At 42.3% G+C, this 124,383-nt stretch overlaps 2 protein-coding genes and 1 long non-coding RNA gene across 3 annotated transcripts in view; 2 read left to right on the top strand and 1 right to left on the bottom strand.

Moving 5' to 3' along the window:
• The first annotated feature begins 12,707 nt into the window (after positions 1 to 12,707).
• Positions 12,708 to 107,727, top strand: LOC129697254 (ectonucleotide pyrophosphatase/phosphodiesterase family member 3-like). Its single transcript, XM_055635609.1, has 24 exons — positions 12,708 to 12,810; positions 13,157 to 13,218; positions 24,700 to 24,787; positions 32,113 to 32,173; positions 33,550 to 33,647; positions 46,955 to 47,034; positions 49,255 to 49,374; positions 52,115 to 52,224; positions 61,540 to 61,605; positions 63,262 to 63,334; positions 64,300 to 64,408; positions 69,936 to 70,067; positions 73,552 to 73,583; positions 75,962 to 76,092; positions 82,702 to 82,771; positions 84,015 to 84,102; positions 85,918 to 86,090; positions 89,153 to 89,204; positions 90,803 to 90,957; positions 96,248 to 96,383; positions 96,861 to 96,935; positions 101,493 to 101,625; positions 103,870 to 104,026; positions 105,961 to 107,727. The coding sequence occupies exons 2-24, from the start codon at positions 13,165 to 13,167 to the stop codon at positions 106,114 to 106,116; spliced, it is 2,349 nt and encodes a 782-aa protein (XP_055491584.1). The 5' UTR covers positions 12,708 to 12,810; positions 13,157 to 13,164; the 3' UTR covers positions 106,117 to 107,727.
• On the bottom strand, positions 13,229 to 32,165 carry LOC129697255 (uncharacterized). The gene is made up of 3 exons (XR_008723479.1): positions 32,102 to 32,165; positions 26,626 to 26,703; positions 13,229 to 13,621 (listed from the first exon to the last, which is right to left on the bottom strand). It is a non-coding gene; the product is annotated as an uncharacterized LOC129697255 (long non-coding RNA).
• A 16,080-nt stretch (positions 107,728 to 123,807) lies between the features above and the next one.
• The window catches only part of LOC129697253 (venom phosphodiesterase 2-like), an 84,114-nt gene continuing 83,538 nt past the window's right edge, over positions 123,808 to 124,383 (top strand). The window contains exons 1-2 of the mRNA XM_055635608.1: positions 123,808 to 123,900; positions 124,255 to 124,316. Of these exons, the coding sequence (XP_055491583.1) occupies positions 123,855 to 123,900; positions 124,255 to 124,316 (108 nt within the window). The 5' untranslated portion in view covers positions 123,808 to 123,854. The remainder of the gene's footprint in view (positions 123,901 to 124,254; positions 124,317 to 124,383) is intronic.

Here is a 124,383-nt window from a genome sequence, read left to right as displayed (position 1 = left end):
GCTCGATCACGCTGAGACCCGCTCCCCTCAAGGCTGTGTGCTCAGCCCGCTGTTGTTCACAATGCTCACACATGACTGTGCTGCTAGATTCAGGGACAATAAGATCATAAAATTCGCGGATGACACAACATTGGTGGGACTCATCAGCGGAGATGACGAATCAATGTACAGGGAGGAAGTAAAACAACTAGTGGACTGTTGCGGCAAAAATAATCAAGAATTTTACTTCGGAGTCACGTGAAAAAGACCACTCAGTGCGCAGGTGCGCCATTACGTCCAGCTGTGCAACGGCGGCCCAGACGGGAGTCGGGCGCTCCCGCAAACCAGCCTGAAATAAGGAACGTTAGGTAAGTACCTACCTTAATCGGGCCTTGTGTTTTTTGCTCCAGGGGGAGCAAAGCAGCAGAGGAAGCGGCCCCCGTTCGACTCCAGCGAAGGAGCCGACAGTGGAGGGGGATAGGCGCAAACGGGACCGGAGGGAAACTGTTCGATTAACAGCAGCGGACCGGAGGGAACTTTAAAACCCGACCGGCAACCCCTGCAGACTCCCGACAAGGAGAATCGCCGCCCGGGAACCGCTAGAATGCCGCCCGAAAACGGCAGGCAGCCTCTAACAACAGGTAAGACAAAACCTTACCAAAAATACAGGTTCTACAGAATCAACTTTCCTCTAACTCTGGAACAGGCTGGAGACAGCAAAAACAAGTATGTCTGTCTCCCCAAGCCAGAGGAGGTCATGGAGCTAAAAACTCCAGAAAAACGAGGGGTCACTGGCTGAATGCCAAGGGAGCTAACACTCCCACCCCAGTGCTATTGCACTAGCCATCTCCCTTGTCGAGGGATTGATGGGACCCTCTGCTCCCTCTTTGAGGCTAGCAAGGGAGACCAGGGTTGGGCTGGTCTACAACAAGGGCAGGCAGACGAGAGCAGTAGTATGCCAGGGGAGCAGGATCATGAAGAGCTGCTGGGAGTCGTGGGCCACTATATGGCACCACCACGCGCAGGAAGACTACTGGAACCTAAGATGGCAGAGTATCAACCATCTCTCCAACAAAGCCCTGCAGGAGACGGCCTTTCTAGAAGCTTTAGAAGAGTACACAGCGCCAGAGAATAGAGAGACACTAAAGCAAAGAGTGTCAACGGTCAAATCTGGAGTTGCTGGGTCAGCAGATTCGCAGTCAAGAGCTAAAAATGCAGCAAATTCTGAAGCTCCTAACATCAAATCACCGCCTTTGCTCGTTTTTCCACGGAACATACTAACATGACCACCTGCCAACAGGAGTATTAGCACTAATGTGCGATACACAATATGAGATCTACAATCTAAGGCAGGACAATATAAGACCTGCCCTCAACCCCAAAGATGCGGGGCTATGCAAAACCGCTGCAGCGGAAAGAGAGGCAGCTAAACCTGTGGGCCTCATGAGGGCAGGCCTGGGAACGAGCAGGACATCTCATCCGACAACCAGCTGGCAGCACCCCTCGGCATCCACCAGTCAACACCCACATCCAAGGACTGGTGAAAGCTCGGGGACCGCTGCTTATTACCCCCAAAGGTCTTTTTTAGACATGGGCCCGAGCGGACCCCAGGGAAAATGCGCCGCCCCACCGACAGCACCAGCATACCAGCAAAACAGAGCCTTCATGAAGAAACAATGAACATGGAGGTAGGTAGTCTGGTTCCTGCCAGCTTACACAAAATAAGGGTGCTCTACTAACTGGGGGGCGATTACACTTGTTTTAAAAAAGCATGGGGTACTGTCACAAATAACAAATATATACTCAACAGTATTAGTGGATACAAAATTGAATTCATTTGGGCATGTTACCGCCAGTTCAGCATGCGCCCAAAGGCTATATTTCCCTCTAAGAAAGAGAAGCGAGAAGGACAAGCTGAACTAAAAAGGCTCATTGCAAAGGGATCATTGAAAAGACCAAACATGAACCATTGGAATTTGTATCGAATATATTCACCAAAACTAAAAAAGATGGTGGATGTCGCATCATCATTGACCTAACATCACTAAATAAATCTGTTGAGTATATACACTTCAAGATGGAGACGTTTGTCACTGCCAGACATCTCATCTCCAACGGACACTTTATGGCAGGCATTGATATTGAAGATGCTTACTATCTAATACCCATACACAAGGATCATTGTAGATACCTAACATTTATCTGGATGGGGCAACTATGGGAGTGTAGAGCATTGCCCAATGGTCTAACCTCAGCCCTAGACTATTTACAAAAATACTAAAAATAGCCATGAAAATATTAAGAAAACAAAAGCATAGTCATGGCATATTTGGATGATATCCTCATATTAGGAAAAACAAAGGAATCAGCTGTTGGAGCAGTTCTAGCTACGAAACAGCTCCTTGAAACACTGAGGTTCGTCCTACACCCAAATAAATCAAAATTGAAGCCGTTAACTACCATGGATTATCTGGCTTCAATATCAATTCAATCCATATGACTGTTACTTTGCCAAGGTGCTCGGGTCACCATAATCAAATCATGAATTTACCCACTGAAGCTATATCAGAATTACAGTGGTGGGCAGACAATGTTTGGCACAGTTTCAGCCCTATTATTATCACCAATCCTAACTTGGTTATTAAAAACCGATGCCAGTGCTTTAGGCTGGGGAGCAACTAACTCCATATCCAACGCAGGTGACAGATGGACCAATTCAGAATCATTGTTACTACACACACTGGGCATCAACTATTTGGAAATGTTGGTCACCTATTATGGGTTAAAAGCATATGCGTTTTCAAATGCAGCACGTGCATGTGCGGTTACGGATTGATAATACTATGGTGGTGGCTTATATTAACCATATGGGGAGCATAAAATAATTATCGTGCAACAAATTGGTCAAACAGATCTGGCAATGGTGTGTCAAAAGACATTTTTTAACTATCGGCTGCCTATCTCCTAGGTATGCTAAAACACAGTGGGAGACACCAGGTCACGGGGGGGAAAATTATGATAACATCGAATGGATGTCAAACCCAAAATATCTGCTAATGTTATTAAGCAATTTGAACGCCAGATATCAATTTGTTTGCAACAAGACGGAATCACCAGTAACCTATGTATGTGACTTAGGAACCAGATCAGAGGCAGCAGCGGTAGATGCCTACACGCTGGATTGGGGGAATTCTGCTTTTGCTTCCCTCCTTTCTGCCTCATCAGTCGGGCACTTCGCAATACAGATGGAATCTGCCTCTGGGATATTGAAGGTGCCCGACCGGCCTACACAGCCATGGTTCCCAGTTCATCTCGACATGGTGGTCGAGTCACCTATGGATTTCCCTAGTGGACCACGGTTGTTGACTCACCCAGTATCAGGCATAAGCCACCCATGCCATAAAAACATCTAACTCCTGAGTTGTAGGTTTGAATAGACCTTACCAGGGACTGGGATTATCCAAATGAACCATCACCACCATGTCGGCATCCCTGCGAACAGTCACCAGAAGCAAACATGGGAAAAATACTGCCAGGACGCAGGGACAACATACAAAACTACTCAACCACTGACGTATTGGAGTTCCTGGACCATCTACACCATGATGAAAAGATGAGTTACAGTGCCGTAAATACAGCACGAAGCGCCCTGTCTGCTTATCTAAAAACAGCAGGACAGCAGAGCATGGGATCCCATCCACTGACGATAAAACTTATGAAGGGCATTTACAATAACAAGCCCCCAAAACCCAGGTATACCCATGTATGGGACATCAGTGTGATATTAACATATCTCAGAGGATGGCCACCAGCTAGATCCCTTAGTCTTGAGCAATCTACGTTAAAAACGCTCATGCTTATGGCTCTCGTATCCGCTCACAGTCCAGTCACTCCATAAAACTAAGAGTGGATAACATGGTGATCACCCCAGACCGCATCACGTTCATCATTCTAGGTCTGGTAAAAACAAAGCAGGCCAGGAACGCCCAATTCACTGATGGTATTCCGGGCCTACCCACCAGAGTCCAGGTTGAGTGTGGTGACCCATCTACAACAATATATAGACACAACCCACAATCTCAGAGGGAGAGGAAAAGCCCTATGGGTCAACCACAGGAAACCCCAAGACGGGGTAACGAGCCAAACCACTTCAAGGTGGCTCAAACAGGTACTGAAAGCTGCCGGAATAGACAATAATACATTTAAATCCCATTCCACTAGGGCAGCATCGATATCAGCGGCTGAACGAATGGACGTCCCGGTTGACCACATCCTCAATACGGCAGGATGGTCAGGGAAACGACGTTCAGAATATTATTATTGTAAACCGTTGATAAAGCCTGACTTAATTGCAGACAGAATATTACAAACTGCAAATATTTAATTTAAGCTCAGGGGAGCTATTTATGTTGTTATTGTTAATAAATACCTTTTCTGTTTCTTGAGAAAGCAGATCCATTGGTTGATTACGATAACTTCCTCCCTCAAGAACTTCGGCAGTGAGTGAAATTAAAACTGTTACACGGTTTGAAATCACAGACCTTTGAAATCTTCACGTAGTCACTCACGTGACTCCGAAGTAAAATAGTAAGATTAAACGAGTACTTACCAGTATGAAGTTTGATCTGTATTTTATGAGGAGTTACGATGAGGGATTACGTGCCCTCCGCTCCCACCCTCATTATATAAGATCAAACTAATAAACTGATGTCTCACTGATCTTTACTATGTTTACTTCAAATATTGTGTCTATCTGTGATTCCACACCGCTGCTTGGAAGTATGCCGCACCTGCGCACTGAGCGGTCTTCTTCACGTAATCCCTCATTGTAACTCCTCATAAAATACAGATCAAACTTCATACTGGTAAGTACTCGTTTAATCTTACTATTAAATGTCGACAAAACAAAGGAGATGGTTGTCGACTTCAGGAGGGCGCAGCCAAAGCACACACCTCTCAACATCAGTGGCACCACAGTGGAGAGAGTGGAGAGCATAAAGTTCCTTGGAGTGCAAATTACAAACAGTCTCACCTGGTCCAGGAACAACACGGGGACCGTCAAACGGGCCCATCAGCGACTGCACTTCCTGAGGAAACTAAAACAGGCCTCACTCCTCACCAACATCCTCAGGACTTTCTACAGGGGTACGGTGGAGTCTGTACTCACGTACAGCATAAATACGTGGTACTCCACCTGCAACTGCTCGGACAGGAAGGCTCTGCAGAGGGTAGTGAGGGGAGCAGAGAGGATCATTGGCGTCTCCCTACCCTCGGTACAAGAACTGTTCCAGAGCCACTGTCTGAAAAAAGCTCAGAAAATTGCTAAGGACAAACTGCACCCCCTCCACATACACCTGGATCTCCTGCCATCAGGCAAGAGATATCGCAGCAACAAAGCCCGGACTACAAGACTGCTAAACAGCTTCCTGCCACAGGCTGTGAGGCTGCTAAACTGTCACTCTGTACTCACAGTCACCTGATTCTGAGGCTTGGCACAGACACTTTAATAACTGGCACTGGCCACTCAAATCAGCTGCCCCGGATATTTTTATGATTGGTTTTACTGTATTTTAACGTTGTTGTTTTACCTGCTTTTAACTATTTATACTGTTCCATCAGGGACTGGATTGTTTTTAGTGTTATTATGTGTGAAATGTTTTAAATTTCATGTGCGATGCTCCGGTATTCCCTGGGAAACGTCTTTTCATTTTGCACTGTACAAATGTTGCTTGCAAGATGACAATAAAGTTTAATTGATTGATTAAGTCAGTGGGACAGGCAGCATCTCAGATGCAAAGGAATGGGTGACATTTCATGTCAAGACTTCTTCAGATTGAGAATCAAGGGAGAGGGAGTCTAGAGATATGGAAGGGTAAAGTATAAAAACGACAGATCAAAGCAGATGATGAGAAGGAAATGTAGAATGGTTCATTGATAGCTGAGGGGAAGGTGACAAGGTATCTCGCAGCTCCGCTCTTGTTCCCCTTCACCATCCCCTAGTCTTCATCATACCAGCCATCGCATACAGCACATAATCCTCTGACATTTTTGCCACCTCCAACGGGATCCCACCACTAGCCGCATCGTCCCATCTCCACCCCATTCCGCTTTCCGCAGAGACCGTTCCCTCAGCGACTCCCTGGTTAACTCGTCACTGCCCACCCAAACCACCCACTCCACAGGTATCCCCCTGCACACACCATGCCACAGGTTCCTCAATGCTTTCCGTGAACAGTGTCCCAATCTCTCTAGAAACACCCTCCTTTGCCTGGCGAAAATAGTCTTTATCCTCAACAACTTTTCTTTTGATTCCTTTCACTTTCTTCAAATCAAATGTGTAGCCATGGGAACTCATATGGGCCCTAGCTGTCTTTCTCATATGTCAGGCTGTTATTCATTGACTGCAGCTCAGTGTTTAACTAAGCTGGTTACCAAGATCTCAGATCTGGGTCTCTGCGCATTCCTCTGCAATTGGATCCTCGACTTCCTCATCCCCAGACCACAGTCTGTCCGTATTGGTGGAAATGTGTCATCCTCAATAATAATCAGCACGGGAGCACCTCAAGGCTGCGTGCTCAGCCCCCTGCTGTACTAGCTATACTCATGACTGCGTAGCCGGACATAGTGCGAACTCCATCATCAAGTTCGCCGATGACACCGCTGTTGCGGAACGTATCACTGATGGGGACGAGTCAGAGTATAGAAGTGAGCGACCGAATGACCAAATGGTGCCAGCACAATAACCTGGCTCTCAACACCATCAAAACCAAGGTACTGACTGTGGACTTTGGATGGTGGAAGGTAATTGTTAAATGAGGAACGGTCCTGAGGATGCCACAAGGTAGCAGATTGTGGGCATCAAGGGGGTAAGGAGGAGAGGGGGAAGGAGGAGAGAGGGCGAGGAAGCCATTTAGGAGGAGACTGAAAGAGGGGGATTAAGATGGGCGAGTTTAGAGTAAGTGGAATATTTTTTTTTAAGTGCCCAAGGTTGGGTATCTATCCCCATGATGTATATGATCAGAGGATATCTTTGTGCACTTTATGAATGCACATTAAGCCTGTGCAGTAGAGTCTTTCTCCATTCACCTTGGTCATCCTTGCCATTGGACCATGACGTCACTGTTAAGATTGTGTGCTTGCTGGTGAACATTGGCTATCCCCTGTTAAAAGAACTCTACAGTCCAAGAAAAGAAAAGAAAACACAGCATTTGGTTCCTGTTTGAAGAATTCTCCAACCCAAAACGTTGCCTATCCATGCCCACCAGAGATGTGACCTGTGTCATTGAGTTTCTCCTACACATTGTGTTCTGCGCAGCATTTTCAGTGTTCAAACCTCCATCGATAAACATAGCTGGTGAAACTGTCGTGTGTTGCTGTCAGTGTGGGGTTTTTTTCTCTCTTCTCTCCCTCCACCCCCATTAAAATTTACAGGTCTTTTGAATTCATAAAATAGTTCTTTTTTTTTATTTTAGAGATCAGCGCGGAAACGGGCCCTTCGGCCCACAGGGACCGCGCCGACCAGCGATCCCTGCACATTAACACCATCCTACACGCACTAGAGACAATTAAAAAAAAAATTTTTAACCTTCAAACCAATTAACCTACAAACCTGTACATCTTTGGAGTGTGGGAGGAAACCGAAGAGCTCGGAGAAAACCCAAGTAGGTCATGGGGAGAACGTACAAATTCCGTACAGACAGCAGCCGTAGTCGGGATGTGTTTGCTGTAAGGTAGCAACTCTATCACTGCGCCACCATGACGGCTCTTATTGGGTCATGGAACATGCTGAAAGTCTTTAGGCTGTCAGGCACTGTGGAAAATGCGAGACAAAATGCTTTGATTCTTTTATGAGACTGGTGAGAACCATTTCATGTTGACAATGGTGTTGGCCAAAGCCCCTTTACAGCTTTTTAACTTGGTGTGCTGTTCTCTCAGGTACATAGTCTACCATGTCTCCTACAATCATAAGTGCAACTTTTAATATGTAGTGTACTGATCAGTGATGACCCATGAATCATAACTCCAACCAGCTACTAATATATTGCACATGTTTATATGCATGTTTGTTCACTCTTTATGAGAAGCTGTATTGAGAAACAAGATAGGAAAAGTTTCAAGGGTGTGTTCATAATTTTACTCTTGCCCACTGATAGGGAATTATGACTTATAAATGAACAGATATTGAAAAATTACAGATGCTGGAAATCTAACACGAGCTGAAAATGTTAGAAATACGGGAGCCAAGCAGCATCTATAGGAAAAACAGAATTAACATTTATAGTCAAGATCCTTTGTCAGAAAACAAATTCATCATAAATTGCAGAGAGCAGAGAGGGAGGGATGAATCGAACAAAGGGAACATTTCTCTTAGAAATCAAAAATGCCCTCGGTACCCTTAGGTCAGGTGGCATCTGTAGAAAGACAAACAGAATTTCAGCTTAAATGAGCAAACAACTTTCCTCTCCCACGTTAACTCCACTCCGTATTAAACCTTTGACCAGGTGACTTCATTTACAGTTTATCCCCAGGGCAAGTGTGGCTTCAATCTACCAGAAATATGTTAGTTATCAGGCAACTGAACCAACCACAACTCCAGAGCAGTCATGAACTACCTTCTACTTCATTGGAGACCCTCAGACTATCTTTAAGAAAGAACTGCAGATGCTGGAAAAATCGAAGGATGACAAAAATGCTGGAGAAACTCAGCAGAGAAACTCAGATCGAGAAGGTCTCGGCCCGAAACGTCACCTATTCCTTCGCTCCATAGATGCTGCCTCACCCGCTGAGTTGCTCCAACATTTTTGTCTACCTCAGACTATCTTTGATTGGACATTACTGGCTTTATCTTGCACTAAACGTTATTCACATTATTCCCTTTATCATGTATCTGTACATTGTGGATGGCTCGATTATAATCATGTATTGTCTTTCCGTGGACTGGTCGGCACGCAACAAAAGCTTTTCACTGTACCTCGGTACATGTGACAATAAACTCAAACTCAACCATCCTTTTGTCTATCCCACCCCCACATTCCCTGCTTCTTAACACTTATGTCTTCTTCCCAGTTTGATGAAATATATTCAACATGAAACATTAACTCAGTTTCTCTTTTCACAAAACTGAGGTTTAGATGGATAAGGGCCAAATACAGGAAAATGGGACTAACTTAGATGGGGCATCTTGGACAGCATGGACAATTTGAGCTAAGGAGCCTGTTTCCCTGCTGTTTGACTCTATAAATGTATGAATGTTGCCTGGCCTGCTGGACACTTTCAATATTCTTCTTTATTTTTAGCTTTTCACCACCATCTGCAGTTCTTTTGATTTCCGTTATCCCTGGTGGAGAGAAGCTAGGATGCCTTGGTGATTTTTTTTGATGAAGTTATTTGTCTGGTCGGATAATGGGACGTTGAAGAAAAAGAGAGAATACACAGACAAAAAATATAAAACCTACCTATATGGAGCAGCAGGAAATATCCAGGATATGCAGAGAGAAACTGAATCAATATTACATATAGGTGACTTACAGTTGAATTGGCCACTGATATAAGGTAAGTTACCTGAACTTTTTGAATTTGTGGATTATAATATATCAAGATTAGTGCGAAACTAGAGTATTAGGAAGCTTTTAAAGACCAATAGAAGGTAACTAAAAAGGTAATACGGGGAGAAAAGATGAAATGTGAAAGTAAGCTAACCAATAATATAAATGAGCATAGCAAAAGTTTCTTCAGGTACATAAAGAGTAAGAGACAGGCAAGAGTGGGCATTGGACCACTGGAAAATAATGCTGCAGAAGTGATAATGGGGAATAAAGAAGTGGCAGAGGAATTAGGTTATTTTTGTGTCAGTCTTCACAACAGATGACAGCAACAATGTACCTGAAATTCAAGAGAGTCAGGGGGTAGAAGTTAGTTGAGTGGCTATTACAAAGGAAACGGTGCTTAGGAAGTTGAAAGATCTCAAGTTGGATGTCACCTGGACCATATGAACTACACCTCAGGGTTCTGAAAGAGATGGCTTTAGAGATTGTGGAGGCATTAGTGGCAATCTTTCAAGAATCACTATAGTCAAGAGTGGTTTCAGAGCACTGGAAAACTGCAAATATTACTCCGCTGTTCAAGATGTGAGTGAAGCAAAAGAGTGGAAACTACAGGCTGACTTTTCTCCTTCCCAATTTTGAGGAAAGATCTTCAACATGAAACATTAAGATTGGTAAGATGTTTGGGTCTATTATTAAGGATGAGGTTTCCAAGTACAGAGGCTCCTGATAAAATACGCTGAATTCAGCATGATGAAGGGGAGATCTAGTCTGACAAATCAGTTTGAACACTTTGAGGAAGTTAATAGCAAAGGATAGACAAAGGATAGACAAAGACTATGGATGTGGGTTACCTGGATTTTCAGAAGGCATTTGATTAGAGCTCAGGGTATTCGAGGGAAGATGCCATCATGGATGGCAGGTTGGCTGAATGGCAGACGGCAAAGAGTGGGAATAAAGGGGGCTTTTTCGGTTTGGCTGCCAGTGACTAGCGGAGTTCCACAGGGGTCGGTGCTGGAGTCGCTACTCTTCAGATTGTATATCAGTGATTTGGATAAGGGGATTGAAGGATTTGTGGCCAAGTATGCGGATGATACGGTTAGGTGGAGGGGCAGGTAATGCAATGAAAGCAGGGACTTTGCAGAAGGACTTGGATAGGGGAGAGTGGGAAGAGAAGTGGCTGACAAAATACAATGTAGCAAAATGTGTAGTCATGCATTATGAGAGTAGGAAAAAGGCATGGACTATTTTCTAAACGGGGAAAGGATTCAGAAATCGGAGGTGCTAAGAGATGTGAGTGCTGGTGCATGATTCCCAAAACGTTAATTTGCAAGTTGAATAGGTAGAAAGGAAGGCAAATGGAATGATATTATCTTTTTCGAGTGGACTGAAATATAAAACAGGGAGGTAATGTTGAGGCTCTATAAGGCACTGGTCAGACTGCATCCGGAGTATTGTTTGCAGTTTTGGGCCTCATTTCCAAGGAAGGATGTGCTAGCATTGCAGAGGGTCCAGAGGAGGTTTATAAGAATGATCTTGGGGATGACTGGGATAACATATTTTGAGAGTTTGATGAGACTGAACCTGCACTCACTGGAGTTTAGAAGAATGAGGGGGAACCTCATTGAAACTTATCAACTAATGAAAGGTCTGAATAGTGTGGGTGTGAAGACGATGTTTCCATTAGCGGGAGAGTCTTGAACCGGAGGACATAGCCTCAGAACCTTTATAAAAACGAGGAGGAATTTATTTAGTCAGAGGGTGGTTAATCTGTGGAATTCGTTGCCACAGCCGGCTGTGGAGGCTGACATTGTGTATTTTTAAGGTGGAGATTGAAGATACTTGATTGGTTAGGGTATCAAGGGTTTTGGGGAGAAGGCAGGAGAGTGGGATTGAGAAGGAAAGATAGATCAGCCATGATTGAAATGCAGAGTAGACTCGATGGGCTGAATGGCCTATTTCCGCTACTATGACAAATGAACCTATGAACTAAAGAATGCATATGGTATGCTTGCCTTTATTGGTCGAAGCATTGAGTGTAGAGATGTGGAACTATGATGCAGCTTTATTGAAATTTAGTTATGGCCTCATTTGGAAGTTTGTACTTCTTTACAGGAAGAATATGGAGGGTGCAAAGGTGGTTTACCAGAATAATACGTGAATTTGAGGGTGAACAAACTTGGATTGTTTCCTCTGGGATGTCATAGGTAGAAGGGGGAACATGACAGAAATACATTGAATTATGAGAAGCATAGATGGGGTGGATAGTCAGAACCTTTTTCCCAGGATGAAAATGGTATTCTGGTAAACCAACTTTCATGTCAACAAAATAGAGAGAATACAGAGGAGATTTACTAGAATGTTGCCTGGGTTTCAGCAACTAAGTTACAGAGAAAGGTTGAACAAGTTAGGGCTTTATTCTTTGGAGCGCAGAAGGTTAAGGGGGGACTTGATAGAGGTTTTTAAAATGATGAGAGGGATAGACAGAGTTGACGTGGAAAAGCTTTTCCCACTGAGAGTAGGGAAGATTCAAACAAGGGGGCATGACATGAGAATTAAGGGACTGAAGTTTAGGGGTAACATGAGGGGGAACTTCTTTACTCAGAGAGTGGTAGCTGTGTGGAATGAGCTTCCAGTGAAGGTGGTGGAGGCAGGTTTGTTTTTATCATTTAAAAATAAATTGGATAGTTATATGGATGGGAAGGGAATGGAGGGTTATGGGCTGAGCGCAGGTATATGGGACTAGGGGAGATTATGTGTTCGGCACGGACTAGAAGGGTCGAGATGGCCTGTTTCCGTGCTGAAATTGTTATATGGTTAAAATGTCAACGCTGAGAAAACATAGCTTTAAGGTTAGAGGGGCAATGATATCTCCAATAATATTTTTAATAAAGTCAAGTTACTCAAGCACTTTGTGTCCTTTTTTGTAAACCAGCATCTGCAGTTCTTTGCTTCTACTTATTTTCCAACTTGGCTGGAGATGGATCACGTTACTATTTTTAATTTTTAACTCTATGGAAGAACATTTCGAGTCTCCCTTGTACCAATGACACAGACTGCTGATATCAGTTGAAAACATAATTTTAATTATGGGTTGTTCATACTGAAATGGACATTAATCTGTTGACACCCAAGATGTTGTATGCTGACGCTGACTCTTTAATGCAATAGCAGCATATCATATTTATTAATCTGCATAATGGAACTACTCCCATAACCATCGTATTGTATCAAGAAGCAGATGAGAATAGAAGATTCATCTCTTTCGAAATTTCAACTCTGAAATCAGGTATATTTTGTGCTCAGCAATTAAGACCTTTTTTAAAATAGAAAATTAACATGTACTTTGTAATCATTCAATAATTCAATTTCAGCAAGTTAGTTATTGTTGTTAGTTATTAACTCATTGTTAATATATATGACTGTATATAATAAATTCTGACTACGGTATATAATACGGACATTAATCTCGACCTGCGAAGTGCATGAAGACATGCAAGTTCACTGATTTGTAGGTTGAAAAGGAAAAAGGAATTAGTAGAGAATTAGAGAGAGAGAGAGAGAGAAAGAGAGAGAGAGAGAGAACAAATTAATTTTAACTGGTTTGACAATTAGTGTTTCCACCTGAGAAACAGACTCAGAAATGACAGACTCATCGGAAAATAAGGAAGTAAAAAAGTACAAAATACTATGTGTGGTAAGTAATTTATTATCAAGAATTTTGTTACAGCTATGCCCTATACTTATTTTATTTGAAATGATTTTAGTAACTTTTTAACATATTTGTACATTTGGATCTCCCTTTTGGTGGCACATTGACGCAGCAGTAGAGTTGCGGCGTTACAGCGCAACAGACCCGGGTTCAATCCTGATTACGGGTGCTGGCTATACGGAGATTGTACATTCTCCTTGTGACCGCATGGGTTTTCTCCCACATCCCAAAGACAAACAGGTTTCGTAGGTTAATTGGCTTTGGTAAAATTGTGCATTTTCCCCAGTGTGTTGGCTAGTGCTAGTATACGGGGTGATCGTTGGTCAGCGCGGACTCGGTGGGCCGACGGGCCTGTTTCTTCGCTGTATCTATAAAGTCTGAAGTTTACCTGTACAGACATTGATAAAATTATGAATAAATTTGGTATATATAGCTGAAAGATTTTACATGTAAATATATTTTTTAATACAATTCACCATTTTAATGGAATAAACAATGGAAAAAACCCATAAACTAAATATGTTGGAAACTCTCGGTAGGTTAGGAAGTATCTGTGGAAAGAGAAATAGAGTTTATGTTTCAGATAATAGACCTTTCAGATTTTCAGCATGTTATTGATTCACAGGTACTGAATCAAATAACAAATTACGTATACAACTTGACTTGACTTGACTTGAATATAAGGTTATGCTACATTTTATTTTCAAACTAAATTTGGTCAACTTATTTTAAGTTAAATTAAATTGTTTAAATTATGTTGAATCAGTATGTAGCATTTCTAACCACTGATAAAACTGACTTCATACTATAAATGTGGCTGAATTTATTAATCTCACTGTGAAATAGTTTCATAATGGCATAGGTCGCAATCATTGTCATGAATAATTTTTCAAAACATAGCATTCAAACATTTTTATAAATAAGTAACATATGTCCATTTCGTATATATGGTAACTGGCTAAAGAAAGGAGATCTGTGTTTGTATTATTGATTAGAAAGGCTACAGAATATTTTTTAATCCAGTGTGGAATCTTTCCATTGCTGTCATTTTAAGTCTGTGATAAAGGCCAATGTTGCTATCTGTTTCAGCCATGGCTCAGTTGTCTCTGAGTCAGTAAGGTGCAGATTCAAATCCACTCTGGCCACTCGAGCTTAAACATCTGGGGTTTTTCCTCCACTGTAGGAATACAAGACCATTCTTATGTAATCAATGATTTATGTATTTGAACGGCCAAAAGTGGGTCATCTCAGAAGCATGTTGGAATGGTGATACTATCGTGGTTTGTACCAAATTTGTACCAATCGTAGACGTGGTTTGTACCAAATTTGAGGTCCTGATCATTAAGTATATCATCACTGACCTAAGTAAGTATGTGTAGGAAGGAACTGCAGATGCTGGTTTATACCGACAATAACCACAAAATGCTGGAGCAATTCAGCAGGCCAGGCAGCATCTCTGGAGAGAAGGAATGGATGGCTTTTCAAGGGTCCCCACCAGCTCAGATGCTGCCTGTCCCACTGAGTTACTCCAGCATTTTGTGACTGACTTAAATAGAAATACCTTCAGCTCCCAAAGCCTTGTTTTATTTGGAAGTCGGCATTTTTGACATCTTATTTGAGTCATAGAATCATATAGCATGGAAACATAGAAAATAGGTGCAGGAGTAGGCCATTCGGCTCTTCGAGCCTGCACCGCCATTCAATATGATCATGGCTGATCATCCACCTCAGTATCCCATCCCTGCCTTCTTTCCATACCCCCTGTTCCCTTTAGCCACAAGGGCCACATCTAACTCCCTCTTAAAAATAGCCAATGAACTGACCTCAACTACCTTCTGTGGCAGAGAATTCCAGAGATTCACCACTCTCTGTGTAAGGTCCTTCAGCCCATTTCATCCATGCCGACCAAGACGTCCCTTCCAAGCTAGTGCATTTGCCAACATTTGGCCCATATCCCTCTAAATACTTTCTATACATGTACCTGTCCAAATGTCTTAAATGTTGTTATTGTGTCTGCCTCAACTACTTGCTCTGCCAGCTCATTCCATATACCCATCTGTGTTAAAAGGTTGCCCCTCAGATTCTTATTAAATCTTTCCCTCACCTTACGGTCTCGATTGTCCTATCATGGGAAAAAACTCAGAGCATTCACCCTATATACCACTCATTATTTCATACACCTCTATATGATCACTCCTCAGCCTCCAATGCTCTAAAGTATAAAGTCCTAGTCTTCCTAATTTCTGTCTATAACCTCAGGTCATTAAGACCTGTCAACATTCTTGAGCTGCCTCACCAATGTCTTGTACAACATTTTAGTTCAACATAGTTTATTATTGTCATGGATACTGAGGTACAGTGAAAGGCTTGTTGTTGCATGCTATCCAGTCAGAGAAAGGAAAGACTATGGATGAATACAATACTTTATACAGTGCACAGATAACAGGGCACAGGGGAATCAAGAACCAGAGGACATAGGTTTATGGAGAAGGGGGAAAGCTTTAACAGCTACCCGAGGGGCCACTTTTTCACACTGGGCGATGGGTATATGGAACGAGCTTCCCGAGGAGGAAGTTGAGGCAGATATTATGACATTTGGATAGGTACATGTATAGGAAAGAGTTAGAAAGATATGGGCCAAATATGGGCAAATAGGACTATTAATGTATAGGTGGGGTATCTTGGCTGGCTTGGGCAAGTTGGGCCAACGGGCCTGTTTATGTTCTTTAGACTTTAAACTTTAAACAGTTGAACAGTTTAGTTTATTGTCACGTGTGCCGAAGTACAGTGAAAAGCTTTTGTTGCATGCTAACCAGTCAGCATAAAAACAATACATGATTACTATTGTGCCATGTACAGTGTATACTAGACTGAGTGGGGCCCATTGGGTCCCAGCATCACATGGGAGGGCTGGTCCCCCAACGCAATTATCCACCTCTCCACCAATTCCAATATTGGTGGCCAGTGGTGGGGGGGGGGGGGGGGGGGGGGCTTTCTGGAGCGCTAAGAGTGCGACTCGTCCTTGATTCTACTGCTGGCCTTGCCAAGGTAGCCTGAGGTATAAATGGGGTCAATGGATGGGAGGTTGGTCGGTTTGATGGTCCGGGCTACATCCACAATTCCCTGCAATGTCTTGGATGGAATTGCTCCCAAACTCTGCTGTGATGCATCCGGGTAAAATGCTTTCTATGGTGCATTTGGAGAAGTTGGTGAGAGTTGTAGGGAACATACCGAACTTCCTAAGCCTTCAAAGGAAGTAGAGACTTTAGAGGTACAGCATGGAAACGGACCCTTCGGCCCTACTGAGTCCCCACTGACCTGTGATCACCCTGTACACTAACACTATCCTATGCAATAGGGACAATTTACAAAAGCCAGTTCACCTACACACATGTGCATTTTTGGATTGTGGGAGGAAACTAGAACACCTGGAGAAAACCTGCGCAGTCATAGAGAGAACGTACAACTCTGTACAGATGGCACCCGTAGCCAGGAGCAAACTTGGGTCTCCAGTGCTGACAGGCAGCAACTCTACCACAGCACGATTGTGCCACCCCTTGTCTCTGTACGACTCTAGGTGAATAGATTCTTGATAAGCAAGGGGATTAAAGGTCACTATAAGCAGATCATTCTGTTGAATTAAGGTTACAATCTGTTCAGCCATGATTTTATTAAATGGCAGAGCAGGCAAGAGGGATGGGTAGCCCTATGTTGTGCATCTATAAGCTCATGCATTCAATATATATATGTACAGAGATAGGTGGAGTTGAGGCCATGTACACAAGGATGACGTTTAAATTCTGGACATTTGATAGACTTGTTACCATTGGTGGCTGAGAAGCAATTGAGTAATTAATGGACCAGCCATAATCTGGTATAGATTTTAAACTGGACATTTGGTTGAATGTCGGTGCTGAGTGGACAGATAATTGGCCAGACAAACATTGCAGTAGTTGAGACTGGAATGAGAAACAAAAGCACAGATAAAAACGTGAAGAGCAATTGTGCTGAAACCAGATGGAGGTGAAACGTTCTGGTGTTCAAGAGAATATAGGGTTAAAATATAGAGCCAAGGATAAAAATGATAGGACACTGAGATGAGAACTGATGGGGTCAAAATTCTCTGTTGGCGTGCCAATCCATGGCGTGCCACTGGGTTCAATATTGGGCCACAACTAGTTACATTCCATATATTAATGACTTAGATGAGGACTGCATGCACTGTAGTCATATTTGCTGATGATGCAAAGATAGGTGAGAACAAAAGCTCCGAAGAGGACACACGTACTTTGCAAAGGGATACAGTGAAACATGAGACTAAAGTTAAGACTAAAGTTATTGATTAAAAAAAACAGAATATTTTTTTCATGAAAAAAGGGTACAGTGTGCTATTGTATGGTGAGATTTAGGTGTCCTTGTACACAAAACACGGAAATATAGCCTGCAGGTATAGGAGGGTTAATGTAATGCTCACATTTAGTGTAAGGGGATTGGAGTATAAAAGAAGGAAAATCTCACCACAGCTATACAAAGAGTTGGTCAGATTAAACCTGGAGTGCTGCATGCAGTTTTGGTCTCCATGATAAACTTGCACTGTTGGAAGTTCAGCGAAGGTGCACTGGGGAAGTAACTGGGATAAAGACGTTCTCTTAATCGGAAGGTGCAGAGTTTTGACAAACACCAATGGGAATTAAAGGAAATCTTTTCGAAACATGTATGAGGGGAAAGGTAATAATAAACCTATTAACTTGACATTAATTTGACACTCGAATGCTGTACTATATAAGGATGTGATGTGAAGGCATTAAGACAATGGTAATACTACATGAATGAACAAAGTCAATACGGACTTATGGAAGATAAATCATGTTTGACTAATCTACTTGTTCTTTGAGAATGGTGCTTGTGGAGTAGATGAAGGGAACCAAAGAAATGGGATACTCTGGCTTTTGATAACGTCCTGCACAGGAGGATGCCGAGCAAGATGAGATTGCTTGAATTTGAGGGCCATATATTAGCGTGGATTGAGTTAATAAATGTAGAATAAAGGCGTAATAAATGGGTCCTTCCCTCATTACCAGACTCCAAAGACTAAGGGCACTACAGAGATCGGTACTTGGACCACAACTATTCATGATCTATCTCAATGATTTCAAAGGGGAGACCACACCTGGAGTATTGCGTACATGATGTTTCATAGTTTGTTGATGAGATGAAACTGTGAAGATGTATGTTATGATGAGGATACAATGAAGCTTCAAGGGAATACTGGATATACAACTTGAATGAGGGGCAACAATGTGGCAGATGGTGTACAATGTGGAAAAATTAAAGGTTATCCATTTTGATGGAAAAATAACAGAAATGCTGCTGATTCATTAATGGTGAGAGATTGGGAAATGTACACATCTCTGAACGCTGACATGCAAATGAAGCAAGCACTTAGGGAGGGATAGGTATGTCGGTCGTCATTGCAAGATGGGATAGCAGCACATTTGGAAAGTGGTGAACTCATTGGACAAAGTCAGCATGGATTTACGAAAGGTAAATCATGTCTGACGAATCTTATAGAATTTTTCAAGGATGTAACTAGTAGCGTGGATAGGGGAGAACCAGTGGATGTGGTGTATCTGGACTTCCAGAAGGCTTTTGACAAGGTCCCACATAAGAGATTAGTATACAAACTTAAAGCACATGGCATTAGGGGTTCAGTATTGATGTGGATAGAGAACTGGCTGGCAAACAGGAAGCAAAGAGTAGGAGTAAACGGGTCCTTTTCACAATGGCAGGCAGTGACTAGTGGGGTACTGCAAGGCTCAGTGCTGGGACCCCAGCTATTTACAATATATATTAATGATCTGGATGAGGGAATTGAAGGCAATATCTCCAAGTTTGCGGATGACACTAAGCTGGGGGGCAGTGTTAGCTGTGAGGAGGATGCTAGGAGATTGCAAGGTGACTTGGATAGGCTGGATGAGTGGGCAAATGTTTGGCAGATGCAGTATAATGTGGATAAATGTGAGGTTATCCATTTTGGTGGCAAAAACGGGAAAGCAGACTATTATCTAAATAGTGGCCATTTGGGAAAGGGGGAGATGCAGCGAGACCTGGGTGTCATGGTACACCAGTCATTGAAGGTAGGCATGCAGGTGCAGCAGGCAGTAAAGAAAGCGAATGGTATGTTAGCTTTCATTGCAAAAGGATTTGAGTATAGGAGCAGGGAGGTTCTACTGCAGTTATACAGGGTCTTGGTGAGACCACACCTGGAGTATTGCGTACAGTTTTGGTCTCCAAATCTGAGGAAGGACATTATTGCCATAGAGGGAGTGCAGAGAAGGTTCACCAGACTGATTCCTGGGATGTCAGGACTGTCTTATGAAGAAAGACTGGATAGACTTGGTTTATACTCTCTAGAATTTAGGAGATTGAGAGGGGATCTTATAGAAACTTACAAAATTCTTAAGGGGTTGGACAGGCTAGATGCAGGAAGATTGTTCCCGATGTTGGGGAAGTCCAGGACAAGGGGTCACAGCTTAAGGATAAGGGGGAAATCCTTTAATCCGAGATGAGAAGAACTTTTTTCACACAGAGAGTGGTGAATCTCTGGAACTCTCTGCCACAGAGGGTAGTTGAGGCCAGTTCATTGGCTATATTTAAGAGGGAGTTAGATGTGGCCCTTGTGGCTAAGGGGATGAGGGGGTATGGAGAGAAGGCAGGTACGGGAAACTGAGTTGGATGATCAGCCATGATCATATTGAATGGTGGTGCAGGCTCGAAGGGCCGAATGGCCTACTCCTGCACCTAATTTCTATGTTTCTATGTTTCTAAGAGTAAAGATGTCGTACTGCAATTTTACAGGACTTTAGCAAAATCACATTTGGAATATTCGATCCAGTTTTGGTCTCGTATTTCAGAAAGGTTTAGTTAATGTAGAGAAAGTGAAAAGATTCACCAGACTGGTTCCTAGATGACCGCTCTGTTACAGCAGGAATGATTGAATAGGTCATGCACCTGTTCTCTAGAGTTGAGAGGAATTACTACATTAAAATATACACAATTCTGAGAGGGCTTGACAGGATAGATGCAGGAGAATATTTTGCCCGGCTGAACAGGGTCAGAATCTCAAAGTAAAAGGCAGGCTATTTAGAATTGAAATGAGGGGAAATATATTTTCTTAAAAGGTGGCGAATCTTTGATTTTCTCAAACCCAGAAATCTGTGAAAGACAAGTAATTTGATTTAATTCAAAACAGAGGTTGACAAATTTCTGCACATAAAAGGAATCAAAGGATTCTTCACAGTGCAAGAGACCTGGATTCAATTTTGGCTTCAGGTGGTGTCTGCGTGCAGTTTGCATGTTCTCCCTGTGACTACATGGGTTTCATCCAGTGGCTCAGGTATCCCACCATATCCCAAAGGCGTGTGGATTGGTAGGTTAATTAGCTACTGTAAATTCCCCCTTGTGTGTAGATGATAATATTGTAGGAACGAACAAAGTCAATATGGACTATGGAAGATAAATCATGTTTGACTAATCTACTTGTTCTTTGAGAATGGGGCTGGTGGAGTAGATGAAGGGAACCAAAGAAATGGGATATTCAGGCTTTTGATAATTTAATCTGGGGATAACTGATTACAATATGAACAGAATGATTAGTGTAAATGGGTGCCTGATGGTTGGCGTGGACTTGGTGGCGCGAAGAGCCTGTTTTAATGTCACATCTCTCTATCTATCCGAGGCAAGAAAGCAGAATTTCTTCTTTCAGTGGGTCAAGAATCTGCATTTTGCATCCTGGACAGCTGAAAAAATGAAAACATTGTATCTACATAGATGAGATGAACAGATGTTTGGTCAATGGGGAAATTGCCTTGGTCAAGGTTACGGTGAACAGACAGGAATTAGGAATTTATGCCAAGATTAGATCAGCCTTACTGAATCACAGTGCAAACTCTAGGAGCCATATGGCCGCGCCTTTTACTTTTTAATGGCCTTATGTTTGCCATAGCCGCCACATTTAACAGAGACAGTGGACATTCCAATTGTATAGAGTCATAATCATAGGGTTATACAGCATGGAACTGCCCTTCAGCCAACTCATCCATGCTGAACAAGGTGCCCCATCTAAGTTAGTCATATTTTCCCACATTTTGGCCCAGTAGATGTAGTAAGAAGTAGTGGGGAAGAAGTGCTATGAGATAGTACATGTTGAATCTGAAAATCTTAAACCTTCTTGGAAAAGGTTAAATTAAAAACAGCTGGCTACTGTAGTCAATGAGCCTGCTCTTTAACAAGCAGAATGTGTCCATGCCAACAAGATGCTTTGTCTAAGCTAGTCAATCAATCAATCAATCAATCAACCGTTATTGTCATCTTGCAAAGCAACAGTTGTACAGTGCAAATAGAGAAGACGTTTCCCAGGGAATACCGGAGCATCGCACATGAAACTTAAAACATTTCACACATAATAACAATAAAAACAATCAAGCGTGAACACCACTGCACTGCTGAAAAAGGTCCAGCAGAGACTGCACTTCCTGAGGGTGCTCAGGAAGAATAACATCGCTCAGAGACTGCTGCTGTCCTTTTATCGGTGCTCCATTGAGAGCATACTAACATACTGTGTATGCGTGTGGTACACCAGCTGCACAGCGGCTCAGAGGAAAGCGCTCCAGAGGGCCATTGACAACGCCCAGAGGATTGTCGGCTGCCCTCTCCTTACCTTGGAGGACTTACACAGTTCCCGCTGCATCAAAAAATCCCAGAGTATTATAAAGGACATTTCCCACCCCGGACACTCCCTGTTTGAACTGTTGCCATCAGGCAGACGGTACAGATCTACAAGGACAAGGACGAACAGACTAAAAAACAGTTTTTACCCCACTGCTATAAAAGCACTAAATGTAGCCGCCAAGGAACGCAGGGGCGATACATACTAAGGGACTGTGGTACACTGTGAAATCGACAGAAGGATGGAGGGTTGGGTGTTTATGCGTGCTATTTTCATGATATTTATTTTAGTTGTTTATCTTTTAATATTTTATCTTGTATGTATCGTTAGCTTTTAGAAATGTTTGAATGGTGCACTGACTGGCTGACATTTTTAAATTTTGTTGTACATGGTTCATGTTACAATGACAATAAAGAAACTATTCTATTCTATTCTATTCTATATTCTAAGTCCCTGATGAAACAGTATAAATAGTTAAAAGCAGGTAAAACAGCAACATTAAAATACAGTAAAACCAATCATTAAAATGTCCTGGGCAGCTGATTTGAGTGGCCAGTGCCAGAGTTATTAAAATGTCAGTGCAAAGCCACAGAATCAGGTGACTGTGAGTACAGAGTGACTGTTTAGCAGCCTCACAGCCTGTGGCAGGAAGCTGTTTAGCAGTCTTGTAGTCCGGGCTTTGATGCTACGGTATCTCTTGCCTGATGGCAGGAGATCCAGGTGTGTGTGGAGGGGGTGCAGTTTGTCATTAGCTATTCTCAGACCTTTTTTCAGACAGCGGCTCTGGAACAGTTCTTGTACCGAGGGTAGGGAGACGCCAATGATCCTCTCTGCTCCCTTCTACCCTCGGCAGAGCCTTCCTGTCCGAGCAGTTGCAGTTAGAGTAGCACGTGTTTATGCAGTACGTGAGTACAGACTCCACCGTGCCCCTGTAGAAAGTCCTGAGGATGTTGGTAGGGAGTGAGGCCTGTTTGAGTTTCCTCAGGAAGTGCAGTCGCTGATGGGCCCGTTTGACAATCCCAGTGTTGTTCCTGGAGCAGGTGAGACTGTCTGTAATTTGCACTCCGAGGAACTTTATGCTCTCCACTCTCTCCACTGTGGTGCCATTGATGTTGAGGGGTGTGTGTTTGGGCTGCAACCTCCTGAAGTCGACAACCATCTCCTTTGTTTTGTCGACATTTAATGCTAGATTGTTGTTGCTGCACCAGTCCACTAGATGTTTTACTTCCTCGCTGTACATTGATTCGTCATCTCCGCTGATGAGTCCCACCACTGTTGTGTCATCCGCGTATTTTATGATCTTATTGTCCCTGAATCTGGCTTCACAGTCATGTGTGAGTAGTGTGAACAACAGCGGGCTGAGCACACAGCCTTGAGGGGAGCCGGTGCTCAGCGTGATCGAGCCTGAAGTGTTCTTGCCAATACGGACTGACTGCGGTCTCTCTGTCAGAAAGTCCAAGATCCAGTGACACAGGGTGGTGTTGAGGCCCAGCAGGGTTAGTTTCTCCACAAGTCTCCGTGGGATGATGGTATTAAAAGCTGAGCTGGTCAATGTACAAGATTCTGGCGTAGGTATTTTTGTTTTCCAGATGAGTGAGTACTGTGTGCAGCGTGGTAGAGATGGTCCCAGTTGCCCTTGTTTTCCCCCCTATCCCTCTAAACCTTTCATATCCACATACCTGTCCAATTGTTTTGTGGATGGGCTTGGGACAGGCACTGACGTTGGGCTGTGGCAGTGGTTTGGGGAAATATTTATCCTTTATTGGTGTGATGCCGAATACCTCAGGTTAAACATAAGTTGCAGCAGGAATAATTATTCCCTTATCGGTAGGTTAAAGTAACAGAATGTTTTCTTCAGGCATTGAGAAGACTATACACCCCACCTCCCCCAACCCTGCACGTTCATTTCAAACTCATGTTTTTCCACCTAGGTTCTCTCTCCATTTGTTAACCTTTCTCTTCCACCCTCACCCCCTCCCCCTCCAATCCTGCGTAGATTCATCACCCTCCCCTGTCTGGTTCCTTCTCCCATTACCCACAGACCTATCCACCTTCTTCCTTAGCTTACTTTTCCTAACCTCTCCCACATCTTGTTCCATCTACCCATCATCCCTCCCTTATCTTGCACTCTACCTTCCCCCTATCTGCGTTCACCTGTCCCATTCTTTTTTCTTATCTGTCAACGTCAATGACCCGCCAGACCTTGCTCAAAATCCTCGCCTCCATGTCTCCCATCAGCCTCCATCCACTCATCAACTCCCCTTCATCTTGTTTCACCTATCGCTTATCACCTATCGGCCCCTGTCTCACCCATCTTTCTCACCTCTTTACATTTGATATCCACCCTCTAGTGTATGGTCTCAATGCCAATTGCTGACCATCCCTTTGCCCTACAGATGCTGCTTGAACCATTGTGTTCTTCCAAACGTTTGGTTCTGCGTCTTTAGTTTGATCATTAATATATGGTGCAATATCCTGCAAAAAATGTGCTTATACTTCGTTCCCATGATTTAAGTGTGAAGGCAGTATGTTTTGACCAGGCATGGCTATTTCAAGAATATTATCTTTTGGCAAGATTATTTCAAAGAATATCTTCAATGAGGTATGATTTTTAATTTTCAAATTAGATGACAATGTTTTGCAGAAAAAACTGTTATGGCTTATTATCATGTTTTATTAGTGCACTACACTTTGAGTAGTCTTATTCAGCTAAAGAGGTGATGACATTTTCTTTGCAGGTGCTGGTTGTCTGCTTAATTGTTGTATCTCTTGGACTTGGACTAGGTTTGGGTCTGAAACGTAAGTCATCACCTGTGCAAGAGAAAGGTAATTTTAATTTATAAATTTCCTACACAATTCATCGTTAAATTAGTGATTGACTAGATTTATTTAATGATTTGATTTGCAATATACTATTTGATGGCGTATTAAAAGGATGCTGCGTGAAGCACTCGTGCCTAATTTAGTTGCCCGTAACAAAAATAATTGCAGCACTTAGCACTGGGAAGAAAGTCAGCTCTCACTAGCAATGTTACAAAATTTTGAGATTTAAAAAATCAAGTCTGCAATTTATCCCATCAGATAAAGCATAACAATAAGTTTAATTTGACACCTAATTCACTTTCATATCTCAAGTAATAAAAAAGTTATGGCCATTTTCATACTCGGAAATTAGCATCTTGTTCCCTATTGATTTTCTATGGACATAACAAAAAAGCTGTGATCGTGGACAGTCAAAAGCACATAACCTTCTTAAAAATTAAGAGAACTGAATGAAATTTTCAGTTATCATAGATTGAACCATTCTGAAACAAATATAAAATAATCTAACTTGGATGACCTGAAATTAAAGCATATAATTAGTTAGTTACCCAATTGTAGCTAATTTCAAACTTCAATTTACTAGATCTAAACATCTATCCATTTCTTAATAAATGATTAACATTTTTAAATAGCCCAAGTGTCCAAATAATATTCACAAATAATTCACAATAAAACATGATTTTTAAATCTCATTTACATCAATTTATAGGCCAAATGGAAGGAATTTAGTGTTCAATTGCTGTAAATTAAAGTCAATTTAAATCGGCTTTCTAGTGAGTTCCTGTGAACGCGCTGGTTTAGAACGTTCACATTGTGCTGGATTTGTGCCCTCAAATGCCCAGAAAAATACTGCGGGATATAAAGAGCCCAAAATGAGCTACTCGCTATAGAAAACTTTATATACAGGGTTATATACATGCCCCATTTAATGTAAAAGTAAGGTACATACCTTTAATTGTTTGCTTTATAAAACCCTGGGGCTGCGAGAGGTTGCGAGTTTAGAGAGTGATTTTTAAACTACTCTTAACTATTTTACAAGGCCATAAAAACTAATAATACCTTTTGCGACGGGGTCTTTCAGCGATTTTCCGTTAATGATTTACTAGGCTGAACATTTTCGATTGCAACAGCCTAGTAAAAATTGCGTTTTAAACCCGCCCCCTCTAAACAGCGCCAAAATCACACACAAGGGGTGGGGCAGATGCTCAGCCACGATTCAGGTAGGTTTTGTAACATACCTACCCTCACTCTCTCCATAGCAAGCATAGGACAGCAGCATAAGAGTATGCCTTGGAGGTGAGGAGGAAAGGTAAGGGGGTGGGGGAGAGGAAGGACACCAAGCTGCCCTGTGCTATTTTGGGCACACACCCACTCACTGGACTGGCCCAATTGAACCTTGTTCATCAAGAAAATCGGATGTTCTTATTTGACTGGAACGATGTGCGACTCTTGACTTATAGCCATGTAGTTAACCCTTAAATGCCCTAAAAAAATGATCAACCAAGCCATTCAGTTGCATCAACCCCTACTTTTAAATATATGAATAAAATGGGACAGACCATCCAACATAGGACTAGGCACTGGATTTGAAGATGGTAAATTGACTCCCAACCCAGTCAATTTTGTTCAAACAACTGGGGAGCAGCATCTTAACTGAGAAAGTTGAACCATAAACTGGCCAAGAAATAACATGACTCAATAAATCACATCCAATCGGTCAATGTCACGGTTTTCTCATTGTGATCCTGGTCCTGCTCAGCAGAAATGAGAAGTTCTCCCAGTTGTCTTTAATTTTGATACTGGACATCTTGAAGTCTCACGGTATCAGGTCAAATACTTACCAGAGAAGCTTCCTTTCCTGGCCACCCACCTTGATTGATGAATCAGAGCCTCTTCATAGAGAACAAGTTGTAAAGGACCTGCAACGAAAGAGAATGGATTCTTGTTGTGAGAATTCATATTACTGAGTGTTTTGGCAGCAGCACCAATGACCAAGTTGGCCTGAGTCCTGAATGTTAAGGCTGTCAGACTGTTACAGAATGTGGTAAGTAAACCAACATAAGGAATAAATCTACCAATCTCACCAATACAGTATATTCATTGCAGATGCATAATGACAGCATTGGTTGAAGTAGAAACAAGAAATTGCAGATGCCTGTTTACAAAAAAGACATAAATTGTTGGAGTAACTCAGCGGATCAAGAAGAACATGGATAGGTGATGTTTCAGATCAAGACCGTTCTTCAGACAGTTGGGGGGGGGAGAAAATCTGGAGGATAAACCTTGGTAAGTAAAAGGGCAGATATAGTTGAGGAGAGTTTTTGATAAGCAGATAGTTGGGCAAAGGCAAGGAGATGAAAAGACAGAAGGTGTGAGACAAAACGATTCAAGAATTACGATTTGTGAAGCTAGAGGAAGGAATATGTGGAGGAGGGGAGAAATAGGTGTGATTCCAGGTAGGGCACGGGGGGAAAAGGGGTGGGGGTGGGGGAGAAAGGATAGAGGAGAAGAAGGAGAGTTGCAATTATCTAAAATCTGAGAATTTAGCATTCATCCCTTTGGGTTGGAAGCTACACATGCAGAATATGATGTAGTTGTAACTAATTTACAACTGGATCCAATCAACTGACATCAGATTGGCCCACCTGCACCTCGTCAGCATACTTCTTATACAAACCACGAGAAAGAGGAAGAAGAAAGAAAGAGAAAGAAAGAAAGAAAGAAAAAGAAAGAAAGAAGAAAAAATGGAAGGGAGAGAAACGGAGCAGAAAGTGTTCCCTTGTCCTAAGTTTCAGGAAGACTGAACAACTGGGACAAACCCGAGACAACCAGTGTCACTGTATGGTTCAGATTGGGCTGCCTGGAAGATGCCCAAGACAGCTAGCACTACACTGAAGCTAAGACTGAGCGGCCAGTGCAAGCCTGAGCTACCAGGTGCTTCTTCCTTCCTGTCCACGGACAACGCGGGACTGCGCCCTCACAGAGAAACAAAGACTGAGCTACCAAGATAAGCCAGAGAGTGCCAGTTACTTCCTCTCAAGGTATGGGTAAACTGCGGGTAGAAGCCTGATATAGCCTGGCCCCCACCTATGATGCCAGGACTGAGCCGCCAGGACAAGCCCGAGATTGCCAGCAGCACGTTACATGCACGCTGACGATAAGGGACAGCGTCCCCATGCAGTCCTGGAGTTTCCTGTCACTGTAAATAAAACATATCACATGCATTTCACGTGAGTGTCAGTGAGGTCACTGCCGAACCTGGCGTTATCCCCGATGCCACACGATGCCACACTGGTGGAGAATGCAGGCAAGACCACACTAACTACTCGCACAGAAGGACTCCTCTTGAAAAGGAAAACTGGATATCAAATGACCTTAGGACTAAATGATGCTGCAGTCTCTACTTTTGATTAACAATATTCCTTCTCACTTCCTCATGCAACAATAAACAATTTATGCCTAGTTATCTGCAATTAGCCAACTGCTGGAAGTACTCCCATTATCTTAACTTGAAGTTTTACACAATTTTGAAAACATCTCATAAATTCAAATACAGGTTTCGTTAATCACAAGAATTCAACTCTTTCATTTTATAACCTAATTGCTGGTGTCCCTCTCATTCCTGGTGTCATTCTGGTGAACTTTTAAAAATACAGGATAAGGAATCATTCATTCACTTTCACATAGAAACATAGAAAACAGAAACATGAAAACATAGAAATAGAAACATAGAAATAGAAACATAGAAAACAGAAACATAGACACAGAAAACATAGAAACAAAGAAAACATAGAAACATAGCAACATAGAAACATGGAAAATATAGAAACAGAAACAAAAAAATAGAAACATAGAAAAATAGTTGCATGAGTAGAGTATTTGGCCCTTCGAACCAGCACCGCGATTCAATATAATCATGGCTGATCATCAAACATCAGTACCCTGTTCCTGCTTTTTCCCCATATCCCTTGACTCCCTTAGCCCTATACAAAGAGCTAAATCTCTCTTTTGAAAACATCCAGTGAATTGGCCTCCACTGCTATCTGTGGCAGAGAATTCCACAGATTCAGAACTCTGGGTGAATCATTTTTTTCCTCATCTCAGTCCTAAATAGCCTATCATTTATTCTTAAACAGTGACCCCTGGTTCTGGACTCTCCCAACAGTGAGGACATTTTTTCTGCATCTAGCCTGTCCAATCCTTTATGAATGTTATATGTTTCTATAAGACACCCTCTCATCCTTCTAAATTCCAGAGAATACAAGCCTGACTCATTCTTTCATCATATGTCAGTCCTGCCATCCCGGGAATTAACCCGGTGAACCTACGCTGCACTCCCACAATAGCAAGAATCGCCTTCCTCAAATTAGGAAACCAAAAATCCACACAATACGCCAAGTGTGGTCTCGCCAGGGCCCTGTACAACTACAGTAGGACCTCCTTGCTCCTAAACTCAAATCCTCTCACAATGAAAGCCAACATACCATTAGCTTTCTTCACTGCCTGCTTTACCAGTATGCTTACTCTCCAAACTATGTGTCCATGTGCATGAAACCTAGCAGTCCATTGGCTTTCTACTTTCTATCTGATTATCTATTGCAGAATACTGGGCACTGTTGTCCAGTATATTTCTAAAAACTAACTGGATCATTGTGTAATGTGCTGAGAAGTTTTACACAATTTTGAAAACATCTCATAAATTCAAATACAGGTTTCGTTAATCACAAGAATTCAACCCTTTCATTTTCTAACCTCATTGCTGGTGTCCCTCTCATTCCTGGTGTCATTCTGGTGAACTTTTAAAAATACAGGATAAGGAATCATTCATTCACTTTCACATAGAAACATAGAAAACAGAAACATGAAAACATAGAAATAGAAACATAGAAATAGAAACATAGAAAACAGAAACATAGACACAGAAAACATAGAAACAAAGAAAACATAGAAACATAGCAACAACATAGAAACATGGAAAATATAGAAACAGAAACAAAAAAATAGAAACATAGAAAAATAGTTGCATGAGTAGAGTATTTGGCCCTTCGAACCAGCACCGCCATTCAATATAATCATGGCTGATCATCAAACATCAGTACCCTGTTCCTGCTTTTTCCCCATATCCCTTGACTCCCTTAGCCCTATACAAAGAGCTAAATCTCTCTTTTGAAAACATCCAGTGAATTGGCCTCCACTGCTATCTGTGGCAGAGAATTCCACAGATTCAGAACTCTGGGTGAATCATTTTTTCCTCATCTCAGTCCTAAATAGCCTATCATTTATTCTTAAACAGTGACCCCTGGTTCTGGACTCTCCCAACAGTGAGGACATTTTTTCTGCATCTAGCCTGTCCAATCCTTTATGAATGTTATATGTTTCTATAAGACACCCTCTCATCCTTCTAAATTCCAGAGAATACAAGCCTCATTCTTTCATCATATGTCAGTCCTGCCATCCCGGGAATTAACCCGGTGAACCTACGCTGCACTCCCACAATAGCAAGAATCGCCTTCCTCAAATTAGGAAACCAAAAATCCACACAATACGCCAGGTGTGGTCTCACCAGGTCCCTGTACAACTACAGTAGGACCTCCTTGCTCCTAAACTCAAATCCTCTCACAATGAAAGCCAACATACCATTAGCTTTCTTCTCTGCCTGCTTTACCAGTATGCTTACTCTCCAAACTATGTGTCCATGTGCATGAAACCTAGCAGTCCATTGGCTTTCTACTTTCTATCTGATTATCTATTGCAGAATACTGGGCACTGTTGTCCAGTATATTTCTAAACTAACTGGATCATTGTGTAATGTGCTGAGCTATAGATTTTCCATCACAGTGAAAAACATTCACTGACAAGCCACTAAGGTTGTTTGCAAATGACTGATTATTGCTGCACCATTTGTAAAATTTGTAACAAGGCTGTTTGTTATTTTCTGTTGAAACCAAAAAGACTTCCATTATTTAAAAAATGTTTGTTGAAATCAAATTAAAAATTTGCCGTCTTCGATGATTTTAATATTGTCTGCAAACGGGACTCTCCCAATATTCAAACAAATTTCCTATCAATGTACTACTTTGAAAACTAAAACATACAAACCACGATGTAGATACCATATCAAGCTAATTAGCCTGTGGACTTTACATTATTGTCTTCAAAGATTGAAATTAGCATTGTAGATGTTTGAGTAATAGGGAGTGGTCAAATAAAAATATAAAACATACGATCTTTGAACTGGAACTTCCCTCATGTTCGTGTACTTAGATCAGATCCAGCTTCATGAACTTATGAACTTATGAGATTCCAGTTTATCGGCAGGCTGCGTACTCAAAAATAATTAGAGGTGATCATGGGTCAGTTGGTAGGAAACAAAGGAACAATGGAAATTGACAGAAAACATACGTGTTGATCGAATTTCTGTCATTCAAGGTTGTGTCGCATGACATTGAAACATAGAAACATAGAAAATAGGTGCAGGAGTAGGCCATTCGGCCCTTAGAGCCTGCACCGCCATTCAATATGATCATGGCTGATCATCCAACTTCGTATCCTCAGTATCCTGTACCTGCCTTCTCTCCATACTCCCTGATCCCTTTAGCCACAAGGGCCACATCTAACTCCCTCTTAAATATAGCCAATGAACTGGCAATAAAATATTGTCTTACCAGTGTACAAGCGTTTGTGTTAACTACAAATCATGCCCACAAGCAGATCAATCCAGATCAATAATTAATTAGAAGAGTAATGGTCCTGTGGAATTCTGCATAGTTACAATCACAACAAACTATCATAGTGGAATCTCTGATTAAAACTCATCAATTGAATGTCAATTTATCGTTATTCCGAATGCAAATTGAACTATAAATTTTATGTTCTTAGACACAAGATTCTGGCTGATTACAGCTATAATAACTGCACTTCTGAAATATAAAACATCTTACTTCATTGTACCTGATAGATGTAAGGTTGTTATTTCCCCCGAGTGGGGTGTCCGAATTCAAGAGTTTGAATAGAGAGCAGCTCTCCTGGACTAAGATAAGAAGAATATTTTTCACCCAGAATTCCCTATCTATGTGGACTACGATAGTTCAGTTACTGAACATATTAAGGACAAAGGTTAAAATATGTTTTTAAATATTAAGGGAAATAAATGCATGTAGGTCTTGTGCAGGACTGCAACAGCTGTGATCTTATTGTAGCTGACATGAAGCTTCTATTTCTTTTGTGCAATGCATGAACTTTGTTTAATTTAATGAAAATGTGAAGTTTGATCTGAATGAGAACTCAAAATTTCAGATATAATTTCAATGATCTTACTTTGTGTGCAGTGGAAACATCCTGGTGGGACGATGAGTGCGAAGAAATCAATACTCCTGGGTGTCCTGCAGGGTAAGGGTATCTATAATTAAATAAATACATCAGCTCAGTGGCTCATCATTTAGAGAACGCAGCGAAATGCAGCTGTGCTGAATTAGAAAAAGATCAAACGATGTTCTGAAGTAATTAATATGAATTCCCAACATTTCCAAAGTGTATAAAATTATTTTGTAACTTAATTTAGTAACAGCTTGATTCCATTCAGGAACTGCCTGTGGGAAATGTCTGTATGATCCCATCAGCTTACCCTTAATCTAAACTAAACTAGATGGTTCCAATAACACAATGTTTCAATGGTTCAACTCGAGTTCGAACCAAAATAAGAATTGTAGATGCAGTTGAGTGGGTGGGGGGGGGGGGGGGGGGGGGGGGGAGGGGGGGGGAGGGGGATGTGAGTGTTAATGTTTAGGCAAGGTGAGAGGAAACATCTTCGGTTGGATGCCTGTTGCTTACGTCAGCTGAGGCTCAGTTCTATTCAGTCAGAACATGGAACATCAAACATGGAAAAGTTCTATGTTCATGATGTCTAATAAAGTAACCCCATCCGCTTGCACATGATCCACAATCTTCCATTCCCTGCATGTTCATGAGTCGGAATAAATGCCCCTTAAACATCACGATCATGTTTCATTCCACCACCACCACCCCCGGCAATGTGTTCCAGACATCTACCCTCCCCGTTTCAAAATAAATTGCTCCCGACACTTTTCCTTTAAATTCCCTCTCACCTTACACCTATGCCCTGTAATCTTTCAATTTCGACCTTGTTCCTTATTACAGTTCTTCTTATTTGTTTTGTCCTCCCATCTCACCTTGGTTTTCACATTACTAAATGTTTCAAGGTCTAATGAAAGGTTATTGACTTGAATGCTGGAAACACTCAGCTGGCCAGGCTGCTTCAATGGAAATAAAAAGAGAGAATATTTCAGAAAGACCCTTCAGATAAACAAGGCTGATAAGGCAAATAGAGTGGAGAGGATGTTTGCACTAGTGGGAGAGTCTAGGACCACAGGGCATAGCCTCCGAATAAAAGGACATACCTTTAGAAAGGAGATGAGAAGATGAGAAGGAATTTCTGTGGAGGCCGTCAATGGATATATTTTGAAGGTGGAGATTGACAGATTCTTGATTAATAAGGGTGTCAGGGGTTATGGGGAGAAGGCAAGAGAATGAGGTTGAGAGGGAAAGATAGATCAGCCATGATTGAATGGCAGAGTAGACTTCATGGGCCAAATGGCCTAATTCAGCTCCTAGAACATAAACTTATCAATGTGAATTGCATGTAAATAAACAGATTGAGGGCTATGTTGAGAAAGTTGATATCTGTGATAACATTGATGCAAATTCAATCATTATAATTAAAATAACATGTTATCCTTGGATTTCAGATTTTCCCGTCCACCTTTGATACTGGTTTCACTAGACGGATTTCGTGCAGAATATCTAGAGACGTGGGACATGTTCATCCCAGTTATTGAGAAACTCAGTAAGACACTAGAAATAAATACCAGCTAAATGCATACGGCCTGCCATAATATGTCTTTCCAACAAAAATCCAATAGATTAAAAGATCTGTTCAATGGTAGCATTCAAAGATTATACAGCCTTACAATATTCTCATATCTCTATGTGTTAATAAAAACAATAAATATATTGATTGGGAAGCTTTTAAAAACCAACAGAAGATAACTAATAAGGCAATGTAGGGAGAAAAGATGAAAAATGAAGGTAACCTAGCCAACAATATAAAAGAGGATAGCAAACGTTTCTTCAGGTATATATAGAGCAAGAGAGGCAAGAGTGGACATTGGACCACTGGGAAATGATGCTGGAGAAGTGATAACGGGGAATAAGGATATGTCAGATGAATTGAATATATTTTTCGTGTCAGTCTTCGTAGCAGAAGACATCAGCAATTTGCCTAAAATTCAAGGGAGTCAAGGGACAGAAGTTACTGGTGTGGCTATTACTAAGGAGAAGGTGCTTGGGAAGCAGAAAGATCTGAAGGTGGATAAGTCACGTGAACCAAATGGACTACGGACCAGGGTTCTGAAAGAGGTGGCTTTCGAGATTGTGGAGATCAAAGTGGTGATCTTTGAAGAATCACTAAAGGCAGGAGTATTCCAGAGGATTAGAAAATTGTGAATGTTACTCCGATGTTGAAGAAGAGAGCGAAGCTAAAGACCGGAAAACTATTGGTAAGGTTTATAGGTCCATTATAAAGGATGAGGTTTCTGAGAACTTAGAAGCACCTGGTACAAAAATCTGAAGTCAGCCAAAGAAAAGTTAGTAGATATTGTTTATCTGGATTTTTAGAAGGTCTTTGATAAAGTGCTGCTTGTGAGGCTGCTAATGAAGATGAGAGCCCATGGCATTAGAGTGAAGATACAAGTATGGATAGAAAGTTGGCTGGATGGCAAAAATCAAAGAGTGGGAATAAAGGGGGCCTTTTCTGGTTGGCTGCCAGTGACTAGTAGTGTTCCATTGGGGTTGGTGCTGGGCATAGATACTTGATAAGGGAATAACATTTTGTGAAAGGTAAAGCCAGCAATGTCTGATCAAGGATAGTCAGAGGGTCATCAAAGAGGTAGATAATAGTTCAGCCCTGGTCTCTGGTTGTGGTAGGATGATTCAGTTGCTTGATAACAGCTGGGAAGAAACTGTCCCTGAATCTGATGGTGTGCGTTATCACACTTCTATACCTTTTACCTGATGGGCGAGGGGAGAAGTGGGAGTGGTCAGGGTGCGACTCATCCTTGATTATACTGCTGGTCTATCCGAGGCAGCTTGAGGTATAAATGGAGTCCATAGAAAGGAGGTTGGTTTGTGTGATGGCCTGGGCTGCGACTACAATTTGCTGCAATTTCTTGTAGTCCTGGATGGAGCCATTCCCAAACCACTCTGCAGAAGGCTTGGACAGGTTGAGAGAGTGGGCAGAGAAGTGGCAGATGGAATACAGTGTAGCAACATGTGCGGTTATGCATTTTGGTCGCAGGAATAAAGGCAGAGACTATTTTCTAAATGGGGAGATAATTCAGAAATCAAAGGGTCAAAGTGACTTTGGAGTGCTGGTGCAAGGTTCCTGAAAAGTTAATTTGCAATTTGAATTGGTGGTAAGGCAGGAAAATGCAACGTTAGCATTTTTTTCGATAAGACTAGAATATAAAAACAGAGGTGTAATAATGAGGCTTTATACAGTACTCGCAGGCCACGTTTGGTATATCGTAAGCAATTTTAGGCCCCAAATCTGAGGAAAGATATGCTGGCTTTGGGGAGGATCCAGAGGAGGTTTACCAGAATGATCCCAGGAATGAATGGGTTAACATCTGATGCACATTTGATGGTAGTGGGCCTGTACTCGTTGGATTTTAGAAGGATGAGGGCCCATGACATTAGAAAGTTGAAAGCTGAAACTTACCGAATAGTGAAAGGCCTGCATAGAGTGGATGTGAGGAGGTTGTTCCCACTAGTGGGAGAATCTCTGACAAGAGGGCATAGCCGCAAAATAAAAAGACATACCTTGAGAAAGGAAATGAGGTGGAATTTATTTTTTAGTCAGAGGGTGGTAAATCTGTGGAATTCATTGCCACAGATGGCTGTAGAGGCTGTCCTTGGATGTTTTTAAGGTGGAGATTGATTTGATTAGTAAGGGTATCAGGGGTTATGGGGTGAAGGCAGGAGAATGGGTTTGGGAGTGATAGCTAGATCAGCCATGGTTGAATGGTGCAGTACTCGAAGGGCAGAATGGCCTAATTCTGCTCCCGTAATATGATACTTATATATGGATTTTACTCAGAGAGTGGTAGCGGTGTGGAATGAGCTTACAGTGGAAGTGGTGGAGGCAGGTTCGTTGGTATCATTTAAAAATAAATTGGATAAGCAAATGGATGAGAAGGGAATGGAGGGTTATGGTATCAGTGCAGGCAGGTGGGACTAAGGGAAAAATGTTGTTCAGCACGGACTTGTAGGGTCGAGATGGCCTGTTTCCGTGCTGTAATTGTTATATAGTTATATGGTTATATGGATTCATATCTTTATCGACTCTCGTCAGCAGCGGCCTCTGCAGCCCGTCCGCGTTATTTTTTGTCTATGTTTCTATGTAGTTTTTGTTGTTTTTTTTGTTGGGGTGTGGGGGGGGGGGGGGGGGGGGGGGGGGGGGGTGGGGATGGGGTGGGTGGGAGGGGGGTAACTTTTAAATCTCTCCCTGCACGGGAGACCCGACCTTTTCTTGTCGGGTCTCCGTTGTCGTTGGGGCTGCAACGAGGAGCGGCCTCCAACAGGAGAAGACCGGGAACTCTGGTGCCGACGACTCACCTCACCGTCGCGGAGCTGGCCGAGTCCAGAGCGGGTGGAGCGGTGGTGGAGCGCTGCTGCTGCTGCGGCCCGACCTCCGGAGATTCGGAGGCTGCAACTGCAGGTCTGGTGGACGGCGGCACCGGGAGCCCGCGGGTCCCTGGAGGGAGACCGCTTTTCAGGGCTCTCGCAACGGCGACTTCTCCCGCCCGAGTTGCGGGGTTGAAGAGCTACTGGAGCGGGGCCTGACATCACCGCCCCGCGCGGCTTGGAATGGCCGCGGGACTCTGCGAGCGCACGCCGGGGGCTCCAACATCAAGACCCGGTGTGCGACCTCGCACCACCCGGCGTGGCTTTAATGGCCGCGAGGCAATCGCCATCGCCAGCCGGGGGCTTTGACTTTGACTCTGACATCGAGGGGGGGAGGGGGGAAGAGTGCAGTGGAGAGATAAGTTTTTTTGGCCTTCCATCACAGCGATGTGATTGATGTTTATGTAAATTATGTTGTGTCTTGGGTCTATTTGTTTGTAATGTATGGCTGCAGAAACGGCATTTCGTTTGGACCTCAAGGGGTCCAAATGACAATTAAATTGAATCTTGAATCTTGATCTTATCAGCATGAAAAGGTATTATGTAACCCATGCCATATGGTACTTTTTCTATCCATTTTCTTTTACAATTTAGTAATTTATAAGTCTGAAACAAAATAACTTTGAATGTAAAGTACCACAGTCCACCAAGCATATTTGAACAGTGATTCAAAACAGCAATTTTACTTCGGAGTCACGTGAGTGACTTCGTGAAGAAGCCCGCTCAGGGCGCAGGTGCGGCATTACGCCAGCAAGTGCAACAGCGGCGGCAGCTGGAGTCAGGCTCTCCAGCTGCACTTTAAAAGCGCACCATCAGGTAAGTGAACGGTGCGTTGGGAACGGAGCGAGTTGGTGTTGGTTCTTTTGGAAGAAACATGTCCCAACGTAGAAAACTCGCTAGTAGACCTGCCCGAGCTTTAACTCCACCAGAGGAGTCAATTCCAGCGGGGCAGCAACCGGCGGTACTACCGCTTGAACAGCGGTTTGAAATTCCTCAGACCGAGCCGGTCCCAGTCACGCCAGAGCCTACACGGCGGGCTGGGAAAGCCACCCGGAAGACAAACCGGCCGGTCGATTCCGACTCGTCGGAGGAGGAAATGTCCACCCCAAAGCGGGGGAGAGACAGCCGCCTAAGCTGCATCCAGCAGCTATTGGAGGGGATGGTCTACCGGGAGCAGCAGCGCTCTCGGTCAGACAGGACAGGCGCCCCCTCCATGGTGCTGAGTCCGGCACCTCCCTTTGCGACCTCGGACCAGGAATGGGAGGTTAGCATCGGTGACCAGGGGCAGGCTGGTCTGAGTATGGGGCAGGCGGAAGGAGCCGAAAGAGAGCAGGGTGTGCAGGAAGAGCTGCTGGGGGTCGTAAGCCGATTCGTCGCTACCCCACGGGTTGGAGCACCACTGGAGCCTAGGATGGCTGCCAGCATAAACCATCTCTCCAACAAACCACTGCAGGAGAAGGTGCTCGCCCAAGTGCTTGAGGAGCACACAGCCCCGGATAATTGTGAGGCTCTCAAGGTCAAGAGCCTCAATCCTCAAATATGGGGCAACGTGGGGGGACCGATTCGGACACAGGAGGTCAAACTCCAGCGCATTCTTCGCCTCCTGACGGCGGCTATAACAGCCTATGCGCGGGGTGTCGAGACCGTAGATATGACATCTCACCAACAGGATGTCCTGGCACTCATGTGCACGACACAATATGAGCTGAATAACCTGAGAAGAGACAACATCAGGCCGGCCCTCAATCCTAAATTTGCAGGATTGTGCAAAGCTCCATCAGTAGAGACCGACTCATTTTTATTTGGGAAGGACTTGAACAAACAGCTCAAAGAGATGGAGGAGGCGTCTAAGACCTTTAGCCTCATGAGGGCACCACCGGCAGCGAACATACCAAAGCTCTTCATTCCACCCAGGCGGCAGCACACCACTGCATCTACCAGTCGGCGTCCCGAATATGCGACTGGTCAAAGCTTGGGGCCGCACTATCCCCAGAAACCTTTTTTAGGTCAGGGCCTGCAGCGGACCCCCTGGAAAATGCGCCTCCCCCCAACATCGCCAGCACGTCGACAGGGAAGAACACTCAAAAAGAAAAAACCACAACCCCGCCAATAACCATGGAGGTAGGTGGATCTGGTTCCTACCCGCATATCGAGAATAAGGGTGACTTACTAACAGGGGGAAGGTTACACTTGTTCAAAGAAGCATGGGGAAGGATCACAGATGATAAATATATACTTAATAGTATTCGAGGGTATAAAATAGAATTTATCTCAAATATACCGCCAGTTCAACATATGCCCGAGAGGGCATTTGTACTCTCCAACAAGGAACAACAGGAGGGACAAGCTGAACTGGTGAGGCTTATAAACAAAGGGGTCATAGAAAAAACTACTCATGAGCCCTTGGAATTTGTTTCCAACATATTTACTAAGAGTAAAAAGGATGGTGGATGTCGCATCATCATTGACTTGACATCCTTGAATGTATTTGTTAAGTATATACATTTCAAAATGGAAACATTTGTGACTGCTAGACAACTGATTTCCAAAGGATACTATATGGCCAGCATCGATCTCAAAGATGCTTACTATCTAGTACCTATACATAAGGATTATAGCAGATATCTTAAATTTATCTGGATGGGGGAGCTTTGGCAGTATAAAGCACTGCCTAATGGGCTTACTTCAGCTCCAAGACTATTCACTAAAATATTAAAACCAGCCATGGCAACGTTAAGAAAACGAAACCATATAGTCATGGCATATTTGGACGACATCCTCATAGTTGGGAAAACTATGGAATTGGCTGTAGCAGCAGTATCAGCTACTAAACAGCTCCTAGAGACTCTAGGCTTTGTCTTACATCCAGATAAATCCAAGTTAAATCCATCCACAATTATGGACTATCTGGGTTTCACAATTAACTCAGTCCAAATGACTATTACCCTGCCAAGGGAAAAGATGATTGCATTGATACAATCATGTAATAACTTAAAGATAAAGGAAAGACCAACTATTCGACAAGTGGCAGCAGTAATTGGCAAAATGGTAGCAGCATTCCCAGCTATCCAATTTGGACCTTTGCACTATCAAAATTTGCAAAGAGCAAAGATAAAGGCACTAAAACAGCACAAAGGTCATTATGACCGGGTCATGACGATACCCCCTGAAGCAATATCAGAGCTACAGTGGTGGATACAAAATATTTGGCACAGTTATAGTCCTATTGTTATTACTAATGCTACTTTAGTACTCCAAACAGATGCTAGTGCTCAAGGCTGGGGAGCAACTAACTCCATATTCAGCACAGGTGGTAGATGGACTAACTCAGAATCATCATTACTATCTACACTGGGCATTAACTCTTTGGAAATGTTGGGCGCCTTTTATGGTTTGAAAGCATATGCATCTAATATGCATCACTTGCATGTTAGATTACAAATAGATAATACAACGGTGGGGGCTTATATTAACCATATGGGCGGCATAAAATCTTTATCATGCGACAAATTGGTCAATACGATTTGGCAATGGTGTGTCGAAAGACATATTTGGCTTTCAGCTACCTATCTACCAGGTAAGCTAAACACAGTGGCGGACACCAGGTCACGTAAATTCAATGACAACATCGAATGGATGTTAAATCCTAAAACATTCGCTAAAATTGTAAAGCAATATGGGAAGCCAGATATAGATTTATTTGCATCAAGACTGAATCACCAACTACCTATCTATGTCGCGTGGGAACCAGATCCGGAGGCAGCAGCGGTAGACGCATTTACGCTGGATTGGGGAAAGTTTGTTTTCTATGCCTTTCCTCCCTTCTGCCTCATTAGTCGGGTACTTCGAAAAATCCAGACGGATTCAGCGTCTGGAATTTTGGTAGTGCCCGACTGGCCTACACAGCCATGGTTCCCAATTCTCCATGACATGGTGGTGGAAGCACCTATGGTGTTCCCCAGTCATCCAGGGTTACTGACTCACCCAGTATCAGGCATCAGCCACCCATGCCACAAAGACATGAATCTCCTGGGTTGCAGATTCTAGACCGACCTTACCTGGATCTGGGGTTATCGCAACAAACCATCGCCACCATGTCAGCATCCCTGAGAACATCCACAAAGAGGCAGTACCTAACCAGCATCAGGAAATGGGAAACGTACTGCCAGAAAACGGGGACTGCTTACAAAACAGCCACAGTAGCGGATGTTCTGGAGTTCCTGGCGGATTTACATCATCGTGAAGATATGAGCTACAGTGCCATCAACACGGCACGTAGTGCACTCTCTAACTACCTCAAACCTGCAGGACATCAGCCCATGGGATCCCATCCGCTGGTGGTCAAACTAATGAGGGGCATATTTAACAGCAAGCCCCCCAACCCTAGATATACACAAATTTGGGATGTCAGTATTGTACTCGCATACCTTCGGGACAGACCACCAGCAAGATCTCTCAGTTTAGAGCAATTGACTTTAAAAACGCTCATGCTGATGGCGCTAGTATCTGCTCAGAGGGTCCAGTCCTTACATAAACTTCGACTGGACAACATGGAGACAACGTCAGATCAGATCACCTTCACAATACAAGGTCTGATAAAACAGTCCAGGCCAGGAACATCCAACACGCTAGTGGCATTCCGGGCTTACCCACTAGAGCCACGATTGTGTGTGGTGACCCACATAAACATTTACATTGACACAACCCATAATATCCGAGGAAGTGAGAGAGCCTTATGGGTCAGCCACAGAAAGCCACATGGCAGGGTAACAAGCCAAACCATTTCAAGATGGTTGAAACAGGTATTGGAAGCTGCTGGGATAAACATTAATATATTTAAATCTCATTCCACCAGGGCAGCATCCACATCATCGGCAGCAAGGATGGATGTGCCTGTTGACATAATCCTCAACAAAGCAGGATGGTCACGGGAATCCACATTCCGAACATTTTATCATAAGCCGTTGGTGGAACCTGACGTATTTGCAGCCAGAATTTTAGAAACTGCAAATATTTAATTTAAAGCCCGGGGGAGCTATTTTCTTTTGTTATTGTTAATAAATACCGTTTTGTTTTCAAAACAGATTCATTGGTTGATTACAATAACACTTCCTTCCTCAAGAGCTTTCGGTAGTGAGTGAGTAAAACTGTTACACGGTTTGAAATCACAGAGCTTTGAAATCTTCACGAAGTCACTCACGTGACTCCGAAGTAAAATAGTAAGATTAAACGAGAACTTACCAGTTTGAAGTTTGATCTGTATTTTATGAGGAGTTACGATGAGGGATTACGTGCCCTCTGCTCCCACCCTCATTACATGGATCAAACTGATAATTGATGTCTCTTTATTCTTTACTATGTTACTTCAAATACGTGTCTGTCTGTGATTCCACACCGCTGCTTGGAAGCATGCCGCACCTGCGCCCTGAGCGGGCTTCTTCACGTAATCCCTCATCGTAACTCCTCATAAAATACAGATCAAACTTCAAACTGGTAAGTTCTTGTTTAATCTTACTATTAAATGTTCTCTTTAGATTACTGACTGATATTCTGACCATAAAATTGTAAAACCAAAATTATACATTTTTGAGAACACATTTAGATCAGTTTGAAACCATAACATTGCAACAATTTGTATACCTAACAGCAGGCGTCTCCAAAGTTCATTTCATGGATGTTGGTACAATTTTCCTATCTACCACCCTCCATATACTCCAGTAGAAGCAATACTTGAATACCCTCTTTCTCCTATTCCACTACTAAAACTGAAATATCATCATTTAACCACAATATTTCCAATACTGTCAAGTCTTCTAATGTTTTTGTGCAGATTCCCCGCTTGAAAGGGGATCTGATTTATCCACCCCGAAATGATGAACTGGATTTCACTCAATGACCAAACACTTCTTTTCCATTTTTTTTTTCCCTTTTTTATTTTGGCAGATTCAGCAATTAATTTACAGTTCCACTTGATTTATTGCTTCAGCCATTACTTTGAAGGCATTTGGATGTTGTAGGTCTTAAGGTATTTAACAGTTTAGTCTTTTAGCAGGTTAAAAACCGGCTGCCAATCGGGTGCTGTAGCTAATCAGTCCTGCATGCCTTTGCTGGCGATCGCGGCAGTTTTTAGGACAGTCTCTTAGATTATACTGTTCATGTTTTAGCCGCAAGTCAACTTCTCTCGCGGGCCTGTCCGCTTTTCTGTTCACGGTCGGGCTGACTCTGATCCCGACCGGGCTTTCTCTGTTTTCTCCCCCCACCGGGTTGACTGTTCCCAGTTGGGCTGAAGACTCAGCCTCTGTCGGTGGCTCTCTGGACCTGCCCGTGGCCTACACGGTACTAGGCCCTCACCTGACGTCTGTGGCTGCTACTGGGGCTGGCCGTGGGCTACACAGTCTCTTGTCGGTGGCTTCTCTGGACCTGTCCGTGGCCTTCACGGTACTAGGTCCCCACCCGACATCTGTGGCTGCTGCTTGGGCTTGGCTGTGGGCTGCACAGCCCTGGATACATTCCAGGTAAGCTGACACCGTGCTTGGTGACCCTTGCTGCCCTTGCTTGTTTTCCTAGCTCTTCCCTGAGCTATTGCTTCCCGTTCCTACCTTTTTTCTTTTTGGCGCCAATTCAAAAACCATTTGGCTTGGTGCTGTTCCACTTGTTTCCAAATACTACTTCTATTTTTAACTTTTGTTTTCGATTCTTCTTGCTGGCCTTGTTCTTATCTTCGTTCTTTTATCCTCGTCGCCAATTGTTGTGTATTCGGATGCTTTGAACAGTCTTGAATAAAGGCTCGGACACGGGAGGAATCATACAAGCTTCTTTACTGCAGGACGCCACCTCCAGTGTCCCCCTGCTCACTTGCTCAAGACATCACAAGACACCAATTACTTATCCTAATTATCCCATACCTAACACTCCTCCCCCTTTAACTCCATTTCACCTGTACGGTATATGCTCTTTTCCTACTATTGTGTGCTTGTGATTTTAATTTAGCATTAGTCCTTTCATTTCAGTTTGACTTGACAAATACCATACCTGTTCTTTTATTCCCTTTACAATAAAATGGCAAGTATATTGCTATTGTTATGTGTTTGTTATTATTATTGGTTTAATATTGTTATAGGTTTTTATTGTAATGTGTTCTAAGATACAATGAGGATTTTTTTTTGCATGCTATGCAGTCAAAACATACCATACATGAGTACATTCAAGTCATACACAAGTACAGTGAGTAGTTTTAGTTTAGTGATACAGCATGGACCCAGGCCCTTCGACTAACCAAGTCCACACCGATCGTCGATCACCCGTTCACACTAGTCCACTGTTATCCACTATCGCATCAACTTCCTACACATTAGCGGCTATTTATATGGGGAAATTAATCTGTAAACCCACATGTCTTTGGAATGTGGGTGGAAACTGGAACCCAAGAGGAAACCCAAATGATCACAGGGAAAACGTGCAAACTCCATACAGACAGAGCCCGAGATCGGGACTGAACCCTTTACGCAAAGAGAAAAATAACCAGGATGCAGGGTAGAGTGCTAGATTTTGGTTTATTATTGTCACATGTACTAACATTCATGTGAAAACCTTTGTTTCGCACGCTATCCAAGCAGATCAGATATAACGTACATAAATGCAATCGTCAAACTCCAATACAATAGATAGATCAAAGGGAAAGATACAGTGTGCAGAATATAGTTCTCAGCATTGTAGTGCATTATAGTGCTTCAGTTCCAGAGACAAAATCTACTGTCTTCAATGGGGTAGAGGTGAATCAAACCATACCTTCGCTTATGGAAGGACCAGTCAAAAGCCTGGTAACTAGAGCCAGGATTTTGCTATAAATGCCATGTGCCTTTTCATGCCTTTTTTGGTGATTTCACCAAGATAATGCCTTTTTCACGATCGAGTGCCTAAATCAACCTTTTTTTGCCATTTTGCTAAAAGGTCATGCTAATTTCTCTAATTGTACCGTGATTACAATGACTTTTTCTATGTTAACATGTTATATTAAGTATGGTGTGGCGGTGCCTATTGGCAATGGCTCGACTATAGTCCGTCTGTCTTTTTTTAAATTTTTGTCTCGTTAAATGTATGTCTTGACTAGTTTTTATTATTATTCTTTAGCTGTGTATATGTGGGTGGTGGGGTGGGGGAAACCGTTAGTCTCTTCCCTGTACGTGGACCCCACTTTTTCCCTGTTGGGTCTCCGGAATCGTTGGGCCTAACATCGTGGAGCCTGCGGCGGCCTCGGGCCGGGACCAACCTGAGGGCTCCAGTCGCGGAGCATGCGGACCTGACATTGCGGAGCTGGCCGTCTTTGGAGCGGGAAGAGCTGTGGTTGTTTTTCCAAGGCAGCATGAAAGCATGTAGTTAGGGTGTACCATCACCAGTCTCTCAAACCAGTTCATGAAGGGTGGATGTCAGTAGGGTATGCTACCTTACTTTTATACAGTACAGTAATGATAGTGGTCTTTATGAAGCAGGTGGTGACCTCAGAATTGAGTAATGAGCGGTTAAAGATCTCTGTGAAAGTTGATACACACAGGTGCTGAAGACATGGCAGATCCAGAAGATGCAGCCAGGGACTCCTTACTAGTTTATTTCTGCAAATTTACTCTCGGGAAAGCCGATCTTATGTCTGCCACAGTAAGACGAGGTTAAATCCTCCTGACGGATGGTCTGCCCAGTTCCTGAAGATGCAGCTGGCAACTCCATCCAGACCAGTCGCCTTTCATGGGTTCACTCTTAGGAAGGCCGATCTTGCATTTTCCACAATAACAATATATACAGGCTCACCCGAGGATGTTGTGCAAGATTATGTCATCCCACTGACCTTCTGTTCAAAGCGAGCATAGAATGCATTGTGTTTATCAGGTGGAGCTTTGTTGTTCTAGCAATATTGCCTGACTTCAGTTTGTTATCCTAGGATTCTAGCTTGGCTTGGAATTTCCTCGGCATCCTTTATGAGTTTGTGTTGGTCATATGTAGATTACCAATACTGGATCGTTCGACTTGAATGCTGCAGGCTTGGCCTTCACCTGGGAATGGACCTCATGGTTCAGTTTTGGTCTACAAATCTGAGGAAAGACATTCTTGCCATAGAGGGAGTATAGAGAAGGTTCACCAGACTGATTTCTGGGATGCCAGGACTTTCATATGAAGAAAGACTAGATAGACTTGGCTTATACTCGCTAGAAATTAAAAGATTCAGGGGGGATCTTATAGAAACGTACAAAATTCTTAAGGGGTTGGACAGGCTAGATGCAGGAAGATTGTTCCCGATGATGGGGAAATCCAGAACAAGGGGTCACAGTTTAAGGATAAGGGGGAAATCTTTTAGGACCGAGATGAGAAAAACATTTTTCACACAGAAAGTGGTGAATCTCTGGAATTCACTGCCACAGAAGGTAGTCGAGGTCAGTTCATTGGCTATATTTAAGAGGGAGTTAGATGTGGTCCTTGTGGCTAAAGGGATCAGGGGGTATGGAGAGAAGGAAGGTACAGGATACTGAGTTGGATGATCAGCCATGATCATATTGAATGGCGATGCAGGCTCGAAGGGCCGAATGGCCTACTCCTGCACCTATTTTCTATGTTTCTATCCATGGTTTCCAGTTGGGGAACACTCGTAATGTCTTCTTTGGCATGCAGTCCTCTAAACACTTACTGCTGAGGTCTGTGCCAGCAGTGCATACTCATTCAGGATTGTCACAGTCCTCGAATATGGATCATTCCGTCGACTCAAGGGCTTCTCGGAAGATGTTATCCATTTCCTCAAACTAGCACTGTACAGAACTACTCTTGTTCATATTAGAACCAAAAGAAATGACTTGCTTTTAATAAAGGTAAGATGTTCTGTAAATCAGAATATGGGAAAAGTGGATTTTTCTCCACTAAGATAGAGGAAGAAATTGCAGGTGTCTTTTGAAGTTTGGATTGGAAGTTCTGCTTTGTTTCTGTCTCATATACAACAAATAAATGCGAAGCAGATAGAGAACTTCCAAACATTCTCAACAAAGTTCATCTCTTTACATTTTGCTGCATTTCTATTATTTTCTGTTGGACTGTTTCTGATGGGTTTGTCGGCAAAAGTAGTTCCTTATTATTTGCATTGATGCACTTAAATGTTTAGTTCAGTGAATTACAACATTATCTTTGATTTTATGGAGCCTCACTTTGTTTCAATCTGGATTATACACTGGATTGCAGTTGTGTGATGACTGGAGTTACAAAACAATTGCAATCCAAATATCCCAAGCTATATTTTATGCATTCTGTTTTTGAACTATATTGACTAATTGTTACTCAAACTACAGCACTGTCATTCCAAGAAGCTGCAAATGAACTGTTGTGAAATATCGTGACTGTTTAAAAATATAACTAAACTTGATGTAATTATTCCAGGATCCTGTGGAACACACGCCAAGTATCTGAGACCTATGTATCCCACTAAAACGTTTCCCAATCATTACACAATTGTCACGGTAAGTTTTTCATTTAAGCCACAGTGACTTTCTGTCAAGTTTCCATTCTGCGTGTAACTTTGAAAATTAGATTATAAAAACTGCAGCACAGGCACAGTAGTAAGCAAGTTAGTCAGTGGACATTAACTTAGTCATCCTCAGTGACTCAGCTTGCTGCCATGGATACACTAAATAATGGAAACATGGAAAAAATCTTGAAATTTCCTATTTCACTTTAATTTTAGGATATTGCCAATATTTAGGAATTTGCACCCCACCTAGGTTGGCTTTGGATGATAAAAAATTATACTGTGCAGGAGCTATAGAACGTCTGTGGGGCTATTGCAGTGTCACAGTGATTCTAGAAAATATCTATCTTCACAAAATCAGGAAAGCAGTTGAAAATCATAACTCGTGGCGTTTAGTTTATACCCATTTTGATTGCATCCAGGTTATTTGAAATAATGCAAACAGCAAAATTAAAAAAAATGTTGAATTGCAAATAAAACCACTAATGCTGGATATGTAAAACAGCTTGAAAGGTTGCTGGAATTTTGGATGGAGAAACAGAGTTCTGATGAAATAATGTTATTCTGAGAAATTGACTCCATTTCATGCCCCATAGAAATTAGCTCTAGTCTTCTCTGAATATTTGCAACATTCTCTACTTTTATTTCCATTTTATCTGTAAATAGATAAAGTAGATATCCATTAGGGACAGGTTTTGAAATATGCTCATTGCAGAATGCAGATTACTTACTTATTTTCCAAGGTCTCGCCTCCAAAGTACTCTCCCACCAGATTTAGAGTTTTAAGACACCAGTTCTGCAGGAAGTCCCTTGCATTAGAAGCAAACCTTTCCCCACAGGAAGAGTGACTGTTCTCATCTCCTCTGCAGCCTGGAGATCAACGTCTGGAGATCTAAGCATTCCCCATCATGTAACTATTCAAATGATTGATAATTGTACTTGCCTCTTCATCCTACCCGGGCAGCTCATCCTCGACATGCACCATACTCCGAGCGGAAAACTTGCCCCTCGAATCCCCTTTAATTCTTTCCATTCTCATCTTAAACCTAGGCCCTCTAATTTCGGACTTCCCATTCCTAGGAGAAAGACAGTGCCAACGTACCCGTCTATGTCCATCATAATTTAATGAATATCTATAATGTCACCCAAAAGCCTCCCTCACTCCAGAGAAAAGTTTCTGCCTATCCAAACTCTCCTTTAACTCAAGTCCTCCAGTCCAGGCAGCATCCTTGCGAATCTTTGCTACACCATCACTAGCATAATCACATCATTCCTATAGCGTCATCACAAACTGCATACAATACCAGATCTGTGAGCAAAACTGCACAGGGAGTATGGTCAATTTAATATTTTGTAAATTATAATATGACACCGCAACTCTTGTACTCAATTAAGTCAAACATACTATTTGTGTTCTTCAACTTTTGAGGAATAATGTACTTGTATTCTAAGGTTTTTTTGTTCAAAATAACTTCCATTCACCACGTGTGACTTGGTGTTGTTTAATTTTCCAAAATGCATCACTTTGCATTTGTCCAAGTTAAATTCCATCTCCCATTCCTTGGTTCTCTTTCTAAGTTGATCAATGTTCTTCTGTATCCTTAGACAACCTTCTTCACTGACCATTAATATAATATTAACATAAATGTTAGTGTCATCTGCAAGATCATTAAACATGCTACCTACTTTTGAACCCAAAATCTAAATATATATGAACAACAGGACACCCAGCACTGGTCGCTGTGGTGCACTCCTGTTTACACGCCTGTTCAATTTGAGAACAACCCTCTATTACTACCTTCTGCCTCCTACCACTAGGTCAACTTTGTACCCTTTTGGTCAGCTCACCCATGTGTTTTTACTTTCCAGACTCACCTACCATAGAGTACCTTATCAAAGGCCTTACTTAACTCCATGTAGACAACATCTACTATAGTGTACTTATTAATCCTCTTGATCACCTCTTTAAAAAAACTCAAACAAATATTTTGACTGAAAGTCAAACTATTGACTCCAGATTGCATCAGAAGCCATTCGCAATCATATATCTGGCAAAATCTAACAATATAATAATTCTCATTCCTTCCTGATCCCCCACATTAACTTGCTCTTATTCCTTGCTTCCATGTATTTGCCCTATGTTGAAATAATTATGAATTCAATTAATCTTAAGTCAATGTATTTTTATTTCAAGTTAATGTACTTTTTTTAGGGGCAGTATGCAGAGACACATGGCATAGTTGACAACAACATGTACGATTACAAATTAGACATGTCCTTCTCCCTCTCTGGCACTGAAAAGAGCAATCCAGTTTGGTGGGGAGGGCAGCCAGTAAGTATAATATTAATATTTCTGTATTATGTAATTAGAAATTGGTATGTTTCAAGCCCGTTCTGGATATCTAAGGTTAATGCATGTGGAATAATAAATGTTAGTGACTCAATTGTGACTGACATGTCATTGTGTATTATCTATTGATGGTAAAAAGTTATAAAGTACAAACATTAGTAATAAAATAGTAAATACTAGAAACGCAATGCAGGTCAGTCATCATTTTAAAAAAGCTATCACATTTTTACTTATTAAACCGTGTTTTGTTTAAGATGCTGATTACCTTCCTGGTATTGTTATGATACTTATTTCAGATTTTCTAAATCGATTAATTTTGTTTTCCAATTTACTGAGAAAGTGAGGCTTTGTTTGTAGGTGAAGGGCTACATGTACTGGGTTAGCTAAAGATACATTCTATTTTAAATTCTATTTAAAATACAATTTAAAACCTAATTTTGGTTAATCCAAAAATGTGTGAGTTATTTCTAAACTATACATAAATAAAATACATTAGATATACTGGGATGATTTACTGGCCTTTTAACTCTGGGGTCTCACAAGGAATGATTCACACTAATGGGATAGAAATTTCCAATTCTTGTGGTGTTCCACATGACGGATCTTTGAGTGAGCTTAATGTTTGTATTTGCTTAGCACTTCAGGTCAATATGCTACACCTAACATGGGGTACGATATCATTGATCTGTCATTTTCAGAATAATGGTTCCAATAGAGGGATTTTCAAAATGGGGCCACATGTTTGGAAAGCTTACCATTGCATGCCTAATATAATGCTCACTGCACACACTATTTATTTACTCTGGTAAATAATGAAATTATCAATAACATCAGAACCTACTTCCATCAATATGAATGAGTATTCTTGAATATATGAATATTCTTGCATATACAGTAAAGTTGTGTCTGCATAGAACTCACTGTCTAGCGCAATGGGGGATAGTCCGCATGAATATAATTGGAAGCTGTAAATACTAGCAGAAGAGGCTATGGATGATGGTCAAAATGATGCTTTTGCATCACCGAATGTTGTAATCAAGCATAGAACTCTCTCTGCTTTTCTGCCGCACATAATTAAGTATCTTCTGTGTGAGTAACAATGACGAGAATCGGTTTTCTCTATTGACATTCAATGCCTTTATTATGGCATATTAGAATTATTCAATGGGTCCAAAATTTTCACGTGCACTAACGTACAGTGAAATTCTTATATTGCATCCAGATCAGTAGGATTATTGCTGTACATAAGTACAATCCCCAGTTAAACACATAGAGTTGCCTACATTACACAATGAAATGTACTTCAATTCTAACTTCAAGACAACCTATATTCTTCTTCTATCTATTACATAACTAAAACTCTGATCTTGTGCTCCTCCGGTTTACATGGTTTTTCAATTTGCGCAAAAACGGTAAGCAATAGCGCTATGATTTTTCGCCACCTTACTCGCCATTCTCCTGTGCTGCAAGTGCAACACGTTTTGTTCCGATTTATGGTATATATTTAAAGTTATTAAGGTTTTAAAAAATCTTAAAATTTGTGCATGCACAGATTGGTCTCTTCTCCTGTCAGTCAGCGTGCGCAGATTGGTCTCCTCTCCTGTCAGTCAATGCCACGGCCGGAACGGCCCCTTCCTGCACCGCGGGCCCCTTCCTGCACCGCGGCCTCTCCCGCTTCACTCACAAACTCCTCTCTCCCCTCCTCACAGTAAATGTCTACGGTCTTCCCGACCACCGGGGGCGGCCGCAGTGGGGGTTCAATGGAGGCCCTGGTCCCGTCTCTCTCTCCATCACTCACCCCTCTCCCCTACCTGCCCTCTGCGGCAATGGTGGTCTCGTTTACATGTCCCACTGGGTGATTGGCTGCGACCATCCGTTCCTCCTTCGCCACTGCGGTAACTCACCCTCACGGCCATTTCGGTGGAGATATTCTCCACCAGCTCGCCAAAACACATGGTGCCCACCGTGACGAACACCGACTCCAACCCCCCCTGCGGCCCAGCTCGGCCTGGCTTGGCGGCGGCAGCGAGCAGGCAGGCAGATAGGCGGATGGGCAGGGCGGGGACAGGCCAAGCGGTTTGTAGGTACAGGTTTGTATGTTAAATGTGTAGGAAGGAACTGCAGATGCTGGTTTAAACTGAAGATAGACACAAAAAGCTGGAGTAACTCTGTGGGTTGAACAGCATCTCTTCTTCTGAAGAAGGCTCCCGACCCAAAACGTCACCTAATCCTTTTCTCCAGAGATGCTGTCTGACCCGCTAAGTTATTCCAGCTTTTTGTGTCTATCCTAGGTTTGTAGGCTAATAGGCTTCGGTAAAATTGTAAAATTCGGTAGTTTGTGTACGTCGGTGTTAAGTGTGGGGCTCGCTGGTCAGCGCGGACTCAGTGTACTGAAGGGCCTGTATATGTGCTGTATCTCTAAACTAAACTAAACTAATGTGAGGAGGTATTTCAGAGAGGCAGTGTTGATCTTTATGTAGTGCATCATCACGGCGCCTACTACTCAGACAAAGCCAAGGACTACCTCAATCTGTGATGGGGCCAGTAAACTGCCAGCTCACCTGTCATAATGTGTATCTGGGCGTACCCCAATGTGGGCTTTTGGGAAAGTAAGATGAGTGTCCCTGTGACTTGGTCCTGGAATCTCTGCTGCCATAATAATTTTCATATGAATCATTGATCACATAAGAGTGTACTAATTTTGCTTATGTTCTTCTCATAGTTGTGGCTGACAGCCATGTATCAGGGCCTGAAAGCAGGCACCTTCTTCTGGCCTGGATCGGATGTTAAAATTAATGGAACGTACCCAAACAAATATGTAACTTTCAATTCGTAAGTATCACTACATAGGAAATAAAGCGGAGAGACTTGAAAATATGCTGGTAAATGACAAAACGAACATTGTAGTAAATCTTGTGGTAAGGTTTGTCCGCATTTAGATCAAATCATTGATATTTTTTGTTAACATTTCAAAGTTTTCTGTTAATCGATTTTGCAATCAGAAAATGTCAATATTCACTGCAAGTCGGGGGTCAGTGTGCTCAGATCAATTGGAGCCAGGTGTTGATTGAGTGAGAGGCAGTCTATTTTCGGCATGATGTATGACATTTTATAAATGTAGTGGTGTAGGGAGTGGTAGGTCTTTTAAAAAAAATCAAGTTTTCATTTAACTTATGAAGACATTTATGTTTTAGGATTTAATTTCACCCTAACTTTGAACTCAATACCTAAGGTTTACATTTTTATTATTCTTCACTGAATGAAACTATAAACTCAGATGATTAAGTAATTCGAAGCGGAGCACTGATGTTCACAGTGTGATTACATTGTAAAGTGGGAATGTGGATTGTTGGTTTGTCGGTTTGTTTGTTGGTTTCTTATTTGCTCCCCTGAAAAAGCTACTTATTTTAACTACTAAACCAGGTTCGCTTCTTAATAAACAGACACCACACAAACTGTTTGGTAGACCAGTTCAAAACTTTACTTAACATCGGCCGATGGAAGGGAGGGAGAACTCCAGTCAAGTGACCAACACAGACACTTAACTGTGCTCAGTCACCTTCCCTTAACAACAGAATTACATTGCCTTAAATAGGTTTATTTTGTCCCCTTAACACCTTCCACAGACATTAATCATGTCAGAGGTACAGGAAAAGGTTTCCACAGAATACATCACATCAAACCTTTTGTTTACATGGTACAAGATATACTAAAAACATTGGCTATTTGCTTTATCTCCAAATAGACTATTTTTGCTGCTTCCTCTGTCATTTGGTCCCTCATAAACATAGGTCATTTGTTTACAAAGATGTGACTGTTTATTTCTCTCTTCCTTTATTGCCTCCTCCCCCATAAACATTGGTCATTTGGTTTATGGCATCTTACTTTCAAAGATATCTCTCTAGCTCCTTCACTTGGGAGACAATGTTATCTCACACACCCCGCAACCTGAGGAAAGCCTAATTTGACACTAAATATAAGCTGTAAGCTAGCCCAGAAACCAATTTAATATCTTCTTATATTTTTAACTAAAACTCGGCTTCATCATTCCATCCTTTTATCAAAATTTTGATAACAACTACAGTCCTTCCTGAGTACATACGAAAGACCATAAGCATCTCATCAGACAAATTAATAGTACACTAGTAACACAATCAATTCATAGTGGACAATCGTTTCACAAGTCCCTCCAAACATTTTAAATGGCCACCAACCTCCCCCGGACGTGACACTAATATACTACCATAGGACAGGAAAAGGATCATAAAAATTGCTCAGCCTTTATTCGGCTTCATCATTTGGAATTTTACCGTGTGCTGGTGTAACTGGTTCATGCTTCTCTTGTCTGGCACTGCATTTGTAACATAACAATGCCCTGTCACAAATATACTGTTTCCTTAAAATACACCAGTGCCTTGGTTGTGGCAAAAACAGGTAGATTTAACTGGCCTTTGCAGACCTCTTACTGTCTGTAGTCAGGGTATCTTTGCTGCGCTTGTCATGTTTGACTTCAATCTTGTTTAAAAGGAGGTGTGTACCATCCTTTAAATGTGGGTTAGTCCGCAAGTTGCCATTCTGAAGAAAGTTCAGTCCATGTGGGCTGGGCCACCCCAGAATAAAGGAACATCAATAGCCCATCGTCCTTGTTTCCACAAACTGTTCACAGTCAATCAAATGTATCCAGCAATGATGATCTTCAATCTTTACAGCAGTTCATGTTGTTAGCAACACTTGGTTGTTTCTTTCAATACAGTTTCAATTTCTTCTTGTCCCAGCACCCCCATTGTATAGCTTTTATGGCCTTGGTCACTGGTTTCCAGCAAAAACTCCTCCAACCTGGAATGTAGATCTGGCAAGACATGGGTTAATTGCCGACCGTACATAATTAGTTAATTGCCCAGGGCCTGTAAGTGGCTTCCCCCCACTCTCCAGGGGGTGGACACGACAGCTTTTCCTGCATCAATAAAAGGTTGTGAATCTTGTTCACCAGCTGAGTCTCTCCAGCACTTTTGTCTACCTTTGATCCTTCATGTTCCTTCCTAACACTTACTTCACTGTGAATTTATTCTTTAATCCGATTATATCCGAAGAGGCTCTCCCTACCTAAATATTCAATTCTCCAAATATGTTCTCTTCCCCAATCTACTTTATCTTCTCACCTTTCATCCCTCATTGTGAGTTCCCTCAAACCCCCTTTTTGTAAGTCATAAAACAATTTTTTCATCTACCTTCATTTCTCTCACACAGCACATGCTTCAACATCTTTTTGTTTGCTTCAAAACAGTAATCTTGCTTCTCTTGCATTTTAAAAGACAACCTCTGTTATCATATCAAAACAAACTCCCCCAAAAGAACTCATTCAGAATCAGTAATCAATAATACATTTTCTTTTCTCTGTAATTTTGACATTTCCAATCTCATTTAACACTTTAATCGGGATGAGTCTTTTTTTTTAAACTTGGTTCAAAAGATTTATAATCAACTAACACACTTTATCCATCGAGTATAGCTCCGCACCCCATTCATGCCTGTTTCTTAACGAACACACCATAAACTTTGTAGATTTCCATTTTAAAGGACAACTTCTTAAAAAGTGACACACAACTTTGCTCATTGCTTCGAATTTCACACATTCCACATTCAAAAAACATTGCTTTACAAGCAGTACATAATATTTCATTTTCAAAGACATCTCTGTAATTTACTTTCCCTTTTTCTGACAAGACTTCTGTTTACCAAAATCCTGGTTACCTAACCCTAATTGGACATTGATCCAGATCATGATTAGTCAGACTCCCCTTGACTTTTCAGTCTCCCTATCCTATCCTCATTTCTCCATTGAATTTTCCTTCATCCCCAATTTTTATAACATAGTTGCTTGTCAGAAAAAGGATTTACCTCCTGGGTAATTTTGTTTTGCAATCCCCATTGACTCTTTCCACCATCCCAGATGCTTGTGGGTGGTGTGTACAGTGAATTGCTGTTGGATATTAAAATGTGCACATTTTTCCTTAGTAATAGTGGTTGGTAGAGCTTCACTCCACCTACTAAATAAATCTAAAATCAATACGCAATATTTATAACACTGGGCCCTTGGCATTTCAATAAAATGAATCTGTATGTATTCAAACGATCATTATGGCATTGGCGTCACCCCTGAGGATATCCTAATTGGTTTGCCTGGATTACTTCATTGGCAAATTTTACATTCAGAGGCCTGCTTCAGTGCCTCATCAAATTTTCGGGTGTCACCACATTTCCTTTGTTATCCTATCATTCCCTCCTTACCAGCATGGGTAAGACGGGTAAAAATGTATCGTTATACACCAACTTGTCCAAGCGGGGTGTGCTGAATCAATGGCACAGCCCTCTTGTTTCCATAGTTATTATTATATACAAGAGGCGTCCCTCTGTAATGTACATACCTCCCTCATGTTTGGCAGGACCGTTCTATTTGCTAGCATCTGTTTACCAGATGTCACCACGCATTTGGATGTACAGGCTGCACTGTTTGGATACACTATCAGCAACCCATTGCCTTTTGCTATAGAGTCCCCAGCACCAGTGTGTGCAGTACATTTAATAATGATCAGCTGTTCTGGTAGCATCAATGCCTTAACAAATTACACACAGAAAGGCATTCCCGTGCTCCCAATCCTGGGGAGCTTTGTAATGTCAGAACTTCAAGTTATAGGGATGTTACTGACGGAACTGTCCCAGGTAAAGATGCCATTGCTACTGGTAGGGCATAGGGAGGTGGACATCTCACAAGATTATCTAACTCCTCCTCATTTTCATTACCAAATAGGGTCGTCGTGCCAGACATGAAGTTTCCTCCAGAGGATTTACCAGTACTGGGTTTATTTTTTACGAACCATCACCTGTTTCTCACCTCCTGTCTGTCTTTTAATTCTATTCTCTTGTTCCTCTGCCCACTGGCATTCTAGTTGCAATAATTTCCATCCTTTCCTAGTGCTATCCTTGTTGCTTAACTCTATCTAGCAAAGTTACAAAATTGTGAGATTTAAAAAAAATCAAACTGCAATTTATCCCATCAGATAAAGCATAACAATAAGTTTAATTTGACACCTAATTCACTTTCATATCTCAAGTAATAAAAAAGTATGGCCATTTTCATACTCGGAAATTAGCATCTTGTTCCCTATTGATTTTCTATGGACATAACAAAAAAGCTGTGATCATGGACAGTCAAAAGCCCATAACCTTCTTAAAAATTAAGAGAACTGAATGAAATTTTCAGTTATCATAGATTGAAGCATTCTGACACAAATATAAAATAATCTTACTCGGATGACCTGAAATTAAAGCATATAATTAGTTAGTTACCCAATTGTAGCTAATTTCAAACTTCAATTACTAGATCTAAACATATATCTATTTCTTAATAAATGATTAACATTTTTAAATGGCCTAAGTGTCCAAATTATATTCACAAATAATTCACAATAAAACATGATTTTTAAATCTCATTTACATCAATTTATAGGCCAAATGGAAGGAATTTAGTGTTCAATTGCTGTAAATTAAAGTCTATTTTAAATCGGCTTTCTAGTGGGTTCCTGTCTTCCTTTCCCATATCAACACCTCTGCTTATTTAATTGTCTCAACATACCATGTGCCCCCTACAGGCCAGGCTTCATCCCCCAACCATTTGGTCAACTTGTAACTTAACATTCTAAATTTCTTATTATACTTAGGATTCAAATAACACATATATAGGACTGGTTTCCATAGCATTCCCCATAGATAGATAGAAAGAGAGAGAAAAAATACTTCTTAATTCCGAATCGTTCCAAATATATCAACCAGGCCGACCCACTAAATGAGACCCCAGTTTCTCAACTTGGCTGACTTTTTAATTCCGAATTGTTCCAAATATATCAACCAGGCCGACTCGCTACTCGAGACCCCAGTTTCTCAATTTGGCTGACCTTTTTTAACTCTTTAATATACGACCCAAGTGTCTCAACGAAGCCGACTTGCTAACCAAGACCCCCGTTTCTCAACCTGGCAGACGTCTTAACTCTTAAAATAAGCCCCAGGTGTCTCAACGAAGCAGACCCGCGAACCGGGACCCCCGTTTCTCAACCTAGCAGACTTCTTAATTCTTTAATATACAACGCCACTTATTTCTCAATCCGACAATGCTTCGGATGTCTCAATAAGCCAGACGCACACCTCAACCCCCGTATCTCAACCCGACAAATCACGGATATCTCAACAAGGCTGATGAGCCCTTAGTAGAGAGAGAAAAAGAAAACAAAGAGAGATAGACAGAGAGAGGAACCACTCACGTCCTTCTTAACAATATACACAAGACCTTTCTTAAAAATACATGCACAATTCTGTCTTAAAAATACATACACAATCCCTTCTTAAAAAAAAAAACCATATAAAGCCCAACTGGTCTTACCTTCGTCTGTTTCTAAGAACCTCGGCAGGGAACCCAATTCAACCTCTGATGAAGGATCACAGACGTTCCTGGGAGTTTCTAGGGAGTCGGTCTTACAAGGGGGCCGATAGAGCTCAGTTATCTCCCTTCCAATCCCGGCAACCTCCGCAACCGCTTGCACAGTCAGCCGTTGCTGTGGTCCCAGCGAGGCCTGCATAACTACGCCAATGAAAAAGCTACTTATTTTAACTACTAAACCAGGTTCGCTTCTTAATAAACAGACACCACACAAACTGTTTGGTAGACCAGTTCAAAACTTTACTTAACATCGGCCGATGGAAGGGAGGGAGAACTCCAGTCAAGTGACCAACACAGACACTTGACTGTGCTCAGTCACCTTCCCTTAACAACAGAATTACATTGCCTTAAATAGGTTTATTTTGTCCCCTTAACACCTTCCACAGACATTAATCATGTCAGAGGTACAGGAAAAGGTTTCCACAGAATACATCACATCAAACCTTTTGTTTACATGGTACAAGATATACTAAAAACATTGGCTATTTGCTTTATCTCCAAATAGACCACCCCTAGCTCTTTTCGCTGCTTCCTCTGTCATTTGGTCCCTCATAAACATAGGTCATTTGTTTACAAAGATGTGACTGTTTATTTCTCTCTTCCTTTATTGCCTCCTCCCCCATAAACATTGGTCATTTGGTTTATGGCATCTTACTTTCAAAGATATCTCTCTAGCTCCTTCACTTGGGAGACAATGTTATCTCACACACCCCGCAACCTGAGGAAAGCCTAATTTGACACTAAATATAAGCTGTAAGCTAGCCCAGAAACCAATTTAATATCTTCTTATATTTTTAACTAAAACTCGGCTTCATCACCCCATCTGTGGAGTTTGTAGAATACGACTGAAGACAAACTAGTGGAATCAGAACATTATTTTTAATGTTTCTGAAGGCTTTGTGACAAAGGTATATTTAAAATAGCAAATTCACTGTCTACTCTACCCAGGAATACATTCACCTCTCGCTTTGCTGGAATTAGAGGGCAGCAAATATTGTTGTTACAGTCTCGTGTAGTTAATAAATGAATAAGACATATTAATTAATGTGGAGTGCATTTGAAACAGTTCTTTTTTAATTGAATATCTTTCTAATGACTGGTAAAACGCTGCTGAATGTCTAAAGCAAATTCCAAATCTCATAACAAATCACAATTGAAAGCAAGCTGCTGTGTATCACTTTGAATAGGATTACTTTGACTATTTTAAAATAGAAGTGGAAATACGTTCAAAAAATAATTACTATCATGGTGTTACCCGATTGTCTTTGCGAAGAGAGACCATTGGCAGAAGATAAATCTTGACAAAGTGACATCATGTACCATGTTTTTCACGAGACAATGCCAAGACATTGTGTGCTGGCTGTGCCAGGTTTTTCAGCACATTGGGTATTGAGTTGGCCTTCACTGGAAACACTGGCCTTCAGTTGGAAACAGGCCCTTTGGCTCACTGAGTCCGTGCTGACCTGCAATCACCCCATACACTAGCATTATTCTCCACACTCTGGACAATTTAACCAAAGCCAATTAACCTATAAACCTCCACGTCTTTGGAGACGAGTGTTCTCACCTAGCAAACAGCTAACAGTGGCCTGTTTCCTTAATCATCATTACTTTGTGCATATCTTTCATTCATTTGTCCTACATCTCTACATCACAGTCTATCTCTCATTTTCCTTTCCCCTGGCTCTAGTCTGAAAAAGGGTCTCTCCAGGAATGCTGCCTGACCCGCTGAGTTACTCCAGCATTTTGTGTCCATCTTTTGTTTTATGGAGGCACATGTCCTTTTCTGAAGAGCTGTGCAAATAAGTGAACATAATTGAAATTGTGCAAAGTAAGCAAATATCCCACTTGTCTATAAAGCAACTGAGGATATTTAGGCCTTGAATACCGTCGTGGGAACTCCTCTTGCAATATCCTAGGGCTGAGATTATTGATTTCCAGCAACCACAACCACCTTCATGTGCATGTAGATTAATTCCAACTGGTAGAATTAATTTTCCCTTAGACTCTCACTGGCCTGTGGAATGCTACTAAGGGAGATCACTCTCTCCTCGTCTCAGTAATTCAGTTATTTAATTCAGTTTGGACCAAATCTGTGATAACTTCTGGGGATGGGTGGTTCAGACATTTGAGAGTTTCAGACATATTAAAGTTTCTACCACAAGGGAAGCAGCTGTTCAGAAACTTACTCACCAGTACCCTCGCAAGGATAAGAGATGGACAATAAATGTTGGCTCTGCCAGCATAATCGACATTCTGTAAATGGATCAATTAGTATACAATGCATGTTATTTGAAAAATGTTTGCCCTGTAAATAAGCCCTAAAGTGAGACATCACTGTTGCTGTTGGATGGACAATGCATTGATGATAATGAGGTGGAACCAAATATTGATGGGCAATCTTTACCAGGTCAATCTGGTGTGGTATGTATATGCAATGTTACAACATTTTGAGATTTTAAAAATCAAGTCTGCAATTTATCCCATCAGATAAAGCATAAAAAGAAATTTAATTTGACACCTAATTCACTTTCATATCTCAAGTATTTAAAATGTTATAGCCATTTTCATACTCGGAAATTAGCATCTTGTTCCCTATTGATTTTCTATGGACATAACAAAAAAGCTGTGATCATGGACAGTAAAAAGCCCATAACTTTCTTAAAAATTAAGAGAACCGAATGAAATTTTCAGTTATCCTAGATTGAAGCATTCTGAAACAAATATAAACAATCTTACTTGGATGACCTGAAATTAAAGCATATAATTAGTTAGTTACCCAATTGGAGCTAATTTCAAACTTCAATTACTAGATCTAAATATCTATCTATTTCTTAATAAATGATTAACATTTTTAATAGCCTAAGTGTCCAAATAATATTCACAAATAATTCACAATAAAACATGATTTTTAAATCTCATTTACATTAATTTATAGGCCAAATGGAAGGAATTTAGTGTTCAATTGCTGTAAATTAAAGTCAATTTAAGTCAGCTTTCTAGTGGGATCCTGTGAACGTGCTGGTTTAGAACGTTCACATTGCGCTAGATTTGTACCCCAAATGCCCAGAAAAATACTGCGGGATATAATGGGCCCAAAATGAGCTACTCGTAACATTAAACTTTGTATAAAGGGATCTTAAGAAGCCCTTTTTAATGAAAAAATAAACAGCCTACCTTCTGTTGTCTGCTGTATGAGACCCTGCCGGTTGCCGGTGGTCGCGGGTTTAGAGGTTAATTTTTTAACTACTACAACAATTATATAAAGTCTTTAAAACTAATAATAGCTAAAGCGACGGAATATTCCAGCGATTTTCCGTTACTAATTAACTAGGCTGAACATCCTTGATTGGAACAGCCTAGGGAAAATTGCGTTTTAATCCAGCCCCCCTCTAAACGGCGCCAAAATCGCGCACACAGGCTGGGACAGATTTTCAGCGACGCTTCAGGTAGGCTTTGCAACATACCTAGTATGTACCTACAACAGATGTTCTCTAGTACAAACTAATTTGTAGGCCCCTCGGTCCTACTAAGTACGTTTTGGAGTGGCTCGTGGATAATTGTACTCAATGTATCATAACATCAACAATGTAAGCAAATGTTTATCTTGAATTTTTTTTGGTCTCATTTATTCACATAACTCTTTGTATTTTCAGATCAATTCCATTTGAAGATAGAGTGTTGACTATTTTGGAATGGCTAAGTTTACCTGAATCGGAGCGGTAATTTTTTTTTTGACATTTAACTTTATTATTAATAATATAAACTTGACCATGTTATGTTCCATTATTCATTCTGATCTCCTTGGCTTTAGTTGTTCCATTTACCAGTAAATAGGCTTCACTGTCCTCCAAAACATACTCCTCAGCCTCTGTTTTCTTCTTTTTGTTTTTGCGTGTCAATTCTTGTAATGTGCTTCCTTTTTTACATGTTATGCCTGATGTCTACATTTATGTTTAAATTTTACTTTCTTTGCTGCTACACATCAGCCTTCCTGCTATATCATAGTCACAGAGTATCATAGTCATATAGCACATAAATAGGCCCGTAGGCCCACTTACCTAGCATTGAACATCAATCCGGCACTAAATTCATTTTAATCTTCCCACATTGAAACATAGAAAACAGGTGCACGAGGAGGCCATTCGGTCCTTCGAGCCAGCACCACCATTCATTGCAATCATGGCTGATTGCCCCCAAACCTGCCTGCCTTCTTCCCATATCCCTTGATTCCACCAGCCCCTAGAGCTCTATCTAACTCTCTCTTAAATCCATCCAGTGATTTGGCCTCCATTGCCCTCTGTGGCAGGGAATTCCACAAATTCACAACTCTCTGGGTGAAAAAGTATTTTCTCAGTTTTAAATGGCCTCCCCTTTATTCTAAGACTGTGGCCCCTGGTTCTGGACTCGCCTAACATTGGGGACATTTTTCCTGCATCTAGCTTGTCCAGTCCTTTTATAATTATATATGTTTCTATAAGATGCCCCCTCATCCTTCTAAACTCCAGTGAATACAAGCCTCGTCTTTTCAATCTTTCCTCATATGACAGTCCTGCCATCCCAGGGATCAATCTCGTGAACCTACGCTGCATTGCCTCAATCACAAGGATGTCCTTCCTCAAATTAGGAGACCAAAACTGTATGCAATACTCCAGATGTGGTCTTAAGAGAGCCCTATACAACTGCAGAAGAACCTCTCTACTCCTATACTGGAATCCTCTTGTTATGAAGGCCAACATTCCATTAGCTTTCTTCGCTGCCTGCTGTACCTGTAAGCCGACTTTCAGTGACCGGTGTGTACAATTACATTTAAACTCCACTCAGACAGCTCTGGAGGTGACTGGAACTGTGAGACAGAGGCTCCACTAGCTGTGACACTGCACCAACTTTTCCTATCCTGGATTCAGCCTGTCCCAGTCCTCCCCTGTCTATAGTTCCAGATATGCCATTCTTTCTCATGACCCAATCTATACCAAATGAAGGGAAAAAGAGAAAGTTAAAATAGAAACATACAGAGCATGTTGAAGGAAAAGATGAGGACAAAAAGAAAGACAACTAAAGACAAAGAAAGAAACATCATGAGTCTGGGAGATATATAAAAGAGGGGGTAAAAACAACAGGGAGCATCACAGATAGAGACAAGAATTAGAAGAAACATGTAAGATTTAGAGAGGGAATGAGAGAGGGAGGCATACTTTGACAGATACAGAACATTACAAAGGGAGTATATGAGATAAGTTGTATGATTGAGATGGGAAGAGAGATGCAACAAATACATTCCTGTGAGCAATGCCATAATTCTACCATTAAAATTAACAATACAATTTTGCTGAACATCTTACTCGTTGTTTACTAAGTCATTGGTTTTGTTAAATTAGGCCAGATTTTTATACCCTTTATTTCGAAGAACCAGACCATGCTGGACATAATTACGGACCCGTTAGTGGCGAGGTGAGTTTGGGGTTTTTAATTAATATGAAATATATTTATTACCTATTTTGACAATGTTTACTTACTTTGCACATCTTTCTTAGATCTATAATTGTAAACTCGCTTCTTGTACTAAAGGATGATTCAATTATTTTTTACTTTGACTCCTCCCCTACTGTTGCTGTATCGATTTTGTTTTTGAAATATAGCAATCCTTATACTTATACTACTCCCACCATGGCATTTTCTTTGCCCATGCTTCTTCTCATTAAGTATTACATATGTCATCTTGACCAACATGTCAGTCTGCAGCAGACCATTAGTAGTAATCCTGTCTTGATTTTTTTGTCAAATCATCTTCTCTGATTTAACAGTTCTCTTGAATATAAAAAGCAGTCCTTTTTTTCATATTCCACTGGACACATCAGGTTGCCATTTTCTGGGAGGGTGGTTGGATTTACCACCATAATCCCTGAAATATAGAGTACAGACAGAGCAGACAAGCCCAACTTGTCCATGCCTACTGTGGTACCTGTCTACACTAATTCCATGTGTCTGCACTTGGGCCTGTAATCCTCTACTCCTTTCCAAACCTAATACCTGTCCAAATGCCTTTCAAATGTTGCATTGATTGCATTGATCTCTGTTGTCGCCTCTGGCAGCCTCTTCCATCTACCCATACCTCAGATATCTTGTATTAATTGTACCTTAAACAATTTGCTGAGAAACCAGCTGAAATGCTATGTTATCATGCTATGAGTAGTCATCACACTTGGTGATGTTAAACTGTGGTCATTTTCTGGTTTTGTATCAGTAGTGAGACAATCTCACAAAAAAAATATTACTTTTAGAGCAGCTAATTTTTAGCACTGTTTGGAAGAATTCAAGATATTATCAGAGATGTCTTGAATTTTTAATTAAATCATTCTCTGTGATTGAGTAATTTTGTCTTTTTTAATTGAAAGTGACTATTGCTCATTTTGCAGGTGGTTAAAGCTTTGCAGAGAGTTGATCAGATCATAGGAATGTTGATGAATGGGCTCAAACAGAGGAATTTACATAACTGCGTCAACCTCATCATCTTAGCTGATCATGGTAAGAGCATTGTTGTGTCAATTTTCATCGAAGCAAAATATATTGTTGGGAAAATGAGTAGCCAACATCAACTTACTGAAAGGATATTATTGAAAACATGTTTTTTAAGAGATTAACATAGTGGAGATACCAAAACCTATTTACATCACAATGCACAGAACAAATTATTATTCTTAATTTAGTTTAGAGATACGGCGTGGAAACAGGCCCTTCGGCCCACTGAATCCGTGCCGACCCGTACACTTGCACTATCCTACACTAGGGACAATTTACGATTATACCAAGCCAATTAGTCTACAAACCTGTACATCTTTGGAGTGTGGGAGGAAACTGGAAATCCCAGAGAGAACTGGGTGACAGTGTGAACTGTGAGGAGGATGCTATGAAAATGCAGGGTGGCTTGGACAGGTTGGGTGAGTGGGCAGATGCATGGCAGATGCAGTTTAATGTGGATAAATGTGAGGTTATGTGGATAAATGTGAGGGCCCTAGTGAGACCACACCTGGAGTATTGTGTGCAGTTTGGGTCCCCTAATTTGAGGATGGACATTCTTGCTATTGAAGGAGTGCAGCGTAGGTTCGAAGGGCTCGAAGTGCCGAATGGCCTACTCCTGCTCCTATTGTCTATTGTCTAAAACCTATGCGGGTCAAGGGGAGAACATACAAACTCTGTACCGACCAGCACCCGTAGTCAGGATCGAACCCAGGTCTCTGGCACTGTACGGCAGCAACTCTACCGCTGTGCCACTGTGCCGCCCAAGGAGGACTAGTTATTCCTGTAAATAATATGAACAACTCTACACTTCTATATTTTACAATAAATCAGAGAACAGCAAAACAAATACAGAAAACCCCACTTAGCTGTCCACAGAGAGACAAGGAACTACAGATGCTGGAATGTTGAGCAAAACACAAAGTGCAAGAGGAACTCAATGGGTTAGATGATTTTTTTCAGGTTGGGACCATTCTTCAGTCCATACAAGGGTCCCACCCCGAAATGCCACCTGTCATTTCCCTCCACATAAACTGCCTGACCCACAGTATTCCTCTTGCACTCTGTGTGAACAATTATCCAAGTGACTTAAATATAATAAAATTAAAATTCACTTGAAGAGATTTGCACCAGAGCTAGAAAGGTGTAATATTGTGGTCCTCTACCAAATTAAATCAAGGTAATTCAATGTTAGGAGAATGATTCAGCTGGCTGATATACTGGTACCCACACAGCAATAGAAAAACTGCAGTCTGCTGACCTAAACAGACATCTGCTGAGCAAGGCTTCACTGCACAGTAAAAATTGTAAGAGTCATATCATTAATTGTTATGTATGATATTTATGAACCAAAGTGGACACAAAGGGAATAATAAAATTGAAGGACATGTTGAAGTTCAATTTCCGCACTCGATACAGATGTTACTGTTATCCAGTAATGTTATCCAGAACCAGGGGTCACAGTTTAAGAATAATGGGTAGTCCATTTAGGACTGAGACGAGGAAATGCTTCTTCACCCAGAGAGTTGTGAATCTGTGGAATTCTCTGCCACAGAAGGCAATGGAGGCCAATTCACTGGATGTTTTCAAGAGAGAGTTAGATATAGCTCCGAGAGCTAACGGAATCAAGGGATATGCGGAAAAAACAGGAATGGGATACTGATTTTGCACTATCAGCTATGATCATATTGAATGACTCAAAGGGCCAAATGGCTTAATCCTATAATAATAATAATAATTTTATTTATAGAGCACTTTAAAAACAAACATAGCTGCAACAAAGTGCTGTACATCACTAAATCATTGACAAAAAAGTTAATACACACCAAAAATAACAATCAAAAGAAATAGTAGGAAAAGACATGTAAAATAAAGAAACATCAAAAACACCACAAACAGAAGCAAAGCCTCAGGCATGGTCAAAAGCCAGGGAGTACAAATGCGTTTTAACACTGGATTTGAAGATGGACAGTGAGGGGGCCTGTCTGATGTGCAGCGGCAGGGTGTTCCAGAGTGCCGGAGCAGCAACAGAGAAGGCTCTATCCCCTCTGAGCCTCCGACTAGACCTCGGTACCTCCAGGAGCAGCTGACCAGCTGACCTGAGGGACCGGGCAGGAGTGTATGGGTGGAGCAGCTCAGAGAGGTAAGGCGGGGCGAGCCCATTCAGAGATTTAAAAACAAATAACAGTAACTTAAAATGAACCCGAAAGTGCACCGGGAGCCAGTGTAGGGAGGCCAGAATTGGCGATATGTGCTCCCTCTTTCGAGTCCCTGTTAAAAGGCGAGCAGCAGCATTCTGAACCAACTGGAGACGAGCCAGTGAAGAACGAGCAACACCAAAATAGAGCGCGTTACAGTAATCCAGCCTAGATGTAATAAAGGCATGGATTACTGTCTCAAAATGCTGCCGCTCGAGAATGGGCTTCACCTTCGCCAGCTTCCTTAGGTGAAAGAAGCTGGACTTAACCACCGCGCATATTTGGCGATCTAATTTAAAGTCACTGTCCATCCTAAAACCCAGGTTCACAACTGTTGGCTTCACGTACCTTGACAATGGACCTAAATCAACAAATGGAGGTTCACGGCAGCCATTGGGATCAAATAAAATCACCTCTGTCTTCTTTTCATTAAATCCAAGAAAGTTTAGGGCCAACCAGGACTTAATGTCATCAAAACAAGACAGAAGCGATTTTACAGAAAAGGCATCTTCCCCCCTCAGCGGCAAATAAAGCTGGGTATCATCTGCATAACAGTGGAAGGAGATGCCATGCTTTCTAAGGATGGAACCCAGAGGAAGTATGTACAGCGAGAAAAGCAGGGGCCCCAGAATCGAACCCTGTGGAACCCCATATGACAGGGGAGCGGAAGAGGATTCAAACCCAGCAAGGCTAACACACATGGTTCTGCCCGCCAGATAGGACCTGAACCATCCCAGGGCACTGTCGCAGATGCCCACTAACTGCTGTAGCCGAGATAATAAGATATTATGGTCCATCGTATCAAAGGCGGCAGACAAGTCCAGCAGGACAAGAACCACACAATCCCCAGAATCATTAGCCAGGAGGATATCGTTAAAAACCCTTAGCAATGCTGACTCCGTGCTGTGCATGGTTTTAAATCCAGACTGGAAGATCTCCCGAATATCATGCTCCTCCAGGAATAGTTTTAGCTGAGCATAAACAACTCTCTCCAGTAATTTAGAAATAAAAGGCAATTTCGAGATGGGTCTAAAATTGGCCAGAACAGATTGATCCAGGCCAGGTTTCTTAAGTAGTGGTTGCACTACCGCATGCTTAAAACTCACGGGAACAACCCCACAACACAAGCTGCTGTTAATAATGGTAAGAACCGACTGCCCTATACTAGAGAAAACCTCCTTAAAAAGATGTGGAGGGACCGCATCACAAGGAGAACCCGATGGCTTAATATGGGAAACCACATCCTTTAAATACGATATAGTCACAGGCTCAAACTTGTTGAATACCACCAGGCAAGGGACCGAAACAGAAGGGTCAGAGGCAGGTGCTGAAATGTTAGCCCTTAAGGAAACAACCTTATCAACAAAAAAGTGCAGGAAGTCATTACACATTTCAGGTGAAGCTTCCAGACAGACAGGCTGCGGGGCATTTAGAACAGAGTCAATGATTTCAAATAGCACACGAGGGTTGTTACACTTTGACACAATAATTTTAGACAGGTACTCTCTCTTGGCCTTTTTAACACTGTTTTGGTAGTGACGCCAACAGTCCCTGAGAATTTGAAGTGAAACCTGTAGCCTGTCCTTCCTCCACTTTCGCTCAGCTCTACGACACTCCCGTCGTGCTGCACGAGTCACTGCACTGAACCAGGGTTCAGGTTTAGCCCTCGGCTTCAACGATCTTAACGGAGCCACAGAGTCCAGTATAGTCCTGCATGAAGAATGAAACCACAAACTAATCTCCTCCGTACCAAGAGGAATGGACGCAGAGGGGGCGCAGAGCTGATCGAAAGCAGCAGAGAACTTGCCAGCAGTAAAAGGGCTAAAAGACCGACAGCGCCGAGCAGACACCACAGGCAAAATTGCTTCACAGGAGAAATTGACATCAAACAATACAGGCATATGATCTGAAAACACACTATCAGAGATTTCCAAATTCAACACAGACAAGCCATGAGAGAGAACAAGGTCCAGTGTATGTCCATGTTCGTGTGTGGGACCAGACACACACTGGACAAAATCAAAAGAGTCCACAAGGCTGAAAAAGTCCTTCACTAACGGCTTAGCAGGACAGCACACATGGATGTTAAAGTCCCCAACCAAAAGGACACGATCATAGTTGGGCACGATCCCAGCCAGAAAATCAGAGAATTCATTTACAAAGTCCTTATTATACTTGGGCGGTCGGTAGATGACCGCACAAAGCACCGGTTTGGAGCGGCCCACTTCAAATAAAGTTGCTTCAAAACTGGAGAAAGAAGATGATAGAGGGCATTGCCTGCACTTAAAGTTATTTTTATAAACAGCCGCTGTTCCTCCTCCACGGCCCGATATCCGCGGTGAGTTGAAATAAGAGCAGCCAGCCGGTAATAGCTCAACAAGAGCGCTGCACTCACCTGGACCCATCCAAGTCTCAGTCACACAGAGGAAATCCAGTCCACGTGAGCAGAAGAAATCCCTCAGTATAAAAGTCTTGTTTGCCAGGGATCTGGCGTTCACTAAACCAATCCTGGAGGGGGATGGACTCACCAGATCAGCTGATCGCTGAGCCCGGTGCAGAGTCCTCAGGTTCCGGGGATTCACCCCGCGGTGGCGGGTCCGAGGAGAGGATGGGAGGCGTGGCCCGTCTCGCCGCAGCTCCTGAGCATAGGAAGGGGGTGGGGGCGAAGGGACCCACCCGGAAGAGTTGGTGTACCAGGTGACCTCCTTCGTTCCTCCTACCGATACTGTGAGCCAAGCCAGTTCTCCGTGCTGCAGCAGGTGGACAGTGCTCCCGATCGTTGGGGAGGAGATTGTCAGTTGACAGTTGACAGTTGACAGTTGGTGAGCACCAGGCTGAAGGCTGCAGGCCCCGGAGATGTCCCTGAGCAAAGTGTTCCCGACGCTCAAGGCTTTCGAGGAGATTCCCACCTCCTGGCCCACCCAGTTTAGACTTCACCAGTCGACCGCTACGTTTGCCACGGCGACGGCGACGGCGACGCTTCCTCGGGCTTAAAACCCACTCCAGGTGAGTTTGGATTCCCAAGAGGAACGGGGGCAGTGTAGTATGTCCGCGGTAAACAAAGGCACCGACATTACGCTGAATGTCCATTAGAGATGTACGGTCGTAGACCAGCAGAGACTTTAGTTGTATAACACCAATAGAAAACACAAAAAACAGAGAGAGCAACAGACAGGCAGCCATAGACATCGGCGCCATCCTGCATCTATTTTCTATGTCTATGGTTTACTTTTGGAAAAATTAACCCTTTCAATTGGAAGCATTAAACTTTAAAGATCTAGATTTTATTTCAATGAGATATTACAATGTTTCCTCTGATATTTTTTTAAATATTTCAGGAATGGAAAAAACTTCCTGTGACCGAGTTGAGTATATGACCAACTACTTTAACAGTGTGAAGGATATATATGTTTACAGTGGCTCGGCTGCTCGCATCCGAGCCAAAAATGTTCCTGAGGACTATTTGTCATGTAAGTACTTATTCCCAAATTAAAACCAGGATTGGTTAAAGTAGCACAATTTTATGTACAACATAATCAATAGTAACAACATTAAGCCATTCAGTCCCTACTGTTCACTCTACCACTCAAAAAGATCATGGGCGATATTTTATCACTGCACCACCATCCTGTCTTATATCCATTGATCCCTTAAAATAGCAACATTGTTATTAATCTTGGCCTCAAATGTATACAGTCACTGAGCTGCCACAGCAACTTTGAGTAGAGAATTCCAATAATTCACCCACCTCTGGGTGAAGCCATTTCTTCCCTGCTGTGTCTTGAATAGCTGGCTTCATATTTTGAAACTGAATCCCTGGTTCTGAAAACACCAGCAAGGGGAAAGTTTATTCCGGCATTTACCTTGTGAAAGCCAGTAATAGGTTTGTGTGCTTCTTCCTAATTCTTTTAAGCCCCTGTCTATGTAATCTTCCTTCAAAGGGCAGAGCCCCCTCACAGGAATCATCCTGGCAAATCTGTGCACATACCCTCTAGTGCAAGAATATCTTTCCTTAGATAGGGACGCCAGACATGTGCACTATACGCTTATGAGGCTCACCCTGGCCTCCATATAATTGGAGCAAAGTATTCACTCTGAGATATTGCCTGTCTCTCTGCGTTACTCCTGCACCTTTCACTGGCTCAATCAGCATCTGTAGTTCTTCTACATTTTCACCCATTTGATCATATTTGGTCCAAATCCCTCTGAAGCTTTCCTTTCCATGTACTTTTCAACTGTTTTTTAAATGCTATTACAGTACCTTCCTCAATCACCTCCTCTGGCAGCTTTTTCCATCTACCCTATACCCTACACCCTCCACCCAATGTGAAAAAGTTGCCCCTCAGGTTTGTATTAAATCTTTCCCCTTTCACCTATACTTATGTGCTCTGGTTCTTGATTCTCCTAACTTAGGCATAATAATTCACCCCATCTATTCCCATCATAATTTTATACACGTCTGTAAAATCATCCCCCAGTCTTCTACACTCCACAAAATAAAGTCCTAGCCTGCCCAACCAATCCATTTAGCTCAGGCCCTCGGGTCCTGGCAACTTCCTTGGAAATATTTTCCGTGCTCTTTCCAGCTCAATGACATCCTTCTTATAGCATGGTGACCAAAACCGAACACTATACTCCAAATGTGGCCCCACTATTATCTTAAATTGTAACAGTAATTTCTCCAACACTACTTCTTCCAGCTCTATATTTGTGCTGGACCTGTTCTCCAATATTTCTGAGAGGATTTCTGTACCTTTCATGATGGTAGACAGTAAAATATTTGTTTACTTTCTCTACCATTTTGTTATTCCCCATATTTTTCTCTCCTACCTTAGTCCATAAGTGAACCACCTTGACTTTTGCTATACTTTTCCCTTTATCCAAATCTATCAAAACTTTTACAGTCTTCGGAATGACGTAAGTGAATGCTTTTGTGTTACGACTCCCGAATGCAGGTACTTCAGAGCTGCGTAACATAATTCATAAACCAGGTTCAAGTTCAAAAATAGTTTTAATTATGCAATGGAACACAAAAACCCAAACCCGATTCAAACAACCCAGTCAGGGATATGGATGAACTGACAAACAATTTAACAATGCTCCAGCCAGCCACGTGATGGACCGTCGAACCGGAGACTCTAAAACCTGCCTAAAGAGATATAACCCTGAAACAAAATACACGAAAACACTAAGGTCAGCCCTTATCCGTCCCAATTCAATATTTGTTAACAAGGAATGGTGAAAGTACACAAAGTTCTATGCCATGTGGCCAGGCCTTCTGCAGCTCACACCAGCAGACTGCTCACAGGTCAGGGTTGACGAAGAAGAGAATCTTCTTCTTATAGGATTCCAGCAGTGTAGACGCTGCTAAGCGTATTACTGCCCTCCACAGGTCAAAGTTTGAACTAAATTCTTACATACAGTCCTGTAACTTGCAGGAATTGAAGAACAGCCCTGGATATCAGTTGATGATTCTCACTGTGTCCAAACAAAGATGAAACAGAAAAAGCCTCAACTCCAAGTCCTGTCAGTCTAACAAACAATACTTTTCTTTCTACCCTGTACTTTTTACATTCTAGGAAAACATGCTTAACTGTCTCATTACTCCCACACTCCCACAAGCCAGAAACATGTTTCCCTACAATGCACAAATAGTAATTTAACCCACAGTGTCCCAACATCAATCTACACAGTTTAACTGAGTCCATATGGGACAGAGATGTACAGAAACATATTTTTCCTAACTTCAGATTGTATAGAAAAGTAGTGTCTACCCCTGACTTCCATTTCCCGTCCTCTCTGCCATTCTTTTGTTAAGCCCTCTTTAATTATTTTTCTCAGTTCCACTCTCCCCAATGATACATGGATATCTATTTCTCTTCTTAAACTCTCCTTTGCTATGAGGTCCACCTGCTCATTCCCCCTCACCCCAGCATGCCCGGGAACCCAGCAAAAAGTGATGTTACACGCAAACCCAATTCTAGAAAACACACTCAAGATTTCATTTAGAATGTCAGGACGAGCTTTAGATTTCCCTACTCTTAAAGTTTCAAGAGCAGCTGCAGAATCAGAACAGATAATGACTTCTCTAAAACTGGCTTCCTCAATCCACCATAGAGCCCATTGAATTGCCATTAATTCAGTCGTGAGAACAGAGCTTCCATCAGAAATGCGCTGGCCAATCTTCAACCCAAGCTGCTCCACATACACTCCAAACCCAGCTCTCCCACTAACTGGATCTTTAGATCCATCTGTAAAAACAATCAAAGTGCTCTCACTGATTGAATTAAGATATTCCACTATTCTTGGAGTCACCTCGCGCTTATCTTTTTCCTGAAGAAAAGCAAGCTCAATAAACAGTTCAGGAAGAACCCAATGGGGCACAGGTAGCTTTATTGTATGCTCTATAATACCCCCTTGTTAAGAGATAGAATCCTGGGAGAGATTCTGGTATTTAAGCTTCAGATGAGTCACCGTCACCTGACGCAACTTGGCCAATCAGGTACAGGAGCCTTTAACCCCGTGATTCCTGACTCACAGCCACGCCTGCACTCAGGAGAAAACAGAAACAGGTGAGTACCCTATAACACCAGCAGAGGGAGCGCATAACAGTTCAAAATACTAAGGGGAAAAAAGCATTTTAAATTATCAAATGCATTAATTTTGTAACTAATAAATGGTTAATTGTGGTTTTTTTTGCTAATTTATTTCCGACACCTTTGTTCTGGTTTAAATGTAATAAGCCCAAAGTTTTGCTGGAGATTTTTTAGAATTCTCCCAGAACTTTGTCTCGCTTATGGTGTTAGTTATGGGTCACAAACTACAATGGAACTGCACACCGAGCATGTAATTTTACCCTCGCTAGGCCTGGAGCAAGAGGGAATCAAAGTAGATCTAAATTATAACTCCTACAGATTTCTATGAATTTTTTACAATGATTTGTTTTTTTTCCAGTTGATCCAGAAGGAGTTGTTAAGAACATTTCTGTAAGTAATTAAAAATAATATCCATTTGCTGTAAAGATTTGACTGGATTTTGCAGGGAATTGCCAATGAGTTCAGGATTACTTGCAAGAATTGGAAAGTTTGCACTTGCTGGCTGTGGTTCACTTGCTATTTCCCAACTACATTGTGGACTGAACAGTCATGGATGCAAGAGTTGAGTGCAATGTTGCAACCATTTCCCTGTACTTACCTCAGGAATCCACATGAAGAACTTCTGCTATATATACAATATGTGTAAGAAGGAATTGCAGATGCTGGTGTAAATCATGGTGAAAATTTATAAACCAAAGATACACACAAAAAGCTGGAGTAACTCAGCAGCATCTCTGGAGAGAAGGAATGAGTGAGAAGGATCTCGACCCGGAATGCCACCCATTCCTTCTCTCCAGAGATCCTGCCTGTACCGCTGAGTTACTCCAGCTTTTGCTGTCTATTTTATGCTAGACATGACTCCTAGAATTCTCTTCCACTGATGTCAATGGAAGTGAATTATAAGGGAATAACAGTTTTAGATTTTGTTTTAATGTTTTGCAATGTTCTTTATAATCTTAAGTATTTTTTAACAATCTGATTTATCTTTGTAGTTTGAAATGTTTTTGGATATGAGAAAATCTAGAAAATATTTTAAATAATTTATATTTAGACAGCTGTTCAAGTTTGGGTGTGGGGTTTTACAACTCAGTCAGCTGTAAAAAGTTATTTCTGTATTTACACATGCAGTGCATATTTAAGATTGGTGAGTTCATTCCATCGCTTCCTCCTGTTTACTATTCTTGATAACACTCTCCTGGCATCTTTTCACCCAGTCAGCATCGGCCAATTTGTCAAATATCCCACACACTACTGCAAGTGTTCACATTCTTCTTGTTCTTTCTACCACTCTCATCTCTGCAAAATAAAATATGCTGGTTTCCTAACTCTGCCGTTCATAGTCATACAGCATGGAAACAGGCCCTTCTGCCCAATTTGCCCATGCTGACCAAGATGCCCCATCTACACTATTCTCACCCGACCCTGCATCTGGCCCATATCCCTCTAAACCTTTCCTATCTATAGGTTCCTGGTTCATTGAAATATTAATACATATGCTCTCTGCAAAGCAGCCTAACCTGCTGAGTATTCCAGCATTCTCTGTTTTTATTTTAGATTTCATATTTTCAGTATTGTTAAGTATGGTAAGTATTTTCAGTATGGTAAGCATATTAGTAAGGTGGAACTAAAACACCTTAACTAAAACACATATGTAATCTATTATTTTTTCAGCAAATATCCCAATAAAGCTGCTTAAAAATTATAATTTAAAAATAATCTTTCACGCAGCAAACATTCTGCTCCCTTTTGAACCATTGGTCTTTCACAGTATAGAAAGATTTGGGTTTCATTACTGGGGCATAAAATTATAAAGTTATCACCTCCGCCACCATAGATGAGGCTCGCACCAGGGTCTCATCCATACCACGCAACACTGCTCTCTCTCCCCATCCCCGCACTCGCAACAAGGGCAGTGTCCCCCTGGTCCTCACCTTTCACCCCACCAGCCGGCAAATACAACACATAATCCTCCGACATTTCCGCCACCTCCAACGTGACCCCACCACTCGCCTCATCTTCCCATCTCCCCCTATGTCTGCCTTCCGCAAAGACCACTCCCTCCGCAACTCCCTTGTCAATTCTTCCCTTCCCTCCCGTACCACCCCCTCCCTGGGCACTTTCCATTGCAACCGCAAGAAATGCAACACCTGTCCCTTCACCTCCCCCCTCGACTCCATTCAAGGACCCAAGCAGTTGTTCCAGATGCGACAAAGGTTCACCTGTATCTCCTCCAACCTCATCTACTGCATCCGCTGCTCTAGATGTCAGCTGATTTACATCGGGGAGACTAAGCGGAGGTTGGGCGATCGTTTCGCCGAACACCTCCGCTCAGTCCGCAATAACCTACCTGAACTCCCGGTGGCTCAGCACTTCAACTCCCCCTCCCATTCCCAATCCAACCTCTCTGTCCTGGGTCTCCTCCATTGCCACAGTGAGCAACACCGGAAATTGGAGGAACAGCACCTCATATTCCGCCTGGGTAGCTTGCGTCCTGATGGCATGAACGTTGAATTTTCCCAATTTTGCTAGCCCTGCTGTCTCCTCCCCTTCCTTAACCCTCGAGCTGTCTCCTCCCATCCCCCCCCGCCCTCGGGCTCCTCCTCCTACCTTTTTCCTTCTTTCTCCCCCTCACCCCCCATCAGTCTGAAGAAGGGTTTTGGCCCGAAACGTCGCCTATTTCCTTCGCTCCATAGATGCTGTTGCGCCCGCTGAGTTTCTCCAGCACTTTTGTGTACCTTATTTCTAATACTTGTTTTATTACTCCTTAGTGCAAGATTCCAAACCAGCATTTTATACCATATGTGGCCTATGACCTGCCAAAGCGTTTCCACTATGCCGCCAACAGTAGGATAGACAAGGAGGTCCTTCTGTACTTGGACAAACAATGGCTGGCTGGGCGGTATGTCATTTTATTCAGCTATAATAATAATAATAATAATAATAATAATAATAATAATAATAATAATAAGTTTATTTATATAGCACATTTATAGTCAATTTTCATTGACCCCAAAGTGCTTTACATAATTTAAAAATCAGTTCCATACAAAGCATAAAGATGGGTTAACAAAATAATAAAATGCATAAACAGGACACAACATGTAACATAAACATCCACCACAGCATACATCACTGTGGTGGAAGGCACAAAAAATTTTGGCCGTCCTCCTCCATCCCCCCCCCCCCCCCCCCCCCCCCCCCCCCCCCCCCCCGTGGACAAGACCAGAGTCCAGAGTCCAGTCCAGGATCGGTCTTTCCTCACCGGAGACCGCGGCTTCAAGATTGTGTAGGCCGCAGGCCGGCGGTTGAGATTTAAAGTCCCCGCCGCAGCCAGAAGCACCGTAGACTGCAGGGCCGGCGGTCGAAGCTCCCCTCCAGGGGTGATGGTAAGTCCATGCCGGGCCCGCGGTAGAAGTTATCCGCGGGCCGGCAATGGCGGCTTCTTCTTCCCCCGGGTTCCCCACGAGGGATCCCGGGCTGTAGACGCCGCAGCAGCTGGAACTCTTCAGGCTGCGACTTCAGGCTGCCGACTGCCCCGGGCCAGTGAAACGGAGCACTCCCCTCCGGCGAGCCCCAGCGAGGGCTCACCCGCTCCACGCCGAGTCCACGCTGCGCCTGCCGCTGAAGCCCCGGGCACGTCTCCGGGAAAGACCTCGCCGATCCTTGATGGTAGGCCACGGGGGAGGCGACCTGGAAAAAGTCGCCTCTCCATGGAGGAGGCGACCAAAGCAGTTTCCCCCTTACACCACCCACACCACCCCCCACACAAAACACAAAAAACCCCACTAAATACACACTTTAAAACATACTAAAAATAAAAAATAAAATTGAAAGGCTGACGCGCTGCTGCCATGGCTGCCGCCAGAACAGCGCCCCCTTCTACTGATGGCTATGGTGCCTAATTTATAATCACCACTTTTCCTACGAGATTATACTGAGATACCTAAACATTTCTGATATACATGACTTCTTACTGATATCCACTGTAGTTATCTTTAATGGAAACAAAAAAATATGCAATTATCTCCTGCTCTTTCCAGATTTTACCCATGTAGATATTGTTCTACAATATGTAGTCTTTGTTCTATTACATCCCAGACACTGTGAAATAATATTTCATTGGGAATGCCATTCCACCTCTTCCTTTCCAGTCTCCCTCTCTGCCTTCCTAAATATGATTTTTTTTTTCCAGCCTTATTTTTGCCCAACTTTCTAAATTTAGGCCAAAAGCTGCCACAGCCAGGCGTAAAAAACAGTTTTTATCCACGAGTAGTTGCTGTGATGGTATTTCAGTCTCAGTCACAGAGGCCAACGTCAGGAAATCCTTCAGAGGGGTGAACCCCCGAAAAGCACCTGGACCTGATGGTATACCCGGTCGTGTTCTAAAAACCTGTGCGGACCAACTGGCTGGAGTTTTTATGGACATTTTCAACCTCTCACTTCTGAGGTCTGAGGTTCCCACCTGCTTTAAAAGGGCATCAATGATACCAGTGCCCAAGAAGAGTAAGGTGACGTGCCTCAATGACTATCGACCAGTGGCACTAACGCTGGTGGTGATGAAGTGCTTTGAGAGGTTGATCATGGAGCAAATCAACTCCTACCTCGACATAAACCTGGACCCACTGCAGTTTGCTTACCGCCACAACAGATCAACGGTGGATGAGATCTCGCTGGCCCCCCACTCCGCTCTGGACCACTTGGACAACAAAAACTCATATGTCAGGCTGTTATTCATCGATTACAGCTCGGCATTTAATACAATCATCCCCTCCAAGCTGATTACCAAACTCGCAGAACTGGGTCTCTGCGCATCCCTCTGCAATTGGATCCTCGACTTCCTCATTCACAGACCACATTCTGTTCGTATTGGTGGAAATGTGTCAGACTCGATAACAATCAGCATGGGAGCACCTCAAGGCTGCGTGCTCAGCCCCCTGCTGTACTCACTCTATATACCCATGACTGCGTAGCCAATCACAGTGCGAACTCCATCATCAAGTTCGCTGACGAGACCACTGTTGTGGGACGTATCACTGATGGGGATGAGTCAGAGTATAGAAGAGAGATCGAGCAACTGTCCATATGGTGCCAGCGCAATAACCTGGCCCTCAACACTAGCAAAACCAAGGAACTGATTGTGGACTTTGGAAGGAGTAGGATGGGGACCCACAGCCCCATTTATATCAACGGGTCGATGGTTGAAAGGGTCAAGAGCTTCAAATTCCTGGGCATGCACCTCTATGAAGATCTTTCCTGGTCCGAGAACACTGATGCAATTATTAAGAAAGCACATCAGTGCCTCTACTTCCTGAGAAGATTACGGAGAGTCGGTTTGTCAAGGAAGACTCTCTCTAACTTCTACAGGTGCACAGTGGAGAGCATGCTGACCGGTTGCCTCGTGGCTTGGTTCGGCAACTTGAGCGCCCTGGAGAGGAAAAGACTACAAAATGTAGTAAACACTGCCCAGTCCATCATGAGCTCTGACCTCCGGTCCATTGAGGGGATCTATCGCCGTCGCTGCCTCAAAAAGGCTGGCAGTATCATCAAAGACCCACACCATCCTGGCCACACACTCATCTCCCTGCTACCTTCAGGTAGAAGGTACAAGAGCCTGAAGACTGCAACAACCAGGTTCAGGAATAGCTACTTCCCCACAGCCATCAGGCTATTAAATTTGGCTCGGACAAAACTCTGAATATTAATAGCCCATTATCTGTTATTTGCACTTCATCAGTTTATTTATTCATGTGTGTATATATTTATATAATGGCATATGGACACACTGATCTGTTCTGTAGTCATACCTACTATGTTCTGTTGTGCTGAAGCAAAGCAAGAATTTCATTGTCCTATCAGGGACACATGACAATAAACTCTCTTGAATCTTGAATGCTGAGATGCAATTAGAGAACAAATAAAAGCAAAATAATAATATGAAATCGTGTCATTGCCTGAAAATACGATTTTCACTGAAAGGCAATTCTGAGGTATTATTCAAAGGTAATATCCAACACTATAGTTAATTTGTCTGAAGAAGGGTTTTGACCCGAAACGTTGCCTATTTCCTTCACTCCATAGATGCTGCTGCACCTGTTGAGTTTCTCCAGCTTTTTTGTGTACCTTCGATTTTCCAGCATCTGCAGTTCCTTCTTAAACACAATAGTTAATTAGATCCACCAACCAGTTGTTTTGCACGCCTTGGAAACTGCCCGTCAGGTCATACAGCCATTTTAATGCCATTGCAAAGCAATTTCTAGTTCACAACAAGACTATTATTTTATAATTGAGCAACCATGCTTGCACTGACTTCAGAGGAGAATGGAACATAGAACATAGAACAACACAGTACAGGCACTTCGGCCTGCAGTGTCCAAGCCAAACAAGATGCCAAGGTACACTAATTTCTGCTGTCAGCATGTGATTTATATCCCTCCATACCCTATACATCCACTTTAGGAAATTAAACCAATGTTGGGCCTTCACTGTGAACGGTAGCGCCCCGGTTATCATTGTAGAACTCTGTCTACCATTTATCTACCCAATATGTGTAAATGATCTATATCCCACAGTCTTTCTCACAGTCTACAACTCCACTAATTTTGGTGCTGATAGTGTAGGAAAAGTAGGGAGAGGGAAGCAGGCCCCATTAACAAGTAGTTTACAGAGCAAGGGAACATATTTAAAATTTGGAACATAAAGAAAAACATTTCTAAAAACATGCAGAGAGTAGTGTGACTAATAGTTGCATTTAGTCTGGGGACTGAAGGGCCATCTGTTGCATCAAATGAGTTGCACAGATGGAAGAAAAGACAGTAGGAGGCCTTTTCTGTACATGTTGCAATAGTTTTGTAATTCCAATGAAGTGTCTGAGTTGGCTCACCAAGGTTTAGGTAATGAGGTACGCCTCATAACGGACAACTTACTGGCTTGGGCTGATAAACAACAAGCAATTTTCCAGCCACATTCATATGAAACAATGATCATTTCCAAAATCTGCTGCCTTTCCCTGTCTGACCTTCAGCTTTTGGCCTCACGCAGCAGCTCCTGGTCCCAGACCGACTTCACTCAGAGGCTTCCAGTTCAACTTAACCATTCCCAGCTCACGCTGCTCTCTGCCCGCACGCTGCTCATGGACTCAGCCCCGCCTCCGGGATTTTATTCTCTGCGGGTGCCGGAAGGGGCGTTACCTTCATGGTGACTGACAGGCGAGAAGACCAATCTGCTAATCTCATGATATTTTAAACCTTCATAACTTTTCTAATATTTCACGGATCGGAACAAAACTTGGTGCGCTTGGAGCAGAGGAGAACGGTGAGTAAGGTGGCAAAAAATCCCAACAATATAGGTTTACAATTTTTGCGCAAATTAAAAAAAACACAACCCGTATGTGGTCAAGATGAGAGTTTTAGTAATAGTATAGATAAATATCTCAGCAGTGGGGATATGTTTCCTAATGTCAGGATCTATCATAATCTGCGATATGTTAATCACATTCCCACCTCAGTCTCCTCTACTCCAAAGAAAACAAACCCAGCCTTCGGACGATAGCTAAAATAAAACAATTCCTCCAGTTTGATGACCTCGAAAAGATCATCCACACATTTATCTCCTCCCGCCTAGATTACTGCAACTCCCTCTACACTGGCATCAGCCAATCTTCCCTGTCCCGCCTGCAACTGGTCCAAAATGCCGCAGCAAGACTCCTGACGGGCACCCAAAAAAGGGACCACATCACCCCGATCCTGGCCTCTCTCCACTGGCTCCCTGTGCGGTTCCGAATAAATTTCAAGATCCTCCTTTATGACTACAAAGCCCTTAATGGGCTTGCCCCCACCTACATCAATAGTCTGCTTACCCACCACACCACCTCCTGGTCCCTCTGATCGGCCGACTTAGGGTTACTGAACATCCCGCGGTCTAGGCATAAGGTCAGGGGTGACCGCGCTTTCGCGGTTGCAGCTTCTAGACTGTGGAACAGCATCCCTCTTCCCATCAGAACTGCCCCCTCCATCGACTCCTTTAAGTCGAGACTTAAAACTCATCTTTACTCTCATGCCTTTCTTGACATCCTCTGAGTGAGGGCTAAATGTATGTATTTATGTATGTACTTAATCTATGAACCATTGTTGTATAACATTAGTACCTCCACCAATGTAAAGCACTTTGGCCAACGAGAGTTGTTTTTTAAATGTGCTATTGAAATTATTAGTGACTTGACTTGACTTGACAGTCTCTCTTCATAACTGAAATACTTAATACCAGACAACTTCATAGTGAATCTTTGCAATCACATAGTTCTAATAGTGCTGCACATAATAGTCCACCTGTGGCCTTGCTAATGTTTTATATTAATATATCAATCTGATTCTCACCATGTGGGCATAAACATAGGCACTTCTCATCCTGCACTAGATTTTCAACTTATTTTCCCTGCAAAGACGTCGCATTAGCAAGATGCATTCTTTGTGATAGCTCTTATGTTAGTTGTCACTTCAGTGCCCCAGTGACGTGATCCTTATTTCATGCACCAAACATGAATCACTTGTTAATCTTTCTTACTTGGCTCTCCTCAACCTGTTAAAGTCCAGCAGACAGAAATTTTAACTGGAAATCAATACCGTAAAGTCTCATTTTTCAATGTAATGCCTAACTCTGCAATTCATTTTTCAATACCTCTAACACATTCATGCATTGCATCTAAACTAGACCACAATCTCTGCACCTTTTTCATCCAAGTTCAGAGAGGCAGCATATCCGTTGAACTGATTGATACTTTATTGTCACGTGTACTTGGTACAGTGAGAATCTTTGTTTACATACTGTGCAAGGATGCAAGAGTCCTTGCACAGATGTAAAGGCTGCCGACAAACTTACAAAAGTATTCAATATAGTCCCTCTTCCTTCTTCCCCAACTGTTCCCGTCTCCCCCCCCCCCCCCCCCCCCCCCCCCCCCCCCCCCGGTCCCTCTTTGTTCTTGGTTCTCCCTCCTCCCCCATGCCGGGTCCCTCTTTGTTCTCAGTGGTACCCCATGTTGGGTTCCTCTTTGTATAATAATGTTTCAGGCCAATTATTATTTCCAGTAATATCTGTCCATCGGACCATCAATTTGCCCGGAGCATAACATCAGTTTTATTGGTAGCTCCTGAAAAATTAAACTTCCTGACAGAATTTCTGCTGGATTGCTTCATAATTTCAGTGTGAGTTGGTGGGATGTCTCTGATTCTGGTATGGATATGCCAGCTTTCAACCTACATTAAAGGTGCAGCCTAGGTGCACACAATGAAAGGCCAGTGATGTGGAGGAAGGGACCTAAGATTCCCCAATCCATGTGAAACATGTATCTCACAGAATGTTTGCCTCCATTCAAATCGGGCATCTACAGCTATAACCTGCAATCTCCAGCAAGTGTGGTACGTAAGGATACCTGTATTTTTTCTTTTACATTGTCTTATTGTTTTATCATTTCCATTCTTTGCAATTGATATCCTGATTTAACCTTTTTTTTCAGAGATAAGGATGTATTCAGGTTCTGCAATGGTGGAACTCATGGCTATGATAATGAATATAAAAGCATGCATGTAAGTAACTAAATATATTTAACTGTGTTATATCTAAGGAGTTGTCATTTGGGCAGTACTATGTGTAGTTGAAATTCTTTCTTTATCGAATTGCTCGGAACTTAGTATTCATCACTATTCAACATCAATTTTGACACCAATTGACATATTTAGTCTGCTTTCCAGTTTCTGCATTCTGGTACAGAATGTCATCTACCATAACCAAATGTTAGAAAATGGCTCAGCTCATCTTGAAAATTATAACAGCACAATGATTTTCCATTAACTTTCAAATTGCCATGACAAATCACAAAAATAGATAATGTGACAAGGATGATACTGTTTCCTTGGTGCTATGACTCAGTACATGCTTTGGTCTGGATCTTGGAATGCATCTGGAAGTTATTAGCTGCCATGAGTGTGGTATATGTGAAAACAATGGAGAGGTAATTTTATGAACCAGTTTTCCAATGGGGTCATTTACAGTAATTGGTGTGCATTATGACTGTAAACTGGTATTGCTATAATACCAGGTACATGATAGCAATGAGATTGTAATGGAACAATAAGTAACATACTTGCAAAGTTCCAATCAGATATTTTTAATCAGTGAAATTTTACACCAGTAGCATTGACTTCTAAAATCATCCTCCCAGTGGAAAATTGACTTTTTTAACAAGTAATAAATAGTAAAATATAATATAATATTTTACGAGGGGCTAGTGTAGTCAAGGGATGTGGGGAGAAGGCAGGCACGGGGTTATTGATAGGGGACGATCAGCCATGATCACAATGAATGGTGGTGCTGGCTCGAAGGGCCGAATGGCCTCCTCCGGCACCTATTTTCTATGTTTCTATGTTTCTATAATTCAATTGCCAACAGAGTTTTCTTGCAAAATGAAAAAGAAAATAGATGTAAATTTGCAAGGTTGAAAATAATAGCACTGATGAAGTTTCTCATTATAATTGTAATTAAAGACGTAAGCCCTGATTCTTGGAGACTGTTTATTTTGAAAGAATTAAGACCTATAATTTAATTTAAATTGTCCATTTGAACACTTTTTAAACTAAATTGTCCAAATTGTTTCTCATTATAATTGTAATTAAAGACGTAAGCCCTGATTCTTGGAGACTGTTTATTTTGAAAGAATTAAGACCTATAATTTAATTTAAATTGTCCATTTGAACACTTTTTAAACTAAATTGTCCAAACAGTATTTGCAATTTTGTGTTAACTGCCTTTTGCCTTGATGGAAAATTCCAGACTATCTTCATAGCTAATGGACCTGGCTTCAAATTCAAGACAGAGGTCAATTCATTCGACAATATTGAACTCTACAATCTGATGTGTGGTAGGTGGTTTTAATATTGGAATAAAGTCTACAATTCAAAGAAATTATAATGCTGGAACTTCCCTGGCTCATGAAAGGCATCTTTTCTTGCCAACAATATTCTCCACAGTGAAGATATAACAGGGCACATTAAGTTTATTCTTGGACGAAAATTACTGGCAGTTAATTCTTGCAACTTGCAGCGTTGCAATTTTAGTGCAACCTCTTGACTGCTTCCATCCTGAAATGATATCACTCTTCTTCCTGCCTGTTGACCACATGCAATCACCAAAGCAGAGAAGTAGTCATAATACAAACGGTTAGACTTAGCTCAAACTGAGGCCACATATTTGGAGGTCGCGTAAATGGCGCGCAAATGACGGCCAAGTGGAACAGGCCCTTTACTTTCCATACCAGTGCTACAATTCCAGCACCTGTAGTTTCTTGTGTCTCCATCCCTTCGTATCGAGTTGAAGGTAAAGATGAAAGCATAAAGTTGAAGGTACAGTCGAAAGTAAGAAAATGAAGTGCATCCGACCTTCTTTACAGAACACTTTGCTGATGCTGAGTCAGCGACAGGATGGGAGCCCAGATATTTTGGAATCCAATTTTCAGTTTGCCTCAGGCCTGTGCAATCAAGATTCAAGATTCAAGATAGATGTGATTGTCACGTGTGCCTGATGGCACAGTGAAATGAATTTCCATACAGCCATACAATAAATATCAACAGGACACAACACACTATAGGGTTTGACATAAAACATCCCCACACAGCAGAATCCAAGTTTCCCACTGTGTGGGAAGGCACCAAAGTCAGTCTTCTTCCTCCACTATTCCCCGTGGTCAGGGCCTCCCCAAGCCCTCCGCAGTTGCAGCTACGGGCGGCCCGATGTTCAGGACCACACGCCGGGGTGTTAAAAGTCCGACTTCGGGGCTGCGGGACGTCCTCAGCGGCGTGGACACAGAGTCGGCCCCCTCCTACTGGAGTCGGCGGCTTCCAAAGTCCACAGGCCGCGCCGGGTGGAGACTGCTGCTGTAGACCCTCTGCAAGGCGCCCCAGGACTCCACGATGCAGTTCAGCGCCACCTGCGTTGGAAGCTCTCCGCACCAGAGCTCCACGATGTTGGAGCAACGGCCCAACGCTCCGGAGCTCCAACGGCGACCCAGGTAGGCATCGCCCGCTCCGCGGTGACTCCAGCGCTGCGCCGCCGCTGTAGCAGCCCTGGTCCGGTTCCCGATCCCCGGCAGGAAAGACCGCTCCGATCCAGCTGGTAGGCCGCGAGGTGGGGGGCGAGGACGCGGCTCGGAGAAATAGTCGCGTCCCCGCCAGGAAGAGACGGAGAAACGGTTTCCCCCTTACCGTGCCCCCCTCCCCCACATAGAAAAGTTAAAGTTTCTCCCAACACAACACTTTGGACTAACTAAAAATAATAAAAAAGACAGAAATAACAGACAGGCTGTAGGTAGAGGCTGCTGCCAGTGCAGCGCCCCCTAGCGAGAGTGTGGAATCATGGAAGTTGGACACAAGCTAAAGCCTGAGCAACAGAAACCTTCGGTCCTCTAGGGAACTACATGCTAATGTACAATCCAGTTATTTTGTTTATGAATCATGTATCTTTTTTTGTTGTTTTACTTAGTCATTAAACTATTCCTTCAGATGTGCATTAAAACATCCAAACATCTCAGTGTGAAAGTGTTTGTGCCACACTTAAAATTACCTTACTCTGTATCCAAAGTCCATTTTTTACTGGTACCTACTTCGAGGCTATCAGAACTTCAAGGTAAATTTCTGAGGTGCAGAAATCTGCCATGATTACTTTGTGGTGTTTCTGTTAGATCTATTGGATATCACACCTGCACCTAATAACGGAACTCATGGCAGCTTAAACCATCTGCTGAAGAAACCGCGCAAGAATCCTACTCATCCTCCCGAGGCATCTAGTTTAAAGGACTGTCACTTCACCACATTGAATCTAACTGACAATCTGGGATGTTCATGTGAAAATCAAGTAAGTAGAGGACTGGCATTTAATGATTTGTTGTAAACTTAGGATGGACTCAAAATGCTGGAGTAACTCAGCGGGTCAGCAGCATCTCTGGAGAAAAGGAATGGGTGACATTTCAGGTCGAAATCCTTCTTCAGACTGAGAGTCAGTGGGGAGGGAAACTAGAGGTTTGAAACAGTTCAAAACACGGTGGTGCAGCAGCAGAGTTGCTGCCTCCAGGAGAAGCAAGTTCGATCCCGACTACGGGTGCTGTCTGTACGGAATGTGTACATTCTCCCCGTGACCGCGTTGGTTTTCACCGAGATTTTCGTTTTGCTCCCACAGTCCAAAGACATACAGGTTTGTGGGTTAATTGGCTTGGTGTATGTGTAAATTGTCCCCAGTGTGTGTAGCAGGCATGTGCCGTGAGTAATTACTCAGGGTAGGCGCTTGCACAGGTTGTTCTCCTCTCCGTAAAAATAAAGAATAAAAATAATGACAGTAACAATTCAATTTGCCCAAGGGTTCCAAATCTCCTTCATTCACAATTACTGAATGTGTGGGGGGTGGAGGGTGACGGCAGGTGGAGAGATGGTGGGAAAAACGGGAGCACGCCGGGACAAGTTGAATCAGTTGTGATCGTATTGAATGACAATACTAGTTCAAGGGACAAATTGGGGGGGAGAGTTCCTTTCACAGCGTGTGGGGAGTCTGGCCAGGGGTAAAGTTGCGGGGAGGGCAGGAGCGTTGAGAAGGAGGGGGTCAATAGACAATAGACAATAGGTGCAGGAGTAGGCCATTTGGCCCTTCGAGCCAGCATCGCCAATCAATGTGATCATGGCTGATCATTCCCAATTAGTACCCCGTTCCTGCCTCCTCCTCATATCCCTCCTCATATCCCCTGACTCCGCAGAGAATTCCACAGACTCACCGCTCTCTGTGAGAAAATGTGTGTCCTCGTCTCCGTTCTAAATGGCTTACTCCTTATTCTTAAGCTGTGGCCCCTGGTTCTGGACTCCCCCAACATCGGGAACATGTTTCCTGCCTCTAGCGTGTCCAAACCCTTAACAATCTTATATGTTTCAATGAGATACCCTCTCATCCTTCTAAACTCCAGAGTGTACAAGCCCAGCTGCTGCATTCTCTCAGGATATGACAGTCCCGCCATCCCGAGAATTAATCTTGTAAACCTACACTGCACTCACTCAATAGCAACAATGTCCTTCCACAAATTAGGGGACCAAAACTGCACACAATACTCCAGGTGTGGTCTCACTAGGGCTCTGTACAACTGCAGAATGACCTCTTTGCTCCTATATTTGATTCCTCTTGTTATAAATGCCAACATGCCAGTCGCTTTCTTCACTGCCTGCTTTACCTGCATGCTTACTTTCATAGACTGATGTACATGGACCCCTAGATCCCGTTGTACTTCCCCTTTTCCCAACTTGAGGCCATTTAGATAGTAATCTGCCTTCCTGTTTTTGCTACCAAAGTGGATAACCTCACATTTATCCGCATTAAAAAACTTAATCTGCCATGCATCTGCCCACTCCCCCAACCTGTCCAAGTCACCCTGCATTCTCATAGCATCCTCCTCACAGTTCACACTGCCACCCAGCTTTGTGACACCTGCAAATTTGCTTATGTTACTTTGAATCCCTTCATCCAAATCATTATTGTATATTGTAAATAGCTGTGGTCCCAGCACCGAGCCTTGCGATACCCCACTAGTCACTGCCTGCCATTCTGAAAGGGGCCCGTTAATCCCTACTCTTTGTTTCCTGTCTGCGAACCACTTCTCTATCCAAGGTACAGAAAAATGTTGGAGAAACTCAGCGGGTGCAGCAGCATCTGTGGAGCGAAGGAAATAGGCAACGTTTTGGGTCGAAACCCTTCCTCAGACTGATGGGGTGTGGGGGGAAGCGGGGAGAAGAAAGGAAAAAGGAGGAGGAGGAGCCCGAGGGCTGAGGGAGAGCTAGGAAGGGGAGGAGACAGCAAGGGCTAACAGAATTGTGAGAATTCAATGTTCAAATCTCTCTTCTCTATCCATGTCAGCACCCTACCCCCAATACCATGCGCTCTAATTTTGCCCACTAACCTCCTATGTGGGACCTTATCAAATGCTTTCTGAAAGGCCAGGTACACTACATCCACTGGCTCTCCCTTGTCCATTTTCGTAGTTACATCTTCAAACAATTCCTGAAGATTAGTCAAGCATGATTTCCCCTTCGTAAATCCATGCTGACTCGGACCGATCCTGTTATTACTATCCAAATGTTCGGCTATCTCATCTTTTATAATTGACTCCAGCATCTTCCCCACCACCGATGTCTGGCTAACTGGTTTATAATTCCCTGTTTTCTCTCTCCCGTCTTTCTTAAATAGTGGGATAACATTAGCTACCCTCCAATCCACAGGAACTGATCCTGAGTCTATAGAACATTCGAAAATTATCATCAATGCATCCACGATTTCTAGAGCCACTTCCTTAAGTACCCTGTGATACAGACCATCAGGCCCTGGGGATTTATCAGCCTTCAGTCCCATCCGTCTATCCAACACCATTTCCTGCCTAATGTGGATTTCCTTCAGTTCCACTGTCACCCCAGATCCTCTGGCCACTACTATATCGGGAAGATTGAATCAGAGCAGGCACTAATGGCCATGGAAAGATGGAGCCCACCAGGGTCCATTGTTGGCTGTGTAAGAGGTGGAAACAAAGGGATATATGGATGCGAACAGTGGAACTGGACGGATGATTAGTTTTGGGGAGAGGCAGAGAGAGAAGGAATGCGGAGGAAATGACCTCTGCTGAAAGCGGAACGGGAGGAGATGGGAAGATGTGGCTAGTGTTGGGATCCCGTTAGAGGTGGCGAAAATGTCAGACTATTAGATGCTGTATGCGACGACTGATGGGGTGAAAGATGAGGACTTGGGGAACTTGGGTCCCTGATACGACGGGAGCGGGGGGAAGAATAGCAGAGCTATGGGATACCGAGGAGAAAACATCTGAGTTTTATAAAGGGAGTTCTGGAAGAACATTTAAACTCTCAACGTTAACAGAATGTACTTATGCCCCTTAGACTACTTCAGTTGAGGAAATGAATAACAGAATCAAGCTAACTGCTGATCAAGGTAGGATACTGTAATGGTTTTATGAGTGTTTAACTGTGAAAGCTGTTTAGCAGTTCTGCAAATCTGCAAAATAGAATGTATTAAGTAGCGGCATCGAGATGCAGCCACATTAACTACATTATGACTAAATTATAGCAGCTAATCAACTACTGTAAAAAAAAACACTCAGCAGATATTAATTAATATGAACATGTTTGAAAGATACAAGTGTAGGCATGAGTGAACATGAGTGAAGTCATTATTAAAAGAACATCAAATTTTCCAAGAAAGTGTTCTGATGAATGGAATGTACAGGCCATCCTTGGGCAAAGAGAGATTGACTTAGGGATACTGGTACCTGTACATACCCATAACATTATTCAATTCAGAATCAGACATATGGGTAAACGTTCGTTTCGTACAACTATAGTATCTCCTATCGCTATAGTGCTCTCTGCCTTCACCCTACGCCACTGTGCCTCAGAGCCAGAACTGGTGCAAACAACTGGCTACAGCTGCCCCCCCAACAACATTATTCAAAAGGGTATACATGTTTTTGAGGGGAATGGCCACACTCTCCTCCTGCACTCTCTGCCTCCTCCCTTTACCCTTCCTGCGATCATCCATCTACTTTCTGCTTGCACCTTCGGTGTGACCACCTCACTATCACTCCTATTTATGACCCTCTCATTCTCCTGGGCAATCCTGAGGTGTTTCAGCTGCAGCTACAGTTTCCTCACTGATTCAGCCAGGAGCTGCAGCTGGGTGGACATCACACAGGTGTAGTCCTCGGGGACACTGGAAGTTTCTCTGTTATCCCACATCCTGCAGGAAGTTTCTCCGTTCTCCCACATCCTGCAGGAAGTTTCTCCGTTCTCCCACATCCTGCAGGAAGTTTCTCCGTTCTCCCACATCCTGCAGGAGGAGCATAACCCACTTACACTTAGACTATAGATGAAAATCACAAAAACAAGACCTAACCATGTCTTACAGTCAGCCTCTGCACAGCCTTCTCACCAAAGCCTCTCGAGTCTGTACCATTTAACCTTGTTCAATATATATACGTTACATTAGCCCACATCAAGTAGAAAGAAATTAAATTAGTTTACCAGCAAAAATTTAGAGAAATCACCCGTAACAACTTTCAGATTAGTCTTTTATTATATTTCTATTATGTCATTTTGTGTCCGCATCAAACCAAGTCTATACATGCCTGGTCGTTGGTTATCTAAATTGAGTCCTTTGTAGGAAACTGGATGAGTGCAGGGAGGTGGATTGTTTTGCACATTCTGTACTGTGATTGTGTTATTGTATGATGAAAGTCTTGCTGATCTGTATGCAAAACAAAGTATTTCATTGGATCTTGGTACCTTTGATAATAAAGAAATCATTGAACCATTGAGGTTTATTCATTTTCAGGGGAGGTCAACACAAATACCTGTTTTCTCCACTTATCCATGAAATGCTTTTACTTGCATAAAATTCACACTAGAATCACTGTCATAGAATAAAATAGCACAGAAATTGGCCCTTCAGCCCACTGAGTTTGCACTAGCTATTAACTACCACAAATTAATCTAGCTTTAAATGTATAATATTAATCTTGTGTGTCTTTTTAGTTAAAACAGCTGAAGCTAAAAACATGCCTTATGGAAGACCACGAGTTTTACAGCACAACAGCGAATATTGTCTCTTGACTCAAACATTTTACACAACTGGATATAGCTCTGATATTTTAATGCCTCTGTGGAGTGCATATACTGTTAACAAATCGGTAAGTGTGTTGCGTTCATTAACTTTCTCCCGTCACTAAGTACGTACACTGCATTAAAGAAATCACAACAAAACAAATCCAGTCCTGGTTTACAACAGGAGTAAAATCAATGCAAAATAAGTACTTTACAGAGAGGATGTGATGGTTAAGATGAGTAGCAAAACTGGATTTTTGAAGATAGTGTTTATGAAAAGGCATGCAAAAAAATCATTAAACTAAAAATCATTAAAAAAAATTGAGAGCTGTCACAGTAATTGTCAAGGTTATGGATAAGGCAGAGAATACACTGGCTTTCAAAACATGATGGTTGCGTTTCAGTACAAATCCTCAGATTCTCACTTTGCCTTTGACACCAGGAGGCTTTCAATATTATTTGCAATACCAAGGACTTTGATTAATTAGTAGCAGGCAATGTACATCATGTAAAGTAACCTTCCACTGACAACAAACATAAAATACAACCTGTCAACATGTTTTCAGCAATACTGGTTGAGAGATTATTGTTCGTGGCATTGGGTGAGTTCCCTTTCCTTATTTAATGTTGGTACAAGAACTCTTATTTGCAGGACAAGTAGGCATGGTCTCATTTTAACATCTCATGTAAACTAACTGCTATTCTGTACATTCTCCCCTTGACTCTTTGGCCCACTGAGTCCGTGCCAACCAGAGATCCCCACACACTAACAGTATCCTACACACACTAGGGACAATATACAATTATACCAAAGCCAATTAACCTACAACCCTTACGTCGTAGGAGTATGGGAGGAAACCGGAGAAAACCCACCCAGGTCACAGGGAGAATGTACAAACAGCGCCTGTAATCAGGATTGAACCCGGGTCTCTGGCGCTGTAAGGCAGCTACTCCATGCTGCGCCACCATCCAACCTCTAGTTGCAAAATATGTATAGAATAGAAAGGAAGTTAATTATCAGAACAAAGCAAAAAAGCATAACTTATTTTATGGTAAATTCACAACATTTGAATAACCTTGTAGAAGAATGAAACTGCACAACTGTCAGAGTAGCTTTTCAGAGCCAGCAATGTCAGTCTGCTACTAAAGACACAATTATCCTGGCTGAATGTTTCTTGTTGTTTTCTTTTGCACTGAGAATCAAATATAAGTTGTTTAACTTCATAACAACAGCACTTCCTGTGAAGATGGTGGAGACTTAACAATTTCTGCATTTGAGTGCAGACATCGGATGCCAGAAGTTGGTCCGAGTTTTGCACGGTAACAGTGCCAAGTATTTTCATGTATTTTCATTGAAACAATGTCATTTCTGGGCTTAGAATTGTCAGGAAGAAAAAGGAACAGAAAGACTAAGTAAGAGAGGAAAGAAAACAAGAGTAGAGGAAAGTGAATAATGGGAGGTGGGTAAGGAACTGAAATGCAACTGAAACAACTGGAAAGCAAAACAGGAGAAATTGTGTGGTGCAGAGAGATCAAGAGAGGAAATAAATAGAAGTGAAAACTGATGTTCTGATAATGAGGAAATAATAGACAAAATGCAAAGAATATGAAATTAGAGAAAATTGAGGCATCAACAACTAGCAATAACAAAGAAGTCCAAGTAAAACTCACTGGAATGTTAGTACATGAGCGAGATGTGGAAGTGGTTGTGGTTTGGTGACCAATAATGGTGTGTTTGTGCTGTGGGAGTGAAAGCCGTGAATCATTAAAATAATCCGAACAGAACAAAAACCCATGGAAAAAATACAAATTTTCCACATCCTTAGTGAGATTCCAACTCTAATACTAACCCAAGCCACATTATGACATAACTTTGCGTAGTATATGTTTCATGTGACAATTAGCAGTTTTGTTCTCTATACTTAAGTTCACAAGCAAAATAACAGAGCTTTTACAGCAGGTCTACTGGAGATCTGCATTCTTCTTCTTAAGCCACAGGAAGGTGTATGATAATAGACAATAGGTGCAGGAGTAGGCCATTCAGCTGATAATCATGGCTGATCATCCAAAATTAGTATCCCGTTCCTGCCTTCTCCCCATAGCCCCTGACTCCGCTATTTTTAAGAGCCCTATCTAGTTCTCTCTTGAAAGCATCCAGAGAACCTGCCTCCACCGCCCTCTGAGGCAGAGAATTCCACAGACTCACCACTCTCTGTGAGAAAAAGTGTTTCCTCGTCTCCGTTCTAAATGGCTTACTCCTTATTCTTAAACTGTGGCCCCTGGTTCCGGACTCCCCCAACATCGGGAACGTTTCCTGCCTCTAGCGTGTCCAAACCCTTAACAATCTTATATGTTTCAATGAGATACCCTCTCATCCTTCTAAACTCCAGAGTGTACAAGCCCAGCTGTTCCATTCTCTCAGCATATGACAGTCCTGCCATCCCGTGAATTAACCTTGTAAACCTACTCCCTCTATAACACGAATGTCCTTCCTCAAATTAGGGGACCAAAACTGCACACAATACTCCAGGTGTGGTCTCACAAGGGCTCTGTACAACTACAGAAGGATCTCTTTGCTCCTATATTCAATTCTTCTTGTTATAAATGCCAACATGCCATTCTCTTTCTTCACTGTCTGCTGTATCTGCATGATTACTTTCATAGACTGATGTACAAGGACCCCCAGATCCTGTTGTACTTCCCCTTTTCCCAACTTGACGCCATTTAGATAGTAATCTGCCTTCCTGTTTTTGCTACCAAAGTGGATAACCTCAAATTTATCTGCATTAAACTTCATCTGCCATGCATCTGCCCACTCCCCCAAGTCACCCAGCATTCTCATAGCATCGTCCTCACTGTTCACACTGCCACCCAGCTTTGTGTCATCAGCAAATTTGCTAATGTTACTTTGAATCCTTTAATCCAAATCATTGATATATATTGTAAATAGCTGCGGTCCCAGCACCGAGCCTTGCAGTATCACACTAGTCACTGCCTGCCATTCTGAAAGGGACCCATTAATCCCTACTCTTTGTTTCCTGTATGCCAACCACTTCTCCATCCAAACCAGCACTCTACCACCAATACCATGTGCCCTTATTTCGACCACTAATCTCCCATGTGGGATCTTATCAAATGCTTTCTGAAAGTGCAGGTACACTTCATCCACTGGCTCTCCCATGTCCATTTTCCTAGTTACAACTTCAAAAAATTCCAGATTAGTCAAGCATGATTTCCCCTTTGTAAATCCATGCTGACTTGGACCAATCCTGTGGCTGCTATTCGGCCCTGGGGATTTATCAGCATTCAGTCCCATCAGTTTATCCAACACCATTTCCTGCCTAATGTGGATTTCCTTCAGTTCCTCCGCCACCCCAGATCCTCAGGCCATTACTATATCAGGAAGATTGTTTGTGTCCTCCTTAGTGAAGACGGATCCAAAGTACCTGTTCAACTCGTCTGCTGTTCCCCATAATAAATTCACTTTTTTCAGTCTTCAAGGGTCCAACTTTGGTCTTTACTAATTTTTTCCTCTTCACATACCTAAAGACGCTTTTACTATCCTGCTTTCTATTCTTGGCTAGCTTACCTTCGTACCTCATCTTTTCTTCCCGTATTGGCTTTTTGGTTATCTTCTGTTGTTCTTTAAACATTACCCAATCCTCTTGCTTTCCGCTTATCTTTGCTACCTTGTACTTTTTCGCTTTAATTTTTATACTGTCCCTGACGTCCCTTGTCAGCCATGGTCGTCCCTTTCTCCCCTTGAAATCTTTCTTCCTCCTAGGAATGAACTGATCCTGCACCTTCTGTATTATTCCTAGAAATACCTGCCATTTTTGTTCAACTCTCATCCCTGGTAGAGTATCTTTTCAGTCAACTTTGGCCAGCTCCTCTATCATGGCCCCATAGTCCCCTTTATTCAACTGCAACACTGACACCTGCGATCCACACTTCTCCCTCTCCAATTGTATATTAAACCTGACCATGTTATGATCACTGCCTCCTAATGGCTCATTAACCTCGAGGTCCTTTATCACATCCAGTTCATTACCTAACACTAAATCCAGAATTGCCTTCTCCCTGGTAGGTTCCAATACAAGCTGTTCTAAGAATCCATCACAAAAGCACTCTACAAAGTCACTTTCTTGGAGTCCAGTACCAACCTGGTTTTCCCAGTCTACCTGCATGTTTAAATCTCCCATAACAACCACAGCATTACTTTTGCTACATGCCAATTTTAACTCCCGATTCAACTTGCGCCCTATGTCCAGGCTACTGATTGGGGGCCTGTAGATTAGTCCCATTAGGGTCTTTTTATCCCTACAATTCCTTAGTTCTATCCATACTGACTCCACATCTCCTGTTTCAATGTCACCTCTTGCAAGCATCTGAATTTCATTCCTCGCCAACAGGGCAACCGCACCCCCTCTGCCCACTTGTCTGTCTTTTCGATAGGAGGTATACCCTTGAATATTCAGTTCCCAGCCCTGGCCCTCTTGCAGCCATGTCTCAGTAATTCCCACAATATCATACTTGCCAGTTTCTAACTGAGCCTCAAGCTCATCCACTTTATCCTTTATACTTTGTGCATTCATATACAACACTTTAACCTCTGTATTCACTTCCCCCCTTGCACCGCTGGCAATTGGCCTTGACCTTACTCTGTTGTCCATTCTCGAGCTTTCCTTCCCATTAATTCGAGAATCTTTTGTAATTTTTCCCTCATGGGGCCATAAGCCATGTGAGGAACATGAGCTAAATTGAAACTATCAGTAGGTACTGCTGATTCTTTGGTGGGCTGAAGGTGACTCATTTCCACTCCAGGTGTGTGCATTCAGAGATGGTTTGCAAGGCCAATGTGGGAGCCACAGTTTCTGTCATGTGTGGGGTAGGAGTTTGATGGGGGGGAAGCAGGTGGGTAGTTATGGAGGTGGTTTGCTTTATTCTGGGCTTCTGTCACATGGACTTGAGGTTCTCATTGCCATTCTTCATGCTCCTCCATTTTGAGTAGTCATGTACCAGTGAGAATGTTACATGTTGTCTGGAGTCATTTCCTATCTCCATTGGCTGTCATTTGTGTTACAGGGCTTGGTGTTACAGTCTGTGTTTGTGAATTTGTTGTTGAAATTGACATGGTCTGCCCATTTCAATCCAGTGAATAATATAAAGGGTCTCAGAGCTAGGGCCATTGCCTAGGAGAGGCATTGACATTACTTTGTGTACACTGCCAAGGGATTTGTAGATTTTTGCAGAATTAAATTGAGTTTATTGTTAGATCCACAAGTACGGTGAGTTACAGGTACAGTGTAAATCTTGCTTTACCTTTTCAGACTAAGCCTTTTTTACTATGTTTAACCTTTTCTTGTATTTCACCAGCTGGGAGTTCCACCTCTGCCTCCAGTTATTCAGAACTGCCTACGGCCTGATCCTCGAATCGTTGCAAATAATAGCCAACAGTGTTCAAATCTTAACGCCACATTGAACATGACCTTTGACTTTCTTTATCCTCCAAGTAAGTGAATTTGGTATAGCTTGATATTGACAAGAGGCACTGAATGTGTTAAGGAATCTCAGCTAAACACCATTAGCCACTGGTTGTGGTACAATCCCACTACATTCAAAACTGGTTATCCTGGTGGTCATCATTCCGAGTTGTAACTCACAAACTGGAAAACTTTTCCATCCGAGAGGTCCAACTGGAGCATATGTTGAAATATGGATTTCTAGAACAGGATTTCACCTTGAAAAGGTCAATGGAGGACTGTGGAAGTGTGATTGAATATTGTGCAAAGGTTAATGGCAAACTTCATTTTCTGAAAGTCAACTGGCCAAAGGCATATGCTATTCAAATCTTGTGAGACTATGATTTATTTGATTGATCTGTAGAGTTGGGGGAGGGGGGGGAGCGGTTGATGAAGGGATTTGGATTTAAATTAGTTCAGACCAGAATATTAGTTCCATTTAATAATATGTGATGGTATTTTTGCAGATCTCAGAAACGACATTGAGCAATTTGATGCATTAATTACCAGCAACCTTGTGCCTATGTATGAAGCTTTCAAAAGTAAGTGTGATAAATCTGTGATTAATAGTTTCCCTGGTAACCATAATTCTATGTCTCCAATTTGTCTCTTTACTAAGCAACTTATTATTTGAGGCACATCAGATGAAACCCTTTCAAGTTAACTATTTTATTAACAAAATATTTGCAAATTTTGCAAGTTTACTGATGATACATAAGTGGGTGGTTTTGTAGAGCAGAGGGATCTAGGAGTGCAGGTGCATAGTTCCTTGAATGACGAATGGGACAAGTGTAGCGGGGGCATGTTGGCAGGTGTGGGCAAGTTGGGCTGAAAGGCGTGTTTCCACATTGTATCACTCTATGCCTCTAAATGATTCTAACACAAGGTTATGAAATGCTGGTGAAATACTTGTAATGATTTTGAAATTGAACAATTATACTGCAATTTTTAGATGTCTGGGTTTTTTTAGTGGAGATTAGGGTTAAACATGAGCAAATGTTTGGTTTGCTGTTAAATTACTTGGCATACAGCCATTTGTTGTGTAAGGCACGGTTTATATGATTGGATCACTGGAATAAGCTCTGGAAGCCAATATTATCCCAAATCATACAGAAATTAATCTATATTTCGGGCAAAATAGAGTTGGGTTAACAGAGGTGAAGGTGCGGCTTTAGTAATCAGGGACAATGTTATGGTGGTACACAGAGGAGACATACTGGAGTGTGAAGCATTATGTCTCGTGAAGCATTATGGATTGAGCTCAAAAATAAGAAGCAACTACTCTAATGGGATTATATTATAAACCACCCAGTAGCCAGCAGAAGATAGAGGATCAGATATGAAGACAGATTTTGGAAGGATGCAAGAAAGTACAAGTTGTTGTAGTGGGTGACGTTAACTTCCCCAAAATGGACCGGGATTTACTCAGGGCAAAATTAGTTAGGTATATCAAAGAAGGTTTCCTTAAACAATATACAGATAGTCTGACTCGAGGAGGGACCACACTGGACCGTGTCTTGGGAAATGAGCCGAGGCAGATGACTGGTGTTGCAGTGGAAGAAGAATTTGGAGACAGTGCTCACAACCAAAGATCCTATAGTGGAGCAAGATAGACCACACCTGCTAAATGCAATGGGCTGACGTGTAGTATGCAACGGAACGGAATGTTCGCCTTTTTTTCATCCATTTCAGTAACCCGACCCGACTCGCAGTGTAATCAACGTTGCAGGGGAACAGTTTGTGTTAATAAATTATAATTCTGAAAATGAGGAGAAGATATTTTACCAAATAACTTTTATTTTTACGAGGATGTTTCCATAACCAACTTCCATCTCCGCACTAGTATCTTTGCTCCGCTATGGGATCGTTGGTGTGGACACGGAAGCCGGTTATGGAAATGGGGCCGAAAATTACCCATGAATCATCCCATGACCGTACTACGTCTTTTTCGTCGAGTGGACGATCTTGCCAGCTATAGGATCTTTGCTCACTACCATAGATTTTCAGATTATTTTGAATAGGGACAGATTTAGATGTTGGGGGAAGGTACTTAATTGGGGCAAGGCAGATTACAATGTTTTTAGGCAGGAGCTAAGGAGGGTAAATTTGAGCAGTTGTTCTTGGGTTTGTCTACAGATGACATGAGGGAGTTGTTTAAAGGTCAGTAGATCAAAGTGCAGGATCAGCATTCCAGTAAGGAGGATGCTGCCAGAACTAGAAAGACTAGTAAAACAACCGTGGATGATCAAGAAGGTTATACATTTGTTTAAGAGGGAACTGCAGATGCTGGAGAATCAAAGGTTACACAAAAAAGCTGGAGAAACTCAGCGGGTGCAGCAGCATCTATGGAGCGAAGGAAATAGGCAACGTTTCGGGCCGAAACCCTTCTTCAGACTGATCGGGGGCGGGGGTGGGCGGGGACAAGAAAGGGAAAAGGAGGAGGAGCCCGAAGGCTGGGGGATGGGAGGAGACAGCAGGGGGGCTGAGGAAGGGGAGGAGACAGCAAGGACTAACAAAATTGGGAGAATTCGATGTTCATGCCCCCGGGATGCAGACTCCCCAAACGGAATATGAGGTGCTGTTCCTCCAATTTCCGGTGCTGCTCGCTGTGGCCATGGAGGAGACCCAGGACAGAGAGGTCGGAGACAGAGTGGGAGGGGGAGTTGAAGTGCTGAGCCACCGGGAGGTCAGCTTGGTTATTGCGGACCGAGCGGAGGTGTTCGGCGAAATGATCGCCCAACCTCCGCTTGGTCTCACCGATATAGATCTGCTGACAGGTTATACATTTGGTCAGGAAGAAAAATGGCCAGGAAGGAGACATATGTCAGGTTTAAGAAGGTGGCAGCAGACAGGACTTATGAGGAATATAAAGCGAGTAGGAAGGATCTCGTGGGCGATTAGAAGGGCCAAAAGGGACCCTGGAATATAATCGGCAAGTCAGATTAAGGATAATTCCAAGGCTTTTTATACATACGTTAAATATAAAGGGGTGACTGGGGAGAAGGTAGCACAGCTCAAAGATAAAGGAGGGAATCTATGCTTGAAGTTGGAGGATGTCAGAGAGGTACCAAACGAGTTCTTTGCATCTGTATTCACAGAGGGGAAGAACAACGAGATCAGTGTGGAGCATACAAATATGCTCGGGCAGTTTGTGATCGGGATGAAGGAGGTACTGTGGCTCTTTTGAAGAACTAGGGCCCTGATGTGATCTATCCCAGGTTGTTGAGCGAGGCAAGAGAGTTGATTATGGGGGCCTTGACGAGGATCTTTGTTTCTTCGCTAGCCACTGCGAGGTCACAGAACTCTGAAGGGTGGGCAATGTTGTTCCTTCGTGCAAGAAAGGAGGTAGAGAGAACCCAGGAAATGATTGGTTAGTGAGCCTCACATCAGTGGTAGGGAAACTGTTGGGAGAGAATTCTTCAAGACAGGGTTTACTCCCATTTGGAAGAGAATGGGCTAATTAGGGATAGCCAACATGGCTATGTACATGGCATGTCATAACTCACTAACTTGATTGAATTTTTGATGAGGTGACAAAGGGGATTGATGAGGTAGGGTGGTGTTGATACATGGATTTTAGTAATGCTTTCAATAAGGTCCCTCATTGTAAGCTGATCCGGAAGATTAAGATGTATGAGATTCACAATTACTTGGTTGTATGGATTCAGAACTGGCTTATTCATAGAAGGCAGAGGGTTGTGGCTGAAGGTAAATATTCTGGCTGGAGGCCAGTGACCAGTGGAGTTCCACAGGGTTCTTTGCTAGGACGCCTGCTGTTTGTAATATATATAAATGTTCAAGATAGAAATATAGATGGGTTGGTGAGTAAGAATGCTGATGACACCAAAATTGGAGGTGATGCATTGAGGGATGCTGTTAGAAGATACAGTGGAATATAGATCAGCTGCAGAAATGGGCAGAGAAATGGAAGATGGAAGTGAGAGGTATTGCACTTTGGGAGGTTGAATGTAAGGAGAGTATACAGTTAATGGCAAGATCCATAACAGCACTGATATGCAGAGGGATCTTGGAGTCTTAAGTTCACAGCTCATTAAAGGTGGCAGAACAAGTAGATAGGGTGGTAAAGCAGATGTATGATATGCTTGCTAGGGGCATTAAATATGTCAGGAGGTTATGATGCAGCTCTATATGATGCAAATCGTGTACAGACAGATGAGATCAATTTAATTAGGAATCATGTTTGGCACAAGCATCGTGGGCGGAAGGATCTGTTCCTGTGCTGTACTCTTCTATGTTCTAAAAAACACACATTCATAGCAGAGAACAATGGGAGAGTAGAAACTAGCATAATTCAAGAGAGAATTTGATAGAGCTCTTAAAGATAGCAGAATCAAGGGGTATGGGGAGAAGGCAGCAACGGGGTACTGATTGTGGATGATCAGCCATGATCACATTGAATGGCGGTGCTGGCTCAAAGGGCCGAATGGCCTACTCCTGCACCTATTGTCTATTGTCTATAATGGGGGTAGTGATAAATAAAAATCAACAAGCAGACAAGATAATTGAACCTTTTGATGAGGACATTGAAAGATGGCAATTTAGATTGGGTATAAAGAGGGAGGTTCTGGCAAGATAAATCATAGTGTGGCTATTAGTGACAAGACCTACAATGTGTGGAAACAAGGTGAGGATAGCACATTTAAAAGAATATCGATTTGTAGGTATGATGTTCTTGGAATGCACAAGAAAATGTGACTTAAACACCGATTACCACTGTGTTACCTCTGCTTTAAAAACCTAGTATTGTTCAGAATTCCCAGCAATATAATTATATGTACTGCAATATCTATATAAGGATAACTTCAGACTAAAGAAATCTTGAAAAATAAATCAAGGAAGGACAATATCTAACTACATTTCTCCAAAAGATGAAGCACGACATTTGGAAAGATATTTCTTGCAATGAATCAGCTACAGGTAAAAAGTATGAAAGCTTAAAATAAATTGTTCTTTTTAGAAGCCCGTTGCCATGTCATGGAAAATAAAGGGAATTCTATGGAAATGTCTATGAATGGGGTATTAAACAGATCTTTTCATTTATTACATTTCAAAATAACCAAGTTCTTATTATTTTGTAGCGATTTGGCATTACTTTCACATGGTTATGCTGCCAGACATGGCTGTGCTGAAAAATGGAGTCAATGTATTGAGTGGACCAGTATTTGACTATAATTACGATGGTCACTTTGATACACCTAACCAAATAAAAAAGTAAGGAATATGTTTTTTGTACTTTATTTTGTTTGATACAAAATGTAAACTTTGACTACCATTGGGTGAGAGCATAATTAAGAAACATTGAAAGAGTAAAGGGCCTGTCCCACTTTCACGACCTAATTCACGACCTCTGCCGAGTTTGCCCTTGACTCGTACTCGCAGCACAGTCGTCAAGAGGTCATAGGTAGGTTGTGATGCTAGTCGTAGGTACTCGTGACATCGAGTAGGTTGGGGCATTTTTCTAGCATGATGATAAATGACCATGAATAAAAAAGGTCGTGAATTAGGTCGTGAAAGTGGGACAGGCCCTTAAACCAGCTTAGGATAACCAACCTATTTAAAATTCCTGAAGTGATTTATTAACCAAATGTGATGCAGAAATTGCTAAAAATGTATTATTATAGCTCATTTTGTTTTGTTTAGTCTGGACGTGTAAAGCCACAAAGTCTAGAAAACTACCAGTTGCTTTAATGATTATAAGGCATTTATATAACAGGATATGCAACATGGAACACATTTATGGGTAGTTCAGAAGCATTCCCACTTTTGAGTTAGAAGTTTGCAGATTCAAGATTTACTCCAATGACCTGAGTATCTATGACCAGCTGTCGTTCCATTGTTGTACTAAAGCAGTTGCCATATTTATGACTAGATGTTAAACTGAGATCCTGTCTGTTTTTGTCTGTGGATGGAAAAGGTCTTTTAGTTCGAATACTTGTCAATCCCACATTGAATATATTAAATGGCATGTTCCAGTGCTGTCCTGTCCCATGTTCCATGGCTCTGCCCCTGCAGCTCTGGGGAGGTGAACTGTAGAGAGTCATTTTGTACGGTACCATTTTGTAGTGTCCTTCCATTTATTTGATTGATTAAAGGATACAGCATGGAAACAGAGCTTTCGTCCCACTGAGTCCATGCCAACCTTTGATCACATGTTCACATTAGCTCTATGTTATCCCACTTCCCACACCCTGGGGTCAATTTGCAGAGGCCGATTAACCTACAAGCCTGTATGTCTTTGGGATTTGGGAAGAAACCGGAGCTCCCGGTGGAGAGCCATGTGGTCATGCAAACGCCACACAGACAGCACCTGAGGTCAGGATTGAATTTAGGTCTCTGGCCCTGTGGGGTAGCAGCTTTATCAGGTGCTCCACTGTGCCACATAATAATATATATATATTTTTTTTCCTTCCTTCTGAGAGCAGAAATTCCTCCTCATCTCGGTTTTAAATTGGAGATAGTGATCATGAATAAATAGATATTTCCAAGGAAAGTGCAATATTTTATTTCAAGACATCAAATGTCTTAAAGAGTAAATTTAATTCAATTCCACAACTACACCTCAACTCTTTAGTCCATGTTCTCATTCTCTAACCGCTCTCTATCGCGCATTGACCAGATGGCCTTGTTTACAGCTTTTCCCCATGTTCACCCCAATTCTAACCTATCACCCTCCCCATCCCACGTGCAGTTTAATAAAATCTGCCTTTGCCTCCTCCCCAGTTCTGACTAAACGACTTGTATCTGAAATGTTAGTTCTGTTTATTTTTACATATGTAACCTGCCCTGATGAGTATTACCAGCATTTTAATCTGGTTAAACAAATCAACAACATGAACCATCGCATGTTCTCATATCAGACTAGCTCACCAGTAGACTACTGCATAAATGCCACTAATTGGCCTCACTCCAAATATTGGCCTGAACTTTGCTCAGTTTTGGTGGCAGATCCAGGGAAAACAGCAGTTTGCATGTTCTCCCTGTGACTGTGAGAGTTTCCTCCAGGTGCTCCTGTCTCTTCCCACATCCCAACAACGTGTGGACTTGTACGTTCATTTGCCTCTGATATTGGCCTCAATGTGTAGGGTATGGGTGAGATAACATGGAGCTAGTATGAATATGTGATCAATGGTCAGTGTGAACTACAAGGGTTGAAGGGCCTATTTCCATGTTGTAACTCTTAAAAAATAAAGGTTTCTGAAGGGGGGTTTTGGGCATGGCCAGATTCACTGCCATTCACTGGCCAATTCACTGCCACTGCTCAGGGCCTCGTCATTCAGCTTCCAGACTGTGTGGGGAAAACGAGAATGAATGTGTAGTTCTGATGAAGGAGAATTCAGGCAAGTGTGGCTGTGGGATTCATTCAAAGAATCCAATTCAATGACATTATAAAATACTGGCACTGACACTGATAAAATGTTGACATTTTTTGAATGACTTCTCATGTTATTTCTCCAGGTATGTTAATAATACAAAGGTCCCCATTCCTACGCATTTTTATGTAATCCTTACCAGCTGTAATAACACTGTTCAGACTCCCCTGACTTGTGAAGGCCCACTGGATGTAATGTCATTCATTCTACCACATCGAGTGGATAACAGTGAAAGTTGCCCGGTAAGTACAGCCGACAGACTTTCAGTTCTTAACATATACTGATTTATTTTCACAAGGCCCCAGCTTTGTACTGATCTTGATGCATTTCCAACCTGCTTTCTTCTGGACTAACCACCTTCCAAATAGTTCTTGATCCTATTTTGGGTCTTTAGCAAACACACCTGCTAAAATTCCTGAAGCAGCCTGTGAATACTCTGGACATACCCAGCTGCCAAGATATATAACTTCAGCAAGGATGTGGGGGTGAATCAGGGACACAGGAGAAACATTCTGCTCCTCTTCACTATTCCCTGTTTAAATCAGAATAAAGAAATAACAGCAAATCTTTACCTTAAAACACTGCACGTCGGTTTATCAATGTTATATTGTTAACTTCATGGACAAGCAGAAACAGCGTCTGAAACGAGTATTCATGAAGAGCGCATCTTTATGCGCAAGAATCTTTAAAACACTCTGTGGAGTTTGCATGTTCTCTCGATGACCATGTATTTCCCCCGGGTCCTCCTGCATCCCAAAGATGTTCTTTCTGCTTGGCTGGTTGATAAATTGGCAGCTGTATGTTGTCACAAGTGTAGGTGGGTAGTAGGAGGATCGGGGGTGTTGATGGCACGTGGGAAGAATGTTATGGGGAAACTAAGTAGGGGAGAAGGATTATACTAAGTGCCACTTTAGAGTTAATGGACAGAATGGCCTCCTCTATAGGGAGAGAAAATGGTAAATAATTGATAGGAGCAGGAGCTTCTCCGTTCCTTGATCTTTTACCACAATCGTCTTTCTCCAATGTCTCCACACTTTTTTATCACATGAAAATCCAAAAATCTGTTTTATGAACAAATTCGACAAATAAGCATCCACTGTCCTCTCAGGTAAAGAATTCAAATGGTTCGCCATGCTTTATCTGAAGAACTTTCTCTATTTCAGTTATAGATTGTTGATCTCATGTTTTGAGAATCTGATCTCTCGTTGTAATCTTCTCAGCTTGAAGAACCATACTTCCTGGATATGCTCTCTCAAGCCCCATGAAAATGTTAGATTTCAAGTAAATCATTCTTTGTTCATCTAAACTGAAGTAATGAACCTAATCTAAATCTCCCCCATTCTAGGAGTCATTTCAGTATATTTAAATTGCCTTCCCTCAAGTGGCAATATATCAGTTCTTAGACATCGAGACCAAAATTAACATAGAATTCCAGGTACAGTCCCACCAGTCCTACATTAATATAGTAAGGCTTCCTTTAATCCCTTTGCAATAAAGACAAACACCATTTCTTCACCTGCATATTAGCTTCCTGCAATTTGCTTGCAATTAGACCCAAATCCTCCAACACCAACATTTCACAAATGTGAGAAAAATCCTGCAATTTATTTTCTTACTTAAGTGCACTCATTTAACCTATACATATTTATGAAACATTTTTTGTATATTTCATGCACTCATACAGAAGGACTTTATGAAAATGCAAATTGTTGAGTGTCTAGCAAGTACAATTGATGGAGAAAAATTGAAGGTGATAGGATTTTTTAAGGATTTATGTCAAGATCAGCCATTCATAGAGAGTATCATGGCTGCATGCTGTAGGCCAACCATTCTATCTATTAGATTTAATTAAGGCACATGCACTGCATGACACCCCCCCCCCCCCCCCCCCACCTACCCCCAATCTGAAGAGAAAAATGGAAACAGCAGGTTAACATTTCAGGTTTGAGGTCTCTGGTGAGAAGTGCAAAGAAGAAATATCAAAAGTGCTGTATCATCGATAAATATTTTAGCTTGTCCCATTCTGCACACATCACTAATCCCATAAATAAACCATCTAAAGGCATATGATTGAAAATTACATGATCCAGCAACATTTTCCAACCTGCAAGCAGCAAATGTCTTAATTGTATTTGACTGTGTAATAGATTTACTGATTCTGTAACTTTTTTCGCAGGATGGCAAAGAGGAATCCCAGTGGGTTAAAGAACGAATCTGGGCCCATGCAGCACGTGTACGGGATGTGGAGTTGATCACTGGGCTTGATTTTTATCAGGATAGAAAGCAGCCAGTTCCAGAGATTTTACAGCTCAAAACATTTATTTGGGACTGAGATATTTATTTGGGACTGAGATGTAAAATGCCAGATGTTTAAAATGAATTGACTATTGTGAGATACAGTTATAATGATGAATCTGATCCTTTGTTCATGGTGGATTTGTAATATCAATAGGAAGCAAACCGGGCAAAAAAATGGCCTTCGTTTAGGGTTATTTTTCCACTTGGCTGTTTGGTAAACCTAGATATGTCATCACAGGAGAGTTCAAGTTTTTTTTACCAATGTCACTGAGTATCTAGTGGTTAGAAGGCATGTCTGTCAGCTGATGACTACCGGCTGATCTCATCTCCTCCCAGATGCTCCTGGAAACAAACCAAGATAAATAAATAAATCACTGCAATAAAATAGATAAATAAAATCATAATTTCTTCTTTGTGCATTATACGTTGAACGTTTATACAAATGAACGTTTGATTTACTGCCTGGATGATAACTGAACAATAAAGATGCTTGTGCTTCAACCTGTGTGAAACTAAGGTATTTACACTATCTTTAAAGGGCCTTGCAACAATTTGAACAGGCAAATCACTCAAACCTGCTGCTTCTTGCACATAACATATATGGGCAGCAGGACTACAAAGCCATCACCTCAAAGTCACACCCCTATGTTTGTGCATATGTTGTCTTTTGTTCACTGATATTCCATGAATTGCCCACTCAATGGTATTGTTGAAGTACATTTGCCCTACTATTTGCAACAGCCAAAAAAAGGCAACATAAACTATTTCTACAAAGGGATTAAAGACAGGCAATTTTACTTCGGAGTCACATGAGTGACTACGTGAAGAACCCGTCCAGCACGCATGCGCGCCATGAGTGTTCACGCAGTGCAACAGCGACTAACGGGAGTACTTGCGCTCCCGCTACAAGCTTGAAGGAATGGACCGTTAGGTAAGTACTTACCCACAGGTTCAAACTCACAACTTTGCTCCTCTTTGTGCACCAGGGGAAACTGGAGCAAAGCAGCACAGAGGGAAACGGCCCCTGTTCAACTCCAGGGAAGGAGCGTTTCCCCAGAATTGCATTTACTCAAAGTGACTACCATTATTGGGGGTACATTGAGCAGGGCATTTAAAAACCTAAATATCTTAAATTGCATTTGATACCCCTGACGTCGGCTATCATTTTCGCATGCTCATTCCAGAGGGGCAGGGTAGTATGGCAAAACACCTGACCCTACTGTTCAACACAGTATGCGACCGCAACCTCTGGAAGGAAGTCATAAAACCTGCCCTCAACCTAAAAAATTCACAGGACTGTGAGAACGCCGACCTCACAACCACAGATATCTGCTATCTGGTAAATTTATCAAACAAGTCTAAAAATTGGACGAAGTGTCCAAGATATTCGGCATCATGAGGACAGGGCCTGGAATGAGCAAACCACACAAAACCAGACAGCAGTACCTCCACGCGTCCACCAGTAAGCGTCTACTTAATGGTACTGGTGAAAGCTCGGGGCCCGCATGCCAGTGCCCGTAAGCCAGGGCCCAGAGCCGGCCCCATGGAAAATGCGCCACCCCCCAACAACACCATCCCGACAGACAAGGAACCAGAAACCGAAGAAATGAACATACCACTAAACAACAGTGAAGGCAGATGAGTATGGTTCCTACCATCACATAAAAGGTGAAGGGTTTGTACTTGGTAGTAATATACAAAATACACACAGTTGATATTCGTTTTATCTTTCGAGGAGTGTTTAAACACAAGCACTAGTAATACCCAACTCTGAAGGAAAAGAAACACCATTAACAAATATATTTGAACTTTAGTTATGAAATATAGTACAGTAAATACTTCACTTAACATTGAAGTGTCTAATCATGAAAATCTGGAATTTTTGGAAGAAAACAATTTTTCTGATGCAGTGATTTTGATGGAGTTGTGTACCAGATAACTAGACCTAGAAAAAGAACACAGGTTAGTCTGCGTTGCCAGTTAATGAGGCAATGGATCATCTTGTGTTTTTCTACATTCCTCACTGATCTCCATCTGCACTAATCGTGTACAACATAGATCTGATGATCGTAAATTTGAACACACTAGATAAATGAGCATCCCCAACCCTCTAAAAGATAGAGAATTCAAAGATATATAATTCCATGTTGTTTGTCAAGAAATGTCTTATGATATTTAGCTCAAAAAGGCAATCACTTAAAACCAGGCTGCCTATTTATTGACTCTCCAGCCAGAAAAAAACCTTCTCTCAACATCTACTTTGCTAAAATTGGATTTGGGTGTTCAATTTCAATCATAAAATGTTAATTTAATTTGAACAATCTGTATGACAGCTCATTGAATTAAAATTCAGCTATGACAGCAGTAATATAGAATCGTTAATCTTTCAAAGATGCTCTAAAGTTATTGATACTATATTCCTTCTCAAAGAAATGTATATAAAATGTGGAGTGGGATTTATATAATTTGGCTATTATGAGGTCTAGAAAATTTCTTCTATTCAACTGTAAAAAATGGAAATTGTTATTCAAGTCCAATAGTGTGGCGTCACCCAATGGGTAGGCCACTCACTATGTGAACAGTCGGGGGTAGGGTCATGTGACCGGGTAATGGCGGGAAGGAGTTGTCACGGGGTTTAGGGGTGTGCCCTTGTATAAATATAGAGCCCCGGGTCAGCCTTCCCCCATTTGCGTGTGTGTTGTTCTCTTTACTTCATCAATAAAGATCTCTTTGATTCACCACGCGTGGCTTGCTTATTCGCCCGCCATATTGGTGACCTCCACGATCCAAAACGGTCATTTTGGATTTCAATAATGTTTGCCGACAACGATCAGCCTCAACAGCCCGAGGTCGCTGACAGTCCGGCCCAGCAGAATGCTGTCTCCCTGAAGCTGCCCGTGTTTTGGACATCGCAGCCCCAGGTGTGGTTCCAACAATCGAGGCCCAGTTCCACGTTCGACGCATAACGGCCGACGACACCCAGTACTACTATGTGGTCGGCGCTTTGGATTTGGAGACGGCCGCTCGCCTGGCTCCTTACCTACGCGCACCGCCGGATCAGGACAAATATGATGGCCTTAAAGCGCTGCTCTAGCGGACCTTTGGGCTCAGCCACCGGGACTGTGCAGCGCGGCCACTGCGATCGCAAGCCGTCAGAGCTCATGAGCGAGATGCTCACCCTCATGGACGGGCATCGGCCCTGCCTGATTTTCAAGCACGTCTTTTTGGAGCAGATGCCGGACGACATCTACTTGCTGCTCACCGGTGAGGATTTTGCACACCACCTGCTGCTAGCGGAGCGTGCAGATGAGCTGTGGCAAGCCAAGCAGCAGGGCAGTGGCTTAATCGATCGAGTATAGGCGGCCCAGAAACCAGGCCCTGCGTCCACCGGGAGTTTAGCTGCGCAAAGGTTTACGTTTTACCCCCGTTGGGGGTGGACACTCGTTCTGGCCATCAGGGACCTTCACTGACTGCAGTCAATGGCAGCTCCATACAGACGTATGGGGTTCGCATGGTCCTGCTCATTTTTGGCCCATGCCATTTTACCTGGACCTTTACGGTGGCTGACGTTTCCCAGCCATTGCTGGGCGCAGATTTCCTTTGGGCCCAATGTCTGTTAGTGGACGTGTGGGGGTAATGCCTTGTTCGTCTACCCTTTCGCTTTCGTGCCTCCGATTCTGGGGTGGCTCTGTGGCACCACCCAGTGTGTAGGCTACTCATTATGCCAACCCTCGGCAGTCGGGGGTAGGGTCACTTGACTGGGTAATGGCGGGATGGAGTTGTCACGGGGTTTAGGGGTGTGCCCTTGTATCAATATAGAGCCCCGGGTCAGCCTTCCCCCATTCGCGTGTGTGTTGTTCTCTTTACTTCATCAATATAGATCTCTTTGATTCACCACGCGTGGCTTGCTTATTCGCCCGCCATAATAGTAATATAAAGGTAATGGATACATCCCTTACAATTTGATTGCAATAGCTTCTGCTTTTATGTGATCAGTCCCTTAAAGGTTTTCAAATATGGAGTTGTACTAAGTTTATTTTCGAATCATGTAATATCTGTTTTGAATCAGAAACTTCCTTAAAGATTCAATAGGGTTTAAAATGCATTCAGTATTTACCATCAACTTTCCTAATCGACTCTGCCATTTATTTCCTTTAATGGTTTGCTTTCTTTGTGGCTTAAAGATCTAAACAATTCTTCAATATGCTCATATAATTTGGAACTGCCAGACACCAAACCTGCAACCCACTTACTTTACTAAGGCTGGTATTCCGATCTCAGATTTGTTCAAAATTTAGATTTTAAAATGACAAATGCGGACTTCAGAACTTTACCCAAAAGTACAAATCATTATCTATATAACTTCATATCCGTACAACTTCATGATCCATACCACCATGGTTCTATCACACCACGTTTCTATGTTCTTGTCTGGGGCACACAATCCAGGAGCAGAAACCAGAATTCCAAACCAGTTTCCCATGAGCATCTACTTTATTAATACATTTCTGCTTCATATTGGAAGAAAATCATAACAGCAAGTTTTACTTTGGTATTACTTACCAAACACGATTTAGGTCAATGTAGACATGGTTACTGATTTTTTTTAAATGTTGCTAATTCTTTAAACCAGTTACCTAATCGGTCAATTCACAAAAGTCATGTATATAAAGACCAATTTTCTGTAATGTCACACATGACCAATCAATACATACAGAAGGAATAATTATATTAAAGGGGAGGGGATAATTACAAATGTAGCAAACGCAGTTCTCAGAATCTGGATATATTCTTAAATAACGACATGCTTGTGTAAAATGCATTAGGTAAGCAATTATAACATAAATTGGCAAGATAGAGAAGTACAGTGGGATGAAATTGGCAATTTACTTGAATTAGACGAGATGACTATGATCACCATTGATGTGCAATTGTCCCATTACAAGAATTATAACATGACGTTTACATAGACTGTTGACAAAGACATGTACATCAATGATCTGGATGAAGGTGTGGTAAATTGGATTAGTAAGTATGCAGATGATACCAAGATAGGGGGTGTTGTGGATAATGAAGAGGATTTCCAAAGTCTACAGAGTGATTTAGGCCATTTGGAAGAATGGGCTGAAAGATGGCAGATGGAGTTTAATGCTGATAAATGTGAGGTGCTACAACTTGGCAGGACAAATCAAAATAGGACGTACATGGTAAATGGTAGGGAATTGAAGAATTCAGTTGAACAGAGGGATCTGGGAATAACCGTGCGTAGTTCCTTGAAGGTGGAATCTCATATAGATAGGATGGTAAAGAAAGCTTTTGGTATGCTAGCCTTTATAAATCAGAGCATTGAGTATAGAAGCTGGGATGTAATGTTAAAATTGTACAAGGCATTGGTGAGACCAAATTTTGGTGGCCCAATTATAGGAAGGATGTCAACAAAATAGAGAGAGTACAGAGGAGATTTACTAGAATGTTGCCTGGGTTTCAACAACTAAGTTACAGAGATAGGTTGAATAAGTTAGGTCTTTATTCTCTGGAGTGCAGAAGGTAAGGGGGGACGATAGAGGTCTTTAAAATGATGAGAGGGATAGACAGAGTTGATGTGGACAAGCTTTGCCCTTTGAGAATAGGGAAGATTCAAACAAGAGGACATGACTTCAGAATTAAGGGACAGAAGTTTAGGGGTAACATGAGGGGGAACTTCTTTACTCAGAGAGTGGTAGCGGTGTGGAATGAACTTCCAGTGGAAGTGGTGGAGGCAGGTTTGTTGGTATCATTTAAAAATAGATTGGATAGGCATATGGATGAGAAGGGAATGGAGGGTTATGGTATGAGTGCAGGCAGGTGGGACTAAGGGGAAAAAGTTGTTCGACACGGACTTGTAGGGCCGAGATGGCCTGTTTCCGTGCTGTAATTGTTATATGGTTATATGGTTGCTGCTATTTGTGAGATGATGATGGAAAAAGTGAACAGGAAGAATGATAATTTGTCCACATTTTATATTACAAAGAAGCTACAAGTTAAAATTTACCAAATAGTCAAATAAATGCCACCAATTAAGATGAGAAAATAAATGGATCTTTATGAATACAATTTATTAATTCAGACCACATTTCATAAATGTAACTGTGCAAAGTTTAAGCTAGCACAATTTAAAAATGTCGTAAGAAATAAGCGTGTTGGTCAAAGAACTTGAAAGATCTTGTACTGTGTAGAGCATTGAATCTCACAAAAATAAGGAACTAATTAGAGTAAAATGGAGGCTAAAATCATAAATTATAACGTCTAGTTTTTGCTCTTTGTTCTAATAATGGAAACTTTGGCTCCACAGTTCTCACGCTACATGATCTGCCAATTCCAGCACTTTCTTTTCAGGTTAAAACAAATCAATTGTTCAATAAATAATAACGCTGTGAAGCATCCAAGTTTCCTCCTGTGTTAAACAGATTAAGTATCTTGTATTACAAGTGTTCCTTACAAGCAAAACTTGACAGTATTAGCTTCAAGCATTGTTTTTGTTTCTTTAGAACATCTGTACCAAAATTATGATCAGTAGTATTTCAGTGACCTCTGAAATTTTAGCAGTATTTCTTTGCTTAACACTTGGCTGCTGAGCACTTCTGCAGGAAGGGGAGTGGAGCACCAATAATCCTGCTTGCGGTCTGCCACTATCCTGCAGGTTGGTGCCGGTTCGTACGCCTTGCAGCTCCCGAACCAGGACGTGATGCCGTAATCAGTGTGCTCTTCCTTTAGGTCTGTGTGGTGGGGAGCTTTTAATTATGTGGGAATTGTCAGTACAACACATAAAAATGGCGTTGCCATATGACATTTAAAAGTTGACATCTAATGACTATGATGCTCACCCAAAAATAGGTGCTGAGAAAATAACAAATATATCATTTGTAATACAGTAAATATAATTTATTTTTCTTTAAATTTCTAACTGAAGTGACTTACCAGATATACAATTCCACTTCATGTGTTCAATGTCTCCAAAAGAGCAAATAATTGTTTGCAACATTCAGTAAATTCAAAAGAAGAGCATAACCAGAAAATGCTACTTATTATTTATGGCTATTGATTAGCTTGCTTGATACTGCACCTACTTTGTGAAAGCATATTATGTCTTAATTTGAAATGAATCAGATCTTTTGCAAAATACTAAGTATAAATAAGAGCTTTATAAATAAAATTATTAAGCAGTTTGTACTACAAGCCAACGTCAATATACACATTAATACAACCAATATTCCTTGGCACTTTCAAGATAATTGTCTCTAAACACACATGATAAATAAGTTTATACCTTAAACATCAGAATTATCTTGCAACTCTTATTCTGTTAACTAGTCATAGATAGAAATTATATGTTTTATCTGTTTGCTGTGAAAAATGACCTCTTACCAACATTGCTTGCTAAAAAGCCTAGTATTTTGTCAAATCCAATCACTATTCCTGAATAGTGATTGGATTTGGCTTCCACCTGAATTGTTGCTATTCAGGTGGAAGTCCTGGACCGACCTGATGGGTTACGTCCAGTATATACTGAAATATTCAAGGAGGGGTAATCGATTAGTTCACCCTACCACTAGACTCCCAAACAAGCCCAATTTCTTATTGAGACAGTGCAAGTTCTGAGATGCCATTAATTTTAAGGATCACAGATTAGATTGGAAAGGGTAAACCATTTAAAAAAATATTTTATTTTATATTTATTATTGCAAATATTTTTTGTCTGTTATTATTTTTCTACAACATTCCTAACTTAAAAAACAATTTGGATCAATTTTATTCGTTTTAAATGCTTCTGAGCTGTTGAAATACTTGATAGCTGTACAACTCTGCCTTTACTTTCTGTTAAAGCTTGACAAGGCTTTAGAACAGTGGTTCCCAACCTTTTTTTGGCCATGCCCCACCTAATCACCTCTAAAATCCTGATGTCCCCCACCCCCCCCCATGTGGTGATATATAATTCTTATCATTTCAATACCTTGGTTTAAACAAGCTTCAAAAGAACATGGTTCAATAAATAAGGTTCTCCCATGACCTCGCGCGCTTCGTGCGACGTGCATGAAGAGCGATGGCGCGGTGATTATGTACTACGCAATAAAGACCTTTTTTACCCAAAAAAATTATTTACTCAAAATAACATCTGAAACATAAACTACATATGTTTACCTGATGGAAAATCCCAAAAAATAAAAATCGGAAATTTGGACCCAGACCTCCTCAGTTGCGCTCAATTGCCCCCCTTAAAAATCAAATTGCCCCCCTGTGGGGCGTACGCCCCACGTTGGGAACCACTGATGTACAGGGAGGAAGTAAAACAACTAGTGGACCGGTGCGGCTAAAATAATCTAGAATTAAATGTCGACAAAACAAAGGAGGTGGTTGTCGAATTCAGGAGGGTGCAGCCAAAGCATACACCCCTCAACATCAGTGGCACCACAGTGGAGAGAGTGGAGAGCATAAAGTTCCTCGGTGTGCAAATTACAGACAGTCTCACCTGGTCCAGGAACACCATTGGGACCGTCAAACGGGCCCATCAGCGTCTGCACTTCCTGAGGAAACTAAAACAGGCCTCACTCCCCACCAATAACCTCAGGACTTTCTACAGGGGCACGGTGGAGTCTGTACTCACGTACTGCATAAATACGTGGTACTCCACCTGCAACTGCTCGGACAGGAAGGCTCTGCAGAGGGTAGTGAGGGGAGCAGAGAGGATCATTGGCGTCTCCCTACCCTCGGTACAAGAACTGTTCCAGAGCCGCAGTCTGAAAAATGCTCAGAGAATTGCTAAGGACAAACTGCACCCCCTCCACATACACCTGGATCTCCTGCCATCAGGCAAGAGATATCGCAGCATCAAAGCCCGGACTACCAGACTGCTAAACAGCTTCCTGCCACAGGCTGTGAGGCTGCTAAACAGTCACTCTGTACTCACAGTCACCTGATTCTGAGGCTTGGCACGGACACTTTAATAACTGGCACTGGCCACTCAAATCAGCTGCCCCGGACATTTTTATGATTGGTTTTACTGTATTTTAACGTTGTTGTTTTACCTGCTTTTAACTATTTATACTGTTCCATCAGGGACTGGATTGTTTTTAGTGTTATTATGTGTGAAATGTTTTAAATTTCATGTGCGATGCTCCGATATTCCCTGGGAAACGTCTTTTCATTCTGCACTGTACAACTGTTGCTTGCAAGATGACAATAAAGGTTGATTGATTGATTGATTAAGTCAGTGGGACAGGCAGCATCTCAGATGCAAAGGAATGGGTGACATTTCAGGTCAAGACTTCTTCAGATTGAGAATCAAGGGAGAGGGAGTCTAGAGATATGGAAGGGTAAAGTATAAAAACGACAGATCAAAGCAGATGATGAGAAGGAAATGTAGAATGGTTCATTGTTAGCTGAGGGGAAGGTGACAAGGTATCTTGCAGCTCCGCTCTTGTTCCCCTTCACCATCCCCTAGTCTTCACCATACCAGCCATCGCATACAGCACATAATCCTCCAACATTTTTGCCACCTCCAACGGGATCCCACCACTAGCCACATCGTCCCATCTCCACCCCATTCCGCTTTCCGCAGAGACCGTTCCCTCAGCGACTCCCTGGTTAACTCGTCACTGCCCCCCCAAACCACCCACTCCACAGATATTCCCCTGCACACACCATGCCACAGGTTCCTCAATGCTTTCCGTGAACAGTGTCCCAATCTCTCTAGAAACACCCTCCTTTGCCTGGCGAAAATTGTCTTTATCCTCAACAACTTTTCTTTTGATTCCTTTCACTTTCTTCAAATCAAATGTGTAGCCATGGGAACTCATATGGGCCCTAGCTGTCTTTCTTTTTGTTGGCTACATTAAACACAATTTCTTCCAAATGTACCCTGACACCAGCTCTCCAACTATTTCTCCATATCGCCGCTACGATCCCTTGATCACTGGAGAACACCCAACCCGACTGAGGATCACAGATGCTGTACCTGGAAACACCGGGGAGACCTCCGGAGCTGACGAGCAGGCTCTCGCAGGAGTAACGGAGCTGGAGCTGCTGACTGTGAGGGAACCCCCATTCGCAACGGAGCTGGAGCTGCCATCTGCAAGGGAATATCCGTTCCAGCGCAGGTTCGCAGAAACAGCAGGTACAGTAAGCTCAGTACCTAGAAACTACGGGGAGGCCTCCATTGTGTCCGGAAACGTGGCCGACGGGCAGGACTTCAGGTCAGACTGAAGCGCAGGGGACTTCGACCCACTCTCCCTACCATCCTACTAACCAATGTATACTTAAGGAAGTAGCTCCAGAAATAGTGGATGCATTAGTAATAATCTTTCAAAACTCTTTAGATTCTGGAGTAGTTCCAGAGGATTGGCGGGTAGCAAACGTAACCCCACTTTTTAAGAAGGGAGGGAGAGAGAAAACGGGGAATTACAGACCAGTTAGTCTAACATCGGTAGTGGGGAAACTGCTAGAGTCAGTTATTAAAGATGGGATAGCAGCACATTTGGAAAGTGGTGAAATCATTGGACAAAATCAGCATGGATTTACGAAAGGTAAATCATGTCTGACGAATCTTATAGAATTTTTCGAGGATGTAACTAGTAGCGTGGATAGGGGAGAACCAGTGGATGTGGTGTATCTGGACTTCCAGAAGGCTTTCGACAAGGTCCCACATAAGAGATTAGTATACAAACTTAAAGCACATGGCATTGGGGGTTCAGTATTGATGTGGATAGAGAACTGGCTGGCAAACAGGAAGCAAAGAGTAGGAGTAAACGGGTCCTTTTCACAATGGCAGGCAGTGACTAGTGGGGTACCGCAAGGCTCAGTACTGGGACCCCAGCTATTTACAATATATATTAATGATCTGGATGAGGGAATTGAAGGCAATATCTCCAAGTTTGCGGATGACACTAAGCTGGGGGGCAGTGTTAGGTGTGAGGAGGATGCTAGGAGACTGCAAGGTGACTTGGATAGGCTGGGTGAGTGGGCAAATGTTTGGCAGATGCAGTATAATGTGGATAAATGTGAGGTTATCCATTTTGGTGGCAAAAACGGGAAAGCAGATTATTATCTAAATGGTGGCCGATTGGGAAAGGGGGAGATACAGCGAGACCTGGGTGTCATGGTACACCAGTCATTGAAGGTAGGCATGCAGGTGCAGCAGGCAGTAAAGAAAGCAAATGGTATGTTGGCTTTCATAGCAAGAGGATTTGAGTATAGGAGCAGGGAGGTTCTACTGCAGTTGTACAGGGTCTTGGTGAGACCACACCTGGAGTATTGCGTGCAGTTTTGGTCTCCAAATCTGAGGAAGGACATTATTGCCATAGAGGGAGTGCAGAGAAGGTTCACCAGACTGATTCCTGTGATGTCAGGACTGTCTTATGAAGAAAGACTGGATAGACTTGGTTTATACTCTCTAGAATTTAGGAGATTGAGAGGGGATCTTATAGAAACTTACAAAATTCTTAAGGGGTTGGACAGGCTAGATGCAGGAAGATTGTTCCCGATGTTGGGGAAGTCCAGGACAAGGGGTCACAGCTTAAGGATAAGGGGGAAATCCTTTAGAACCGAGATGAGGAGAACTTTTTTCACACAGAGAGTGGTGAATCGCTGGAACTCTCTGCCACAGAGGGTAGTTGAGGCCAGTTCATTGGTATATTTAAGAGGGAGTTAGATGTGGCCGTTGTGGCCAAGGGGATCAGAGGGTATGGAGAGAAGGCAGGTACGGGATACTGAGTTGGATGATCAGCCATGATCATATTGAATGGCGGTGCAGGCTCGAAGGGCCGAATGGTCTACTCCTGCACCTAATTTCTATGTTTCTATGTTTCTATGTGTAGTCCATGGAAAATAAAGTGGAGGACTTAAGGGCGAGACTGCTTTACCAAAGGGAGCTGAGGGAATGCTCTATGCTCTGTGTTCTGTTTCACAGAGACATGGCTCACCCCCAGCTCTCCAGACTCAGCCGTCCAGCCTGAAGGTTTTTCCATCCACCATATGGACCGTACACTGGCATCTGGGAAAGGGAGAGGAGGGGGCGTCTGCCTCATGGTCAACCCTGCATGGTGCTCAGACGTGGCAGTCCTATCCAACTCCTGCTCTCCACACCTCGAACATCTGGCGGTAAAGTGCCGTCCCTTCTACCGACCGAGGGAATTCACCTCCATCATCCTGACCGCGGTCTACATCCCACCCCAGCCTCATGGCCATCTGGCACTGGGGGAGCTGCATGCGGTGGTCAACAAGCATCAGACGGCTTACCCCGAGGCATTTACCACCATAGCCGGGGACTTCAACAAAGCCAACCTTAAGAAATTGCTCCCTAACTTCCAGCAACATGTCTCCTGCAGCACCAGAGGATCAAACACCCTCGACCACTGCTACACGACCATCAAGGATGCCTATTGCTCTATCCCTCGCCTTCACTTTGGTAAATCCGACCATACTCCGGTGCTTCTTCCTGCCTACAGGCAGCAATTGAAGAACGCACCTCCAGAGGTGAGGACAGTAGAGATCTGGTCGGGGGAGGCAGAGGAACAACTCCAGGACTGCTTGGAGTCTGTAGACTGGGCAATGTTCAGGGACTCGGCAACGGACCTGAATGAATACGCCACAGTCGTTATAGACTTCATAAAGAAATGTGTGGAGGACTGCATCCCAGCAAAAACCTTCCGAGTGTTTCCTAACCAGAACTTGGATGAATCATGAGATCTGCATTCTTCTGAAGACCAGATCCCGGGCATTCAGGTCTGGAGATACAGAGGTCTACAAGAAGTCCAGATACGACCCTGGTAAGGCCATCAAAAAGGCCAAATGGACTTCTGCTCCATGCTGGAGGATGAGACAGATGTTCGGCAACTGTGCAGGGCTTGAACGCCATCACCGCCTACAAGGCAAAATCAGGAGGCAGCTCAAATGTCAGCGAAGCATCACTCCCTGACGAGCTCAATGCATTCTATGCACGCTTTGATAGGGAGAACACTGATGTGCCTTCCCGAGCCCCCATTCACCATGATCGTGTTTCAGTCACAGTAACAGAGGCCGACGTCAGAAGATCAGGTGAACCCTCGGAAAGCACCTGAACCTGATGGTATACCCGGTCGTGTTCTAAAAACCTGTGCGGACCAACTGGCTGGAGTTTTACAGTCATTTTCAACCTCTCACGTCTGAGGTTCCCACCTGTTTTAAAAGGGCATCAATTATACCAGTGCCCAAGAAGAGCAAGGTGACGAGCCTCAATGACTATCGACCAGTGGCACTAACGTCTGTGGTGATGAAGTGCTTTGAGAGGATGATTATGGCTCATATCAACTCCTACCTCGACAAGAACCTGGACTCACTGCAGTTCGCTTACCGCCACAACAGGTCAAAGGTGGATGTGATCTCATTGACTCTCCACTCCGCTCTGGACCACTTGGATAACAAAAACTCATATGTCAGGCCGTTATTCATTGACTGCAGCTCAGTGTTTAACACAATCATCCCCTCCAAGCTGGTTACCAAGATCTCAGATCTGGGTCTCTGCGCATCCCTCTGCAATTGGATCCTCGACTTCCTCATCCTCAGACCACAGTCTGTCCGTATTGGTGGAAATGTGTCATCCTCAATAACAATCAACACGGGAGCACCTCAAGGCTGCGTGCTCAGCCCCCTGCTGTACTAGCTATACTCATGAGTGCGTAGCCGGACATAGTGCGAAATCCATCATCAAGTTCGCTGACGACACCACTGTTGTGGAACGTATCACTGATGGGGACGAGTCAGAGTATAGAAGTGAGCGACCGAATGACCAAATGGTGCCAGCACAATAACCTGGCTCTCAACACCAGCAAAACCAAGGTACTGACTGTGGACTTTGGATGGTGGAAGGTAATTGTTAAATGAGGAACGGTCCTGAGGATGCCACAAGGTAGCAGATTGTGGGCAGCAAGGGGGTAAGGAGGAGAGGGGGAAGGAGGAGAGGGGGCGAGGAAGCCATTTAGGAGGAGACTGAAAGAGGGGATTAAGATGGGCGAGTTTAGAGTAAGTGGAATTTTTTTTTTTAAGTGCCCAAGGTTGGGTATCTATCTCCATGATGTATATGATCAGATGATATCTTTGTGCACTTTATGAATGCACATTAAGCCTGTGCAGTAGAATCTTTCTCCATTCACCTTGGTCATCCTTGCCATTGGACCATGACGTCACTGTTAAGATTGTGTGCTTGCTGGTGAACATTGGCTATCCCCTGTTAAAAGAACTCTACAGTCCAAGAAAAGAAAAGAAAACACAGCATTTGGTTCCTGTTTGAAGAATTCTCCAACCCAAAACGTTGCCTATCCATGCCCACCAGAGATGTGACCTGTGTCATTGAGTTTCTCCTACACATTGTGTTCTGCGCAGCATTTTCAGTGTTCAAACGTCCATCGATAAAGCTGGTGAAACTGTCGTGTGTTGCTGTCAGTGTGGGGTTTTTTCTCTCTTCTCTCCCTCCACCCCCATTAAAATTTACAGGTCTTTTGAATTCATAAAATAGTTCTTTTTTTTTATTTTAGAGATCAGCGCAGAAACAGGCCCTTCGGCCCACCGGGACCGCGATGACCAGCGATCCCTGCACATTAACACCATCCTACACGCACTAGGGACAATTGTTTTTATTTTTTTTAACCTACAAACCAATTAACCTACAAACCTGTACATCTTTGAAGTGTGGGAGGAAACCGAAGAGCTCGGATAAAACCCACGTAGGTCATGGGGAGAACGTACAAATACCGTACAGACAGCAACCGTAGTCGGGATGTGTTTGCTGTAAGGTAGCAACTATCACTGCGCCACCATGACGGCCCTTATTAGGTCATGGAACTTGCTGAAAGTCTTTAGTCTGTCAGGCACTGTGGAAAATGCGAGACAAAATGCTTTGATTCTTTTATGAAACTGGTGAGAATCATTTCATGAATTGGCCACTGATATAAGGTAAGTTACCTGAAGTTTTTGAATTTGTGGGTTATAATATATCAAGATTAGTGTGAAACTAGAGTATTAGGAAGCTTTTAAAGACCAATAGAAGGTAACTAAAAAGGTAATACGGGGAGAAAAGATGAAATGTGAAAGTAAGCTAACCAATAATATAAATGAGCATAGCAAAATTTTCTTCAGGTACATAAAGAGTAAGAGACAGGCAAGAGTGGGCATTGGACCACTGGAAAATAATGCTGCAGAAGTGATAATGGGGAATAAAAAAATGGCAGAGGAATTAGGTTATTTTTGTGTCAGTCTTCACAACAGATGACAGCAACAATGTACCTGAAATTCAAGAGAGTCAGGGGGTAGAAGTTAGTTGAGTGGCTATTACAAAGGAAACGGTGCTTAGGAAGTTGAAAGATCTGAAGTTGGATGTCACCTGGACCATATGAACTACACCTCAGGGTTCTGAAAGAGATGGCTTTAGAGATTGTGGAGACATTAGTGGTAATCTTTCAAGAATCACTATAGTCAAGAGTGGTTTCAGAGCACTGGAAAACTGCAAATATTACTCCGCTGTTCAAGATGTGAGTGAAGCAAAAGAGTGGAAACTACAGGCTGACTTTTCTCCTTCCCAGTTTTGAGGAAAGATCTTCAACATGAAACATTAACATTGGTAAGATTTTTGGGTCTATTATTAAGGATGAGGTTTCCAAGTACAGAGGCTCCTGATAAAATAGGCTGAATTCAGTATGATGAATGGGAGATCTAGTCTGACAAATCAGTTTGAACACTTTGAGGAAATTAATAGCAAAGGATAGACAAAGGATAGACAAAGACTTTGGATGTGGGTTACCTGGATTTTCAGAAGGCATTTGATTAGAGCTCAGGGGATTCGAGGGAAGATGCTATCATGGATGGCAGGTTGGCTGAATGGCAGAAGGCAAAGTGGGAATAAAGGGGGCTTTTTCGGTTTGGCTGCCAGTGACTAGCGGAGTTCCACAGGGGTCGGTGCTGGAGTCGCTACTCTTCAGATTGTATATCAGTGATTTGGATAAGGGGATTGAAGGATTTGTGGCCAAGTATGCGGATGATACGGTTAGGTGGAGGGGCAGGTAATGCAATGAAAGCAGGGACTTTGCAGAAGGACTTGGATAGGGGAGAGTGGGAAGAGACGTGGCTGACAAAATACAATGTAGCAAAATGTGCAGTCATGCATTATGAGAGTAGGAAAAAGGCATGGACTATTTTCTAAACGGGGAAAGGATTCAGAAATCGGAGGTGCCAAAGATGTGATGATTCCCAAACGTATTATACATATGCCAATATCTGGGTCATACAAATCCATTCTTTTTAGCTAAGAGATGTGAATGCTCTATAAGGCTGATGCATGATGCAGAGGGTCCCCAAAACATTAATTTGCAAGTTAAAAATAGGTAGAAAGGAAGGGCCAAAAATGGAATGATATTATCTTTTTCGAGTGGACTGAAATATAAAAACAGGGAGGTAATGTTGAGGCTCTATAAGGCATTGGTCAGACTGCATCCGGAGTATTGTTTGCAGTTTTGGGCCTCATTTCCAAGGAAAGATGTGTTAGCATTGCAGATGGTCCAGAGGAGGTTTATAAGAATGATCTTGGGGATGACTGGGATAACATAAATAAATAAATAACATATTTTGAGAGTTTGATGAGACTGAACCTGCACTCACTGGAGTTTAGAAGAATGAGGGGGAACCTCATTGAAACTTATCAAATAATGAAAGGTCTGAACAGTGTGGGTGTGAAGACGATGTTTCCATTAGCGGGAGAGTCTTGAACCAGAGGACATAGCCTCAGAACCTTTATAAAAACGAGGAGGAATTTATTTAGTCAGAGGGTGGTTAATCTGTGGAATTCGTTGCCACAGCCGGCTGTGGAGGCTGACATTGTGTATTTTTAAGGTGGAGATTGAAGATACTTGATTGGTTAGGGTATCAAGGGTTATGGGGAGAAGGCAGGAGAGTGGGATTGAGAAGGAAAGATAGATCAGCCATGATTGAATGGCAGAGTAGACTCGATGGGCTGAATGGCCTATTTCCGCTATTATGACAAATGAACCTATGAACTAAAGAATGCATATGGTATGCTTGCCTTTATTGGTCAAAGCATTGAGTGTAGAGATGTGGAACTATGATGCAGCTTTATTGAAATTTAGTTTTGGCCTCATTTGGAAGTTTGTACGTCTTTACAGGAAGAATATGGAGGATGCAAAGGTGGTTTACCAGAATAATACGTGAATTTGAGGGTGAACAAATTTGGATTGTTTCCTCTGGGATGTCATAGGTAGAAGGGGGAACGTGACAGAAATACATTGAATTATGAGAAGCATAGATGGGGTGGATAGTCAGAACCTTTTTCCCAGGATGAAAATGTCAACGCTGAGAAAATATAGCTTTAAGGTTAGAGGGGCAATGATATCTCCAATAATATTTTTAATAAAGTCAAGTTCCTCAAGCACTTTGTGTCCTTTTTTGTAAACCAGCATCTGCAGTTCTTTGCTTCTACTTATTTTCCAACTTGGCTGGAGATAGATCACGTTACTATTTTTAATTTTTAACTCTATGGAAGAACATTTCGAGTCTCCCTTGTACCAATGACACAGACTGCTGATATCAGTTGAAAACATAATTTTAATTATGGGTTGTTCATAGTGAAATGGACATTAATCTGTTGACATCCAAGATGTTGTATGCTGACACTGACTCTTTAATGCAATAGCAGCATATCATATTTATTAATCTGCATAATGGAACTACTCCCATAACCATCGTACCAGGAAGCAGATGAGAATAGAAGATTCATCTCTTGAAATTTCAACTCTGAAATCAGGTATATTTTGTGCTCAGCTATTAAGACCTTTAAAACTAATTTTTAAAAATAGAAAATTAACATGTACTTTGTAATCATTCAATAATTCAATTTCAGCAAGTTAGTTATTGTTGTTAGTTATTAACTCATTGTTAATATATATGACTGTATATAATAAATTCTGACTACGGTATAATAATACGGACATTAATCCCGACCTGCAAAGTGCATGAAGACATGCAAATTCACAGATTTGTAGGTTGAAAAGGAAAAAGGAATTAGTAGAGAATTAGAGAGAGAGAGAGAGAGAGAGAGAGAGAGAGAACAAATTAATTTTAACTGGTTTGACAATTTGTGTTTCCACCTGAGAAACAGACTCAGAAATGACAGACTCATCGGAAAATAAGGAAGTAAAAAAGTACAAAATACTATGTGTGGTAAGTAATTTATTATCAAGAATTTTATTACAGCTATGCCCTATACTTATTTTATTTGAAATGATTT

This window comes from Leucoraja erinacea, chromosome 5 (genome assembly GCF_028641065.1).
Source record: "Leucoraja erinacea ecotype New England chromosome 5, Leri_hhj_1, whole genome shotgun sequence".
Taxonomy (NCBI): Eukaryota; Metazoa; Chordata; class Chondrichthyes; order Rajiformes; family Rajidae; genus Leucoraja; species Leucoraja erinaceus.
This window is presented reverse-complemented; position numbering and strand designations above follow the sequence as displayed.

Bases quoted from the DNA above. Each gene is read 5' to 3' on its own strand.
- LOC129697254 (XM_055635609.1), top strand. From the start codon at position 13,165: ATGACAGACTCATCGGAAAATAAGGAAGTAAAAAAGTACAAAATACTA. The intron at 84,103-85,917 runs GTAGGTGGTTTT...TGTTTCTGTTAG, and splicing joins ACTCTACAATCTGATGTGTG to ATCTATTGGATATCACACCT. The intron at 90,958-96,247 runs GTAAGTGTGTTG...GTATTTCACCAG, and splicing joins CATATACTGTTAACAAATCG to CTGGGAGTTCCACCTCTGCC.